We start from the raw sequence: 122,500 nt of genomic DNA, 5'->3' as shown, positions 1-122,500 counted from the left end.
AATATGCATGTAACGGTAATTCAAATACAAGATCTACCGACCCGATTATTTTCACTACAGTCTGTATATAGAATGGAAATATGAGACGAAAAATTTGACAATTCTCTGCATTTTTATATTCGACATGGGATCCTTAAAAGTCCAAACAAGTTTTGATATTGTAGGCTGAACATAATTATTTGCATGGTTACTTCAACAACAACAAAAATCAAAATTTGAGTTGTGATAATAGTCGATCATTATTGAATAATAATAATAATGACGATAATAAAAATTCCTCTTATTATTATTATTATCACTACTACTACTACTACAACGATTATTATCATTAATATAATCTTTATCATTATAATTGTTAATAATATATTGCTATTAAATATTGCTATTAAACTACATTACCTTCATGAGTTTTCAGCTTACCTTCCTCTTCAGTTTTCTACGCGCGAATATGGAATGTGTCATCAAAATATTAAAGTACTTCAGCGCCGGTGACGTTTTTAAAGTCTGCATTATTAAAATATATCCAAAAGACGTCATTTCTACAGATATAAATTCATTTACATCCGTCATGAAGATACATTGAAAGTTCTAGTCTATGAATCTCCTTCTTTTGAATATCAGTATATATAGCATTGATGTCAATCAGAAACCTATAGAGAGGTCATTTTAGCTGCAAATGAATTATAGGAGCTAACTCGATGTACCCCCTATATTAACGGGAACTGTTACAATGTTCCACTTCATAATACTTATATGTCATATTATACTTTTCCCTCGCATGATGTCGCATTTCTCGGACTTCGATTGCAATCACGTATGCTGTATCTCTGATCTGTTGGTCGCATGTGTTTAAAAAGACAGACAAGCAAATACACACACACACACACACACAATATATATATATATATATATATATATATATATATATATATATATATATATTATATATTTATATACTTATAACATGGATGCGTCTGTACACATAACATTTTATTTTTCCCTTGACGCACAGGGTTTTTGAATTAAGACTGGATCTCTTCAATTAATATTAGACACATTAAAATCCCTCATAGAGATAAAATCAAGGCCAAAACTTACCTCTGTAGAATATTTTTTAACAAATATATCACATATCAAGCGCACATACACATGCAACATGACATTTATTCATATTGCTCATTGCTCAATCATTCTATCAACGAAACATACTCTAAATGCATTAAAAAAGAATATTTAAAAAAAAAGAGATAAATAGATAAAGAATATACAAACATTATTCAAATCTTACAGACATACCATTTCCGCCGGGGTATAACCATTCGCAGAATAACTCATTTTTGCCGGCTATAGCTCTTTACAGAGAAGAAAAGACGCAAGATTGCTTGTGACGCCAAATACGTCAATGAATCGCGTAAGATTAATGGCGTATGTGAGCGAGACCGAAGATGCAAACTACTCAGTAGTATATAAAAAGCAGCATATAATTTTATCAAAGTGGAGCGCTTCGTAATATATCGCAAAATGAATACTCTCGTCTCCCACTTGTCCAACACGAGATGACAAACGAAACGTCTTGACCACATGAAGTATCACCGGGTACTATACTCGTTATTTACTACTGCTGAGATGGCCGATCGCCGGTCACTAGATCACTGCGCAGTCAAAACAAATCCTAGTATGTGGGCAAGTCTATGGCCGATGAATGTGTACGTCACAAATGCGTGCACGGCAGGCATAAATTACATTAAATACCCCTAGTCTTCTTCCAGACAGTGTCGTTTTTTCGACGACATTCAGTCGACCGCTCGACGGAAATGGGCTCGTCCACGCATGCGCGTTTCATAGTATAATAATGTATCGAGCATTTTTTCCTTCTTGGTTTTTAACTGTCTATGATGACCTATTTTGAGGTAGCGTTACATAGAGATCACTGGTCGTTCATTCTATTGAGCTTTTATACCATGGATCATCAACTGCAAAGTTTCCATGTTTTTGCAAATTAATCTGCACTAGTGTGTGTGAATATATGTATGTATGTGTGTGTGTGTGTGTGTGTGTGTGTGTGTGTGTGTGTGTGTGGAGGGGGTTTGGTCTCTTGAGCAGTTAATCAATGTTAACATTGCACAACACACTCAACACTCGCAGACACTTTGGTATTTAGCTTCATTATAGCTGAACAACAACAAAGAAGAAACTATAGTTTTGGGGTTGTTTTTTTTAACACACATGCACACACACAAGCACACACACACACACACACACACACACACACACACATCATCATTTGTTACATAGAACTATGATAGGTTATCCAGTTGGGTGCCATCAAAATTTACTTTTGTTTTCAAGTCATGCGTAAAATCCAAAACACTGCATGTGAAACTCAAATTCTCGTTTTTCAATAAGTTGACACAAATCCCAATACAATACCTGGAAACCATTATGCATGCACTGGTTGTTGCTATTTTGGCAAGCCTCGGGCAAGCCATGGAAAAGTTTGCCGGAAATCAGACACAGACTTTGTCATGAAAGCACGGCACGTAATAAGTCTTTTACATGTTGGTAAATAGGTAGAGCGAGATGTCATTCAATGATCGAAGACTCAGACAGACTTTACACGTGTCGACTCGAAAATAAACACCCATACACACAAATGCATACACACACACACACAACACACACACAACACACACACACGTAAACAAGCATTAATAATTATAACATGCCCACACATTAATACACATACACACAAACAAACAAACACACATACACACACACGCACAAATAAATTGGCAGTGTGTTGATCATGGTGCTGTTTGAATGCCACTTTGAAGATGATGCGACCGCAACAAATAGATTCTTTGCATCCTCATCTTCCGCAAGCCCTTAAAGATGACGTCAGAATAAAATCCTCTTATCTTAGCAAACGTAATGGCATCGATTCCATACACTTGAGACGAAAGAGGGCTAACCGCTGGAATTTTTATGAATTAAGTTTTTTTTTTCTTCCTCTTCTTCTTCTTCTTCTTCTCCTAACTTAAATATTCTTTTCAATAAAAAATGCAGGAAACTCACATATAGTGAACACGATCATGAAAAAAAAGTAACATAGTAGGTGTTTTATGCATCACAAACTATTTTCTGTAGCCTTTATCTTTCTTCCTCTCGTTTGGGCGCTCTGCTCACAAGTGGAGGTTAAACGCTTCCATCTTTGAAGTGATGGTTCCAGCGTTTAATGAAGTATAACCGTATTGTCTCGACGGGTGAACTCGAACTTGACTATCAGACCTTATCATGACTGACGTGCAATCAGCATTTCAAAAATTTGTCTTGAAACCTAAGCGAACAATACGATAGGCAGTAGAAATTTAGTTTAAAAAAAAAATAAAATGAACACCTACCGACCTAATTTCCTCTCATTATTGAACTCCCCTTTCCCTTGATTATTGACTCGCAAGGATGACATTTCACCTTTAACTCCACTGTAAAGTGACTTATCAGCTAACCTTTCATTCGCAACATTCTATGGAAATAACAGACTATCCCTCTTCCAATATATCCCCAGGAAATTGATAGCTGAAGTTAGTACAATACTCCCATAGCAACAATTTGACATTATTTTAAGTTCACAAATAGTGACCTCTGACTTTGACCTTTCACTAGTATTGTTTCACGCAAGTATTATCTCAGTCTTTCCTAAATCCTGCAAATATAAAATCTGAAGTTTCCAAGGCTGTTTATCAAGCCCCTCGTCTACCAGTAACTGCTCATTTTTCGCTCAGTCAAATGACACTATAATAATCACCAGCTAAGTATAACATCCATGGACCTCTAAAATGCCCTTGAAACCCTGAAAAATGAAAACATTGCATAACTTGTTAGAATTAACATCGTTTATTACCTCCTCTAACGTGTTCGTTTTCTTTTCCAACGTGTATCTTTATTTTGACAACTATCCTTCTCCAGGTTTTGTTTGGTAAGAAAAACAGGTCCACATCCTCGTTACCAAAAATACACTTCGCAAGAGTGTTGTTACTACTGTTTAACTCGTTTACAATTTGGTTGGGCTGGGTAGAAGGTGGAAAAACAGCCACCTTCAGTTTAGCTGTACTATTTGGACACAAGTTTGGACAGATTGGGAAGAAGTGAAGGGAGAGATGGCGATATTTTGGATTTTAGGGGTACAGTTCTCTTTTACAAAGTTTCCTCGTTTACAAGAAATGTCATCTCATAGAACAGTATTTTTAGCTTCATAATACCGGCGACTAAAGTTGTTTCCGAGATCACAGTACTCCCTAAACTCTCAACGATAAACAAAAAAAAAAATAATAATAATAATAAAATAAAATAAAATAAAATAATAAAAATAAAACAAAACAAAACACAAAACAAATTAAAAAAAACAACAACAAAGCATTCCTTGCTCTGCAGTTGTAAGAAAAGACAACTTTTGTTGGTTCAACATGAAACGACGACCGTGAATTTAAAGGGATGGTACAGTATGGGTGGAGATGAGAATTGGGCTTTTAACTTTTTGCGAAATACCAAGAAAACACTTATGAAATAGTACAGAGCATACCATGTTAAAAGGAATTTATTATTTGATGAAAATCGGGTTTGGAAGGATTGAAACATCCAAAAACAAAGTAAAACAAAACGATCGTAATAAAATGTGGGTCACACACTTTACTGGAATAGCTCTGTTTTGGATATCTCAGCCATTTCAAAACCAATTTTCATCAAATAAATGTTGAATTCCTCATGGAATTATACGCTCTTTCATATTTCATAAGAGGTTTCTCATTATCTCACCAAAAATATTAGAAACCTGAAATTAGGTCTCAACCAAAACTATACGATCCCTTTAACGCTACGGTAACGACCTTTACCGCGTGAGTAAAGGTGATGCTTCTGGATTCTATACAATTTGTCCCGTGATGTTTTGCCATGTGATTTGAGCAGGGGGTGGGCACCTCCCTGATTTGAGGGAACATTCCTTTAACTGCCTGGGACAAGTGGATAAAGACCGTTCCCATGACAAGAAGAGAAGGCAGACTGTATAAAGTCACGCACGCTTTATCGATCAAGCAGAACGACCAAACGAAGCAGATAAAGTCTACATCTCCAACTGAAAAAACACCGGAAGCGGAAGTTCCTTATGCAAGGTGCGAAAAGATGTCCAGTCTTCTTTGCGCCGATTGGCCAAAAGTGAACTTTTCCAAGAGAAGGGAGAAATAAATGACTGCCTGGACAAGCTAGCTTATCAGGGGAAAAATTACATGTGAGATAAGAGAATATGGCGGAAACGGGACGGTTCTTTATTTTGTCGCCATTTGGGTGGGGAGACCTCTGTTTGACACTTTCTTCCATATAGTGCGTGAACCTAAAGAAGCTTGAAAAATGTGAAGGTTCCAATCATGGAGCTTCTGTTATAGTAGCTCCATAAGTTCAGTGGCCTTTCCTGACTTGTTGTAGTTGCTCAATAATAACATCACAACATACCGTCTCTGCAATGTATTCAAATTCTATCCATATTCTCTGTTAGCAAAACTGGTAAATGCTGAGTGAATTCCTGCCTAAAAAAACAACAAAAAACTATTAAAAAAAACTATTTAAAAAAAAAAAACCCTTCCTTGGAGGGAGCAGGTGAATAATGTGGGTATAGACCGTATACTGTTTACCATCGGAAAAGAAACATCCAAATCATACATTACAACCTTCATACAGGAATGCACGTCAGGGCTGCGCCCCTCAGTGAAGAGTACTGTTTTGGAGGTACCTTATGCTATATATCGAGTTGTACTTGTAGTAACTTTTCTCACGCCACATTTCTTTATTCTCAAGGAAATACTTGGTAATTATTGTTTTCAGTTATTGAATTAAAGAAAACCTAGACCTCACTGTCCACACAACGTTATAGAAAAAGAATAAACGTATAGTAACTGTCAGTTGGACACCCCCGGCATATCGGTAGAAAATTACAGATCGGTTATAGAAGAAGCATGATGCGACATGTTACGGGGTCAAGGCTAATGCAACGACATTGTCGAGGCTGCCAAGATATTCGCATGGAAGGATACGCAGGAATCGTTTACTTAATCATACCCGTGTAAGAACGCAATTTGGTCTGCGTCCAGAGCGTTTGACGCCACTAAGACTTATCAGTCCAATTCACGTCAGACATCTTCCGCCCGCTCTGGTAGTTTCACTCTCTTCAACATGACTTTATCACGACGAAGAGCTTCCGTCGAGTTCAAGAACTCTGCAGCTTGAAGGATTGACTTCTGTGTCAAGTGCCCCTCCCCCTCTCTTTCTCCATCTCCGCTTCCCATTTTCTGTTGCTGTTTTAAATGGATAAAATATTCTCGAGCTGAAAAACAAAACAAAACAAAACAAAACAAGCAGCCAAAACGATGCTTGCTTTCTTATCTCTACATTCATTTTGAACATCAACTTGCATCAACAGTGGTTCACGTTTCCCGTTTAATCAAATTTACTTCGTTAAAGGCTAAGGGGCGGGGTAGAATAAGACTGACGGCACAGAAATTGACGCAGGATCTATATACTGTCCCTATAATCTCCGTAATGCATGGCATCTGATAGATCAGCTATACTCCAAACCAAGACGGGACGCCACCTCCTTGTCCTATCTGTCATCAAGCAGCGGTAAGATTCCGGTCAGCTATTCCTATACAGGGAAAACTGCAGATATTTTGGTAGGTATAAATACCATGCAGGCAGATGGTCTTCTTTCAACCTCCCTGGGAATATTCTGTGTCACAGTACAGATGGACTTTGTTTAGTTGCATTTGATAGTGCAGGGAGGTGAGAAGAAACACAATAAAAATTCACCAACCCTAAAATTTGGTTGGATGCTCACTGAACTCTGAAGTTGTAGTTACTGCCTGTACTGACAGGTTAATGGTAACATTACATCTGTGTGGTCGAGAATATGCAAGTGGTGAATGACATAATGTTACGGATAGATGATAAGATGTGAGTTACGCACGATTAGGCCGCCCTATAATAATAATAATAGTAATAATAATAATAGTAGTAGTAGTAGTAGTAGTAGTAGTAGTAGTAGTAGTAGTAATAATAATAATAATAATAATAATGATAATAATTACTATTATTGTCCCCGCCGAACGAGTTCGAGCAGGGGACTATGAAACGGGCTCCGTACGTGTGTGTGTCCGTGTGTCCGTCTGTCCGTCTGTCCGTCCGTCCGTCCGTCTGTGCGTCCGTGTGTGATCAAAATGTTCAATTTGCTACTTCTCTGTCATTTATGAGCCAATTTTGATTCTGTTTGCTTTATATGATAGCACTACATGGGAGCTTTGAAACTTCTACACAGAATTTCAGTTGTGACCTTTGACCTTGACCTTTGACCTATATTGTACATTTTGCTTCAAAATGCTACTCCTTTGCCATTTCTAACCCGATTTCGATTCCGTTTGCTTTATGTTATAATAATGATAATAATTACTATTATTGTCCCCGCCGAACGAGTTCGAGCAGGGGACTATGAAACGGGCTCCGTACGTGTGTGTGTCCGTGTGTCCGTCTGTCCGTCTGTCCGTCCGTCCGTCCGTCTGTGCGTCCGTGTGTGATCAAAATGTTCAATTTGCTACTTCTCTGTCATTTATGAGCCAATTTTGATTCTGTTTGCTTTATATGATAGCACTACATGGGAGCTTTGAAACTTCTACACAGAATTTCAGTTGTGACCTTTGACCTTGACCTTTGACCTATATTGTACATTTTGCTTCAAAATGCTACTCCTTTGCCATTTCTAACCCGATTTCGATTCCGTTTGCTTTATGTGATGGCACTAGGTGAGGGCTTCAAAACTTCTACACAGAATTTTGACCTTTGACTTCTTTGACCTTTGACGTTGATTTTTGACCTATATTGTACACTTTGCTACAAAATGCTACTCCTTTGCCATTTCTAACCCAATTTCGATTCCGTTTGCTTTATGTGATGGCACTAGGTGAGGGCTTCAAAACTTCTACACAGAATTTTGATCTTTGACTTCTTTGACCTTTGACCTTGATTTTTGACCTGTATTGTACATTTTGCTACAAAATGCTACTCCTTCGCCATTTCTCACCCGATTTCACTTCCGTTTGCTTTATGTGATGGCACTAGGTGAGGGCTTCAAAACTTCTACACAGAATTTTGACCTTTGACTTCTTTGACCTTTGACCTTGATTTTTTACCTATATTGTACATTTTGCTACTAAATGCTACTTCCGGCGGGGACATACATTACGCTCCGCGTAATTTCTACTTTTCCTTGTTATTATTATTATTATCATCATTATTTTTTTTATTATCATTATTAGATCAGCGTGCTTCAATAACATTACAATGGTGTGTGATATTCGTCATCAAACCCGTCTTTCCGTTCTGTAGAAGCATCCCGCGTTAAGAACCAATCCCCCATTTGAACAGCTGCCACTTAACATAATACGCCTTTCGACTATGTGTACAAAGGATTGTTGAGAAATATGACAGACGGCATGTATTAGTCCCGATATGCCGTCATTCTGTTACTGTCTGCTGCTGCCTATACACAGTGCGTTTGCCTCTATCTCACATTACGAGCCCATCCCTAACTCATACATGCAGGCCTACTGTGCAAAGAAGGGTGTCAAACTGTTCACAGCAAATATTTCCTATCGTCCTGAGCATATAGAATCAAATATTTTGTTTGGAAAATGCATGAATGAACTTTTAAGGCTTTTAGAACTTACGGTATAAACACGGAAAACTATATATCTCAAGTAAACAGCATTACCGTCATAACTGCTGTGCACAACGTCCACCTGTCTGTAAAAACGACTCCACATGATGACCGCATAATATATTCTCCATTCTGTGGACTTGTAAACGTGATAGGTATAGGAGAGTATATTTTTATACCTTAATTACACATGACGGGTATGCCATCGAAATACTACTTGTGTCATGAAATCAGAGGAAAATTCGCAACCTTACGCATAAAACCATTATTATGTGAATAACCTACATGGGCAATGAGAAGACATTTTTCGACTTTTTTTTCCGGGGGGGGGGGGGTTCACGTTTAATGCATAACAGAAGCTTTTAGAAGCTTGTAGGACTATAGCTAAGATATGTTTTTTTTTTTCTTTATTGGAATCAAAAGCAATGCCTACATATGGCACATGATGACAGAAGTGAAACCCATTTACTGAATATTATTGATGTTTCACCGTGAGCGTCATCGGTGGCTGTTACCCTCTGAGGCATATCTCTCTCTCTCATATATATATATATATATATATATATACGTACATATACACATAAACATATGATTATGTGTATAATAATTACATATTATAATCATATATATATAATATATTATATATATATATATATATATATACATATATATATACACACATATGTGTATATATAGCATTATTATATGTATATAATTAGTCACGTTGAATAATTATGTACCGCTATATGCTGAATATGAGTATTTACGAGTATCATATATCGCTGTGCGGGTTTTAACACGCCATGGAAGGACTACCCCATCACAGATCAAGTCACATCTTTCGGGAAAGCATCCACCACGTGACCTTTAAAACACGCACTCACGAGCGTCTCTAACACACGTGATCATAACTGTCATATATACATGCGGTTTAAAAATACAGACCTGACCCGTGAGGCGCCACCGATATGTCTAAAAAGGCAAAATGCCAAGCGATGTCCCGCCTGCATCGCAATTTGTGTGGACTGCTTTTCAATGTGAATTCACTGGCCTATTGACCTTTGACCTTGCCAAACTCCACAAATATTTGAACTTGACCAACATATTTTAGGTGATGTACCTGCATGGTGGTGTGAGTTTCGTGGTCATAGCTCAAAGCTGCAGGCGAAAGGTATTGAGATAACACCACAATATTGCAAACACCACAATATTGCAAGCATGATGTTCATGAGGTTAAGTTCATTGACCTTTGACCTTGTCGGACTTCACAAATTTTCTAACTTGACCAGTATCTTTAGGAGATGTACCTGTGGTGTGAGTTTGGCGGTCATAGCTCAAAGCGGTGGGAAGTTATTGAGAGTACTCCAATTGTTTACGTCGTCGACGACGATCAGGAAAACGACGACGGAAAAGTGACGCCTATGTCTCGCTTCTGCTACGAGGGAGAGACAAAAACAGATAGTCAAGTCCTGAACAAAACGCAAATTCATCAACAAGAAATGATTTGAGTTCTGGACGTGAACGAGTGACAACGACAATTATATTCATTCATGTCTGCACAGGAGAAACTCATAACGGGGTGATATCTTTACTCTAAGTTCTATCGGTTTAATGTTCTATTACGGTTTTATAGATATGGGCTCGAGATTGGTCAAAATGTGCAATGCCTAAGTTAAACACGCGGTCTAGAATGTAGCCCAGCGTCCATAACATGGCACGTAGTGATGAACTAAACGAAAATTGGGGACAAGGGCAAGCCTGTTTATTTTGACGGAGCGTTAATATAACACAGCTTTCTGCTTGTGTTTGGTCACGTGATATTATACTGCCAGACAGCGCCAATGCGGCACAACGAGTGTGTACACGTATAGTACGAAGATAACTTGAAGCTTGTGGGGCTGTAGATGGGAAATCCACTTGTACATCGTCAGTGGCGGCATTTGAATTTACTGCGACCCTTGATTGAACTCTTCTGCCTGTCTCAGGTAGACGTGAAAGTATTTTACAACAAGGAGGAATTTTTCGCTAAACGAAGAAACCTTTGAAAAGAGTCTATCCTAAATCAAATGATACGCAAAATGTGCAAGAAAGGCTTCAATGCAGATTCATTGTGACCAAATGGATGAAAGAGGAGTACGGAAAAAAAGAAGAAGAAAATAAAATGCAATTGAATGCACCGTCGTGCGATTATGAAGAATTCAGTAGGTCTATACTTACTAGAATTACAACACTTCATTGATAATCACTATAGTCCTGTTTATGATTACACTGTGTTAAGTCCTCGACACAATATTACACAAATTGAAATTGGTGTATATTTTGGCATAAATTTGCTCTAACAACGTTGATACAGGAAATTCATGAAGTCAGGCTTGTTTTGGGAAATTGAAAAAAAAAAGAAAACATCAAAACCTTTCTATCGCGACACTACCATCCATAACTCCCCACCTTCAATATTGCCACTAAACAAATAACGATAGCAGTGTTAAACTAACAATATCATTCACACAATCGTTACTCCCATAACCATAACAAATCACACAGACTAGCACTGTCATCAACATCCACATTGACATCAACGATACATCAATCCAACGCAAGCAATATGATACAGTACAGGCTTCAATAATCTAAGCACCTATAAAGGGAGCAAGGTGCTAGAGAAGCAATGTGCATAGTGAAATGAAGGAGGGAAAGAGAGATGGGAAGGGTTCATGGGGGGGGGGGGGATGCTCTGTCCCCCTCCGCGCCCCCTAACGTAATCCGGGAACCAATGCGACCCATATTTGCTCATCTCCCCTTCTCAAGATAAGTGAAGTAGTAGACGCACAGCTACTGTAATGTGTAATGTAACCCGAGGACAACTCGAATGTCAAGCACGCCTAGTGATGATGGTTTCCCCATGCAGAGAGTCGACACCTCCCGGAGCCTCCCGGAGCCTCCCGGAGCCTCCCGGAGCCTCTACTCCTGGAAACGTTCCCAGACTGATTTTAAAGACGAAGATAATCATCGTTATGGCCTGAAGAATAATAATGCATACTAAGGTCCACTCAACATTCAAAAATGAGGACGGACGCGGATCGCACGGGGATAGTTCTTGAACCCAATAATCGATTTAAATCCAGACATGTACGTTTCAGTTACATGTATCAGATCTAGGGCCTACATTCTATGCAGGAGCGTTTGCGTGTGTGCGTGTGTGTGTGTGTGTATCTCTCTCTGTGTGTGTGTGTGTGTTTTGTATACTGCGTGTGTGTGTGAGAGATTACGGAATACTAACGTAGTGTGAAAGTAGCAGTAATCGTACTACGTGTACTATACACTGTAGTTCTAGCCCTCATTTTCGACATGAAGGAAATTTATACAGTGATGCTTTCATTGTTCTCCACGTATGATGATGATAATAATAATAATGACAATATTATTATTATTATCATTATTATCATTATTATCATCATCATCATTATTGATATCATTATTATTATTATCATTATTATTATTATTATTATTATTATCATTATTATTATTATAATTATTATTATTATTATTATAATTATTATTATTATTTTAATGTTTCTTATTATCATCGTCACTGTCGTTATTCTCATGAAATGCATCATAATCGACCTCGGAAGCTTTCAGACAGTACAGCCCTTTAACTTACCGAAGGCTAATATTGTTTCAAGACGTGCCCGGCATGTCATCGGGAGTCGAGTTCAAACTCAAGGCGAGGGCGAAGTAAAGGCGGAACGGAGAGGATGCCTCGTGGGGTAATATGATTATAGGAATTGAGAGGCTTTTCTGCCGTTGGTTGCAGTGAACTGGCCGGCATCCATATAGGATGGGTGTTACTACGTGCAACGGATATCGATATGGTAGCGTAAATGGTCGGTCACGAGCCACGGCCGTCCCGATGTCGGCCTGGAGAAGTCATGTTTACTATGACCACGTCACGGGACTTGACTGACGTACTCTCTTCATTCTACATCACAATACACATAACTATATCTCTTCAGCAGCTGTCTCCCCACTGCCCACACATACACCCAGCACAGCATCGTCACTGAACGTCACTACAAACTTCTCTCCCAGAAAGTATTGTGTATCTCTCATCAGTCCTCGCCTTACACACATTATACAGCTATAGGTGCGTTCCAACTCAGTTTCACGTTTTGTCTGTAATTATAGTGATATTCGACGATTTTCTGTTCTCTTATGCATGCCTTGACCAGGCTGATAGTGGTGACGTCTGGAATGAAGACTAAGAATAACAATACCCACAAGACATCGGAAACCTGAGTTAGGCTGGCTTTGAGATGGGACCCTATCCAATGAAAGTGTCTCGGTGAGCTAGGTGAGCGGCATTTCAGGGCCTCCACGGTGGCATCCCCGTAGAAGCTGCCATCATACATTAACATTTTCGTCATCCAGACAGTAAAGTACATCGACATAATGGTGGCAGAGGAAGAGGATGGGACGGGGGGCCTCGAAACTGAAGCACGCTCCATGTCGGTCATGTGAACGTACGTTCGGGAAGCAGGGATTCCTGCCGTGTCATTCGTCTGGATGTGCGATGGCGCTCTTACACCCATCCCACTCACTGATCTTATACCAACTCATGTCACATGTAGTTATTACATTATCATGAAGAGTTGACATACATAATCCCTATAACAGAGCCATTCTGGCTCACGACCCCTCGAGATCGAATGAGGGGGGAAGGGATGAAACATACACCAACTTACACACAACGCAGTAAACGACATTTAAAAACACAATTGACAACAGAAACTGAATAAAGCCAACCGACACAAACAAATCGAGCAGGAGCAAGATCAAAGATACTATCAAAAAGATTAGGCAAACAGACGTAAAAATTGTACGCGGTAGTGTTTTATCGATTGAGACAATTATTTTCCGTTCATCATGTTTTAATTATTATGATCTCGTCTTAGATGCTCAACATAGGATTGCTGCATCCATTATCACTTGTGCAGTTTTTTACTTTGAAAGGTGGCAACAAGGTGACGTTATGAAAATGTACACACAACGAAGCATATAATTCTTATGACATGAATAGTAAATGATATTGTCATTTATAATAATATGATCTGAGATTGTCTTTGTTTTAACTGGAATCACGCGCGACACTTGTTTTTATATGTTTTGTTTTTTGTTTGTTTGTTTGTTTTACAGTGCACTGTCGGGCATTATGTTCTCAAATTAGTATCTTCACAGTGGGCGGGGCAGTAGGTCCTATATCAAAGGTTTGGTATAATCAGGCAGGTGATACAGAGATGGAGTGGCAACTCTTCGTACATGTTTGGGTTCAAGGCGTTACAATGGGATGTCTAGCAGTCCACTACGCTTTGAAGTCATGCTCGGCACCGCTCTAGTTGCAAGACGAAGTTCGGGGACGAAGAACGCATTTCACCTTTCGTTGAATTACAAGCTTTATTTCACCGTAAAATGTTAAATGAAATACTCGAATTGATCTAGAATAGTTTGGGAAAGAATTCAATATTAGAAACATGCATTTCTAGTCTCTACGTAATGCGCAAATGGAAATGAAATGAAAATCAGGCCCTCTTAAAAACCCTAATATTTTTCTATAATGCACACATTTCCGCATGTTAGTTTTCTGTCTTTTAATCTGGGATATTTTGATCTTTCAAATAAAGTACTCCGCTAAAGCAGGTTCCAGCGTGTTTTTAAACTATTTGCTGCTAAAACTGTCAGTTTTACACTGCATTTTGATTCGCTGCTTCAATTCAAGGTACACAAATTCATTGTTGCCATCATATTGAAAGAGAGAGTAAATTGCAGTAGGGGCAAGTATTTCTAGATGTGAGAGCGCTAGTCCCGATGATTGATGCTCCCTTTTGTCAAAGCACCATGGTTTAGTTGAACGCATAATTTCTCGGCGGTGCCGCACATGACTTCAAAGGAGAGCAGTAGTTGTCTCTCCTTCTCTAGCACCTCCCTGGTCATATCCACTACTAGTATTTTGTCATAATAATGGCTATTTACTAAGAACACGAATAATAGGTGTGTATTTACGTCGATGGCGGGAAATCTGTTATAAATTGCAATAAAAACATATCGACGAAGGAATCATTCGTTGAATCTCTGAGTTACTGGACGCGAGAGGGGAAACCCATGAAACATACGAATGATTATCATCTTTCCTCGGTGAATTCTCGAGTTAGCTGATGCCGGTAGAAGCTTAACGTTATACAGGTGAAAAGAATATGATAAAAATACTTAAGTCTCGTAGATGGCGATAACCCTGTATAATTCCTTGTTGCATATTTACCGTGCTATGCTAATACATGCATAGTAGCATAACGGGGGTTTTCCGATTGCCGCGACTGAAAGTTCACCAATATGTCGAAGCAAGTATCAGAGAAGAATCTTGTGCATCTCCCGAACACAACAGGATATGCGAAGATAATGCATATTTTAAGATATCAAGTGCTTTCCAAATGAGTGGGTGGTTTAGCTGTATGTAATACAATCGCATTACCAGCTTACATTATCATTCAAACGACTGATTCACTTTCCTGGTCAACAGAGCATTACCGACATGCCGTTTTGTGAAAGACCCTACATTCTGCATAAATTACATATTATACATGCATGCCTTTTTGTTTTTAACATCTTGATGAAGTTGAGAAGAATGAAGCAACTCTGTACATTATATCAATGACCATATAGGGACAAAATATAAGCAGCTGAGGGGAACATTATATCTTGCAAGTTTTCTGCGCACATTATACAGGCAAATACAGGAAATGTTATGTGCAAACAATGTCACGTGACTTGACCTTCGGTGTCCTAATTTTCACAACCATGGCTTCAAGCAAATTGAAGTCCATATTGAATTAGACGGACAGGCGCGTCTCGATCTAAAAGCATGTCGGAATGTGGGGCAGTAGTTTGTCTCCATACTCTCGCACACTGACCGCGCCCACAGTTAGACGTCGACATCATAGCATTTGTTGGGTCCAGGGAGGTGAGACCACCTCCCTGTTGGGACTGACCACATCCACCCCATGTTGTGAGGTCAAACCGGAAATCGGCTGCGATGCCGAATGTACACTCCTCAGCCAGCAGGGCAGGGCAGGGAAAAGTTCTATCTATACCGCGAGGTCTCTGAGCTCTGATCGTCACGGTATACTATAAACGATAAAGGTAGTGGCTGGTTGTAGAAGGGAGGTTCCTTCACCTCCCTGAGTATACAGAGCACAGAGACAACTTGCTTGGATGAGCCAAGTTTGTTATTTGACCCACGGAACACAGTCCCACTCTCCCACACCTCTGACACTCTACTCTCACACAGTCTGTTTTACTTCCCTACATTCCTCATTTCAAGATAAAAACACCGTTTCAACGATTCTTCACTCCCGCCATCTGCTGCTTCTATCAATACCACTTTTCCTGCGACTGATGAAGACAGCACTGACAGTAATTAACACGAAAATAGTGATCATTTGTCATTATCACCACCATCACAAGCATCCTCCTAGAAGTATTGAAAATAATAATGATGGGATGATAATACATGTATCTACAAGAGAGAGCAATTCATTGTATCAACACATGGCATTCCTATACTGCCGTTTCACTCTTTGTGTTGTGGAAAGGTTTGCTTCGTAATCTTTGTCTACACCTTCTCGCTATATGTGCAGTCTTTACTGGTTCATTTTGTTCGCACGAACCGGTGGGGTGTGGTCGAGAGGAATAAAATCGAGACTATGCTGAGTGTGGAGGAATTTCAGAAAACACAAGTTCAGGCAAACAGGTCTCCTTGGCAGTAGAGTCTGGCGCAAAGTGACCCAATTTCTGTGGATTCAGCAGTTCGAGTAGAGACCAAACAAAGCAAATCCACCTTGTGTTGTGACACACGTGGGCCAGCTGTATCATCTCGGTACATCGGATAACATGCATGGGGACATCAAATTGTCGCGCTGAAGTCTTTACTCTGTTCTAATCGATCATGCAATGTGCTCCATATAGTACATGACATGTTCAACAGGTGTTCCACAGAGTATCAATCGCTGCATTTTATAGACGATTCTCGCGACACGCTGGTACTGAATCACTGTCGCTAGAAGAGCAAACTGATATAGCACTAATTTCAGCCTGATGGACAACATTGTCTAGTGACGATAATAAAATCAACTCCCTAACCTGCTTGTTGGATGTAGCCGGTCTCTAGTGAGAAGTGCGACATGGGATAGAGAGTGGGGTCAACTTTCTGACTCCTCCGTCCCGAATCTCCCAGATGGGATATAACGTCTAACCAGGGAGGTCCCTGGTCTAACGTCTAGACGATGTGTCACACGCACCTTTTTTAATTCGACGTTTACGACACCGATAAAAAAAAGTCCAAAAGCTCTCATTTCCACAGAGAATGAATGACTAACAATTCCCCATAATCCCAATACAACAACACAGATAACAGCCCATAACAATGGATCATAATATAGAGCATAACAGAGGGCGATACAGTGCCCCCCCCCCCTCCAACAGCAGTGAAGCTACTACCTTTTCTTCGACCTTTCAGCGTTCATGTCCTTTCCCATTCCCCGCGGAGGCAGACTTCCGAGCCTCTAGTCTCTACTACGTCTGCCCTTGAACATCGACCCTTGCAGAGAATTCGCTATCCTCCGTGTCAGCATTTTTGGACTATTTGAGGAGAGACGGCATAGCGGCTCTGTTTACTATTTTCTATATATCCCTCTCCATCTCTTCCTCTCTGTTCTCTTTTACCTCTCCTCTCCCCCAAACAAACCACAAATATCATCATTTAAACAAGAGTCAACGAAATTAGAGAGGCTAACCCATTGGTCTGTAGCAACAAAGCATAAGAAGTAAGAATGCTCTTCGTATAATGTTCCTTATATAACTGTATTATGATGTGTACAAGGGGTACATGAATGCGCTTTCTTCAGGCGGCAAAGCATAGGCCTACATTCTAGAAATCGCGATTTGTGTACATGTCTGAAAATCCAGAATAATAGTACATTGTACTGCGCATGAAGACGTGACAGAAAACGCAGCATGCCCGATTCAACGTGGTCGTATAAAAGCAATCGCGTATTCACGAATTCTTTGTTGGAAGCATGTTTTATAGAACTATCAAAACCATCATCTCCTCTTTGATAATTTGAAACGACGCTTCATTTCATCCTCTCCTTTAGTCTGGGTTCCAACCTTTTCACTATTCAACTTAGCAGGTGGTGGAATCCGGAAGCTCATTTGGCGGAATTGCGAATACATTTGCCATTGACCGAGCATGGAACTGTAGCTCCTGTACTGAGGAAGGGGCGGGAGACAGGGTGTGTGTGTGTGGGGGGGGGGGGGGGGGGGGGGGGGTGATTGGAGAGGAACGGATGTTTTGTTTACTTCCGTTTTTGTTTTTGTTTTGTTTTTTCCTTCCTCCGTTCGCGCGAGAGCGTGGTTTTGTGATACGCGCGTAGAGAAGTCGGAGAAACTCACTGTCCTTGACATGACATTCATCTACAGTACTAGTAGTTCCCACGATCAGGAGCTCGCTCCATGAAACCTTTCTAAATCGACCGACCAGTCGGGAAAAGTAATGTGACCGACGTCACACTTGATTGATCGTTTTTATAATCAGCTTTCGCACAAACGCGGCAGTGATGAATAATAATGACTTCTCGATTAACTACTCTGACGAAGTTCAACTGCATTCCAAACACCGAAAGATGTCGTTAACATTTTGAGGAACGATGCTGTCTAGAAGAAAATTAACTGAACCTAGCGGCCTAGAGTGTATGATTTGACTAATGATGATGATGACAATGGCGATAACGAGACTATTTAAAAACTAATAAAAAATTCATAGCAATTACAACGATGATAATGATATTGCTGATAAACATTTGAAAAATTGCTTACGCCAATAGGCAATACTACAGCTCGCTTATAAATGCATTTTTAATGTATTTTATTGTATTAAAATGTATCTTTTTTTGAAACTGTTATATTTTCAAAGGCAATGGAATTTGATAATAAAAAGATCACTGAAAAAAAAAAATGCAGAGCAACAGATCACTGAATTTGTTGCATTTTCGTCTAGGTCTACAGCAAAAGTGATGCTTTTTGAAGAAAGAAAAGGTAGGCTAGCTCTCAACAAAATGCTTCCCTCGAATGCGCTTTGTTGCCATGAAATCAGGAATGTTAGCATTCATTCCATCCTGCGATTGGTATAGATCTAGAATAAAAAATAATGTTGTACCAACATATTTTATGTGCCTCGCTCTCTCGTGCTGCTCAAGAATGTTGTTTGTTTTCGTGTGCACGCCGTCAAGCACATGTGGTTAAATATTTCCAGTTACGCAGTGTGCCAGTGAAGGCCTGTAAAAAAATGTGTATGGTAAATATTGAAGTAGGGGCCTAAATATTAAAGTTGATATTCCGTTCACACATCATTCCTTCACACGCGTACCTACACGTCCATAGGCTACACTCATTCATCCCATGTGGACAGTCAGTGATCCAATTCATCCCTCAGGTCATTATTTAGACGTCCAGTTTCCTACACCCTAAAACGTTGATAGATGCAGCAGACATTATTTCGACCTGCAAGTTGCTAGACTGGTTATGTTGGACGTGGGTGGATTTACAAAAATTTTCAGGATCTTTTGGACATTCAATTGTGCTCAGTTATATAGATCTAATACTAAGTATTTTACGATCTATTCACATTACCAGTAGCAGTAGACTGTATAAAAATTAGTCACCGTGACTGTGCGAATATCAAAGGGTTGACGATAAATCTAAACAAACTTTTATGTGATGTATCATGTAGAATCCTAGCAATCGTTATAAGCTGAAGTGAAATTAGACAAACGCAATAACGATATTATCTGAGGTAATTATTGATTTATTGATTTATTTATTTGTGTGGTAAATTACGGTCAACAAGACAAGCCGATTACTACCGTACACTAGTGAATATCAAGAAGTCAAAAAGAGATCTAATGTTAATGTTTAATATCAGGCGGCTAAATGCCGGCTAGCCATGCGGCGACCTCCTTTGAAGTGACCGGGTATGAAACTGGTAAATCAGGACGCTGTAAAATGTAGATCTAAGTTTACTTTTGTATTCATGTACATTTGAGAATTCGGCAAAGCTAAATTCCACCAAATTCACATGATATATCAAATAGCTTTATTTCCACTCACTCATGTAAATTTTAGCTAAATCGGTGATCAGGAAACGTTGATATCGACGTCGACTTTCACGTTGTCGCTTGAAACAACTCGCTCCTTGGTTCGCGATTGCGATCAGGCCGCGCCGCGGCGGTATGCACGCTGCCTGTCTGAAACTGAAGTTGGCCATAGTAAAATATTCTGTTGTGCTAAGTATCTCTCAAGGTAAATTAAACCGGGATCTCAAAACAAACAAACAAAACAATGTAGAGTCTACAATGATTTATGAAAAGTCTAGAGGTCTACAATACATAAATTCACAAGCAAGAAAAGAATTAGAAGCCCCTACGTGGCGTGGTAAGGTTTTCTTCGCCTCGATCGCTACCTCCACTTACACCACGGTCAAGGAGCAGCAGATTCATGCTTCCATACAGTCATGGCGCTATGGCTCATGCATAGCCTTTCACAACAGAGAAAATCCGGCATCTCGTAAAATGCATGCATGAAGCAAAACCAAAAGGTCATACCAAATCATACATACCAATTCTTCCTCAGTCCTGCTAACTTCCAAGTGCGAGTCACAATTTTGAAAAGCCATGAATCAGACGACGGATTTAATTTCCTTCTCGGAAAAATCAGTGCTTTTAATGAAATATAGTGTCTCGTCACGTCGACTATCGTTACGAATGTCTTGAATGTCGAGTGCCAGTAAAGATTGTTGACATTGCTTGAGGAAAACACCAATTTGTGTATTTCGCGCCGGACTCGACAGAGCGTACTAGTACTACACACAGCACGTGTTTAAAACGTATACGACAAGCGCAGAGCTAGCATTTACGAGCAATAGTACTACTAGTATCGTGCTTGCGCATTCGCGCCATCAACAACACAGATTCATGAATGGCAAACCCGGCAGCGAATACGAGGGTGCACGTACAGTACAGCAGCTTGATGACGTGTACGTTTTTATGATACATTATTCATGAAAATGTAAATTAAAAAATTGCGTTTTCTTTTTTCCAGCCGTTCACAAATAATATCTGGTTATTCACAGAAATGACTGACTGACAAATAAAAACAAACAAACAAACAAACAAACAAACAAAGAGGAGAGTAAAAGGAAACAAAAACGATGCTATTGACAAAGACAATTATGAAGAAGAATATTGATAGCAGAAGCAACAGTCGTATCATCGGAAACGGTCACAAAATATAGTGTTCCGGAGTGAGGTATTGGTTTATGTAGTGCACTGTATTTCTTTTCGTTTTTTATTTCATTTTTTTTCTCATCTAGTATGTTCATTTCATATAACTTTTGTAAAATTATATCATTGTACCACTGCTTTTTCATCTGTGAATGAATATGCTGAAGAACAGCCCTGTCTGAAGCTGACTGTATGAATTAAATGTGAATGAGTATAGATTCAAATTGAAATCCAAATGATTTTATTGCCATAAAAAGTAACAAAGCAATCATATATAGCGCTTACATGAGTACATAATATTTTAAGGAACTTTGAATCACGTAAGTTTCAACAGAACATGGATACAATATTACGATAATATCAACTTTGGTTTATTATAGAAATGAACAAGTAAGCAATACAATCTTAATTTGTAACTCTGTATGGAAAAGAGGAATTCACAAGAGAAGCATTCATTCAATGTATCCGGGATTTGATCAGATCAATGTATCTGGGATATCACTGTTCGAAAAGAAAATTGTTCATAGATTTTTAGAAGTTTTATCCGTGGTTTGAAAACGGATAAACTTGAGTTTGTATAGCATGCAAGCGGCTCGACAGGCAAAGAATAAAAATGCACATACCAGGGGCGGATCCAGGAATTCCGTAAAGGGGAGGCGCCTTTCCCAAATTAAAGGGGGGGGGGGCACGCACCCCCTCCAGTTTTTTCTTTTTATTTCTTTTGTTTGAACAAAAATAAAGAGGGGCGCGCGCTCGGTGCGCCCCCCCCCCCCCCCCTCTGGATCCGCCACTGCATTTATACTTGGGTGACCCGCACCTCGTCATAGTTAATGTTTGCCCATAATTGAATCACATTTCGCCACTGAAATTCTTTGAAATCCAACTCACATACAGGAAAAATGCTGAAAATTCCAATGGAATCTCAAGTTCACTAATCGATATTGAAAATTTGCAGCTATCGTCGTCAAAGGCGAACGATGCGAAAAAGTTGCGCGCTAAGGAAGGGGCCCGCAACTCGTCACCCGCTCTCCCATAGACTTAGCACGTAAAAGACGTGTGCGGGTGACCGTGATGTTCCCATAGACATACTCCACGTAAAAGATGCGTGCGGGTGACATATAACACGTATTCCTATAGCCCTATTAAAATTTCAGATTTAAACTGTTCGGTTTTCACCACAATTTGCTTGGTTGTGGTAGTCCTGCCAAGTTTCAAGCGTACAGAACACAGTCCCGGGCATACATTTTTGTTCAGTGCGCTCAAAACGATTTTAAGCGGGGTGACGGTATTCGGGCCCCTGACGAGGTGCGGGCACCTGGCTATACATTATCATGATTGATACGGCCAGCGGCAAGGCCCGACGTATATAACAGTGAAAAAAAAAAAATGGAGTGAGTATGATCAAAGAGTCAAAATGAAAAATATATGATTTACAAGACTCGTCATTATTTTGTACAAAAAGTTTAAGTTGTTCAGTGACTTTCTATTATGTTCTATTGATAGAGAGGAGTTTTCGAAATGGGAATAATGGACAAACTAATATCACGCTTTTTTTTCACAATGCTCTTTATGGACCCTCGCTTGACTTTGACCCATGGATACATATTGAGGAATTTTCATGCATGCCAATGTGCGTGTTTTTTGCTCATCTTTTCACCACTTTTTTGACAATTCACGGATTTGCTGCTTTGTTTTACTCAAGCAGCTGATTGCATGCCCCCATACAATTATATTTTTATTTTTCAATGCATACATTAATGACATCTGCAGCGACAGAGGGAAACCGTGCATGGGTGTAAATTTTGTTGCCGAGTTCCACATGCATGCCGGTAATAAAAAAAAAAAATAATAATACATCTTGCGTTGAGTGAGTCACTTTCTGGATGAGGGAATTGTTGGAGGGGGTGTCGATCACAATGCAGTTCTTTTCTCTCCAGTGAAATGATTCAGAGTTGGTGATAATGTGGTGTAGAATAGATCTATTCGGTTTTGAAGCACTGTATGGGACTCGTCTGCCGCGGCAACAGATGACTTGGGGGGGGGGAAGCTTCCAAAACAGGGAGAAAAAAAAGATAATTCAGTGGGTTATACGCAATGAACAGGTGTATTGGTATTTCTTTCTTTTTTTGGTTGTTTCTTTTTCTTTTCTTTTTTTAGTGTCAGCACATAAATCAACGATTGTTATTTCTATAGACTATAGTGCTGACATCTCTCAGTTATGGCTACAGAGTAGATATCAACATAAGAAAAAGCTCCAAAATAGAATAGGTCTATAAACTAATGCACTCCCATTATAACGAAGTCCTCGGGACCGGCGGTTTTCTTTCCTTATAGAACGAAACTCGTTACTCTCCGAACAGCTTATCGCATCAATATATACAATGTAGATGATAATTTTGGTACCTAAATTTTGATTTCGTTGTGAGAAGAATTTCGTTATAACCGCGTGTTCGTTAACGGGAGTGATTGCACTGTATATAAAAGGAACCGTAAATTCCTGTAATTCAGTTGACAAACAAGTAAATAGTAAGCAAAAAAATAACATCAATAAGTATATGGGATCAGTGCGTCATTGACAAAAAAAAAACAAAACATTTTCACTGCAAAGACAGAGGACGACTGATTGCAATTCATCAGAGTCCTCGCTAACCTATATAGCTTCAGTGGCTCGTGTATAATGTGAAATAACTGGGCTTTTCTTTCCCTTTTATGCTATTCTTTTCTTTTCCCGAACAACTTTATCCTATATAGGCCTAGTTCGAATGCTGTTTATTGATGATCACAATATAGCTATAGTTTTGATCAAAATATAGCACATTTCAGACTTGTTACGAATTTCACTCCCCTTGACAGACTATTATTACATTGTACTCCGGTCACTGAATTCATTATTTCCATGACAACCAGCACTTGGTGCTCACTCTCAACTCCTAAAGGAGCATTCTAGCCAGTCGCCATTTTACAAGGCGCGCATGATGCTGATCATTCTCATCCTACCGGATACCCATTATGCTCCTTGTGCATGCATGGGTGGAGAGCAGCAATGTGGACAATCCTTCACTGAAGGGCAAGCAGGGCTTCGCATGGGCTCGAATATTTGATTATGATGAAACTCGATTATTTCTGAAACATGAATGTTCCCATCACACTCAGATACGCTTACGAATCTTCAGAAGATCGCAATGTATCCATTTTGACTGTCTTAACTCTTCTGTCAACAGGTGGACATAATCTAGCAAGGACAAAGATGAGCTACACCTAAACCATACCTCCATGAGCTACAAAATACCCGAAGTACCGGTATACTGCATGCAGACTTTGCAGATGTTACTTTAGACATTTTGGTGAAATGTCTGTTTCTAAATATTTATTTTGTTTTAAGTGTGATCTGTTGTATTTGTGTGTGTGTGTGTGTGTGTGTGTGTGTGTGTGTGTGAGTGTGTGTGTGTGTGTGTGAGTGTTTCATTTGAGATAATAATCTTCTTGGACGGAATCTCCCACGGTCAAATTTCTTCTGTCCAAAGTTCCGCTATACCATATGCTCAGGCACCCCCCTCCTTTTGTTGGCGAGCATGGTCCGCTTGAACAAAATTGATTTAAAGTAATCTTTTAACGATTGGACAATTGTTAATAAAACAAACACTTTCATTGAAAGCGTTTGTTTTTATTAAAATTGTCCATATATTCCACAAAAATTCAGTGTGCGGCAGATGGTTGAATTTCATTCCTATATGGCAGAAATTCCTCCTTCGTCATTGCAGGGAGGGGGATATTACCGATAATCCCCCGCTTGGTTGCTGCGCTTATAATATAAGATATGGTGAATTTTCAAATAAATGCATGCTCTGTAAATGAGAAAGTCTATAAACAAACAAGTTTTGATTGTTTTTAGCCTCTTTCTTAAACAATGCTGATACTGTGATAACCAATGTATCGTCTTATTATGATTTATTGAAATTTTTCTAAAAATTCCACTCAAAAGTGTACACGAAATCGCTACATCTAATTTTTAAAAAATGCAAAAGTCCTATACTATCATGACTACAGACGGCATAGTCCTAAAACGGACCTGTTGCTGGGTTATCCCAGGGACCTCCCTGGTTGCCCACTGTGTGATTAGCGTTTCGGAAGACGTACGTGCGGCGACCCTTGCCAGAGCCGTTACATACGGCTCGGACCCATGATGCGCGCACTCTACCGTGGAATCGATCCCCGTGCGCTTCGTTACATTTTTTGTGTGAGCAAGGCACTGACCTCTATGGAGCAGATCAGTGGGGCAAGGCCGTTGTAAAGAAACTTTTCAGGTTTCGGTTGCTTTCCGTTAAACCGGTTGCTTTCAAACGTGAGAAATTCTGCTCAGTCCGAGTTCAATGCAGTTTCGTTTAAGTTGTAATAATCTCTTTTGCCACAATGCATACACCTTGGGTAGATCTGTAGAAAATAATGACACTATAAACATGACCTCTACTTAAATAAGCTTTCTCACGAGGCGATGTATCCGCAGACATTGTAAAACATTTCTTTAAATGGTTGGATGCTTGATAATCATCTGCATTCTTTGTGGAATATTTTGTGCAAAATTACAAATCCATTCACACACACACACACACACACACACACACACACTAGGGCATAAATCTTATAGACATTCGCAAGTACAACTACCCCTAAACACACACACACACACACATACACACACACACACACTCTATATACATTTTAACAACACAAACACACACACAGAAGCATACATAAACATGCAAACACACACAAAACAAGACAAAGTAATAGCACTACGTATTCTGGCAAATCAACTTTCTCTTCTATGAAAAAAAACCAAACAAACCAAAAATAAACATGATTTCCTTGGTGTGGCATTATTGTACCCAAAACTAATGACAGGAAATTATGATTGTTGCCCCACAAGAGGAACATTTGCTGCGCTGTTTTTATTTTTATTATTTGGTTTGTGGTCTGCAGAAGAGAGGGAGTAGTCTGTGGTGATGATAAACCAAGAAATGTATGGTCAATCAATCCAAGGGTTATTGTGTATAGGGGAAGGTTAAGTGCATCATTATCCATACAACAGGTGACAAAATATGGCTCAGTCAAAAATATACAGATTGTGATCATTTCGTTGATACAACATTTCGTTTTTATTAGGTTAATAGGCATAATTAATAATTAGGTCTTTCACAATCATTTGGCAATATATAATAAAAATAAAACAAAATAAGGATAAAAGGTAATTTTCATCTACTGTTACTGATAGAATGTGTGCTTCCCTCTTCCCCTTTAACAGTGCTCACATAGTCTTCACTTCAAGCACTGTTTTTGTGAGGTAAATAACACTCAATCGACTACCATTCAACTAGCTGGTTTCCAGTTTCCTTCACCACAAAATGCATGTAATGGGTACAAAAGTAAAACACACACGCTTAATTTGCTACTGCAATATAAATGTCTTTTCTGATAATCAGCTACAGAAACACTTAAATTTCTTTTAATCAAAAAAAAAAAAAAAAAAAATCAAGTCGGGTAAAGAAACATGTGTGAACATAATACAATGTCTGCTAAAGTATGATGCCTGGTACGTGGATGTTGAAACTCTACACTAGCAATTATTCTGTCATCACCAAGCAGAAGGATTTAGGAAATGACAAAGGAGTCCACTGCTACAAAAATAGATCTAAAATAAATCCGTAATTATCTTATATGACTGATAATGCTTCTGCCAACACAATCACCATCTCCTCACTTGAATACAAGTAAACAATTAAACTGGAGATATATAGATAGATATATATGTATAAACATAGCCATGGGTAACAATACAACAAAAATTGGTTTGTTTGTGGCTGGCCAAACAGCCTCTCCATACACACAGATGTAGAAGTGGCACTCTGGCACACACATACCAAAAAAAAAAAAAAAAAATCAAGCAAAGTGTATCTACTACAAGACCTGCCAATGCATCCGTCTCATTCAATGGACAGGTCATAAAGAATCAAAATGTTGCATGTTTTGCAATTCCTCTTTATCTCACACAACATGATTGGAAAAGAAATGCAAATTGTACACATGTGCCAGTCCTGCATACAGTATGAAGGTAAAAAGAGAGAGAGAGAGAGGGGGCGGGGGTTTCAATGTACCACAACCTAATAATTTTCAAAATCCCATTACAATGACAAACTTCTTTAGTCATGCGTCAAAATATTACATCAAATGTAAATATTTAAAAAAAGGCTAATATGATGATTATACTATTATGTATAAGGGATAAAATGCATATCAACTGAATAGGCTCTTGGAAAAAGACAGGAATTCTTTAGTACTGTCTTGTCTCGTCTTGTTAATGACTGCCAATCGTTAAAATCATTGTAACTGACATCTATCCCTTCCATCTATCATAATTGGGGTGTAATTGATTGATGTAACCGGCTGCTGCAGTTGTCTCCACAATATGACAAATGTGCATGTAATGCCTCCTGAGGATCAAAAGGGCATTTCTCTCTAGACAAAGTCTGATGAGTTTAATGACCTTTTGACTCTCATCTGATTGGTTACCATGCAATACAATCCACTCTATTACAAGCTCACAGTGTGTATTACAAGATTCCTAATCACAACATTGGTCACCTTACATAAGTTCTACCTGGATTCTCTATCTAACAAACAGGGGGTTCTTATGATTATATGTAATACTTTCTTCAATATTCCAGGGGAATGCCATTTTCTCCCAAAGTAATAATTGGTGAACATTCCAATTTGATAGTGATATATGTGACTACCTGGCTCAAAACCCCCAAAAAGTTGTAGATAAGGAGTCTCTGTGGTGGACCATAATAGACATTTGGGTTGACTGACTCAATTTTTTAAAAGTTTGTTGCACCTGGGAGAGTTGATGTTGTTGTTGTTTGTTTTATTCATACACAGGTTACAATACTTGCACTCAGCCGTACGGCTGTTTTTCAGCAAGTCCATAATTATGATGTACAGTGTCTTTTCTCTACCTACTGTCAAAATTTGGTGGCTTAAAATAAAACTGAAATTGAGATATAAGCAGTTTTTCTGGATCATTTTTTTTTTAGACGGTTGCTGTTTTCATTGTGACTTTCATTGATAAGTATGCACAGCATGCCTGAGTGACCCTAATCTTTAAATCCCCTCTTCTCCCTTTTCTATGAGACTGTTCCTCCTAGCTCTCTCTTACATTTCATCACTTTTTAAATTGGTTAGGATGATCCAATTTTGACAAGTTTTATGTCATTTTAAAGCTTAGAGCTTACTCTTTTAAACTATGTATAATGGTGAAATTCCAATTTGGCCTACTTTTTGTGAGTTTTGATCAGGGCAGTCACATATGAACTATATTTATTTTTTAAGAAGGCAATCAAAAAAAAAGGAAGAAGAAGAAGACTATAACTGGTATTTCTGAAGGCGTATCATGAGGATGGGATCATGTAAGGGGGTTTGAGGCAAAACATCCTATTTGGCTGTTCCCATGGTAACGATACTAGTAGTGGGCTAAGAAGATCATGGTTCATTAGGTGCATGAGCCTTACATAATTGATGTCTTAGTCATCATTTTCAATTCAAGACGTAAAAAATAATAAATATGTTTTACACTCTTTCTGAAAGTTTTCTGCAATGTAGAAATGAAATGTGTTTTGTCCATGACAGTTCTACCCAGCCCCCCCCCCCCCTCCCATCTCTGCATCATACAAGAGAGTGAACAGTGTCATCAATTTGTGAATTTGTAGCAAAAGATACAGCCTATAGTGGTCAATGGGAGAAGTGATGGTCACACTAATCATCAGTTAGTATACATTACAGTTTATATCATCATTTCAGTGTAATAAGGTGAGATTATAAATCTAGTTAAATTAAATGTATATTCTTGTTCATCAAATCTAAAAAGATTTCATAAAGAGAAAATACAAAAAGATATAAAGAGGACCTCCATTTTCCCCCTTACCTTCTATATCTATTTCTAGTGTTTCATTACTTATATTCTTGTAAGAAAAAAACAATGATTTTGACGTCCATAAAACTCTTCTCCATCTTTAACATGTACCAATCATCAAACAATATCACAAGGCCATTCTCAAAATTGAACTAGCAGAGCCCCCTCTCTCCCTTTACATTCCTTACAACATCAACAACAAAAGCACCAACAGCTTCTCTTTGCTATTGTTAACATAATACATGGTTATACCAACAACCTACAGGACCAACCAACCAAAAAAAAAAAAGTTAAAGCATACACAAGACACTGTGTTCCTAGTTACACACTGGCATTTTGTGCAGGAAATGAGTTCTTGAACTTGAAAAACTGAACTTAAACTGAACTTCAAACAGTTTCATTACACTCTTTACAAGAAAACAAAAAGAAAATTAAATTAAAAGTTCATTTCTCTTGTATCAAAAGTCTTGAGGCATGAGTCTGAACACTTTGGTGTGAATGGGGCCAGTGGTGTAGCTCAGGAAATACGATGCTTAAACTTCTCACTTCACATGAGAAAAAGACAACTATCCCAACTTAACTGATAATCACAAAAACTCTACTCATGTGCAGTCGATTGCGACTGGAATGTCAGGTTTCCAGAATGCAGACCCTCTACTCTCCTCCGGTACAGTAAATCGTAAAGAATTTAATCAAAGCAGTGGAGGAAAATGCAGGGAAGCTTTAATGTACAAGACTGAAAACGCACTACAACTCTTGGTCTATTTACATTGATAGTAGCCTCCATAGAGATACGCTGAAGAGCTTAAAAAGAAAAAAAAAAATAAGAGGAGGAAAGAAACCCACTTCATCAAAAAATGTATGCCTATGATGATAGAAACATCACATTGTTATCAGCACAACATATCTCAACATCATAGAATATCATCAGGGATCACAAGCACAATACAGCATAGAATAATGTTAAGACAAATCGCAAGACCACTCAACCAAGCTCTGACTTTTTCAATTCGCATCAAATTTTGCGATTCACACTACTTCTATTCAAGTGTAGAATTTCAAAACTTCAGTGATTTACATGCAGTCTGTTGAAAAATTTTCAAATCCTTTTCTCTTTTTTTTTTTGTGTCTTAAAGTAAAGGTGTTCCTTTACAGAATCTACAGCAATAATCTCGAGACTTTCCCCTGCCTTTCCCACGCACACAAATTTCACTCATAAAAAAGAAAAGAAAACTATGTACAGGTATGACGTTGGTTACTTTCAAATTTGCAATCATCTATATACACACTTTGTTTCCATTTCAATATCTTAACTGGTTCTGCAGTCTCACATACAATGCTGTAATATAGCAGCTTACATAGTATATACAGAATAATACATTTTATATACGATATATAATCACTTTTCTAACTTTCTTTTTCCTAACTCTGAAGGAATAAATCATTTGTTCCAATATGCAAACACAAGTAATATTAATATATCACGCTGAATCTTAAATAGTCACAACTGCAGTGAGAATTGATAGTAATCTCATAGAAAAGCAGTAAAACCAGAGAATCAATGATGCGTTAAAATAAAAAGAATCACGTGGTATTTCTGACAAGAAATACTTTCAAAGATAAATCACAATACTTCTAAAAAGTCATGGATTCTTTGTGCCATTCTCACAAGTCTTAAAGCAAAAGCCTGTCTCGACTAAAAAATCATGTATACAGCAAATCATCAGTGGTTGTACATACAACACAAACTTCTTTGGAAATCAGGAAAAGTGGATAAAACCAGCCTTCAGTTAAAACAGCATAAATGCACAACTGCTACTTGACCCCCAAAGTGCTCCACCCAAGTCATGTCCAGATCATTTCAATAGATTACCATTTCATAATTGCACTGCCATTCATGTAGGTGTTAATCATTTAGAGAGAAGGAACTCAGTTGTACAGTTTACTTGAAGGCCAATGAATGCCATGGCTGACTCCAAGCAGAACAGAAAAACAAGAAAAAAGTTGATTTCACTCTCTCATTCTTGTCTATGCCAAATTATCAGAGCTTTGGGGCTTCAAGGAATGGCTTGTGTCTGGATAGGGAAACACCAGGCTCTACAAAAACCTCAATCAGCATCATCTCTCTTCCTTACTGGGTACGTCTGAAGCATGACCTACATAGCAGACCACGGTGTGTAGGAATATTCAGGGGGTGTGGTCTCATATTAGTGGCATGGCAACAAGGCATCACAATCTTCAATTAGTTCACTCCTTTCAGAGAGAATTGCATATTTTAAGAAAATGATTAGTGATTGGTTGCATGAACACCACATGACACAATTTGTGTTTGTTACAGTGCACAGTCATGAACCATGACCAAAACCTTTTGAATGGGGAACACTGCTAAATGAGAGATAATTATCGTTATAAACACAAGTGCTTCACTATAACAGAAAAGTGCATGCCCTGTCCCCAGAACTATCCTGAAAATAGGGGCCCCTTTCCCATTTTGTTTATGTGCATTCCACTGTGCATGGATATGTCTCTACCATAGCCCATTTTATCTGCTACATGCAAAGTACACTGTGAGATACTGCCATACTTCACTCATCATCAAATTCATGCTTTCCTATCCGCTACTAGAGAGGTAAAGATCTGATAATGTAAGAACAGGGCCTCTCTTCAAAAAGAACTCACCAACAATGAATGACAACTCACAATAGATTGCAATCACCAGGGTGACAGCTAGGTGCTGACCAATAGCTGTGGGTATAACAGTTGCCATGGTAACTGCATATCTATTATCTACTCATAATAACTGCATTGATCTGCATGAAAATGGCCCCTGGCAGGAGTGAAGATGTCTTTGTGAAGCCTGATCAACAGGAGCCCACATCCATCCAAGCTGGTTTTTCTCCCAACTTGGGCAGATGCAGATGTTTAGTTTTTCGATGGGAGTGAATACAAGAATGTAGCACTCTTTAAGGCAGTGTGGACAGCTATTGCCCCTAAAATGAAAAAGTCTCCCAAAGTACCACAAGTCTTTAGAATGGGGTGAAGAAAATAAAAACAGCTGACAAACACAAAAGAAAAATGGTATGTAAGAATAAATGTGGATATCAATCAAACTTATCATTATAGCACTGCATAATTTGCCAAGAAAACTTCTGTTTTGTTTTTTGTTGTTTTGTTTTTGTTTGTTTGTTTGTCTGTTTGTTTGGTGTTTGGTTTTTTTTTTTTTGGGGGGGGTAATGTAGGGTAGAATGTAAGTGCGTAACAGGAACAGCACCTACATTTCTTGCCATTTTGTTTTAGAGGTCGTGAAATAGAAATTACAGACACAAATATGTGTGAAAGCATAGACTGCAATTAAGAATCTCGTAATTTATTCCATTTTATGATATTACACAAACTGAATAACAAACTATTACCCCTGACATAAGAACTTTGTTCCATATACCAAATATTCAGGTATAACAGGTCTCAACATTAGGAATACTATGATGCAATGAACAGTACCCCAGTGCCAACATTTAATCAGCAAAACAACTACAGATGAAAACCTTTTTTAATGCCATGATAAACACAAAGGGAAGAAGCTCTTCTCCTATATCAACAATAATCAGAGCTGAAGTGGAACTTATAAAGGCAAAATAGCATATCTCCCATTCTAAAGCCAAGTGGTACTTCAATATACATACATGAATATGTATTATACATTACTTTTACTGTAGGCCAGCTACTCTTTTTCTCCATATTGTTCTGTTTGTCACTAGTAGACTTTCATCTCCTGTAGTTGCCATAGTGACGTATGGCAGACACGTATCCTACTGCTTTCTCCATGCTATTACCAAAAGTAGAGGGGCATAGAAAGTCTGAACTCAAGAGTAATACACTGTACATAATGCACCAGCCAAGCAGCCATTTTGTGAAGAATTCTTACTACGGCAACTCAGGCAGTGTTTTCTGGTGTGTGTGTTTTTTTGTTTTGTTATGTTTTTTCAAAAAATAGACATGGCGATGTGAAACTGCATTAGGTATGCTGAAGAAAATGGCCTTAAATCAAATATCATGTAAAGCTTCAATGTCATGTGCTACAACAAGACAGAAAAAAAAGGAGAAATTAATGAGAATAAAGATGATGATATAAAACCAGAATGACTGACGTTGCAGTCACTGTACAAAGATGTTGTGAAATCCTAGTGATTGTAGCACACCCCCTTGGGCATCACCACAGAGATGCTACTAAAATAAGTCCCAGGGCCCTCGCCTCATGCCTAAACAATAATTGCCTGCTGTACGTCGGAAGGGCGAGGGCGTGGTCTATTGTCACTGGAGTGACTGGACGTAGTTTTCCGGTATTAATCCTGTCTTGCCGTTGAGTGTGCCGAGCAACCAACCTCTCTCCTTCGAGGACCGAACTGGTTGTGAAAAAAAAAATGCAAATATCATAAGTGAAGTGAGAAAAATCAGTTATTTGTTAATAATATCAGACTCAAAATATACAAAATACATGTATGATTATCTGATATTCTGATAGTGGCCGCAATTGAGCTGAATATTACCACTGCTACTACTACTACTAACACTACTACTGCAACTACTACAACTATTGCTACTACTGCTACTACCACTACTACTACTACTACTACTGCTACTACTACTACCACTACCACTGCTACTACTACTGCTACTACCACTACTACTACTGCTACCACTGCTACTACAACTGCTGATTCTATTGCAATATTGGTGATTTTTTTTTTTTTTTATAGCCTAATATTTTCAAAATATTAGGAATTCTGGTAGTAGGTAGGACCATGCAGCTAAGAATTTTCAAACTGAACAAAATGGTTAGGTAAACAGTACTTTTGATTAAAACAACAACAACAAAATCCTCCCTGGTGATGTGTTACTGGTTTAGTAATGCAATATCAAATACTGAAATCATACTAATGACATACAAAATATGATAATGACATACTCTATAGTACAGAAATGTATTTTGTAACTTAAATCATTACCTTCATTTTGTGTACATTGGATTTTCGTTACTGTCACAACTATTGTTTGATATGTAGATGTATATCATGGCTGTTATTTGTGGAAAAACTTAGTAAAAGAAATGAAATGAAAATACCACCCTTTCACACCCCGACATCAACTGTCTATATTCTGAAATTTTCTGTCATGTTCAAGTCTTCATCAAAAACAAATATCTAGAAAATATCACATATGTATACCTGTTGAGACTGATAAGAAATTCTGCCTTGTGCTGTGACATACACTGTTTGAAGGATTTCTCTGGCATAAATTATCAAGCGATCTCACGCCATACTCACCGTTGACAATGATCTGATTGGGTTGGAAAGACAGTTCCGACTCATTGTCCGCGTCACATGCATAAAGCGTTCTCACACATATGCCCCTGGGAAGAGATATCAGAGTTTTCAAATTTATTCCCTCAAAAGCAAGAATCAATCAATCAAGAATCACTTGGATCAATACCAGATAAACTACAACCATTCGTAACAGATTCAATGCCACCTCTGTATATCTATACAGATAGATACCAATGAACCATATCAAACCACTTGTTCTTCTTCAACCATGTCAAATTTAGTTGACAATTTTACATTCCACAGCTCATGATATGGTGATTTCATGTGCTACAACTCACATAACAGTTTACACCAGCTAAGAACAAAGTATTTTGCATTATATTAAGTTTACCCGTTTTTATTGAAACAGTTTGGTACCACTTTCTGCTGCTTGCCACTACATAATATGCTCTCCTATGTAAATTTGCCATCATTAAAGCCTGTTTCTAGATGAGAGAAGTTTGTCTGGCATTGTACAAGTTGTGTCTGGGGGTAAGAACCCTCACCTCCCTGTCCTTTTTATCATTGTTAATGACGCCTAAAACAAAAGTATCAATGTTGAGACTTCTGTTAGTACTATTGCTGCCATGTGTGACGATATGGCAGAAGCAAGACAAAGGGTCTAGGAGGTGAGACTACACCAATCAGGTGACACTGTGTGGTTAGGACACATTTTTGTGTTTTGAAGTCAGCTCACATATGAACAATCCATTAGTGTACAATTGGACTCTCACTGGGCTAAACATCATAATACAGGACAATATATTATTATCATTGACTGGGTAGCAGAAGGCAGTAACTCCAGAGTTTTTGCATGGTGCTAACATCCTCTTGCCTCTCAAGCCAACAATATGCCTTCAACACCAACTGTGAGCATCTGATGGTTTAATCACTTTAGAGGAGCTCTTCTGTGAGCTTAATGTTGCCTTATATGAAACAATTTTCTCTCAAAATACAATTATTACATGGTTTGCGATGTCATCTTTTGTTTTACCTGCCAATATCCCCTGGTACAATTTGTGTCAATACTCTGAATTACATTCCAAAGGAAAATGTCACCACCAGCTCACACCACAAGACTTGCACAAGACACTGACGACCTGACACAATTTTTGACACTGCCTCAATACTTCCTCACACAGCAAACCAACAAGAATGATACCATAATACAATGATAAAGACAACAAATATTCAAATAGAGAAAAATCATGCTAATGAACAGATGGGCTGTGCATTATTGTTTGGGCTGAATTCAATAACCCCTCCCCCAAGAAAAAAACACACAAAAAAAACCCTACACATTTTGAAAATGGAACTTTGATTAAAAGTAAGTGAAAGAAAAATTATGACAACTATTAGTCCATTAGTGAAAGTGACTTTAACGTAAAGTTCATGTTTGGTGTGATGAGAGGTGCTTGGGTGGTAAGCAGCCATTCCGGTGAAAGGGTGCCAGTGCAGGATAAAGGAGGCAGGGTTGACATAAGGCTGAATTCAAATTATATTGACCATTACCTGGAACATTGGACAAAGTCTCAACAACAACCAAATGAGAAGTTCAAAGAGGTAGAAGTAGAACTGTAAGATTTTTTTTTGTTGTTGAATACTTTTAGTATTTTCAGTCAGGAAAGTCAGGCAAAAAATTTGACTTTTGGAATATAATCTGACTGTTCCATAGGGGGAAAAAAAAGGCTATTTATCACATTGTTTGGTTTTTGGTTGTTGTTGTTTTGGGGGTTGGGATGGGTGTGAGCAGGCTCTTTGATAGGAGCATGGATAATAAACGTCCTTTAAACCCAAAAAGGAAGGGTCTACTTGGCAAAGAGAGTCAAATTGTTTTGTGATTGGTCTTTTCTTGGTTTGTCTGTTCCTGACCACATTACCAGGTCCACATGCTATGGCCATTTGTATTCCCATTGAGAGAGAGAGAAAAAAAAAGGAAAAAATTGTGGGGGAAAAAATGGTGGGGGGGGGGGGGGATTCATGGGGGAGATTCATGGGACCATGGCAAGCCTCGTCAGTGAGTGTACATTTGCTGTGGCTGAGTCACTCCTGTATGGATGCTGTCAGGGGACAGGGAAGAAGACTGATGCCAGGGAATGGGATACTAACTTCTTCCCGGGTGTATCGTATATACTGGTTGCCTCTGCACCGGGAACATTGGAAGCTGAGGGATCCGTACTCCGCCTGTTGTTAGAACACACCCAGCAGAGGGAGGGAGAGGATGAACACGCCAACAGAAAATGGGGGGAAAAATACAAAACCAAACAAATCGTGATGCACTGTTAGTGTCATCGTGGCAACAGTATACATCCAGTAAACTCCAGTGGCAAAATCATAATTCACAGCAAAAGAAAAAAAAAGTATATTTACTATGAAATCAGAGTTTATTATTACAAGAAGCAAATGTTATGTAAGACAGGAAGGGCTGTGATTAGATGCAGAGCTCTTTGTAGTTTTGAGTGAGGAATATGTCAAGCTGAAAATGCTTAGTGGCATGAGGGTAAAGCTATTAAAGCAGGAAGTGGGCTGATGTCAATATTAGTATTAGAGCTAGGAATGATAACTTCTTGTTTTAAGGCAACGAGGATGGGAAAACATACACAAGTCAATCCAACAACAAGCCAAAAACATATTGATACCCTCACTATCTTAATTCTATTTTATTTACGTCTTTTTTTTTCTGTCATGAAAAACGGGTGCTGCAGTTGATAGGTGTAAGTATTCCATGTTAAAAATCACTAAAATCTATCACTCCTTCCACTATGACAACCATTACTAATTGAAGTATAAAAGAGTATCACTGAAATACAAGAACACATATAGTAAATTCATTCAGATTTTGCTGGGGGAGGGGCATGATATCACAAGAGCGGAAGATGCATGATAACATCAAGCAATTACATCCTAATTTTACAGGCTGGAAGAGGAAAGACAAGATCTAATCTGATTGGGATCACTGCCACTACTCAGCAGGACATTGACTTTCCTGAATCTTAAAGGAAGCAGGGAAGAGTCTGGAAATCAACAGATTTTTTTTTTTTTTTATTCTTTTTTTAATCTCTCTCTTTCAATAGCTGAAATCATCTCAAAAGAATGTCATTTTTGCATTCCATACATTGTTAGGGCATTCCATACATTGTTAGAGCAGATAATATCCATGTGACCATGAAAACAGAACACCACAGAAAAAATAATTGCATTATCAAATGAACACTCCAATGTTTTTTTGTGTTTTTCAGGGTCTCTGAGCTATCCTTTGCTATCGGCTAATGTTCATAGCTAATGTTTGATTCCTATCGAATGGACAATAAACTAGGTTTGCCAAAAATAGGCTGCTTCTTTCAGAATGAATCATTTTGTTGTTGTTGTTGAATAATTTGGAATGGATTCAAACATCTGATATGTGTATACTGATGAAATGAGATATTGGTTCATTTTAAAAAGAGGCAAATTTTATGCTGCAATGACTAATGAGGAGGGAATAGGCCTTCAAATATACTTCACACTCAGATCCTGAGGTGTTTACTACATCTACAAAAAGCCAGAAAATATCTGCAACTGCAATGAGGAAAGATGAACTGCGGATCAAAGTAAAAAATGAAATGGCTTTTGACTTTGCTGAATTAATTTTATCATACAAGTGAAATGGTTCAAGAAGCATTGATTGGTTTTCACTTCAAAACAACAACAGCAAATTTTGTCTTTTCCCAAAGTATGTTGCACATATCTGGGACTTCTGTTGTAGAAATCTGTAATGACCTTTGCAAGAAGACCTTTAATACATTCGAGGGAAGTGTAATGATGTCCTGAAGGAAATATCGTATTCCAAGGGAAATTTGGGGAAAACACACAAAGTATGAAGCATTTTTTTTTCACACATTTTAAAAAATCAAATGGAAGTGAACATCAAATGAGATGCGTGTATATTTTTGAGATTTATACCGCCAGAACATTGCATGAAGACTGAAATCTCAACAATAGCGTGGGAGCATGTATACATTTTATCAGAACATGAGTGATCTCTCTCAAAATTGCTGGTCCCCATATACCCATATAAATGGCATTCATGTTTGATATATCAATGTAATCTGCAACAAATATTTGTGTATATGCTAACTTCTTGCTGGTAAATTAGTTTCGGAATGCAGGGATGTTTTCTGTAATTGTCCACTCAGAACAAGGTTCAGACATCTACCCTCATCAATTTGATTCATGATTTCAAAAACTAAGTAATTTTTGATGATTAACAAATCATGAAAATATGAGCCTTTAATGACAAATCAGAGTGAACATAGAGTGAGAATTGCTCAAGGTGCAAAGACAGTTCGAGTTCTTGTACATGATCTGAGAGCTCATTCAAGTAATACAAATGCTCGAGGCGATCTACTTTACATCTTAAGGTTAACACATAATCAAGGAAACAGTTTCATTTCCTACCACCGGTTGTCTACCAAACAAAGATTCCATCTGGAATTGTGGCTCTGGAAGATTTCCAGCTATGAGAAGAACCATGTCTCTGGGAAAATACATGCTATCAGGGTCATGCAATGGGAAATAGCTTTCCAAGATGTGAGCTATATAAAATGCAGCATTAGTAAGGCCTCTAAAGCAATGTCTCCTCATTTCCAATACAAGATCATTCCAAGATAGCATATGGTATTAGAATGACATATATATATATATATGCAAATGCCATGCTCATGATACTTCAGTGTTTGTTTGTTTGTTTGTTTGGATATTTCACAGCAAATGAGGGTGTTTTTCCCCTTTTCTCCATTCCACAAAAAAAAAAAATCATCATTTTTAGGGGAGAAATATGCATCCCCTTAAATTTCACTGACATTTTGAAGGTAATATGCTGAAGGCAAAACTTCAAGCATTATTCTCCTAGCTCTCTCAAGGTGGGAAGTCAAGTGCTCTTTCATTTTGCTAGAAAAATAAAAATCTGTTAAATTATCTTAAAATCCTCTCTCTACTCTTCCACTACTATGACATCACAACAAACTGTTGTATCCTTTTGTTTGTTCTTCCAGTAGTGGAGGTACATATACCTATTGTAACCAAAATGTTTTAAATTCACATCCTTTTCATAGATTGTCCTATTTTTTCCCTAAAAATTCAGAGATACGCTCCAATAATATTTCTGTATTCTCTGAATCCACATACATGTTTGGGCTGTAGTCTTCTTTTATGCACCATTACGGTAACATCAAAGCAAATACTTTCCTCATGTATATAGGTATGTTACATTCAAACAAATGAATAGTCTCTGATTTATCCACTACACTGTACTGGACCCTCATTCTCAGCTAGAAGGAATCCATTTCTGTTTGCTACTAGGACACTGCTTTGCAAAACATGGACTACGGACCATCAGGTCTGATTTGTGAGACTATTCCAATGTGGAATCATTCAGCAAATATGCTCTTTTCTTGATGCCTAGATTCAAAATATCATTCATATTACCTCAAACCAAGATATAGACATATGCAGATAAAAAGGATTCATAAATCTACTACTTGCTATCCTACTCAGTAGCAGTAACGCCTAAACCAGTCTCTCAGCTATAAGGCAAGCTATACCGTCACACAAATCAAAAGGGGAAAAGAATGCCACCAAATAAAAATTAAATGCTATTTTCTGCTCATACCTCTCTAAAACTTCCAGTAATGATACATGCAATAAAGGGTTGCGAGCACGTCTGTGTTTAATTTAATTTAAATACAAAATAAGCCTGAATGCTATACCATTCATTGCTTGTTCAAACTATATCAATATCCAAATAACACTAATACCAGTATTCTTTATTGTTTTGCAGTATTTTCCACTGAAATCACAAGTTGGTTGAAAAACTAAATGCTCCACATTGCTAAAATATAACTAGATTTTCTTTTAAAAAAAACCACACTAAACTAAACTAAGAAACTATATCCCCATCAGCTGGAATATGTATCTTATACCCTTTAAATTGATCATTCATTCATAACACCATTAATTCCAATTCTGGATACTTTATGGCATCGTAATTGTGGCAACCCAACCTGAAATGATGGAGTAATGATCAAGCAATGTAGAAATTAAAATCTGAATTTACATTATCCCTTGGTCAGTCTATTTCACCCTCCACTATGAAAAAAAGCCAAGAAAGTAAAAAGAGATGATATCTGAATAAAATAAATGGTGATAAAACATGATGACTACAGATCAACCAACATAAGAAGAGACAGAAAAAGACTCAACAAGAAAGTATGTGCTTAGCTGGAGCTCTTTCCTTGGAAAACATCACAATAAAGCTGGAAAAATATGATATGTAACAAAAAATTAATAGGTTAAATCAATACTTAAAGAAGAAAGACAGATTCTATGAAAAACACTGTTTGAGTTTGAGTTTGAAATTGCATGCCAAGGTGCTATAAGGAGCTTCATTGTTAGTGTCTCAACATTAGCACTGACAGATTAGTCTCCAGTTCAGTCTGTTACAACATTTAATCATGCAAGCACTAGGGGAAAATTATACATTTAAAAAAAAAAAACAATAACACATTGCTCTGCAAGTCTACCCTCGGGGCAAGCCAAGGGATTTGTCTCTGACATACTGTGAAGATGATGATGCACTTGAGCTAGATGAAGAAGTCTTAGATCTTATTGGTCCTTCATGATTGTCCCTGCATGGGGTTAACCAATGGCAGATAAGCTTTTATTCATGGGAGTAGCACAAATGATTTTGGAGGCAGCAAAAAAGGTGGTTAAATGAAAGGGGGGCAGGTGGTACTGGAGGAGGCACTTGTTTGGTAAGCCTTTTGATATTTCTTTGCAAGTTTCTATGAGTCTATTGATATTGACATGCATAATTGGTATAAGCTGATTAATATATATGGAGCAGGTGATAACAATTTATGCCTGATTGTATTTTTTTATGTATCTATTTTTTTTTTTGCTAGAACCCTATCACATCTCAGACCTACAGCTGTGTAACTCCTATCTGAGTTTGCAATGTAATGGTGACTAGATAGGCAATGAATCAGAGATTGGTTGGTGGCAGTTGAGCATACTGTTCATTGATGCATTTGCTCTTAATAGCTAACAAAAAAAAATGAGACAAGTGACGTTGGTATTATGTAACACAATAATTGATAGTGGAATTACACAAGGTATTGGTCACAGGAAAAGTCATCAGTAGCTGTCTACCTCCAAACGAGGGGATGATTTAATTTGCCTCAATCAACATATTGTAAACAAATGGTGCTGTCAAAGACAGGGACTTTGTTCAAACTGCCATGATACCAATATACTCATGTCCAGAAATCACAGATTGAGAGCAGGTTCCTCTCTGAGTAAAATCAAAAGCCAGGTTATTGTTTCCTTTGGGGGTTATAAGCAATAACTCAGGATTTTGATGTTGCATACTTCCATGTTTTAGGGTGAATAAACTTTACTAGTACTTCTAAATAAAAAGAGAGACAGAAAATATTCTGATCTTCATATTGCAATCATATACTTCTGACACTGTATTTTGGCCACTCTCAATCTGTGATTTCATTTTGGAGAGGCTAAAAGAGAAAAGATTTGCTTCTTTTCATAAACCAGCAGACAAGTTAAATGGTTACAGAGTTAGATTGCTGTACACCAGGTGAATCGTGATCCTTTCCAAGTAGTTAAAAGTCTGTTATGGCAAATCATCAGTTACATCATTTGGAAATTTAGGTTCTGGCCCATTACAAGAATTTTATGACAAAAACTATGTATGTATATAGTATATTATATAAACAAAAGTGCATGTACTACTGTGGTTTTGAAGAACAGGGGCTGCCATAATCTGGTATCAAGGATTAGATTGTGCAATTTTTGGACACAAAAAAACCTAAACAAAATATATTTATCCATACACAGGGACTTGATGGTAAATATATCATAAAATAGAGATATAAGAGTTATCTGTGAGTCCTTGTGTGAGTTAGTATTCTCTATGGTGTGAAGAAAAGATTATTATGTTCTACAACACCTCCTTAGGCCAGGAATGAACACGCTAAAACCCTCTACCTGGTTTATATTTACTGAGAAAATTAATGACAGTGCTTCTGAATGAATGAAAGCATTCACATTTTTACCTTCTGTCATCATCATTTATCATTTTTTTGCATAGAAAGAAAGTGTAAGTCCCTGCTATAACATATGTGTTTGAGATATAATTTGTGTATAAATACGTACAAGAAAAAAAAAGGAGAGAAAATAAAAACACAATCAAATATGTAGGTTAATATAAATTTCTGATTGACAGGAAGGTTTCCCAAGTACTTACACCTCATCCGCTCTTGCTAACGGTGGTCTTGTGGGGCCTGTAGATGAGAAAAACAAGATACCAGTTATGCATATGCCCTAGAGGTATTGAAGATAGTTGGTTTTGATACTCTTACCTTATTCATGTCTACATATCTCAGCGTATAGACGAATAACAAGGATGTCAGCTGATAGGATGGGATAGATAAGGAGAGGTAGGAGAGATGAGGAGAGAAATATAAAGAGAAGATTAGGAGAGATAAGGAGAAATAAGAGATAGGATAGATAGGAGAGATGAGGAGAGATAGGGAGAAATAAAGAGGAATAGTGATAGATATGGATAGATAAGGAGAGATAGGAAAGATATGACAGATAGCAGGACATAGGGAGAGATATGACAGATGAGGAGAGATGACAGATAGGAGAGATAGGGAGGGATGAAGAAAGATAGAGAGAGATTGGAGAGATGGGGAGAGATAGAAGTGATGGAAATAGAGGGGTAGATAAGAGAGATAAGAAGAGATAGGGAGAGATAGAGAGATATAGGGAGAGTTGAGAAGAGATGAAGAGAGATAGGAGAGATAGGAGAGATGGGTGAGACAGGGAAAGGAAGGAGAGATAGGGGAGAGATTGTAGAGATAGGGAGATATAGGAGAGATATGGATACAGATAGGGAGGATAGGGAGAGATATGACAGAGAAGAGAGACAGGGAGAGATAAAGAGAGATGAGGAGAGATAGGGAGAGACAAGGAGAGATAAGAGAGATATGGATACAGATGGGGAGGATAGGGAGAGATGACAGAGAAGAGAGAAAGGGAGAGATAAAGAGAGATAAAGAGAGATGAGGAGAGATGAGGAGAGATAGGGAGAGACAGGGGAGATAAGAGAGATATGGATACAGATGGGGAGGATAGGGAGAGATGACAGAGAAGAAGAGAGACAGGGAGAGGTAAAGAAAGATAAAGAGAGATGAGGAGAGATAGGGAGAGATACGGAAAGATTGGGAAAGATGAGAGATAGGAACAGATGAGGGATGAGGATAGATACAGAGAGATAAGTGAGAGATATGAACGAAAGGCAGACATAGGGAGAGATGAGAGAGATGGCGAGATATGGGGAGAGATGAGAAAGATGAAGATAGTAAAGGAGAGTAAAACTAAGACAGATAGGTAGGGAGAGAATGATGGTAAATCTGGTGGAAAGAATGATGGAAAGCAAGCAAAATGAAGAGTGAAAAATTGTAGGGGAGATGGGAAGATCAGGTGAGGTAGGAATTTGGAGGAACACAAAAGAGACATACAACTCATTTTATAACAATCCTCATCCTACACTTAATCTGAATACACAAGGAGCTAACACTAAGTAGACAACTGCTTTAGAAGCTCTGGACATTTTACATCTGAATGCAGAAAATAATAATGGTCTTTGCCATTAATGACATTATTACAATCACACACAACTTAGTCACAGTTATCACTAGACTGTTTATTCACTTGGAACATGGGGGAGAATGAAACAGAAACTCACAGCTTTCTGATCTAGAAACACAAGAATGGAGTAGAGTTCTCCTCTACATCAAAGTCTATGTGGATATGTACATAGTTTCATTTCATTCTGTGTTTATAATTGTTTGTTGGGTTGTTGTTGTTGTTTGGGGGGATGGGCATATAATTCATCCTTGAGAGATAACAGTAACATGATAAGATTGATATACAACTAAACAAAAATGAGACTTGTTATATGGTGCTAATACTTGATTTGTGCAATAAATATAGTTGTCACACACTAATATGCAAGATATGCAGTAATGTGATACAGGATGTTTGACTGGGGTGCAGAGTGGAATACAGTGGGTGGTTACGGATTGCCTGTAAAGAACTTTTGAGGAGAAAAGGGAAAACCAAAAGAGGAAATGAAGCGCCATCTCATTGAAACCAGGAGTAACCTTATAGGATCTTATACATCCTTCCGTGGGGTTGAGTGAAGTAATTAAGTCTTGTGTGCAGTCAAGAGCAGCAAAGGATTATCTGGCTACAGTGAAACAACGCACTTTTGCGGGCAATAAGATGTTACATAATACCCACCCCCACCATCCATATAAGGCAATTCTCTGAATTCCACTTTCCCATCATGAGAAGGGTAGGTATATAACTGAAGAGTCATCAATTATTACCTCCAAATGAATGCCCCTGGCTACTCCATTTAACAAAAAAAAAATGCATCTATGTTGTGGTTACCTAAAATTAAAAAACTCTCAGGGGTTCTACAATAAAGATTGTATTCACTTATAGAGTTATTAATGATCCTTTTTTTTCTACTCCCCCCCCCCCCCTGCTTAAAAATGAGGGCTACAAAAAGATGAAAAGAAAGATTTATCTAGAAAGTGCCTGTAATCACAAGGGTCTTCCATATCACTCTTCTCATAGTATTCATAAATTCACAAGAATATTACTTTAGTACAGTCAAAGATGTATATTGGTGCATTTTCACCAACCACTAAGCAGGTTTTCATTACATGATTGGGGTCAGGAAATGAACCAAACAAAAGCACAACTTAAATACAAACAGAAACAAAACATAAAGGGAGAATGCTACACAAATATAAATGTGGATCGAGTAAATGCAGCAGTATTAGAACACATCATTGAAGTTTGAAGAAAATCGGACAATCCATTCAAAAGTTACGAATTCTTAAAATTTTAGTGCTACCACCCCTGGATACGAAAAGACTATGAAGAGTTCTTGATGTCATTTCAGGTCAACAATATGAGAAAATATTAGGATAATTCCACAAAATTTTTATCTTTAATGAACAGCACACAATCCCTTGACTTGTCACTGACATGCATCAAGGGTAATAATTTCCCATCCACTTTCCGAAAGAGTGTAGTCAAGTGCTCTTTTATTATTCCAGTAAAACAAAAATATGTTAAATCCTCTTTATGTTTTCTTTATATCATTGTCCAGCACTAAAGTCACAAACTGACAAAGTCTTCTCATCCAGGGATGGTGGCAACGAAACTTTAAACTTTTGAGTGCATTGTCCAATCTTCCTCAACCTTCACTTCCATATTCTACTGATATATGCTGTATTTACTCAATCCACATATATATATTTGGGTTGCATTTCCCTTTAATTTGAACTGCATGTTCTATTTATCTAAAAAAGAGAAAAACAAATTTCTAGAAAGTCATGTTTAAATCATATGCACAGGAAAGTAAACCAATGTCATGGAAACAAACTGAATATATAAAATGCAGGTACATTAAGAAATGATAGCAAATTAAGAGATGATAGCAAATAAAAAAAGCAAATCTGACACTCACTTGCTGTCAGAAGTTCTATATCACATACACAGACACACAAATAGATCGATGACTGGTGAGAGCTGACAATTTTTCCATGCTTTGATAACTACTCAGTCAACGAGTAAAAAATCACATGAGAGATGAGAAAGGTGCGTGGGCCTAAGGTTCCCCTCTTCCCCCCCCCCCCTTGTCTTTGTGGTGGTATCCATGAATGGTAAAGATACAAACACATGACCAGAAAACACAAACCACAACCACGAGGCATGCAGTATATCCAGCCATCACACTGGACTGGTATTATATCAATATCAAAGTAGACCTGTACAAACAATGTGTGAACTCAAGAAGGACGTCTTATCTAGATTTCATTTCTGTGTGTATTCATGCAAACATGCATGTATCTGAGTGGATGTGTGTGTGTGTGTGTATGGGTGTGTGTGTGTGTGCGTGATGTCATGTGTTTATAATGCGTATGTGTGTAAGCCATGGATTGTTTCAAAATGTAGACGTCAGAGATAAACTGTCTGTAGCCCATGCTGTGAACAGTAAATACTAGCAAAAGCTACAATCTACAGGAATAAAATATCAAGCATCATCTTTCTAAAAGGCTAAAAGCCTGTTTTTTCCTTTTTTTCACATAAACAGTCAATGTGTAAGAGATTAGATAAAAAAAGGTAACATATTGAATATTTCCAATAGTTCCAAATGTCATCCCAAACTTCATACAATCACCTGTTCAAGACTTACATGGGGGTAATAAATCTATGCACATAGGCACATATAGTAGACTATGGCTTTAACAACCTTCTGCATCTCAGCACATAATTCTAAATATTGTATTTTTTTTTTCATTCAAACATGGAATAATTGATCAGCAATGGGAGCAAAATAAATGCAAAGCATACAGTGTACAAACAAGAGAATGAGAAAGATAGAGAGAAGAATACAAGGAGTATGCGGCAGATGATGAGGTACAGGGGAAGATGAAGAAGAGGAGGAGGAAGAAGAAATTGTAGAAGAGGAAGAAGAGGAAGAGTGGAAGAAGGAAGGGAGAAAGAAGAGGAGAATGATGTGGTAAAGGAGGAGGAAGAGGACGATGAAGAGGAGGTGGAAGAGGAGGAGGAAAGGAGGAGGAAGAGGAGGAGGAATAGGAGGAGGAAGTAGAGGAGGAAGAGGAGGAGGAAGAGGAGGAGGAAGAGGAGGAGGAAGAGGAGGAAGAGGAGGAGGAAGAGATGGAGGAAGAGGAGGAGGAAGAGGAGGAGGAGGAGGAAGAGGAGGAGGAAGAGGAGGAGGAAGAGGAGGAGGAAGAGGAGGAGGAAGAGGAGGAGGAAGAGGAGGTGGAAGAGGAGGAGGAAGAGGAGGAGGAAGAGGAGGAGGAAGAGGAGGAGGAAGAGGAGGAGGAAGAGGAGGAGGAAGAGGAGGAGGAAGAGGAGGAGGAAGAGGAGGAAGAGGAGGAGGAGGAAGAGGAGGTGGAAAGGCTGAGGATGATAAGCATTACTACAAGAAAGCAATAGATGAGGACAGAAGGAAAATGAGGGAAAAGATTAGGAGGAGGGGAAAGATTAGGAGGAGGGAAAAGATTAGGAGGAGGGAAAATAAGATGAAAGAGGAGGAGGAAATCCTCATCAGCAACCAAATACAAATACACTTTTTTTTCAGCAGTATACATCTTGATATTTCTTGACAAGGCGGTTTATACATATATACGATTTGATGTGTCTATACATGATAAGTGGAGCAGCCTAAATCTATTAGCTAGACAAACAGCTTATGCAATGTATACGAAATCTATATACTGCATAGTGATTCAATACAAGTTTGAGCTATATGCAATGACATCACGGAGTATTGATAAGATAGATAAGGAAGGCAGGTCAAAGACATTTAGGAGAAAGAAAATGTTGGATCTCTCTGGCTGAAACTTTGTCCATAACAGCAGAACTCTCAGGCACAAAGATAAAAGCCTGTATGTCATGTGGATGGAAGGAGTATGTTTCTATCAACCAGAACATGAAAACAATACATACAACCCATGACTGGTTTTTGAATGAGATAACACTGGTATTTTCCCATAGAAACTCATCTTTCGTCAAATGATACCCATCAGCTGCTGATTCAGTCAAGCTTGAATTTCCTAGTAAGCCACCTTCTTTACGTAAAACTCGAACAGTCACTTTCATACACGCTGCAAGCTGTATTAGGAAAGCCGTTCAGGGTTTTTTGGGTAATTTCTAATTTTCAGGCTCTTTACATTGATTCTATCATTTGAAGCCAGTATTCTCAATCACCATCCTGAGCAACACAGTCCTCAAAGTACTTCACTCTTTCATCACATTTTCTTCCTGCAACATTGGAACACTGACTACATGGATCAATCTCAACAGACAATATCTAACTAGTGATTTGGAAATCTATGAAAAACAACAACACCAGAACAGACAAAAAGCAAATAAAATTGAAAAATATGTGTTTGTACACAGCCAACACAATCAGGGTGCCATACTATGATATCCTGCATAATTAGAGTATCATACTATGATATCCTTTTAACACTTTTTTTTTTGACTGAAGACATGATGAATACTACCACAAACAAAACCCTTCATCAACAACCAAAAACAAAAACAAAAATGAATAAGCAGATTTGGAGACTCAGAGTAACAATTTTTCTTTCAAAAATAAGTCAGAAATTACTGAACCACCCTCTGAACATATCTCTCACACAGCTAACATGATACCTGACATCTGGTGTCAATAAACTATGTGTGAAAAGCATCTTAGTAGAATGATCTGAAACACACTAAACTGGAAAGCATATTTTGGCATGAAATAGCTGATTTAGACTGCTCTTTTTGAACAGTTATAAAAAATGTGTGTGGATAACTTCATATTTCTTTTAATACACAGAGAGTAATGATGCATTTTAGAATAAACAGCAACCATAGGTTCAGTGAAGTATGATATCTATCTAACCTCTTTGCAAGAGAAAAATTGTCTCTACTTTACTTAGTTCAAGTACGAATCATGATTTTATAATTTACAGTCAGGTTCTGAATGTCTTTATCTTTCTTTTGCATGCAGTGCATTCTAAGCTATGGACAACTGCTGACTTAAGCTGAAAATCTGCCCATTCTTATAAGAGATCTCTAACATTTTGATGATGAGAAGTAACCCCTGTAAAGGACGACAGATGAGTTTGTGTTTCATCAATTCTAGATAAGAGGTATAATTTGATATTCCTGTCATAAAGAAATCAGCAGAATTATCCAATTTGTATGCCTTTTAACATTTCAAAGTTTGTTTCTGATTATTTCTTTTCAAAGCATGTGTGCACCAACTAGACAAAAAATATCTGAATACACAACAGCAAATACAATGAGTGGGTTATATGCAACTAAAATGTATTCGTGATCACAGATTCCACAAAGAGACCGGGGGGAGGGTAAAAATGAATGAAGTGAGTCTGAAGAAGGACAGATCAAACAAGAGAACAAAGACCTTGGGGTGAAGATGGACTCTATCGTGCTACCATGGCAACGAGTTACCTGCTCGAGGGATCTCAGAGGGAGAGCGGTACGTTCGAAGGGGACTGGACCGATCCTCGTCCAGACTTTGGGGAGGGCTTTTACCTGAGACCGCCCCAAAAATTAATCAGGCAGAATTTAAGGTTAGAGGTGGGGGAAAAAATTATCAATAACATGAAAAATATCTTCTGAAGTAAGGAACTCATCCACAAAATAAAAGGTCCACAGAGCAGCCACAAAGAACATGTGCCATATCAAAAGGCTTTAAGTGAAAAAGGTTTTATGCCCCTTTTGCTACGAATCGCATGAAAGATGATGAGACACGCTTGCTGAACCTTGAATAGAATATTTCTTCCATTTAAGGGGCTCAAACGGAAGAATGGTTTCTGAAATACTGCATGTGACTTTAAATAATGCAAGTCACGTCTAGTCTGACCTTCAAATGTATAGCTGTGAGTAAAGCACAGACTACTGATCTTGTTATTTTACCCTCAATCAAGCATGTAAACAATTTAAATCAGTTTCACCTTTGACTAAGCAGGTTGCATCCAGTTGCACACCACTATCTTTTAGTTTCTTTTTAAGCAACACTGTGCATTTCTGCATCTGAGCTTTAGTTTCCTGCTTCCATTAAAGAGACTTTATGTGCTAAGTTGGCTACAAGATGGGAAAAAAAGAAGATTGCAATCTGCTGATCCTAGCCTTCTCCTCACCGCTAATCTAAGAAAACAACCAAAGAGCAGAGTTTTGGTTGGAATTGATGCTTTGATATTATGACATAAAAAGGCAGCAAGCTATAGATATTCCCACATGAAAGGTGAAATTCAAGGAGAGCCTGTATCTTATTCTGCTCTCTATATAAGCTACCATATAAAACATGTCACAGGTAAAATGGTGGATACTTTTTATCAACACAAAGTGTGGACAATGGAGGAATTGACATTAAAAAGTAATAAAAGAAATCTACATATCTCACTACACAGGGTGAAGCAGACTGTCAAATCATATGCTGCGACACTATTGACTACAACCACCTGCAAGCTACTATAATTTCTGAAGCACAAATATTTGAACTCCATGTGTGTTCACAGAAAATCAAATGCCTTAATACTCTCAACTGAACAACAGATGCTGTAAAGCAAATTAGGATCACATAGATACACTGCCGTAACAATAAAGCACAGTAAGTAAATGCTAAAGCTAGAGCTAAAAAGTAAAAAATAATAATACAAACAAAACATGCATGAACATAAATTAACCTTGTACTTATACTGATTTATGAAAAGTAAAGAATATTTAATCATAAACAGTCAGGTAAATATTTTCATAGCATTTCATAAGTCATGAAATGCTGCATCCACAAAGTTTCTTTTCTACATCTCTGAAAAGTATATTTAGCTCAAAGTCCCATAAAGAATGAATTATCTGCAGGAACAAAAGCGCATACATTCTTATTTTCAAATAAACATACCAAGAGTTCTCCCTCTCTCTGAAATAAAAAATTTGTGCCTAATATTTTCCGATAGAAAACATCACGTTTGTTCATGTTAAAAGGTACATACTAACTGCAACGGTCTCTATCCTCCAAAAGCATTTCTGCTAGCACAATATGCAAAAGCACATGCATCTCATCAACTGCAAATCATACCTTCACAATCGACTCACAAGGTACTCCATCATCTTGCAGTGTAATTTTTATCAAGACTGAAGATATTTGTGTTTAAATTGCTAGAAATTACTATTTTGATAAAAAAAAGTAACAAAATGATAATAACATTACTGCCAACTATAATAACACAAGTATAGTAGTAGCAATCATAATGATATTATTATTGTTGTTATTATTATAACTATTAGTATCATTAGCATGATCATTGACATCATCATTATTATGATCATTATAGCAATAGGTAATACAGTAGCACAAGAGTAGGCATATCAGAGTAAACACCATTCTGCTGAGAGTCCTCTTATTCTCTCATTACATTTTTTTTATCACAGTAGCTGAATCACATTCCCTACAATCTTAAAGAATCAAATGAAAAAGCCCCTTCAAGTAGCAGTATATGTTTTGCAGGGTGGGAGTTTTCACAGAAATGCAGTATGGCAGAATATCAAAACGTGAGCAGAATTGGAACGGAATATATCACTATTATTTTTCTTATTAGCTGATGCTAAGGACAACTGCATGATTTTGAGCAAGCAAACATAAGACAAATGGCTTTATATCCTGTCCTAAGGACTGGACAACCTAACCATACGTCAGAAAGATTCTGGAATTATCTAAAGAATTATCTAAGAAATTTTCCCTTTACACTGATTATCCAAGGCTCCCCAAATCTTATTCACAGATTGCTGGTCCTATACTGCAAGTAAACATAACGTTTTATAGCTTGCTCTCTTTTATATGTTAAGAGCACTTCCCTTATCAAGCATGTCAATGACATGCACAATATCTTTGTGGGCGTGCTCTGGGCTTTCCCTACATAGCAACGAGTGACCAATGCATTCCACAATTCATTTCTGAAACTGCAATCATCAAAAGTATGATCACTGGATTGCTTCTTATACAACATGTGACTAGTAGTGACACATGAATACATTTGAGTTTGAAAAAAAGAGAAACCAAATCATAACTATGATAATTAGGTAGAATTATTATGGATTTTTTCTTCTATTCCAAGTTGCTATGGTTCTTATGGAGCATTCAAAATCATAGTCAGTGTAAAGGGTTGTGAAGGTGAAGGGAAAATGAGCTGAATAGATGTAAGAAAATTGTTAATTTCTGATGAAAAAAAAATATAATCAAATCCAGTCTGACATTGTCATTTTTGCTAAGTCACTGGTACATTAGAAACCACAAAGAGAGAAAGCAAACAAACAAACTAACCCCCCCCCACCAAAAAAAAAAGCCAAGAAAAAAAAAAAGAAGCCATATACAAATAACATAGTGAAGGCCAATTGTCATCAAAGGAGTCCTAATCCATGACTGACTTGAATTGATGAACATTTCTTTGCATAACAAGAGCATTGTCAAAGACTTCTTAACCTACAAATTCAGCCCATTCCTGCCAATATTCAACTAAATAAAGAAAAAACAACAACCCACACACATTGAGTGTTATGCATGGTTTCTCATTTTTTATAATAGGTCATGTTAAGGCCAGATGAATCAGAGGAACACATATTATTCTTATTCCACATCAACAAAGCATGCATGTAAGAAAAATCAAATTCAATTTATGCCTACATCCATCTATGTCTGTAAAATATCGACAGACACACAAACATTGGCAGTGGAACAATTCAACCCATGGGAGCAGAAAACATCCTACAGCAATGATGGCTTGAATTCACCACTAGAGGGCGGCAGAACAGAATGAAGCCTCTACCATACCATAACAACAAATAGAAGTCAGTAATCACAACAACAACAAGACTACATAGATAAAAGCTACAGACCACGATGATTAAGTCCACACTACGGATGACCACAAGAAAGACAAAGAAATTGGCTGTCTTTCTCTTCAGAGTGGGAAAAAAAAAGCATGTCAAATCAAAGATACATCTTTAAGAAGTCTACAAACAGTATAAGAGACTATGAATATTTACTCTGACTGGTGGATGACTAATTGTCCCTAAAAAGTATATCGCAGAGGCTGGAAAACAAATAAAACAATACCCAAACAAAAGTTCTACACAAACATGTCACAGCTGTTAGCCCAATGAGAGCAATTCCTTAGCAGTGAACAGGTTTGCAAAATGATAACAAAAATTGGCAAAATACACACAGGTTCACAGAAAAAAAAAGAAGACACAAATAATACCTGGCGGATTACAAAGACATATCGAAACATCTACATAACATATATTTGGCAATAGAGCTTACTCTAGGCAAAGCAATATACAATATTCCTACGACTCATGATAGATATCCTGTTCAGACATACTTGGAGAGCAGGAATGATGACAAATGAAAGAAGATAGCAAGACACGTATGCAAATAAAACTGAACATTGAAAGCTAAGAAAATATTCGCAAGGCACCAGATGACCCAACCACAAAACAAGAACACTAGAGGTATGCCCTGCAGAAGGTCACAAGTACCGCCAGCGAAAGAGTCCCACTTTATGGCACTTGAAGATCACAAGCTCATGGAGGAACAGAGCAATCAGTCTAGTCCTCATTTGACCCCGTGACCTCCGTCCCACAAAGCTGACACTCCTCCTTCTCGGCAATTAATTTGTGACATTCTGAAGGGCAAACCTGGCTACACAACAGAGGAAACTACTTGAGGACGACTGAAATGCGATAAACGGACTTGTGCGACGACGTGACTGTCTTGTTTTCGTTATTTCATTTGGCATGCGTTCAGCAGACATGGAACAGAGAAAATTTACCATGGTAAGTATGGTACTTTGGGTACTTCCTCATTTGAATGGATCTCCAGAATACTGAGAGATGGAATGTAGTGAAGTAAGTAAAGGAGGGTTGCATGTTAGTACCTTATGAATGTGACTCGAATGAGATCAAACATGACATAAAGCATACAATCTCAATCTCATTCTGTGCTATCAAAAAAAAAAAAAAAAGATTCACAACACATGACGTCTATTAAAAAAAACCAACCCCCCCCAAAAAAAAACAAAAACAAAAACAAAAACAAGGTTCACTACACATGACGTCTTTTTGGGGGGTGTATTATAAACACAAACCGATGCAGGTTGGCAAGAAAAAAAAACCCAGAAATGATAAATTCCCTTTATTCATGACTGATAGATCAAAATCAATAACAAACATTTTTTTTTTCTCCAACCTTTTTATCTGTCACTATATGTATCTCGATACCTCGGTGGGATCATAGTCCCATTTCATGGATCCACAACTAAGTTATATGTTGTGAAAATCAGCGTATGGCAACTGACAAAGTTCTGGTGCATAAATGAACATATGGCCACAAATTGAGGGCATAGAAGAATTTCGTTATCTATGTTCTTTTGCCAGATTTTTCAACATCACAGTTTATCTGTAAGAATTTATTGCAAAGCCTCCATTACAAAAACAAAATCAATACAGGTATCAAGATGGGTTCCTTCTAAATAAGTGCAGGATGCTATCTTTGCTTGGATTTTTAATTCTACTGATGAGGTTACATATGTCAAAAAGAGTTGGGAAATTCCCCAAGTTGGCAAGGTATAGATCTAACTTGGCTTACAGTTATGTCTGGGGTCCCATACTGTACAGCAATTACTGTACCAATGACTACCATGTACAAGACTAGCAGCTTGCATGAAACCAGGCATCACCAAATATATGTATTTCTGTTGTTACCGCAAATAATCACAATTACTGTAATCTGTATTGATTGCCAACCTCCTTATAAAATGAGCCCGAAATGGCTTCTTTGTAATAATGAGAAGGCCGAGAATGATGATGATTTGTGGACGGTCAGTCAGGACGGACAAGGAGATTACTGACCAGTGATAGTGATGATGACATTGACATAGCGGTCAGAAGTGATGCCTGTGTGAAAGGGTGTACGATCATCTGGGGGCATTTCATGAAGCATTTTGTCCCACAAACTTTCAAACAAATTTGCTCTAGGCCAATCAGATGCAAGGATTTCAGTAGCTTATAACAGTTTGTCAGATGAAATACCTGACAAAACGCTTTATGAAATGTCCCCCTGGTGAGAGTTGATGACATGATTGATAGTGGTATGGTGGGCTGTAGTGGGAGTTGATGTTGTCCTCAGTGAAGGTCTCACCAGAAATTAATGTTTGTATTTCTGTACAGATGCCAACATTGTTGAATTGGCATCACATATCAAAGGCTATCACATGCTACCATCAATGACTAGCATAGAGTGTTTCATTGATCTAATGACAATGCAGAGTCCATACACAATGATATCTACCATAACAAACCACACTGATGACAAGTAATTCATAGAGAATGCATATTCATGGTTGCTATGGTTACCATACGAAGGCGACAGCATAATGCAGTCATTCTTGCAGGGATGCGGGCACAGCGTACAGTCTGGTAAATAATCCGATTATGATACAAGTGACTGATGTGTTCTGGGAAGAGATTTGGCTACAAACTGCATATTCATCAACACAAATTCAAGACTTGTCTGTTCAATGCATTTTCTTACAGACAGCTTGCGACAAGTTAAGAACCATACTCCACTACACAAATTTCTGCAGATGCCCCAAAACACTTAAATCCAGCACAGCTGTATGTGGGGAAAAGACATTGCTACAATAATTTCTCATAATGAATATGCAGTTCTCTTCCAATTACAAATTTCAATCAAGACTTCATAACATTGAGCTGAGATAAATGTTACTATCTTATTAACCAGTTATGCATTACAACACTTATACAAACATCCTATGAATTTATTAGCTAGGCCTCATGAATTTGAAAAAACAAAACAAAACAAAACGATAAAATGTTTGCAGGGAATAATAGATAAAACAACAAAAGCAAAATTGCCTCTGGTGTGGTATCATACAGTTTTCATTGATCCACAAGCAGTATTAATCAATGAACACAAAGCTAACACTTAAATTAGAATAATTATAATTATCATAAAAGATCTCACTGCTCTGACACAGATATACTTCTGCTATTCTCTCTACTCAAATCACTGCATACATTGAATATTTTTGGTGGTTTTATTTTTGTGAATGAAGTCTGAATTGGTAATAAACTACATACCAAAATGTTGCCTCCTGTAACACAACTAACACAACTAAAACTTGCACTATTTTTACAGTGGAAAATCATTGGCCTCATTGCCTGAAAGGCGATAAGAATTAATTTTTCATTCTGTCACTGTTCTTTTTTTGACAAAATATGTTTAACCACACAAAAAAATTGCCTTAGAGGTCATGATTTGTGAAATATACAATATGGCCTGATAGCAAGTAGGAGGCAAAGAGGATACAAATATATGCATATGTGTGGTTTATGTATAGCATATACCTAGAAACATGCCTCGGGAATAAGATCATATATATATATATATATATATATACCCTAAACTACATGTACAAAGAACAGAGCAAGATACAGGTGAATGCATTCTGTAGTCTGGTAAAGCACACAAAATATACCACTGATATAAAGATTCTGCATGTTTCTGCTTGATTTTGACTGATTCTAGTAGAATTTAGAATATTGCAGCTTGTTAATCCACACATTGCAAGCCACTCCTAACATTTACAAAGAACAGTATAACAGTGCCCAAAATTTCCCAAAACACACATATTTACACATTATCATCTTCACACAACCATACACACAATCACATTAGGTGGGAGCTACTTACAAAGCGGTCATGTACATATCAAGTATACCAAGTACTTTGGTCTTCTTTCTTTTCTTGCTATTCTATTTCCCAAATCTCTAACTGCACAAAGCTTCTCAAGATATATGCTTAAATTCAAGTGAACAACCGTGGAGGCACTGGACAGTAAGAATTAAGACCTGTGGTGTATTCATAATTCTTCATTAAAAACAAAAAATTAATAGAAATTCCTCCCCATGGAGATTTATTCTCAAGGTCAGTAACTTGTTTGGAAATCCTGCATTGTACATGAGCAATCAGACACATTAAACGATTACCAAGGAACAATAATTTCTTTCTAAAGATTCGAAAGAAAGAATAAAAAGAATGTTCATTTAAATGTCAAAGAAGAAAATCAAAAATGAAAGATAGTCAGGCTGAGGGAGAGACAGAAAGAGAGAAAGGGAGAGATAGAGATGAAGAGAGAGCATTTAAAGTTAGGATTGACCTCCATTACTCAGGGTATGTTTGATGAAGTCATGCTGTACAAATTAGGCTCACTTAAGACTCGCTCTCATTTCCCCACATGGTCAAGATATCACACCATCCTCAATTTAAACATGCTACACCTGACAGGCTGTTATCATATCACCATTTGAAGTTCATTGCCTCCTGAAGAAGAGGAAATTGATATCATATCTGATATTTCATTTCTCTCACTAGCTCTGTCTTTATCATCAGCTACATTTCACAACTTGCAAATGTTCTACATTGCTATAGAGAGTCATGGATTTATGGAACCTAAAGACAAATACTGTAAATAAAAAAAAAAGGAACATGTTTAAATTTGGAAGCAATTAACGGCTCTTTCAATTAATGTAATCTAGGAACCGGTCTTCTAATCTGAAAATATCTCTTTTTAAACAAAAATATAAATAAAATGAAGTCTTAGGTGCTGGGAGTATTTGTACTGTAGAATAAAAGAAAACTAACAACTTATGTCTTATGAGACTTCACATAAATAAAATCTAAGCCATTTTACTTTCTTTTCTAAGTCAGTTTCAGGAGACTATTAAGAATACGAACTGGAAATATGAAACCTTTGATGTGAAAAGTATGGTTATGCATTCCAGTGAAAAGCATGCTCTCCATTCATCTGTGCAGGGTCTGATCATACCACACACATATATATTACAGACCTGGTGCTATGGTTACAGGATGCAAGAAGAGATGCAAGCAACTAACTACACAGGAGCAAAACACCCATCGCTCCTTAACCTCTAATTCAACGCCACTCCTCACCTTTCATTAACTGTATATCATTCTCGATACAAGCACACACATATTAAATACACAGGAAATGCATTCAGTAAAAGGCTTGAAAGATAATACTGGGCCAATGAATGCATTTTTTGTAGTACTATGGAGGAAAGATGCAGTGAGATATAATACCTGCACTACAGATATATCATTAAGTTGAAGGAGAAGCAACATGGCAAGACATTTAAGCAACCAGAACCCAGCCATTGCCCTCTCAATATCAGTGCTAAACAGTTTGTACACAACATTAACCCGTTGAGGACGAGTCCCGAGTATACTGGGGCAAGTGTCTATGGGAAATGCGTGTTGTAGCGAAATCAAACCATCCTCAACGGGTTAAGGGCATTCTGAACTACTGGACCTAAAAGAGTTAACCATAAAAGGTAATTCCTTTCTTCTTCTTCTTTTTTAAGAAAACAAAATAAAGCTACCAAACACCATTTTGATTTTTTTTTTCTTGTCAAAGTCAATACAAACCATCAATACTTGATATTATTTGTGTGTATAGTTGGGCCATTTTTTTTTTACTCTCTCAATACAATAAGATAGATTGAAAATTATGACCTTTAATTCGGATGGTGTATGTTAAACTTGTGATCAGTCTTGACCCAAATTACAGTCTCCCCATCCCTACACATCTATTCAATGAAATCTTTCGATCTACAAAGTGAGGCCTATAATCAAGACCACTGAATGCTCTTAGTGTATGCTTGTTAATAGTATCATTACCAAGGGCACACATTTATCAACAGTCTTGATAAAGAAAATTCAGACTTTACAGCTAAAAATTCTGAGCTGCCAATTTCATGAGGACTAAACTATTTCTGGAGCAAAATGACTACAGGACCTGATGGATAAAAGCAGTCATATGGTTGGCTAAAAACAAGAAAAAAAATAATATTCCAAGGGAAGAGACGGGGCTGGATGTGATCACGGTTGCATAAAACACTCCTTGCCCAATAAGTGCACTGTAGCCCTAGTTCTACGATGCACTCAGATCTATTGGGCTTCATTTCCCACGATGCACCTCCCTATGTCTGCTTCTCCCTCTCTCTACACCACAAAGCATGACATACTCACCTCCTGATATACGTACGTTAGGTCAAAGGTGAAAATGAATAAAGACGATGAAAGTGTGAAGTATTGTAAAGTGGTCACTTGCCTCACAGTGAATCAATTGTGTGTGCAGATAAGATTTTTAAAACATTCAGACTTTGTATCTGATTTTTAACCCTCATCAAGTAAGGGTGAAGTTGAAAGATTCATAAAGTAATTGTTGAAGGAAAACATTGACTATTCATCTTCACTTGGGACAAGTTGTCGGTGGTAAGTTAAAATATACAGAACCCTGGTCAAAGCAGTGTGGGTGGACAAATGGGGGCAGGGGAGGGAATTAGACCTCACAGTCTCATGTCACAAAATATATGGAATCACAGGTGAAAACAGACGGCCATATTAATGGGTGTTAGCCATGTTTGTTGATTCAGTCAAAAAAAAAGAAAAGAGAGCAATGGCTTGTGACCAAACATTTTTGCCAAAAAAGCTCACTTCCGGATCCTTGGCACAAATGTGAGTAGGCTACAAACACCCTGGCCCAATTGCCATGGCAACCCAATGACACTGTTAAACACAGAATGCACTGCATTAAATGGTAAGTAAAGATAATGTCACCTTACAGTTAGTCTTGACACATACAGTACAGCCTAGACCTTAGATAGCCTTTGTGGAACAATGGCTGCTCCAACATGTCTGGGCTAAACTGTAAATGTACGGCTGAAGTGCAGAGAGTGTATTTTGTGGATATTTAAAATATGCAGAAACGATAATGCAGCCAAAAAAAAAAAAAAAAAGGAAAGAGAAAAGAAGGAAAGTTACCAATTTTCTTCCTCCCTACCTGTTGAAAGCGAGTTTGCTTTCTTGCTTGACGGCGGTGATGAGTTTGAAGAGTGGGTCGACAGCGAGGACTGCGAACTGATGGACTCATGGCTGCTGCTGCTGCTGTACTGCGCCTCCACTGTTGCCATCGGCGACGAATAGATGACCGCATCATCGATAGAGCCAGCAACGGAATCAAAACGCATATTGGAGATTGGAGGGTTGGGGTTCGAGGTCGGGGGTCGAAGGTTGGAGAGGTTGGAGAGAACGAGGGATCATAGTCTATCATTAAATTGTGCACATTGTAGAGTTGGCATTGGTGCATGTTTAAGAGCTTTCTCGCTGACACTGTGCATGCTGGCATACTCGTCTTCCTCTCAATAGCTAGCACGATCTACTTCACCATGCATCTACCATGAATTGCTCAGGATTGGTGAGTTCCCATCTAAACCAGTGTTTTTTGTGACTAGGTCAAAGGCAGAGTTCATTGTCATGCTCTGAAGTCAATAACAAGTCTGAAGGCTTAACTCTCTTGTGTTGATCAAAATTTACACTGAATCACTGCTCCATTCTTTACCAAAAATGCATCCTTTCCTCTTATTGAACAACTATTCCAGATCATGAGCTTGCGTGCATATGCATGATGTGTGCCAATATAAAGACTTTTCCATTCAATATTCTTGCGAGAAAAACAAGGAAATGAAATCATGCTATGTATGTTATATGGGCAGCTAGTATACATATCTAATACTATCTCTCTGTGTGCAATATACTATTCAACTATTTTGCAAGGAAATCATCAATTTCCTAATTGTATGATGAAACTACTGGAAAGATTATCCTATTTCCTTTACAGGCGTAATATTTAGAATGAAGTCTGTAAAATAAATCTGCATACAAAGCTAATCTAGTAAGTCTGATAATAACATGAATCATGAATTTTAAAATACTTGGAAGTATTTAGTTCAATGGTAAGCAAAAATCGAAGACACTAAAATGAGCATGGGAGGAAGCTGATGAGTCTGAGCTATGATGACGCTGTTGGATGATGAATTATTAGCAGTTGATCAGCCTTATCGGAAGCACGGTGTGAGATTCACCACAGCCTCTTCCAAAATCACCCACAATCATCACACTCCTGTACAAACATTGACTACACATACGACTTTGGTACCGATGGCATGATTATATGACTGTGGAGGATATATGTACAAGCAAATGTATGTCTATCTAAGTCTAGGCAATTAAATGATATGTTAGTTCTAACATTTATCACTTGTAAGGGGCCTCGCTTCATCCACATCCCCACCCCACCCACTGATCACATGATTTATGCAAAGAATCAAACTACAGAACTACACTCTCTCTATAAAGCAAATTTCCTTCAATCTTGTTCAAAGAATAATAATTTTTAAAGAAAAGTCAGCATTCCTTAATACCAATTTGATTCGGGCAAATGTAATCATGTTCAGTATGTGTGCATGTACAGTGCATAATCACACACACCTTAACTACATAGAGAGCCCTTGTTGTTTATTTCAGCACAGTGACATGCACTCACATGCAGCATAATAATAATGACTATGAAATTAAAGCCACAGTGAGATTTGCCCCACCTTTCTTTAAAAAAAAATCAAAACAAACATATTTCCCGATGAAGTATAGTTTTTTTTTTTGTCATGCATGAAAGATTACAGTTTTAAAATATTTGTGACATTAGGTTAATTTGAGAAAAACAAAACATTTATATATCAATATAGCACATAGATAATTCATTACCTCTTCTCTTAGAGAAAAATAAATATTGAAAAAAAAGTTATCTTATCACATCTGATCTTGACATCAAGACACTACTGCTCTGTATTGTGTATTAATTTGAAGCCCATGAACTGTAGAGGTCACTATAGCATTACACTGCATTTCAACTGTACAAAGTAGATGACATTAGCGGTTTAACCAAATTGCAGTTTTTGCTCTTGCAAAGAACACAAATCCAGCAAGACAATGAAGTGTTAAATGATTTTTAAGTACTTTGCCCTTGCTCAGTTAGATCATGAAATGTGGCATGCATAAACTGGAAGAGACAAGTATCTACAGCTATTAATAAGAAGGTTCTTATCTGACCCACTTCATCTACAAAAAGAATAAAAATCATAAATTTGCATTAGTGCCACCGATCACTAAGTTTACTTGGAAACATTGGATTCATTTCAGACTTTAGCTGTCCCTGATAGTCATCTCAGATGGAAAAAAAAAAATCGAACAAATATATTAACCGAATCATTACTTAAATACCAGCCCGATTTTAGTAGCACGTCAATGTGTCTACCACACAAGACGACAAGCTCAGATGACCCCTAATGCCTATCCCATGCACCCATGAGAATGCCCCAATTACATATTTAGAGTCATGGTTAGCGTTTGCGTTAACGTATGATCACATATTACAATAATACCATCTGCCCCATCATGCCATTTATTGCCCCACCCCCCCCCCCCCAACACACACACACCACGTGGTTAAGGAGTTAGCTGCATTCATGTTCCCGTTCCACGGAGGTGAAGATTCCTGAGTGTGCTTTTCTAATCATCATTCATCGCTCACTTTCACACATTGCTGCATACATGTGTTATAAATTCCCCCCCAGGTGGTCATATTTTTAATGCTTTTTCAGTTTTTGCTTTCCTAATTCTTTGTCAAATGTGGCCTTCTCTTCCTTTATTCCAGACAAAAAGAATGCCAGCTACTTATACCTATGATGCTTGATGTGAAGGGTTTGCGGATCCCATTGATGAGGGATGGTGGGGGGGGGGGGGGTTGCAAGGAATCCCCTATTGCAATGGTATAGACATTAGCTTTAACCCGTGACAATTAACTCTATAACTATTGCACAATGGGCAGAGATGGTTGGGGAATGGAAAAGTAGATGGGATAAGGAGCAAGGGAAGGGATGAGGTGGAGAGCTGGGAGTGGGATGGGGTTGGGATGAGGAAGGGAACTAAGTGGAGCTGGTGTTACCTCCTTGCCTACTTCTAGGGGGGCTTTTATCAACCAGGACAGGGCCATAATTATTAGAAACATTATTTGAACATGAAATGCTTTTACCAGCATGTAAGTTTTGCAGGATTAGAAAGAAAAGATCAAATTTCCCCAAGCTGAAAAAGAACCATATTATGCAGATCTCTCTCATATAAGTGGTTGCATGCTCTTCTTTATTATATCTGCAGTGCACATTAAATCTTATATGGTTTCTGAATGGTAAATTTCTCAAATAATGAACCCCAGCAAGAAAAATAAATGTGTGCGGCACATCCTTTCAATTTTATCTCTCACAACTGGTTGTATCAAAAAGGAAGGCAAGATGCCTGGTGGTAGTATGACAGAAGATTGTATATTGATGAAAAGGGTCTCAGAACATTTTGCATTCAGATATTTTTGATGGGGTATTCACATATTTTGGATGGTTGATTCACCGTGGTGCGTACTGAATCTGGACAAAATCACAGCTAACAAGGCAATGTTACCATGACAAAGTTAATCAAAAAGATTAAAAGAAAGAGAGAGGGCAAAATTTAATTAGGGTAATAACAATTTCCATATGTTAATTAGGGCTAAATGAATAAATACATGAAAACACATAAATAGACATATTTCATTCCTTGTCAACTTAATGCTAAATGTTCATGACTTTTTGATGGAGCAGCTAATCAGTGGAAATTGCTGTTCAGTGTTTGAGAACGAAACAAAACAAGCCAAAAACACAAACTACAAAGCAATGACATGGACTTCATGTAGTTCTGCAAACGGACGCTGCTAAAATGCAATAAAATTTCTGCAAACAGACCTCCTGGTTTTGTCTCGTGTATAGGAGAGCGAGCGGCACTGCTCACAGATAGAGCTGGTGGTGTCGATTTCACAGTTCTTCGAAACAACCGTACCCCTGAGCAAACATCAAGCACAAAACTCTTCCATGGCATTCTATCCTTTTTTTTTTTTTGAAACAATTTACTTTGTATCTGATATATTCTTCAATGGGACCCCTTAAGCTACAACAAGCTTACAAACAAAAAAGAAAACACCAGACCCTGTACAGGAAGATTGGAGACCTCAGGCAGTTAGGGGTGAGTACATCAAGGAGTGCGGAATGTTGGCGAAGTCTATGTTAGACACAGTGAGATCATAACAAGAGTTATAACATTGACTTTGGAACAGCTGCTGAGGAGACTCGACACATCAGCCAATCACCACATATCAAGAACTCAAACCAATCTCTGTTGGACCAATATATCACAGCCTCCTCTCTCCCACACCCCAGGGCTTGGAAAGACTTCAGGCAAAGAAGAGAGACTTTTGCTTTCTCTCCATCTCTCCCTCTTGTCTTTCTTCTTTCTTTTTTTTAAGCAACATCCCCTTTTTGTATTCCATCCATCGGCAGAGAGCTATCAAACTCTTTATCTGGTAGCACAGGACCAGCTGGAAAGAGTGTGAACCTCTCGAGTTCAATGATTTTATCTTCACTAATGTTTGAATGGTCTCAATATTCTTACGATGAAGCAGTAAAGAGGATTTTTCCTTCCTTCTCAGCCTGGATAAACTTTCTTCTTCCCATAGCCTTGTTGAATTCAGGTCATCATGACCCATCAGTACAAAAGACTTCTCACAGCTGTATGTCAACAGGTAGGGGGCAATGTTCAGTTAGTACCAGGAATCATGTTCTATCAATGACAATGACTGACTCTACCTTGGCTGGATGGAATACAGGCCTATATGGTATGATTGAATGGAAGCCTCAGCCACAAGGCCTCACAGTATGCATACATAGACCAGGGGATTGGACCAGACAATGACATAGCCAGTATGTGAAGCTTGGTGGAGGTTGTACTAGGAGTCTACACGGACAGGGACCAAGAAGGGGGTCAAAAGAAGAAGAAGAAGAAAAAAAAAAAGACAAATAGTGAGAGAGGTATGATTATTTATGGCATGAGATTAATGCAATCCTGCCGCAAATCCCAGTCGGTATTAATGGCACCAGGCTAGAGCCCCTTCCAAGGTAAACAAACCCACCACAATGGCTTACTGTCTGCTGTTCTCTCTCACATCACTTTGTACTGAGCATTGTGAATATATGTCATATATACATTTTCAAGAAAAATATGTTTCCATTCAACGTATACGTTCCCATTCAAATTATATGTTTCCATTCAACGTATATGTTCCCATTCAAATTATATGTTTCCATTCAATATACAGCAATAGTCCATTTCCCTTTAAAGCAATAGCAACTTAACATCCAAAAATATTGTTGCCAAGCTACCATGTGACAGGATTATATTCCATTGAGTCAAAAAATGTATTCATGAAATGCATTCTTGTGTATATGACATTTTAATTGTCAACCTGGGAAAGGAAAATATGAGGGAGAAAAGCAGACTTTTTGAAATGTTGCCATGAAATATGGTGACTATAAAAGCTATGATGGAGGCAGCGGCAGTGGCGGCAATAGAGGTTGTGCAGTGGTTTGGTGGTGGCAAGGAATATTTTTGGTAGTGGTGGTGGTGGCTGCAACAACAACAAAAAATACATAGAGCAGACACGACACTCTAACAACATCAGGCAAGCAGGCATAGAGGGATACATAACACTTAGAACTAGGATAGGGTAGGGAAGAACGCATAAATATCATGCCACACACACTTACACACGCACTAACACACATATTAAGGGGAATTGGTTGGTGACACGTTAAGATATCAAGAGGAGAGTCAAAAAGGAAGATGTTAGGGAACAAAGGATTTATTCAAAATTGGGTATGAAAGGGAAATGAGATACAACACAAGGGGGAGGGAAGGATTACGGGAAGAGCAGAGTTAGTAGAATGGTTTCTATCATATCTAAGTGTGTAGTGTTTGAAAAACTACACAAAAGAAAAAAACAAGCACATAACAAAACAAATAATAGTCATATAATGTATGATTGAAACAGAAAATAAAAAGCAAAACAATCAGCATCAACACAACTGACACATTGCATTGTGAACATAAAACTTAAAGTACCTACCCTACCATGAATCTCTATGTTTTTATTATATCTATTGTTTGTTTGTTTGTTTGTTTGTTTGTTGTTGCTGTTTGTTTTTTTTTTTTTGGGGGGGGTTCATTTTGGTGGGGTCATGAATTAATCTGATATGATCTTTGTATTTTACAAAGCATTTTTAGACATTTTTTCCCTTAACAACATACATGCACATAAATGTGTTATGAATTAATGAATTTGTGGCTTGAACATCAAAGTATGGGAGCAATCAAATTACATTTTTCAAAACTCTTAGTCATTATTCTGTAATAAAGGTATACCTTTAGAAATAACTAATAAGATATGATTTATACCAAATACATAAAGAACACCCCCATCTCTGACAAACTAAAATCCTTTTACTCTATTGTTATTTCGAAGGAAGCAAGTAATATTCCTTGAAAGAGTTCATGAATCTAATGAGTTCATGATACATTTTGAACTAGCTAATAAAATTATTCACTGTTAGGGACAAATACTTTCTAAATAGATATCTGTCAGGTGTTAATCTACCATGGATGAAAGAAAACAAAATAATTGTTATTGAAAAAATATGAGTAAAATCATAACTACGCAATTATGACGCAACTAAATATGTAAACGGATGAAAAGAGGCCAAAAATGACTAAAGACAGGTACTAAAAACAGTAAAAACATTTTGGGCTGCTAAATATACAGAATCTGAGTAACTGTCCACATATGTTCATCATTATTGTTGCTAATCTTTTCTGTTTGGTCAAGTTTTGGATACTTTCATTTTAAATTTAATTTCTACTATTCCCTCTCTGATTGACTATCTTACAAAGGGTAACTTCCGATCTCATCATTCCGTGTTCAGAAACAAATTGAGAAAGTAACAAGAAAACAGGGGTGAAAATAAAAGACATGCAGCATTCTCCAACACAGCAAACACAACTAAAGGTCAATGCCCAAGGCAGCATGCACATCATAAAGACACCCCCAGGCTTCTGTGTTGGAGCCGTGACCAATGACTCTTATCTGGATGGACCTATTTCTAATATACTCCATTACAGGAATATGACCGAGTTATAAAATCAATTTGGTTTCCAATCACTTTTCTACAGCTTCTAAAAGATCTGGACAAGGGGAAATTGTATAGCATCGGCTGATATTTGCATTTTATTTGAATTAATTGAAGCTACAAAATATACTGCTCATTTGAGATAATCAAACTGATTAAAAAAGATAAATTTGCTGATTTTCCTCTTCCTGTTTTTTTTTTCTTCTTGTTTTGTTTACGGTGAAAAGTACTAAGTGCTGGTATTGTTACTTTTCCTCTCTAATATGTTCAGTCCAATCATATAATTTTATCACCAAATAAATTACTACTATCAGGGATAGTTGTTATTAACATCATTATTGTCATTACCATCATTATTGTCATTACCTATTGTTTAAGTTTATTCATTTCTTTTCTTAAAGTATAGATATACTAAACCGAGTCCTCCCTTAAGTTCTTATTCAATAACTGGTACACACTACTACATAAATCTGTGATAAAACACTTTGGGAAGTTAGAATAGCTTTCTTGCTATGAGGATAATATCAAAGAAAATATGAATGTAGGAAGAGTGAAGAGGAGCCAAAACTATTAGCCATCAGGATGAGGTATGAAGAGATTGGTCTGAATCTCCATCAGAAGCCTGGGGGGAGCCCTTCTGACATGTACCTGGCATATCTCGCATCACCCAGGGAGGTAGGAGCCTCCTACGTGGCTTGCGAAGGACCACACCACCATTAACACTGAGTGCACCACTACTACGTCCACCACCACTACCACTCCTACCACTACTACCACCACCACCACTGCCTCTACCACCGCCACCATCAGTGCCGGTGCACTCCCTGTTAGTAACCCCCGGCTCAACTGATGGGCGCCGGACCCCCGGGTTAGGTTTTTTCTGGAAGAGGCGAGCTAGCGAGGCAACAGAGGAGCTGGGACGGGGAATATCCACCGCTTCGCTTCGCAAACCTGGCTTGTCATCGCCGGGCGGCGCCAGGAATCGGCGCCGCAGGGCCGCAACGCGACCCGACTCCATGATTATCGTCTGTTCCCCTGGTCTGTAGTTTTCATGCTGCTGGCCATGATGTGAGGTCTGCATGCCCCCATGCAGAGGGGCGGCTCTTTCGATGAGGGTGGGGCCCTGTGGCCCCTTGGCCACCTGGCTGTAGATGGGGATACCCCCCTGGTGGGTGCTATGGTAGTAACTAGGACTGGGTGTGACACTCCTTTGGGGGGCATCAACAAAGTGCATTGGCTTCGGTTGGGGAGTCCTGGGGTGTGGGGATATGGGAGGGGGTGATTTCATCCTGGGCGATATCCCGGGAGGGGAATTTAATGGTTTGGTGTAAAATTGGCTATTGCCCAAGGTCCTAAAAGGTGGTGAAGATGGCAGTGTAAGGGCACCAGTATTGCTGCCATTGTTCAGGTGCGTGGCATTATTATTGGCACGGTTGATACTGTCGACCCTCCTCAGCATATTATTCCATTTGTTCTTAAAGGTTTCACCTGGTCTGCGTGGCGAATGCTCACGAGCAACACCGCTTCCCACACTATCCGTCTGCGTCAGGTACTTCTCTGATTTCTGGTCCTTTGGGGTGGAGTTAGGAGTGGCCTTGGCGTGTCGTGGTGACGCCCGCGATGATGACGCACTGGACGAGGAGGAAATGGAGGATGTGGTCGAATTGGGGAAATTGGAGGTTGAAGGCCTCGTCTGGAACTGTGGTGGTATCCCATCTGGGGCGGTCTTGAAGATCTGAAGTCAAATGACATCAGGACATGCAAAACCTAGCGTGTTGTCAGAAATTGGCACTAATGTGAAAAATGATTACAAACTTTGTTCCCTTTAATGAGAGAGTACAATTGTACTTCTAAATTCAAAAGTCAATTCAACATATTCAGATAGCACATTTTGTCTGTTTCTTTCGTCACTTGTGAAGGACTGAAACCAGTAAATAGCATGGTCATCCCACATCAGCTGGCAAATTCCAGTAGATGTTGGTTTAAGAAAGTGAAAGTCTTTATCAAATACATCCCAATACATACATCCCCACATGTTCATACATTCATACATTAAAATCATACATCACAGCTTGACACTAACTTTTTTCACTGATGGCCAATTTGGGCCACTAAAATCATTAAATCTGAAATGCCAGTGACCCGAAAAAGAAACGTAGTGTCGCTACATAGAAAGAAACATATCAATCTATTTTGAAACTTAGTTGCCTGATCTGGCTGCAAAAGATATACTTTTTTACAGTTTGGTGGCCCGACACCAATTTCTAGTACCAATGTCGAGCCCTGCATTCATACATACATGTATACAAACATACCCACACACACATCACACACACACACCACATACATCCATATTCACATGCACACAAGCACTGGTGGGTCTAGTGGTCTGTGGCGCCAAGAGCTGACACCAGAGAAGGGAAGAGGAAGAGGATGATGAAGAAGAGAACCTTATGGTAGTTCTGGATGAGAATCTCCACGATGATGTTGGAGAACTTGATGTCCATGATGGCCTTCATCGTCTCTTCCTCAGGCCTCATGAGGGTGGGGCCAAAGCAGACGCCAAGGTTAGCCACCGTCATCAGGTTCTTTTCACAGTTTGATGCCACCCTGGATGTAGAGAGAGAAAGAGAGATGATGAGAAAATATAAACACACACACACAGTAACACTATCGTAAGACAAACAAGACTCCTTTTTAAACTTTTAATCACCTGACATATAAAACCATGATATTTAATTAGTTTGTGTACAGCAAAATTGATCAATGGCTGGAATTGCCATGGCAAAATTGCATGCATATCTATTTTAGTTTAATTAGTAAGAATTTGTAAGAAAATGCAAGATTCATAGAACTTTTGATTCCATGCATGGGTTTATGTAGAGACAATATCATACTAACATTTTAAAGGCAGTATTTTCTTTTTCTTTTTCAAAGCATAACAGGGATGAGGTATAGCTTAATCATGGCACATTTTTCATCAGGCATTCATCCACAATATGTGACCGTGCACCTCAAAACGAACATAAAGTCGCACACACTGATCTTGCGTGAGGACTGAAAATAAGTGAAATGGGTCAACCTAGCTGAACTTAACTTTTTCATATTTTCTGAAAGAGCGGGTCTTCTTTTACGTTATGCTAAAATTTGGTATCATAAAACGGGCAGGAAAGTGTGTTTTTTAGCAGTTTATCTCGAACATTTTTGGTAGAATAGTGTGATTAGATGTGTCTTTAGAATCCCTTTTTCATTTCTGAAAAACCTTGTCCACACTCTTCACTTTCAACTCTAATAACTTTCAAAAGGATAGTGCTACTGCTTTGAAAGTTGGCATTAATTATGGACAGAATGTGTTAATGAGGCATGCTTAATTTAAGTTTAATCTGATAATTCTTTCATTGTTGTTACTCTGGTGGTTTACTTTCTGTTTTTTTGTCCCATTCATCGCACAGCCAGCACGGTTTGGTAAAGATTAAGCGCTTGAATAGACACTGTACTTCAGAGCCTCTTTTCTCAGTTCACACTTTTCCTGGGTTTGTGCTTTCTTTCCAATATTTAGATAGGTTAGGAGAGTCCATTTGATTTGAGTTATACATCATTTTAAAGCTTAAAGTCTGCTCTTTCAGAATATGGTCTTAACTAAAAATTCATGTCTGGCGACTTTTTGTTTGTTTTGAGGTGCAGGGTCACATATAAACTCTGTATAAAATTCATCTCACTGAATGGGGAAATTCAATAGATTTCAACAATAGCTCAGATGTATTGCTGGAAAATGCATCACAAAGTTGACCAGGCATGCTGAGCCCAGCTGCGTCCTTAGATAAAATATTGTTATTCACATTTGAACCCCGCTACAGGTGCTTTAAAGACAAAGTATACTATTAACCTGTTGAAGACAGGTCCCGAGAATACTTGGACAGGTATTTATGGGAAATGCATGTTGTAGCAAAATCAGTCCGTCCTCAACAAGTTACAAGTAAAAATTGTTTTAAATGTATGCATGAAAATACAAAGAAAAACATAAGTCTGAGCTTGTTGATGATATTCAAGTGTGTGCAAGTTATGGGTCTGTGTGAGGGCCCATGTACAAATTCATTGAATTTCATCTGGTATATAAATGACTCAAATTCTGTACTCATTTCGTTTGGACAGTCCCTGAATCAGAACCAAGGTGTCTCTACTGAGCCATGCTGATTACAGAGGCTAATGTATGTCAAGATAATAAAACATGAATGAGATATGATATAACTAGATATATCGCTACGGCGACTGATATGCCTCCGCCATAATGCATGGTTCTCCTAATAGGTCTATAGTACAATGTCTTGACAATGTGTGATGACAGTTTCACACAACTGGCAAAATATTAAAATGACAGGTTTGCCACAAATGTGCTGAATGTTCACTTTCCTAGAACTAGGTTCAATTGGATGAATGATTACAATGTCAGAGTGCAGGTATTTGGGGAACTGATGATTTTTACTTGAATTTTGACCCTTTTATAAGTTTATGCATTGAGTAATTTTCAAGGTATTGAGAAAAAGTATAATTTCAGTATCAAATGGGAAAATAGCATTATCTAAACCTGGCCTTTGACCTTTGACCTCACAGTTCCAAAGAGAATCACTGTTAGGTTGAACATGCATAAATATGTAAGTTTCATGATGATACCTTGAGTTACTTTTGACATATGGAGGAAAAAGTGCAATTCAGCACTTTCACTTGACCTTTGACCTTTTGACCTTTGACCTTTTGGCAAGAAACTTCCCACAGAATATATATTGGGTAATACATGCATACATCAAGTTAAAAAAAAAAAAACCTTCAGGCATTGCATAAATATAGGGAAAGTAGTGATATTTTGAGGAGTTGACCTTGACCTTTGACCCCTGACCCCCAACTTCCCTAGATAATCACTGCCCATTGGAACAAGCATATATACTAAGTTCCATGAAGATACCTTGAACCATTTGCGAGATATGGAGAAAAACATGAATTTTCAACCTTTTTTTTCCACAAAATAACCTGTGACCTTTGACCTTTGACCCTGTGACCCTAAAATCCACACAAAGTATTATCCCCCAAGGATATACCCTCATACCAAGTTTGATGTAAAACCACCACACGGTTCTTGAGATATCGACAAAAACAAAACGGGACGGACGGACGGACGACCCGAAAACATAATGCCTCCGGCCACTTCGTTGGCGGAGGCATAAATAAAATTAAATCAAATTAAATGGCTGACTTGTTTAAATGGCCGATGATTAGATCCAGCATCTCCAGGTTGGGTTCAGGAAGCTGATGTATGACGCCGTGGATGTCGTTCACTCTCAGGGTCTTGGACTCTTGTTCTGCAAACCAAGTGAAGTTTAAAGTTAACAGCTGAACCAGCTCTTGCTCAAAAATCTGCTACTGTTAGGTGACACACATCAAGCAGACAGGGAAAGTACAGAAATTTACTGGACTTGTGACATTTACAAGCTGACAAAGTAACGAATGGAAAACAACCAACACCTTCTATTAAACTTGTAAAATCTACAAGCAGCTAAATAATGGCATGTAACAAATGTGAACGTCAACATATGACTAAATATGACACAATAAAGCTTGTGGGTTGTTGTTTTTTTTTCCCATGAATGATTTGATAAACATCAAAGAATCAGAAGTAACCAGTTTTCTCTCCACTGAAATTTATATTAAAAGTATTGATGGTGAAAATTACAAGAAAATCTATGCAGTGTGAATATTTCCCCCTCTGGCAGAAAGTTTGGGGTATGCCTTTTACATAAGATTTGATATTACTTTGGAAACATCCACATGGCTCCTATCTCCACATACCCATCTACTGGCACTTGTGTGTTCATTTCCATTTAAGGAAAATCTTAATTTTCTTACAAATCTTCGATTGTTGTGCATACACATACTCCACATGAAGCCTAAGTTTTTATTACCTAAAACTGAATTAGTATCTTAAATTTGATAGATTTCATATTTCCATTAGACAATTTATCGCAAAAAAAAACAAACCCAAACATATATATATATATATATATGTTTTTTCAGAAACAAATAATGGAATATGCTCAATCACCTTGAGCAAACTATAATATCTCCAGATGAAACCTCTTATGAAATGTGTGTTTGTGTGTATTCCTATTCTTTCCTAAATCAACAAGAGATTTCTTGCTATCTACTCACTCGCAGCTTGCATCAGTTGCTCATGTAACCTGTATGTCATCAGCGGTTCCGGCAGATTTCTGGTAGAGAAAAGAGAGTGGGATATATGTGAGTGATATACACCCGAGGTTTCTCATTTTTATCTAATTTGAGAGTTCCTGAGACGTCACACTCAATGTACCTCACAGTGGCAAGTCTGACATTTTTTGACCTTTTTAAATAGTTTCCACCCTAAAATGTTTGATTTTCAGACTAGCTACATAACATACTACAGAAAGCTTGGCAAATGCTCCCTATTCCAAATGATAGTACAAGACTGACATGGTAAGAAAAGACATGAATGGAACACTAGACAGAATTCACATAATTTCTTTTGAGTATCAATGGACTACAGGCTATCAAATTATGACTTATCAATAGATTCAATTACAAGGAAAAGTAGAAATTACGCAGTGCGTAATATATGTCCCCGCCGGAAGTAGCATTTAGTAGCAAAATGTACAATATAGGTAAAAAGATCAAGGTCAAATGTCAAAGAAGTCAAAGGTCAAAATTCTATGTAGAAGTTTTGAAGCCCTCACCTAGTGCCATCACATAAAGCAAACGGAATCAAAATCGGGTTAGAAATGGCGAAGGAGTAGCATTTTGTAGCCAATGTACAATGTAGGTAAAAAATCAAGGTCAAAGGTCAAAGAAGTCAAAGGTCAAAATTCTGTGTAGAAGTGTTGAAGCCCTCACCTAGTGCCATCACATAAAGCAAACGGAATCAAAATCGGGTTAGAAATGGCGAAGGAGTAGCATTTTGTAGCAAAATGTACAATATAGGTCAAAAAATCAAGGTCAAAGGTCAAAGAAGTCAAAGGTCAAATTCTGTGTAGAAGTTTTGAAGCCCTCACCTAGTGCCATCACATAAAGCAAACGGAATCGAAATCGGGTTAGAAATGGCGAAGGAGTAGCATTTTGTAGCAAAATGTACAATACAGGTCAAAAATCAAGGTCAAAGGTCAAAGAAGTCAAAGGTCAAAATTCTGTGTAGAAGTTTTGAAGCCCTCACCTAGTGCCATCACATAAAGCAAACGGAATCGAAATCGGGTTAGAAATGGCGAAGGAGTTTTATTTTGTAGCAAAATGTACAATATAGGTCAAAGGTCAAGGTCAAAGGTCACAACTGAAATTCTGTGTAGAAGTTTCAAAGCTCCCATGTAGTGCTATCATATAAAGCAAACAGAATCAAAATTGGCTCATAAATGACAGAGAAGTAGCAAATTGAAGATTTTGATCACACACGGACGCACACACGGACGGACACACGGACACACGGACGGACGGACGGACACACGGACACACACACGTACGGAGCCCGTTTCATAGTCCCCTGCTCGAACTCGTTCGGCGGGGACAAAAAACCAGTAGTGGACAGTTGCTTTTCAATTTTGATTAATTTGGTTGCTCCATACACTGAAGGAAATTCTTCAGACTTAATTCACTCTAATAGCAGTCACTTTGTATTTATAAAGCAGAAGTAGTGAAGGGATATAACAAATACTACAGAGGCCAGAGACCTAATAATGTAACTCTGGTCAAACTAAAGATTGCATCAAAAAGAACATGCAACAAATATGCCCACAGTGATGTGTGCACTGCACAATTTTGAAGAAAGAAATCTTCATAAATCTTCATAGTGTCTGCTCAAATGCAAAAAATAAAAAAATAAAAACAAAAAACAAAAAAATAATAAATGAATAAAAATCTTTAATTTTAATGAGCATCAGACTTTTGATATTCATTTCTTGTTTCAAAATCAATCTCGTCTAACCTCGAATATGGAATATGAGAGGCAAAAGAACTTTTTTCACACTTTCTATGCCAGGGACTTTGGGACGGTGCATACAATGCTATAAGGTTTTCTCTGCCAGTTTGCATTTAGAGAACACAAAGGGTTCAAATCACTTTTATATCTAATTTTTCTCAAGCCCTGTTTCTGTATGACACTAAACGATATTACTCACAAGCATGATTTGTAAGTCTGCCACCTTAGTGGGTGGGGCAGATTGCAGCCTGTCAACTCACCTGAAGTAGTTTTTGAGGGCACTGGTGATGGTTTTGATTTCCCATTCTCCAGAGTCAGACAGGTTCACGTTTTGAGGTTTCCTCTTGTCTACACACATTTTTTTTTTTTTTTTTTAGGGAAAAGGCAACAGCAACAACAAAATGTGATCAATGACTGGTATGTAAGTAGAGAAAAACAATTGATAAAGTGAAATAATTCAGGTTTTGGAATTTCAATAATAACGATAATTCACTATTCTTGTATGGCGCATTATCACATTTGTGAATGTCTCTAAGTGCTGGTCTCTGAGTGCTATTTTTTCTAGAACATTTGACAAAATTTCACAACATTGATTTGAATTGAAGTTTTTTGTTTCCTGTTACTTTTATATCCACAAGGTGCAGGTCACTGCCAAAGTTTTTAGATCTCCTAAACCACACTGCAATTGAACTTTGTAATATTGTGAGAAACAAAAAAAATCACATAAACTCAGCAATTTTTCTTGGATCAAAATGACGAGATATAAGAGGGAAGAATAGGCACTCCACAAACAAAATGCCTTCAGCACCTTTTAGGCCAGAGGCATAATAAATTTGTGCAGCTTTGTAGACACCAGGTTTGTCTTTCTGCTTTGGTTGTTATTTTTCTCGTGGTTTTGGTTTACCTCACTTTGTTGTGTCATCTCTTAACCAGGGTAGTCCACAACTTCGGAGCTCTGAATGTGAAAATATTGCAGAAACTGTATGTGCATGGAGCGCACATCAAGAGCAAGTAGCGAATTTTGAGACTTATTTCTCGTTGTGTTGTTTACTTTTGTTGTCATGTCTCATGTTTTGTGCACATATTCTCTAAGTAGCTTGATTTTTCTCAAGTTTTGCACATGTTTTTTTTTCACATATTTGAATATATTTTATTTTGAGCATGTTGCAATTTTCAAGGATGTTGCATAGCACATTGCTGGCTTTTGAGGATGTTGAACAAGAATTTGAGCATGTTGCAGTGACATGCTCAAACCCCTCATGACCCACCCTGCTTAACTTATCAATATTGAACAGAATTCTTTTCTAGCATCTCCTAAATCTCTTTCACCATGGCAGTGGTTCCACTACAAACAGCTACCTGGGGGGGGGGGGGGGGGGTGGGGGGGGGGGTGTTTCATCAACGCTTGTCAGCGCCGACAACTGTCGGCGCTGACCAATTTCAGCAAAATCTTTGGTTTTGATTGGCTGAGATGCTCTGGTCACTGACTGTTACTATGGTGATTCAAGTTGTCAGCGCCGACAAACGTCGATGAAACACCCCCTGGTATCTATGAGGCTATTCAGGTGAAGACTGACAAGGATGAGTCAAACACCTCACAGCATCAAACCACACTTACCTAGACACAGCGATGTTAACCTTTACACCTCACAGCATCAAACCACTCTTACCTAGACACAGCGATGTTAACCTTTACACCTCACAGCATCAAACCACACTTACCTAGACACAGCGATGTTAACCTTTACACCTCACAGCATCAAACCACTCTTACCTAGACACAGCGATGTTAACCTTTACACCTCACAGCATCAACCACACTTACCTAGACACAGCGATGTTAACCTTTACACCTCACAGCATCAAACCACTCTTACCTAGACACAGCGATGTTAACCTTTACACCTCACAGCATCAACCACACTTACCTAGACACAGCGATGTTAACCTTTACACCTCACAGCATCAAACCACACTTACCTAGACACAGCGATGTTAACCTTTACACCTCACAGCATCAAACCACTCTTACCTAGACACAGCGATGTTAACCTTTACACCTCACAGCATCAACCACACTTACCTAGACACAGCGATGTTAACCTTTACACCTCACAGCATCAAACCACTCTTACCTAGACACAGCGATGTTAACCTTTACACCTCACAGCATCAAACCACTCTTACCTAGACACAGCGATGTTAACCTTTACACCTCACAGCATCAACCACACTTACCTAGACACAGCGATGTTAACCTTTACACCTCACAGCATCAAACCACACTTACCTAGACACAGCGGTGTTAACCTTTACACCTCACAGCATCAAACCACACTTACCTAGACACAGCGGTGTTAACCTTTACACCTCACAGCATCAAACCACACTTACCTAGACACAGCGGTGTTAACCTTTACACCTCACAGCATCAAACCACTCTTACCTAGACACAGCGATGTTAACCTTTACACCTCACAGCATCAACCACACTTACCTAGACACAGCGATGTTAACCTTTACACCTCACAGCATCAAACCACTCTTACCTAGACACAGCGATGTTAACCTTTACACCTCACAGCATCAAACCACTCTTACCTAGACACAGCGATGTTAACCTTTACACCTCACAGCATCAACCACACTTACCTAGACACAGCGATGTTAACCTTTACACCTCACAGCATCAAACCACACTTACCTAGACACAGCGGTGTTAACCTTTACACCTCACAGCATCAAACCACACTTACCTAGACACAGCGGTGTTAACCTTTACACCTCACAGCATCAAACCACACTTACCTAGACACAGCGGTGTTAACCTTTACACCTCACAGCATCAAACCACACTTACCTAGACACAGCGGTGTTAACCTTTACACCTCACAGCATCAAACCACACTTACCTAGACACAGCGATGTTAACCTTTACACCTCACAGCATCAACCACACTTACCTAGACACAGCGATGTTAACCTTTACACCTCACAGCATCAAACCACTTACCTAGACACAGCGGTGTTAACCTTTACACCTCACAGCATCAAACCACACTTACCTAGACACAGCAGTGTTAACCTTTACACCTCACAGCATCAAACCACACTTACCTAGACACAGCGATGTTAACCTTTACACCTCACAGCATCAAACCACACTTACCTAGACACAGCGGTGTTAACCTTTACACCTCACAGCATCAAACCACACTTACCTAGACACAGCGATGTTAACCTTTGAACTTTGGAGTTGACCCCGACCACTCTGTACAGCCCTTGATCATCTAAGCCTACAGGACAGCAGATAGGAAGACAAAGACACCACAATGTCATGCTTAACATGTCAGTCATAAATGCATCAAATACTGACAACACATTACTGTACTTCTAGTCACTGCATACACAAACTCACATTTGCTTTTAGCAGTGTTCAAAGCCTTATGCCATGGAAAGAGCAAATTGGCTATAGGAGCAAAACATTGTAGTGATCAAAACCCATAAGTAGTTCTGAGAAAACGTACTAGATACTGCAGGGACATTTATTTTTTGTTCTACAATAGTATTCATTAAAGCAGTCATTTTAATCAATGATAATACAGTAAGGCTAAATACATGTAAAGGAAGGATTCAAATTGAAGTTACTATCCTACTAGTACTATAAGCATCTGGGCTGGTAGTTGTGAGAAGCCATTAGTCTGCAACAAGTTCCTGAAGTCAATGGCAATCATCTATCACATTCAATTTACACAATCTGTTTATGTCAACTGCATGATGATTCATTCAAAACGGAAAAGCACAATGCCATTGTGGACATATATCTCCTCCAAAAAAATAACGCCTCCAACGCCCTTCAGATATAGGGAACAAAAATATGCAGACAGCAGCTTCAAGGTTTGTGATTGTTCGTAAGGATTGTGGCCATGGTGCACCAACTGTTTCTTGATCATTAGTCAGTCATGACCATGCTTTGACAGACTTTCTCTACTTACAGAGTGCACAGCGACTACATCTGTGGTGATATGCACTATAGAAATGTTTTGTTTTCATTATCTTTATCCGACCTTGTGCTCCAATTTAACATACCCATTATATTTTTACCTCACATTCACTTATTCATGATTTCCTACATTTTTCAACCTTGTGAACTGAGACTAAATATCTACAAATAATGAACATGAATTTAAGAAAAAGGGCTTATATATCCTGACCTCTGCTCTCAATGGCCTCTATGCACTTTCTGATGAAGTGGAAGCCAATGTCATTCAACAGATCTGTGAAAAGGACGGGAAAAGAGAGCAAAATATGATATGCAGCATACCTTGCCATAATGTGTAGGAAGAAAAACAGACTTGAGAAAAGGACGTATATATTCACAAAGCATTATACTGCTAGATAGGGTTTGTGTACCTCACTGATGACCACTCAAACTTGTCTTTTACCCTATTACCTCCTGAAGGAAGCTAGTGGCAGAAATCATCATCTAATGATTTTGATGAACTTAGATTGGCAACTCTACTGCATACCCTAAACTGGACAAATATTGAAAGTATTTAGTTAAATTTATCAAATTTGCACAGCTGAGAAACAAATGTACAAATATTTCTGTACACGAGAAAAACGGGAATATCAGTTTTCTAAACTGTGTTGTTCATTGAAAAACAAGTTATAGATTTAGCAATAAGGAGGCCTTTGAAAATTCTGGAACTGAAACAAAAAGGACCGGTACACATAAGACCCACAGTGTATGAGTAATTAGTAACTTACGTGGAAAATTGACTTTCTAATGTCATCTCTCACAAAATGCATATGATTCAAGAAAAATGCAGACAGGGAGGGTGAAGTGTTGACTGCAATGCAAACATAGACTCAACAGACATCTAATGCCATCACTACAATCACAGGAAGGTATGAGATGTCACACTTACTCTCGTCAGAACTTGAAATATGCGCCGGATTTAAGTAGACCTGCAGATTAAGAAGAGTACCGGTACATGAAATCAGTATCAATTTTTATATGCAAAAAGAAAAAACACGCAAAATAACAAGCATGAAGAAAACCAGCAGAACAGCAGTGAGTATTGAAGTTGATAAAGACCCTGCAGGAACTCCAAACTTTATGACTTGACATATGCTCTGAAGTATGATATTTATTCTCAGTAGTCTACACAAGTCTTGCACTTTTCAAATAGGATAATTGTGTTGTCACTTTTCATCATCATGTGTACTATTCTCTCCCTTTATTTATTTTTTTTTGTCATTTCTTTCTCTATTTTCCCTCCTTCAATGTGCAGAGGCTTCATAAAATTAGTTTATTTTCATCATCTATACATTTGTTCAAATATTTTCCAGTTTTTGTTTTTCTCTCTCATAAAGGGCATCGAGTAGCCAATGCAAATCACCAAAGACCATGACAGAAACAAACCGCTGTGAACTTTTGTTTCTATAATCCTGCCCAAAGAAGAACCAGAAAATCCCATTCCTAGCTACAATCCTCCTGATCATAGCCCAAACTCACTGGTTCCTTGCCCCCCATGGACCGCATCCACTGTGTCCTCTCTTCCTCCGTCACAGCCTGGAGTGTCAGGATGTTGGACCTGCAAAGAGACGCATCATCGAGTCACAACCACATTCGCTTCCTTCGTCATAACGACATATACTTCCTTCTTGCACGTATGATGACGCCCTCAGAAAGATGATATCTCTATGAAACCTGTCCTGGTCTTGCTTAATGCCACATACTACAGATAATGCTTGTAACTCAAGACTTTTATACACCTGTCTGTTTCTGGCAACGTGTTGTAAATTGTGCACTCAGCCTTGCCTTACTGGTAGGACCTATTCCCTAAGAAATTGACTTGAGTCAAATCTCCATAAAGCTTGCCATAATTCACATCTTGATGAAAACATAAGCATTCCATCAAAAACGATACACCAGAATGCATGTCGTATTGTTTTCATAAACTGCCACACATCATGGATGTATGATTTTTTTTTTCCCCCTCTCCTTCAGACAACTGCAGGTCAAATTAACCCGTTGAGGACGAGTCCCGAGTGTAATCGGGCAGGTGTCTATGGGAAATGCGCGTTGTAGCAAAATCAGCACGTCCTCAACGGGTTAAGAACATAAATTTGACCTCCTCCCATTAGACCTCAATTTAAAGGGATTGTCAATATTGTTTTCTTCCTTCCACCACATCTCAGCATCAAGAAAGTAAATATACAATCCAGATTTCATGATTTGAATACTTTCACCTCATTGGTTATTCAGAGACTCCAACTCTCCCGTTTTCGACGGGAGATCTCCCGCCGAAAGCCCAATTTTGCAAAATCTCCCGTTCTCCCGTTTGAGATTTGATTTCTCCCGCCCTGGCTCTGTGTCTCCCCGGTGGAAAGGATTTCTTACTTACTGCTATTGTATGTTGAAAAAATAAGCCTTAGAATAGCACCAGGAACATCTAGAACCCTAGGAACTTCGCGCTTCGCTCACATCAACTTGGAGTCTCCCGTTTGCTGGGGTTTTCGGGCGGGACAATCTCCAGATCAGAAGGTGCTTGGGGTTGGAGTCTCTGGTTATTGATTGTTTCAAGGGGTTTTATTGTGGCACACAGAACATGGGCATGTGGAAGATATATGAAGTTCCAAATCCCAAGCCTTTGCCCATTACAACAAGAGGAGCATTCATTGTGAGTGACAATACAGGCAGTAATATCTAGTAGCTGACATATGCTTTCAGCTGCTTGGTTACCGCTTGGATGGTGTTGCCATGGTAACTGTGACAATTGTATGTTGTATTCGTAGTCAATGGATGAAACTTTTGAGGACTGTTAAAGACAAAAACGTGCGTCAAAGGTAACTTATTTTGGAGGGATGTCACATTCTCTTACAGAATTCTCACTAACCTCTCCTGGACCGTAATGTCGAAGCAGAACCTCTTCTCTATCGACTCCGTCATTCTCCTGCAAAAGGTGAAGAAAAAAATCAGCAGATACAAGGAAATGAATCAAGTCTAGACCATCATGTCTAATTTTAGCCTCAGTGTAATCTGACATTAAAAAAAAGTACAGAGACCATTCAAGATTTATTAAGGAAGCACAGAAACCAAGCTTCAAATATCCATCCAGCAGTGGATTTAATGATCAACCACATGGTAAAATAAACTTTTACAAGCTTGCACATATTGTCAGCTGAGAACCAAAAGGGCACTATCGCATTCTAAGATTTGAGCGTACATAGAAAAACAAAACAATCAATTTTCATGAAATAAGAGGTTTATCTGATGAAAAGTGGGTAGATTTATAAGCACTCTTCCAAATATAGGGTAAATAGCGCTATGTGGTATTCATTTCCAACTTTCTACTAAAAATGAAAATAATTTAAAATTGAAACCAAATTATAGAGAAGATTAAGCTCTACAACATGATGCCAATTACTCAATACCCCCAAAACTGTAATAAAGCCCTTTTGGTTCTCAGCCGACTACATCATCCATCCTAAGATGTCTTTCATACACAACCACCACTTGATCACTTTCTCTTTCCAGTCATACTTCATTCTCTGTGTAAACATCATCTAGTGATAATCTCATAGATGGGGGTAAAAATGTTGAGACAGACAGATAGGCAGACACACAGACAGACTTGTGCCCTATACAATGTCAATGTCAACGACACCTTTAGCAGAAATGCATGAAAAGGGTACTATCTGACTCAAAACAGCTTAAAGGACCACCTCTGCAAAAGACAAGAAAACAAAACAACAACAACAACAACAACAACAAAGGCTCCATTGTTCTCACCTTGTACATGATAGGACTGTTACAATTTCTTCTGAGGTCTGGATAAATGAGAGAAGACAAATATAAACAGATTTTAGCATGGAAAGACCTTTGCTAACAATACCTCATCTGCTTCTTCAAAATCTAAGAACAAAATAATAGTAATCTTACAGTGATTTATAGTTTAAACACAGCATTGATTATGTGTCACTAACAAGTTTTGAAAGTGAATGTGTTTTAATTAAGTGATGATTGATGACTACATACTAATAGGGAAAGCGCATTGTCTAGAAGTGCTGCATAATATCACATGCATATTAAAGAGGTATAAAAAGCAAAACTAGAAAACCTATGCTGCATGTTGGTATACCAGGAAACATGAATTACATATACATACAACCCAACTTTCCCTTTTGTATGCAAGCATACATCATGTTTTGATGGTAACAAATAAGGAAGAGTTAGTCCAAGTAATATGAACATTCATTGTGTATGTATGATTTGCATCACTAAAGCTTTCAGTATTCAGTAGACAAACTTGTGTGTAACTTGATCTGTGGGCAAACAGATGGACCTTTAATAAAGTTTGTGTTTGTTGCTTTCTGATAATTTCATTTTCGATCTTTGGACAAACAACAGACGTATCTTGAATAAAGTTTGAGTCTGTTGCTTTCTGATAATTTCATTTTCTTTGTCAGGTACTGGTCATCTGCTCTGAAACCACAATATCTTGTAGTTTGGTTTGTTTTTTTTCTTCAGCGAAAATGTACAATGAAATATCATATCATTTGCAACACAAACAAACAACACATTTTGTCATTCTCTCTAAATGTTTGAGTGCTTTGGTCTTGATCTAGAAATGGTTGCAGCAACGTTCACTCACAACTTTTGGTAGTGTCTGTACATATTGTTGCATAAGTAGCTTCTTCTTGTCCTTGTCGTATCTACAGTACTGTTTAATCCAACTGGAACCCAGCGCTCCTACAAACAAGAAAGGGATGTAAAGCAACAAAGACAATAACAAGGAGGAATCATGAGCTCTGCTCTGAAGCATTTAGGGATCTTGTTACTGTTACTGGTATTAAAGTCAATTGATGTACTCTGTCAAAGTTCACTGAGGTAATCATGACAAAAGCCTGTTTCTAAATTTGCACAAGATTGCCCTTTTACAGGAAGCCCTTGTCAAAGACACTTCCACACACACAGTATCATCATGATTACTGAGGAGATCAGGCCATCCGAAGAGAAGTAATCCACAGGTGATAACTAGGGTTTCCTCTCTAAACTTAGTACAGCTATTATTCAGTGATTTTGTCCCCATTTCGAAAGAATAAACCATGAAATCAGCTAAACTTTAAAGAATCTGCTTGTAATAATTGGTTATCATTCACACAGAATATCATGATAAAATAAAATACAAAGTACAGTCGCAGATCCAAAGTTTTGATATCTTTCACACTGATCAGTTCTTACTCACGTTTCTCATACAGAAACAGGTAGCCTTCTTGCAATGCTGAATTTTTCTTGTTCTCGTACGGTTTCTGTGTGGAAAAAGAACAATTTTCTTAATTATTACAACCCAAACAAAACAGGATGCCACATAATCGTATTTCTTTCATTGCTACATATCAAAATTCAAGAAGCATTTAGACATGGCATCACAAAGCTTTAGACCCATGGCTTCATCTGTTGTAGCAGTCTTGATATCAATGAAGATGTAAGTCTATTACAAGGATTTATTTGTGATTTAAGTTGTTTCTCTTTCTTAAAGGTCAATTTGAAAAGAAAAGATATCTGCATCAATGCTAGAATTTCTTTTTCTTTGCCTGATGACTGCTGGTAAGAATTTTCCAGAGTTTAACATGTATAAAAGATAGCAGCAAGCGATACAAGGTCTAGGAAAAGAAATGATCCTTAACATGTTAAGACATCTAGTTACACCATGGTTTCTGTTGTCTTATACATTCCTTCTCCCTGTGAATAGAAAGAGATGAAAAACACATTACTGACAAAGTACAATGGTTGCATAAAGCCTTAACACATGATGCACATTCCTAGACAGATGAGGATTTAATCCTGCATCAGGAGGAGACACCAAACTCACTTCCATCATCTTGTGCATGAGGTTCTCAGCCTCCTGCCTTGTCGAGTCAAAACCAGCTCTGATCTGTAGATCGGAGAGAAAGGTACAAAGATACATGTCATGGCTCCTCTTTTCTACTCACTGTTTCATCCATGCATAGAGGGACAGAGGTTGTAAAGAGGGGTGCACTTAATTGTGATGATTTGATATTATTTTTCTTCCTCATCTATACTTATCTATGCTTAACAAGCAACAATGAGTTGATTTTAAGTTTGGTGCTACTGCCAGTGTTGGGTACTATCTTAACACTAGCAATGGCAATAATCCCACACTTCAAATCAGTCTGGGGAAGCACATTGACCTAAAACTTATGTCGTATTTCCGGTAGCTAGCATTGTTGAATGTCATCTGTCATCACTCTCTGCACAGTGTAATTCCAGCGCGATCCTGTGGACTTAGGTGAGGTGTGAAGATAAAACCAGCATCGGAATCGATAGCTATGACTGGTATCGCTTGTGTTAATCTGGACACAGAGTTTTGGTGCACAATTTAACACAGTTGTTTGGGAGGCAGCACCAGCACTTGAATTTTACTCATTACGTACATAATATCCAAGCTAAGATCTTTGAGGATGAATGTTAGAACAGAATATTTCTCACTGCTGTTACATGACTGTATCGTTTTCCCTCAAAGCCCAGGTCATGTGATATATTACAAAATTGTACGACTGAAGTCTCAATACCATAGACCGGAATGTAAGAGTCAAACTGGTTTGGTAATGTGATACTGAGCTGCATCATTGGTATATATGCCTTCATCAACATGGACAGGTCTCCACTATATAGTCCACTTGCAAACAGTGGTCAATTGTTCAATTCCGTTTACTCAGAGAAATTTCCTCATAAAGACGCTTACCATACTTTGTGGATTCAAAATATGATCATAAAGCCTTGCAAATTTGTGTCTTTGGCTGGAAATGGAGAAAATAATATGATACAAGGCAGATATAAAATTTGGTGGGTAGCTGCATGACCTTATCCAATACTGACCTATAAAATGTGGCTGGAGAGGAAGGGGGCTGGGTGAATATCTATATATGGACCACTGTCAAGGCATACTCAAGTTTTGTGTTTCCCATATCAAAACTGTACCCCAACAAGCGTTTCTCACTCAACCAGGTGTCACACCCGACCATCTGACCTTGTAAATATCACTCATATTCCACGAGGACCACCTTCTCAACAACTTGGGGTGTGACCTCATGCCACCAGCATTTAAGGTAGCTGTATTTTTGACTGATATTTGATATTGAGAACCAGAAAAGTTTGAGGGATGGGATGAAATCTAAACTAGAACCACAAGAGGGAGACCAGAGACGGACGAGGATCTCAAGTATCAAACTTGGCATCAAATTTGGCATTCCTCCAGCAAAAATCCATCCAGAAAATCATACTCAAGCCACTGGCAGTCTGGCCGCTGGTGTTCCAAACACACCAAAAACCTCTGTTCAACAACGTTGGTTGTTGTAGATGAACCAGCAACAAGGCATGCAAGGACTGCCCAGTGTGAAACAAATTTGTCATTTCCCCATTTGTATTCCATGGAGGACAGAAGGTCAGTTTTATATTGATCTGACGGAATGGCTATCAGTATAACCTGCAGATTTGGGCATGGCGTCTATCATATTGTGACAAGTTGTCTTTTACAACAACAAAAAAAATGCTTCCTCAGTTTTGTTATTCATAGAGCTACAAAGCTCCATACATTAATTAATTAATGTTAATTGATTAATACATAAGAAAAATTTGTCTGATGTGTTTAAATTCCTGTAGAAAATCAATTATGGAGAAGAGTTTTGTGATATAATTCCAGCAGTTTGCTTCCATGTGTGAGATAAAGTTAAATTTGTCTCCAATGATCATGCTGATGTACAGATAATATTTCTAGTATAAAAATATGTAACAAAGGTGAGGGAATTAATACATTAACCAAATGAGAGAGAGGATGCATGGTGAAGCAAATAATGAAGAAAAATCATTCCAGCGTCAGCTTCATATTTGATCACCTTCCATGCGGTCAGTTGAGGTAAACGATCATGGAATGGTTAAGAATCACATATAAACATCAGACAAGACAGAAAGTCAGTCACTACTTCCTGCATCAATTCTGCATAAGATGTAACCAATATGTTCATAGTTGGCAGTTTTTTACGGATTAAGGGCGAACACTGAGTCAAAGTGAAATTCTTCTCACTTTTTTTGATGTTTTTTTATTTTTCTGAGACATTCAAGATATCCAAATCTGCACTTGGTACAAGCTTAAAACCATGGAGAAATGGGTTGATGCTAAAAAAGGTACTCTCCCATGATAGAACTGAGACACAACACTAAATGATCACCTGTCAAAATACAACAAATGTGAGAAAGTGGAGAGGAAGGGGAAAGGTGAAAGAGAAAGAAATATAATGACATGTTAATGACAAGGAAACAATGGAAAAGGAAAAGGTAAGAGTAAGAAATAATTGAAATTTGATATTCTGAAAGTGAGATATAGCAGTCAGGCAGAATATAAGAGAAATACAGAAAGAGAAAGAGAGAGAGAGAGAGAGAGAGAGAGAGAGAGAGAGATGGAGAGGGAGAGTCAAGACAGAGAAACTGTGAGAAAGAGATAAACAAAGTCTGTCTTCTTGACATAAATGATGGGTGGAGGACACATTAAACCATGAAAACCTTTCGATGACTGACCCTTTAAACTGCTCAAGCAGGTCTTAACTACAGACTACAGAGAGTGGGATAAAAGACGACAGCCCACAGGCAGCCCTGGTTTGGCCGGCAAGGTGAACCGGTTCCTTCTCTAGCATCCTTTTACTCACGTTCTGTAATTTCAGCTGCAGCTCCGTCATGTACGGTTTGAACTCTTGCGACACGTCGTGACCTACATCAAACACAAAGGAGCAAGATTCTCCATTAATCTTGGGGGTAAAAAAGCTGACACGTCAGTCACAGGAAGTACCCGAAATCAAAGTCGCTCTAACAACACTTGTATCCTCATATCTCACAGGAGATGAAGAGAGGGAGAGATGAAGAGTGAAGGAGATAAACTATGACATATATGGAAGTTTCTAGACCTTCAATTAATATCCTCCATGTAGCATCCTTGCACAGAAACTTCAAAAATGAGTGCAGATTCTTTAGCTTAATATTTCTGCTTTGCTTTGCATACACACCTTAAAAGATTTACTGCTATACTCTTATGATCCGACATATGACAACTAAAATAGGATAATCACAATGAAGTGCTGTATGTCATTGAAAAATGCCCAATTCTTATCAATTTCTGTTTCTTTTTTGCAATCTTATTTTGCTTACTTTGACTACACAGAGTTAGACCTAAACATTACTGCAGTCTTATACTTCAAATGGTTTTCATATCTGTCATTTTGGCACTGCTGTATTTTTGTCCATTCATACTTCACATTCAGCTGATTACAAACATTATTATTATTATTATTATTATTACTATTACTATCATTTATAGTGCGCTTTTCCCACAAGGCCCAAAGCGCTTACAATCAATTCAAAACATGTACGACAGTATGTAAAATAATGGATAACATTATATGGATAAACATATAAAAGGAGAGAATCTTTGAAGGCTGTGTGAGTCTGTAGAATACAGAGGGTGCCTTTAACAACAGGAATGCATCAATGGAGGATGAGGAGCGTTACCTTGGTGATAGAAGGTGAGCCAGCTATACATGAATCCTAGTAACTGTGAATGAGAAGAGAATAACAGACGGGTTAATGAATAACTCAGTAAACTAACAATGCAAAAAAACATAGGGGAAAAAATACAGATGTGGTTAGACTTGAATATTTTTGATCGATGGTCTCAATCTATCTTCATTGAGACAGGGTGCTGTGGGGAATGAAAACACACAGGCAGAAATACACTATTATTTAATATAATAACTGGAGTTTTGTATTCCCCTGATCTTGTAAAGCAAACTGCTTACAGTACCTGTTTTGGGTGATGATGGCAGAACATGTACACTGAGAGTGGAAACACAGGTATGTCAGACTCATATGGTAATCACTGTCCTACCTTTCTTCAATAGCTCACAAGAAATTTTGGACTCCAAGTTTCACTGAGTCCACAGTGTTCCCACACCCTGAAATATTTTGCAAACATATCTTATCCCATTCCCTTCACAAAAACTTGCTAGGATATTGACAAGAACTATTCTGTCATGTCCTGTGCTCTTTAACTACTTTTTCCTATTTAGCACATTCTCTAACCTTTTTTTCCTCCTTACACATGTACCAACCCCCAACCCCCAGCATTCTAATCCCTCAGGTTTATACAAATGCAACATCAATTTTTTTTTTTTTCATCTTGCTTGCCACCAACTCCCAACATGGAATAATAGGATCTGTGTAGCACTGGCTTGTCTGTGAGTAAATCCTGGATTTCAGTGAATAGACCAGTTTTCTGTGGTTATTTGTTTCCCTGCCACACTGGTATGCAGTGAGACAATAACAGTCTTGCATGAGATGATTTTTAGCCTTTGTTCCAGGCTGTTCTCCCTGGGTTTTGCTTGGGTTTTTTGATTTTTCTTCCTTGTTCCCACAATGAGAAATCACAATTCAGCACAGGCATAGAATCTGGTTTCAACTTATTCTTTACAATGACAATAACTTAAGCTAACTGACAAAAGGGGCAATTGTGTAACAAAGACTGCAATTTGATAAAGTCAATACTCAAAAGAAAAGTAAACTAGCCTAGAAAATAGATTGATGGTACATCAGTGACACGTACGCCACCCTCAGGATTGCTAGAGGTTTGTCCATAGATTTAAATCCCCCATCGAAGCCAAGCCCCCTGGCCTGATCAATGCGGTCTTGTTTGATGGAGTAAAATTCACAGACAGCACCAGGAAGACCCATGCTATTGACTCTTAGACTGTTTATACTGAGTCACTGAACATCAAACAAGCCATCATCAATTGGTCAAAACATCTTCCTATCCCATCCCACTCACCCCTCCCCCATCCCATCCCACTCACCCTTCCCCCCATCCCATCCCACTCACCCCTCCCCCACTCCTCTCCCCTCTTGGCTTCCTGACAATCTTCTCACTACACAGATCACAATGCAAGGTTTATCTAGATTTCTCAATGTGACACACATGTCTCTGAAATAGTAGCAGTAGACACAACAGTACAGTTGATGTAACTTGTCACTTTTCTGGGTGCTCATGTCAGTGCTTGTGACAAACAAGATTTTATTTACTTTTTTTTTTAATAATGGGTAAAAAAATTCACACATTCCAGATTAGATCACACTTCTATTTTTTCTTTTTCTTTATATTTTTTAGCTTATATTCTTTAATTGTAATCTTTCTGTAGAAATGGTCATCTTGACATCATCATATTGACACTTCTGAATTACAATGCATGTCATATACTAGAGAAGGATTAGATGGAAAATAGCTACATTCATTGAATCTACACTAAATTAGAAAGGAGTTTACAAAAATTTTCCAATATGAGAAACAGGAACAGAAATCCTCTAAAATGCATTGTCAATTTTAATTCAAGATTCAGATCCATTTAGCACTAATAGCAGGCAATTAAGATGCTTTTGAAAGTTCTCCAATTGAAGTAAACAATTGTAAATAAGCAACAAAGAGCTTCACCACAAATAATTTCATTACTCTACCATATGAACCACCAACAATGAATTGTAGAAGAAAAAAAAAATCATTACATTTAAAAGAGATAGAGCATCAAACCATGGAATGTGGTTTCAGGCACTCAGTGCTCTAATCAATTAGTTAATTACCACTGGTTTCATTTCCTATTCTTTATCTGTTACAAGGAGAGACCTAGCTACATTAAGCAGCAACTTCTAACAGCATTGCAACTATGCCCCACCAACTATTTCACAACACCACCCAGATGACGAATATTTCTGGCACTGTTTGAAAATAGCTGATAATCATCTCTCATCTTTCAGAGCTACCGTTGTACACATTGCTTTGGGGTGGAGTGGGGTGGGGTGGGGTGAAAGGGGAAGACTGGCAAGTTGATGGAGACACAATTATTCCATGATTACTGTTTAACTCCCTCAATGATTTCCATGTAGGGCACAATATCCCAACTCATCCAATTTATAAGCTTTACCTTTGATGCAATTCTTGGCTAGATTTTGTTGTTACTTTATAGAATTAAAAAAAAAATCTAATCAAAGTTTGCATTTCAAAGAAATATTCTTCAAACCATACCACTGAATGAATCGAAAGTGTGCCCCCCCCCCAAAAAAAAAGGGGTACATTATCAGGTGGTTGCGCAGCTTCTCTCTTTATCATTATGCAATAATCATAATTCTAGAATGTACACACATCACCACAAACTACAACTCTGTCTGTGATGAAATCTGAAATAGACATGCCATCATTCTGACAGATTTATCATAAAACACATATAAATTGCACAGCATTTCATTCATTAATTGTTTCCAAATCACTACTTTCCAAACCTATGACAAAAATTGAGAATAGCCCTAATTTCAATTTACATTTAGTGTGTTTCAAAATGAAAACTTGTTTAACAATGTTTCTAGTTTTGAAGAATCTGGGCTGCATAGTCTTATATGCCAAAAGAACTGTCTCTCATAAAAAGTAGCTTTGAAAAATTTGTGTTTGAACATTACCCTTTAATAAATGATTTCAAGAAGTGACATATGTGTGAGCAACTACAGATATCATAACCACCCCCCCCCCCTCCCCAAGGCAGCAGTGTTACAATATTCTGCTATAGAACAATTTATCAGCATGCTGATACCTGTTCCTAAATATCTTACTAGTGACAACATAATTTTCATAAAAGTTGGTTAGTTGCGGGTTTTTTTTTCAATCTAATGGAACATCATTACATCGTTCAAAAAAAATTAACATTTTGGGTGCCATTTTTTTTTTTTTTTTTGGGTCACTGGAAAAGGGCCTATTATCTTTAAGCAGCTGGAAAAGAGGTATTGTTTTCAGTCACTTGAAAAGGGGTAATCATTTTAAAGTTGCTGGAAAAGGATAGGCTGAAGTGGTGCTCACCGTCTCCACAAACTCAAACTTCTTCTTCTCTTGGACCTCCTGCATCCTGAAGACATAGTTGAGTGAGTCTTTGTGGAACTGTCTTCTTTCCATGTCGAGGGCAGCATCCGCCTTGAGAAAGGGAGAATAACAGAAAAATGAAAATCATTACAATTTTTTTCCTATTACGATGCAAATTGCCCTTCCTCTCCAGTTAGTGGAATATGTGCCTTGAATTTCACTCACTAGAACACCACCATTTGTTTCTGCAAAGACCATGTACAAAGTGTTGACATGACTCTTATGGTAACAAATTGATTGTGCAGGTCTCTATGAAAGAACATGATTTCTTTCTTTCAAAAAAAAAACGTTCATGGAGACTGTAATCAACTGCAAGAAATTCATGTTATCTCAAAATTTCCAAAGGCACACGACATCAGCTTATGGGAATCAAGTCTCTTGATGACACATATTGTTATATCGCATATCTTTTTGACTTGCCTAACACATAAATCAGAGTTTATATATTGAACACCCCCTCTTCCAATTAAAAACAAAAGAAATGGGCAGTTAACATGTAATTACAAAATAAAGGAAGTGTAATCTGCATTTCAAAAAAACAAAACAAATAAAGCTGTCAGAGCAAATGATTGATGTCATCTCTCATAATCATTCCTTCTCCAGCATTTTTCCATGATGCAGTCATCCTACTACATCCAATGTCCTCTCCACAATTCATGCATATCGTCCTGAAATATTTCTGCATGCCTAATCTGGTGATTGAGAACCAATTCTTGCTAAATGAAACCAATCAATCCTAGTCTTTCATTCCAAGCTATTTCCTCATTGAGGTTCAGGTATATTGCATTTGTGCATTAGTGTTAAATGGGGCACGACAAAGCCAGCCATTAAATCATGACCAAATAGTTGTCAGCCATTAATTCCTTCATTAGTTTACAATGGCCATTTTGATATCATGTGTTCTACTTTTCCACTTCAGCTTGTAGATATAGGACTATTTGTAGAGATTACACATAAACATTTAAACTCACATACACACAGTTAAATATATACATACTGTAACAAAGAAAGGATCAGATATCAATGGCACTGTTAAATATTTGCCACCAAACACCTAGTTAAAGACCAGACATTCCCTGAAACAGAATGTTAAAACCAACCAATTATACAAGCATGTCACATGAGCCAGGGAGGTGAGAGGAACACCTCCCTTCATGAGCCCAATAGGGCCTACACAATACTCACAGAAATATGAAGCAATATATCATTTCATGGCAATAATAAAATACATCGAATAAAACTGAGATACTTTCACCATGTCACAATAACCTCATTAGCTGAATCTATTCAGCAAGCATACTGTTTCCCTAATCTTTCATTTCAAACTTTTCCTACCCCTTCAAAACTCTGGAAACCAGACCCCGATGTGAACGATGCCCGTCAGCTGTGCACTTGGGCCAAATGTGATAATTGATGTGGGATACCAGGGGTAGGATTGAGTCCCCTGCCAAGCCTGGACCCTTGTCTGCATGATGGCCTGGCATTCTGGTTGTGTTGTGGGTCCAAAAAAATTGAACAATTTGGGCCACAATCCAAATATCAATAGGTACATGTAGTACCTACTAATGTGTTTTTCTCAGGCTAAGTTTAATACTACTGTTGCTATGCTCAATCATTGATAACAATGGCCTTCTTTCAAGGAACCGACAGTTCATATCGGAATGATACTTCCCTACTTCCGACAAGTGTCTCCGAGGACATTCTCAAAACTATTAGGCATCACATGCAGCTAGATTTGTCAGTGGTAATAACAAAGTAAGATCGTCTTTCCGTTGTGAAAATTGAACAGCATTCCTATGATTTTACCATACAAAATTCCTGTACATGCCTAATTATTCATCCAGTTTCAATACCATGGCTATATATCAGGTCCATGGACTACATTTAAAAACAAGCGTGAAATAGGCATACCTTACACATGTAAGTATCACAATCATCATTGGATGTCTGTTGGCATACAGGATCTGTCACATGCATTTACACAGAAGATATTTGCATAAACCATGGACTAAATTCAAACCACCTTCATGGATACGGGCCATTGAGGCAAAGATTATTCAAGAACTATGGCTGCTTTGGATACAGATTTAGATTCAATTTAAGAGACAGGCCAGAAGCAGAAAGTCTGAATGCAGACCTCTGACATCGTTGGACAGGTGAATTCAGAGTGAGTTGTTTAAAACAGGTGGCTGGGACGCTGTAATCGCTCCAAACTAAAATTCCCACCGATGTGGAAGGGGCATTGGCATCACACTGGAAGAATTCTAGTGTGAACAAGGCCACTTCTGTGACTGATTACCACAAGCACCAAATTGGAAATATGGCTTGACAAGATTGGGAGGATCGTTTGAGAGGGAGAGGTACCTTGGATGTCCCAATCAAACCAGCTGCGTGGGAGACTCCAATTTCAAGTTTGGGGGACACAAACATGAAATACAGACTCTAGGATACATTCTGGCCTCAAATTTGGCCACTTCATTTTGTGACCAGTTTACATTCTCATGATGCACTGCAAAAGTAAAAATTGGTCACTTGCCATTATTCATTTGTAACTGTAGTCACACATACGAGACAAAACAACATTCTGGTTACATGTTTAAAAGCACAATCGTTCATGCTCAAGGCCCATTTTGGAAAGCAAGAACAGATCTCTCAACTTTTCAACCCTGAGCATACAATGTCCCCTAGATGTGAACTCAGTGTACCACATCTGGATGTTGTATATCACATGAGTAAAGATGTGTTTTTGTTATTCTGTTCCTACCCCTTGACTGTAAGTCTGCCATGGGGCTATTCTCATAAAAACACTGTCATGAAAAGCTATAAACTGACACTCTGTATAAACTAAACTACTGTAAAACCAGCAATTTTTGTGTGCATTTTAATTTTGTGAATTTCACAAGAGCCACGAATCGCAAAATCAAAACGCATGTGAAAGTTCTTATCTACACTATCTAGGCCTATGCACTGAATGCCAGTGGCAATTTATTATTATTATTATTACTATTATTTATAGTGCGCTTTTCCCACAAGGCCCAAAGCGCTTACAATCAATTCAAAACATGTACGACAGTATGTAAAATAATGGATAAATGTTACAGCTACGAACTAGTTGCTACTGAAAAGATGTGTTTCCAAGGCTTTTTTTAACACACTGACTGATGGAGACTGTCTAATGGTAAGTGGTAAATTGTTCCAGTGCTTTGAAGCAGACACAGTAAATGTCCTATCACCGGCTACGGTGCGAGTAACAGAGTATGTGAGACGAAGCGGATCACTAGATGACCTCAAATTTCTAGTAGGTGTATATAAAGTCAAACAAACAAAACAGAATTTACAAAAATTTCATGCTGCGATAAAGGCCGTTGGGTCCAATTTGTGAACAATTTTATGCCGCATATATTTCTGGTTCTATAGTATGTCCAGCTAGAGTGCAAGCTGGCTAGAACAACGTGATATTGAAAACTGTACATGAAAACTAGACTGAAACAAGCAGACTAATGAAGAAGTGTGGGTGTGGCCACAGTGTCCCTATTGGGGTCAAGTCATGGGAATCACAGGTGTAGTAGTCTATTCCAAAGCTGACTCTGTGAGTGTTTGTCAGCTTGACACACAAGAGCATCTAGGAGACACAAGGAAATCTAGTTTGGTAACCTGTTAGGCACTATGAGCAATATCCTACACCCAAGCAGTACATTTCCATGAAAGATATTACATGAAAATGTAGGCAACTTGGACAAATAATCTTAAAATACTTAACACTGTGCATTTTTGTGGTCCATCCTTTTTTATGAAAATTCAAAAGAGCAACAAGTTCTACGTTTTTTCAAAGCAAAAAAAAAAGAAATAGAAGAAGAAAAAAAAGATTATTGGAAGCGATCCCATCCATAATGACACTGCCCGTTTTCTGACATGCACACAGGATACTGACATCATGTTTAACAGATATCAATTGATTCCAGAAAAACTTGAATCCGCTTCATAAATCATTTGTCAATCTGATCTTTCGGTTAATGCTATCCATCAACGATGGAAATCATAACAGGTTGACGTTCCCCTTTAAACTTGTCCAGGCAGCTGAATAGATCCTGTCTCCAGTGAAACGTAGGAGCAACAAGTATCAGGAAGCACTTCCTACACTAGGATGTCTCTCTTAAAGGGACACTTCACACTCTTCAAATTGACATGGATAGGTGGAGTAACCTTACATGAAAAAGACAGTGAAAGTTATATTACACGTGCATGGACAAGAGTCAAGGGTAGGAAAGTTTGAACATTTTAAGCTTTTACAAACCATGTGAACCACATAAAGAAAAAGAAATGCAATGCCAGGAAGTGGGTCACTCTGAGATTGTACAAACGTTTTTTGGCAAGGAAAGTTGTAGTTACTACAAAGTCATTGACAAAAGTTGTCTTTTTGTAGTACTGTCAAAGTACTAACCTATGGAAGAGTTGTGAAGCAAAAACATTATAAGCTTCTTCTAGTTTGATATAAATGTGATTGTAAACAATATCTCTGAAATACGCACATGTGAAACTTACTAATTCCACATCTTCTCTATTTCTTGCCCCACTTCTATCAAGTTTTCTCTGTTCAGTTTGCATGGTACTCTTGTTCTACAAACCAAGAAGTTATCCCTTCTTTATTGAACCAAGCTGAAATGCAATAGAGTTTACCTTCATATATCACATTTAGAGTTCCCCTGTCTAGGAGGACCTCAGGAGGACCTCTGGAGAACATGCCAGATGATAACACACATTTTTTTAACGCTGCCAGATGAGAGAGATCTCTGTTTACAGTCCCTTGGTCGTCTAGCACAAGGTCAGCATATGTTTCTATGGCAACCAGTGGACCAGGCATTTCACCTCAGAGAGGTGGCAGTTCTCATGCGCAAATATGCGCACTCCACAGGTCACCGGAAGTGTGTGCTGTGTTCACCCCGGAGACCTTTTACAGTCCCTTCATCTAGCGAGTTTAGCACAACTCTCAGGGGTTGTGCTAGACTCACGCTAGGGTGTCTAGTGCGATCTTTACCTCAAACTTTTGCTTTGTGCTTTTTGCTGTGACCATTAACCCCCTTTTCAGACGCAAGTCAGTTTATACCAAAACTCGATAAAGAAACAACGTATAAAGAATCATCGTATAGTCGATAGACCGTTCAGACGCTAATTTCGACCATTCCGGAAAAACGTCGTATAAATGTGCAGTTTCTCACTGCGCATGTTGTTATGGTCATGAGTGACAGCTGTGGGGTCACCTTTCGTGCGCGGTCCCATTAAGCCCCGCCCAATTATCGAGTTCTAGTTCGAAACGATGCTCTGACTGTCATTTCGCTATACGTCGCTTCGTTATACGTCGTTTCGTTAGTCAGTGTTCAGACGTATAAATTCATCGTATAGCCATACCGTTTTGGTATAGCTATACCGTTCTAGTATAGATTTTTTTACGTCTGAATGCCCTGTTAGAGTCCCCATCATCTGGGAGTGAATACGGAATGACTCTCCGAGGTTGTGCCATGTTTCAGGGGATTCTAAACGGGGTATTAAGGTGGTAGCCAATAAATGCATAAAATGTCCCTTGCTTTTCAGAGAAACGGGCTGACTATTCAGCATTGCTTCTAGATAACAGCTCATACCATATCAAACTACTGTAAAAGTGAAAATTTTCATGGTACTGAAATTTTCCTGTATTTTGCGCGACCAGCAACCAGCATGAAAATAAAAGCACGCAAATATTTTTGCTTACAATATGTTCCAGTAGTTCATGTCTTGATTCCGCAGAAATAAAAACATGCGAAAATCATCATACCCGCTGAGTGGAAATATCCACTTTCCCAGTATATCAAAACATTCCATCCACACAGACCTTGTATGATGCTTTCAATAAGCTTTCTATTTATATAAAAAAGGAAATTAAACAATAACATTATTTTTCACAGCCTAACTACTACAGGTACTGACATTTCAAGCTGAAACATGACACAGAGTATTTCAATTTGAGAGTGCCTAGCAAAGGGCTGGTGTAGACAAGATGACACTATGGTGGTAAACATGATGGCTAGATGAGATGGTCTGACCTTCAGAGACAGCTTTCCACTAATGGATGACATTTAAAAGAGGTTAGTTTTATCTACTGTATACCTGATAGGTTTGGGGGGGGGGGGAGCATCACTTGACTTTGTGTGAATTAATGTATGTGTTGTCTGTGTTTACTGCGAACCTCACTTCTTGAATTAATTTCAGACTTGTATGTATACATGTGTCAGCCTGATATGATATGGGAAGTACCTAAAAAAAATGTCTAGATACTGTAAAATGAGAAATGTTCCTTTTTAATTTTGTGAATTTCAAAAGAGCCAGGATTTGCAAAATTAAAATGCATGCAAAAGTTTTTATACACTATAAAAAAGTCTATATGCATTGAATGCCAGTGGCAATTCACAAAAAAAAAGTCATGCTGGGAAAAAGCCCATTGGTTCCAAGTGCAAAAAATTCATACTGCAAAAAAATATCTTGCTTTTCACTTACAGCAGTTTGCTAATTGCAATGTGTTTCTTGCCAATACAAACTCTTCTTTAATAATAAGATGCTTCCATTTCCATGCTGCATTTTAAGACAATACTTGTGACAGTCTCCTCATTTTCTACACTACTTCATGAAAAATGGTTAGGGACCTACTTTATGAGTAATAAGGCAGGCCGTATTGAGATTGAAATGTCTCATCCTTCTATGCTGAATTTGAAGTTTTCCCACAATTTCCCATCATTTTCCATATTACGTTACGCCTCATTAAGTCCACTTTAATTTTTATGACAAATGCTCCATACAGACCATGCACAGACTGCCAGTATTGTTACAGATTGCCCTCCACGATACAAAAGCGGGCTGAAGTTGCTATTTTTTTTCTCAAGGAAATACACCTCTGCTTACAAAAGTTATGCATTAAATATCATGATCCCTCATTATTCTAAATTCAAGGCAAAACATTTGTTTGTTCTATTATGCAAATAAAAAAAAAATGCTTTGACTCTGTTGTACTGCTTATACATCACTATATCTAGACAAAATTGTGAGAATCATGGACATTCTCAGAGTAAAGTGCCCTGCTTTTTTAAACAGCAAATTAGAGCTATAACATCATCCTATCTACAAGCTAAAGGTCCAAACACAGTGTAGTGCAATGGGTATGGAATGATGGCATATGGTGGCACACACAGCTACCATACAGATCACTTTACAGACATTTGAACTCCCTGTAACTTGAGTGTTCATAGACAAACAGAAAAGAATACTTAGATCAGGAGCCACGTTTTACTCTCTATTTAAACTGGACTCTTCACATACTTCACCAAGAGAAACTGAGATATGGATAAAAGTTGCTCCATCACCCCCCCCCCCCCTCCCCTCAATTCATCAAAACATCTATATAACTCATGGATGAAGCACTTTTCCTTACTACAGTACTAATATGTGAGTATTCTAATATGACTCACCCTACCAGCACATAAATGATACAGAGTCACATAAACCTTCCAAGTCTTCTTTTCTTTTTCTATCACAGCATATCACATTCACTATAGAGCTTAACATTGATTATAACAAATACCCGCAAGTTGTGTTTGCTAGTGTCTCATAAAGCATCATCTTGGCAAACTATGAATGCTTTCTGTCTTAGATACACCAATTCTATAGATCTATATGAACTAATAATACTGATATGATTGAAAATGTAGCCAGTTATGATCTATCATGATGGTGTAACTGAAAACAGAGAAGTAGCTTAGCCTCACCACATCACTATAAATCTCTCCACGAAATGGATATGGGATTATGAGCTTTGGAACATGTCCAATATTTGTCCTCTTTTAATATCAAAAACTATCATGTGAAAGCTCTGCAAACAAAAACTTCTTGGGAGAAAAATAAAAGATATATTGTGGGCCTATCTATTAACAATGTGACTTTCACAATAACTTTCACATAACTTTTACAATTATGAAACATATGTTTGGGACTATTGAAACTTTCTTCTTTGGGGGTGTTTGTACTACTAGGGGGTCCTTGCAATACAACAACAACAAAGGTGTGAGCGAGAGAAGCCGCCTGGGGATATGTTCTATCATCCACAGAGAAGCCCTAAATTCTGCAATCAACTTTATGTACAATGGCAGAGTGGGCTTTTAATACTAAGAGCAATTATGCCATAAGTGTATAAATCTTTACAATTATCAAAATTTTATGATCTAATAATTGCACACAACTGTTCATTTTCCACAGTCTACATACAGAAATTTCTTGCAATATGACTTATAATAATCACACTTAAAATGTTTTATGATGGGCTCAGGGTTCATCAATTTTTTCTTCATTCTCTTTTACATATTTCTTCCTAACACCCATCTGGAGAACACTCTAAACTTCAAAACACACAGGGGTCTTTTTGTAGCCAAATATAACAACTGTCACCAAGCCCACATATCTTATCATAAACAATCAATATCTGACCTAAATGTGACATCTCCATGGAAATTTAAAATTTCCCGTCAAAGCAGATGCTGTTTAGTCTTGCTAGGAACAGAAAAGGAAAAAAAAAATGAGTAGAAATGACAGACTTTAGGGAGCAGCCCTTCCCTTTCTTACTGCAAATCAGGCACATATACATTATATTGACACCCCCTTGAGATAGGAATACTGCATGCATAGACTGGAAGGAGTGTATTATGTTGAATAGAGGAGGGTGCTGCCTACCCAGTATTTTAAGAAGTGTATACTGTAAAAGTGGTTTCTTTCGCGCACAGATACTTTCGTGGTTTCCATCGGTGCCGACTTTTTCGCGTGTGTTTAAATTCGCGGTCAGCAAAATCTGTGAATTCAGTCGGCAAAAACTGTTTAATTTTGCACATGAAAACCCAAACTATAATCCAATTATTCTTTTATCTATCAAACAGAAATCAAAATTAAATGCAGGCTTACCTGAAATCCCGTCTCTCGAGTACTTTATAACATGACATTGCGCGGTATCGCTGTGTGTGTGTTGACCATCAATACACTCAATGTACGGAATCTTCGTGTGTGCAAGTGCGCAATAGCGTTGTAACAAGCGGCAAGTTCAAAACATTTCCTTGCGTGGTTAATTTCGCGCGACTTTTCAAAACATTTTCGTGTGATGTTAAATTCGCGGTTCAACCTCAAAGTGCGAAAATAAAACCACCGCGAAAGAAACCACTTTTACATTATTCACTGACACAATATTTTTTACTGCACATGACAGACATTGACACTGATGTGAAAGTATGCAGACTGGAACTTCTGCTAATTTCTTCTTCCTCATTTTCAGCAGCACTTATCCAAAGACAAAAAAAGACTACCCCATTTATCAACTATTTTTTACTCCTGTTTCATTTGTCCCCCTTCCCCAAACACAAACATGCATACACACAAATGGATATGTACAGAAATGCTCTCATGCCCACACTAATATATCTGAATAGGCTTTGTAGACAGGCATATTGACATATCTGGTTTTCCATGGGACCTAAGATCTTTCTGCCAAGGCAAAACACTCCTCAGTGACTTCTTTTTGTGTCAAAATCTCTCTTTTCTCTCTTTCCAATGGAGGCAGAGAATCATTTAGATAATTCTAAATCTCCATGGTGAAACTAATCATCAAATGACTCATATCTTCTATTCCAAGCTGCATTTCTGACCGCCCTCCCCCCCCCTTTCTGAAAAAAACATTAAGAAATATCTGTCCATAACTTTGCATCATGTATAAACAGAAACAAATCACAAAGAGCATAGGCAAAGACATAACCTTGTTGTCAGGGGCAAGAATGAAGAAATGAATCAGTATATCTAGACAATAGACTAGGAGCTTGACTATCATCACAATCCTCTACTTCATGGGCTTCTAAAGGCACAGAGGGGGACATAGAGGTGTTTCATACTTCATAAAAGAACTTGTTTGTTAACATGTTTAGAAATTCACATCACAGTAATTGAGAAACATTTGTGTGAAGGGTTCTGAGGCTATTGTAGGTGCACTTTAAATACCTGTCCATTCACTTCACTAGTACACTGGGTGGTGATATTTTCTTGTGTTGTGAAATTCAAGGCCCAACAGTGATTTGTGAAAATTTTTGAAAATTAAACCTTCACAAAATTAACAGCTTTTAGCAGCACATATTCTCACATACACAAATTAAGTATACCAACAATTGTGTCTGATCAGTATGCCATGAAGTAGCACAGTTCTTATTTGGACTGTTGCCTGCAATCTTTTTTAAAGTGATGGTGAAAACTAACTTCAGTGTATGACCACTCCATTTCTTAATGGCACACCCATTAAGAAATGCATTTCAGAAACATGACTGTGTGATGAACTAGTCCTTTTGCAAGTCTGAAACACTTCATAGGGACCCACCAAAGGCCATAACAGAGCTCGCTCAAAACTAATACAGTGATACACAAAAGAGAGCTGACACGGTTGACAGAGCTTCAGAATAGAGATTAGTTTTGTCTGTCTAAGCTCATCACCGTTACTGTAAGGAGGCTTTAAAAGTAACCATAGGTAGCAAAAATGACACAGATAAGGTAGAGGATGTCATAGACAAAACCTGAATCAAACGTTACTAGACATTCCTCAATTGCCTTGGAAAAAACAACTAGGAGAACATTCAAATGTTTATATATTTCATATACTAACCACCTGATTACCACGGCAAAATGTGGCTACACAAATTTTACAAAAGTGCTTGTTTCTCTAGCTCTGAAATCAGGGCAGGGTAGAGGGGTTGGGTTGGGGTAAGGGGTGAGGAAAACAGGTTTGAACGCAGCTCGCTGTTTCCCCAGGTATCACGTGAGTCATGGGTTTCCATGGCAACAAATTGAAAGAGTGTGTCTGCCACTTCAGACGGGCAGAGGTTAGATAAGTAACCGCAAGAAAAATGAAGTGGAAATGAAATTGGGGATCACACTGACAGTAAAAGAGAGATATGGAGAAAGAGAAGAGAAAGTGAATACCAGAGAGAACAGAGAAACAGTGACTTCTGGAGAAAAAAAAAGAAGAAGCAGTAGAAGTAGAAGTCAAGGCAGGGACTGGTAAGGTCTGGCAAGGACATTGTAAGGTCTTGTTCTATGTGAATGACAATTATGAGAACCATGCGTATAGATCACTAGAAACTACTTTATCAACATTAATATCTGAAAAAAAAATCATTCGAAAAAGATACACATGCAAGAGTCGGAACAAAATGAAATGATTTACGTATCACACGTAAAAGGACAAAATTCTACCATGCTCCCCTCGAATAAGAGCAATTTAAAAATCAGTATGAACAGTCTGTCTGCCCTCTCAATACTGATTCATACAGCTGTACACGTGTATTCAAGTTGAAATGATTTAACAAGACATATACAGCGACATGTTTCTCCTCAAAAAACCTGCTGGTATGTTTTCTAGCATTCAGTCTTCAGCCAAAATGTGGCCGAAAGGTCTAATATTGCTTGTCCTTACAATAAAGAATGTCTGGAAATTTTCATATTCATCCACTTCAGAACAGCAATGTACACTGAAGATGTGTAGTCTCTCCTCAAATAGACAAGCTGTGCAAACTGTGTTTGCGATGAGGAAAATAAGACAGATATTTTTCATGAAGGTATGTATGTCCAACTATCAAGAGCTGTCATGTAATGGTCAATCAGTCCAAATATAAAATGATAGTTATGACATGAATATGTCCATCCTTTTCCCCTTCAATGAAAAAAATAACAATAATTAGAATAATCATAACAAGGAAAAGTAGAAATTACGCGGTGCGTAATATATGTCCCCGCCGGAAGTAGCATTTAGTAGCAAAATGTACAATATAGGTAAAAAGATGAAGGTCAAAGGTCAAAGAAGTCAAAGGTCAAAATTCTATGTAGAAGTTTTGAAGCCCTCACCTAGTGCCATCACATAAAGCAAACGGAATCGAAATCGGGTTAGAAATGGCGAAGGAGTAGCATTTTGTAGCCAATGTACAATATAGGTCAAAAAATCAAGGTCAAAGAAGTCAAAGGTCAAAATTCTGTGTAGAACTTTTGAAGCCCTCACCTAGTGCCATCACTTAAAGCAAACGGAATGGAAATCGGGTTACAAATGGCAAAGGAGTAGCATTTTGTAGCAAAATGTACAATATAGGTCAAAAATCAAGGTCAAAGGTCAAAGAAGTCAAAGGTCAAAATTCTGTGTAAAAGTTTTGAAGCCCTCACCTAGTGCCATCACTTAAAGCAAACGGAATTGAAATCGGGTTACAAATGGCGAAGGAGTAGCATTTTGTAGCAAAATGTACAATATAGGTCAAAAATCAAGGTCAAAGGTCAAAGAAGTCAAAGGTCAAAATTCTGTGTAGAAATTTTGAAGCCCTCACCTAGTGCCATCATATAAAGCAAACGGAATCAAAATCGGGTTAGAAATGGCGAAGGAGTAGCATTTTGAAGCAAAATGTACAATATAGGTCAAAGGTCAAGGTCAAAGGTCACAATTGAAATTCTGTATATAAGTTTCAAAGCTCCCATGTAGTGCTATCATATAAAGCAAACAGAATCAAAATCGGGTTAGAAATGGCGAAGGAGTAGCATTTTGAACATTTTGATCACACACGGACGCACACACGGACGGACGCACACACGGACGGACACACACATGTACGGAGCCCGTTTCATAGTCCCCTGCTCGAACTCGTTCGGCGGGGACAATAATCACCATCAGCCTCAGTATATCCACACAAAAAAAAAAAAAAACTGAGGTAAAATAATCCTATTCATGTCCTCATGATGGACGGTCAATTTCTGCTGATCTTAAACACACTTGTGCACTATTAAAGATCAAAAGATACTTTGAAGGCAGAAATCATGCTTTGGTTCAAAATGGGAAAATTGCACGGTATACTGGGCATGCTAAATCAAACTTCAGACCAAACATATTTGTCATTGATGAATACATTCTTATATTTGATGAGCAATCTGAAATACACTTAATATCATCCAAACATTTTAGTTAATAGCAGCTCTTCTTAGGTCTCCCTGGGCAACAAAGTAAATACTCCCTCATGAATATTAAAGAGAACAAGTTATTGTACAGTTGTAACTCTGGTACACTCTTTCCCTTTCCCCTTTCCCCTTCACTAAGAGCTTTAAAAATATCTTTCACCTCATATCATTGACTTATAATCCCTAGAAGAAAAAAAAAATCATGATCATCATCATTATCATCGATGCAAAGTGTAGGAAAGGTACCTGGAGCTTGCTGATACTCAACAAGGATTCCAAGGGGCACTTGAAGGCACACTCAAGGACTAGAAGTCTCCATATCCCTACCTCACTCCCCCTATCTCACTGTCATGTATCAAAATTAATGGTGCTTGATTGGTGGATTTAATCTAGGGATCTGCTGATGCATAGATAGGGACAGTGATAGGGAGTTGGCTGATCAGATTTCCCTCTAATCATGATGAAGCAGATTTTTTTTTATCTCTTTCTCACTCCCTCCATCTCTCTCCCCCTCTCTACTTACTTCTTCTCCTCACTTTAAAGGTCCTCTTTACCACTGGGAGTCCCTCGTCAGTGATTTGAAAAATGTTCAAGATATCACATTTGATGCATATGTGTACAGCGTAGGTCAGCTGTATCACAAAACATCCTACCATATAAAAAATTGTAATAACAGGGGTCGCATTTAACTTTTTTTTTTACTATCCAGGCGGACTACTTAGAATCAATTTTGACACTGAAGCAATATTTTGGCTAGCCAGACGGACTAGTTACTTCAGAATTTTATGATTTTTAGCTAGTCCGACGTGATTTTGGGTGGCCAATGGCCAGCGGACCATTGGCAGTTTCGAACCCTGAATAAAGCCTAAAATATAAGGAGATATCACTATTATTCTTATCAAACCATAACTGTAGACAGTTTAGTCTAGTAACATTTTTATTATAACTATTGTTCACATTTTGTATATTTTAACAATACTTAACATTGATTACACTGACTCAAATTTTTACATTGGTTGTTTCTATCCCTAACTCACATTTTAGAACTATTTTGAAGCACCAAAGCTAGGTTTCTGTTTCATCTGCAAATGGTAAATTATGCCTTTAATATTCAATTTAGATCCCCTACCACACACAACTGAAAATCTCCTGAGTGTGAACTCTAAACTGTATCCTGCCGTTGCTGTGCTAGAAAACTGTGCCATGATTCCGTTTCAGGAAATACCCCGGGAGCAGCCGTGTTAGATTTTACGATCCAAATGTGAGGAATGAGTGGATCCTAGGTACTGATCACTTTAAACCAAGAAGTGACCCTCTGTTTACTTACCCGCAGAAATTATCATCTTGTTTTCACTACATTAGCAACTCTTCATTTTACTGTGCATCTTATTTTAAAGAAAAGATAAATAAAACTGGTTAGATTACTAATGGTAATCAAATAAGCACTTTAGCAGAGAAAAATTAAATAAACCTGCTGGTATGAAACAGAAACATGACCTTTAATCTTCTGACAAATATTACTCTTTATAAAAATTTGTTAGAATAAATGATTTAAAGGCTTCCAATAATTTTTCAAATAAAATTAAAAGAGGTATAATGACCACAATAAGGCTCAAATGAACAAGAAATTATCATCTTGAACTTGAAGGTTGTACTTTTCTGTGTCAGGAATTACATTGCAGTAAACAGTAGAGTCTGATCATGTCCTGCTAAATATATTATGTGTATATATACTAAATGAAAGTGAAACATACATTGTACATCCTGCTACCAGCAAACATAATTCTCACCTTGTAATGAATATGTGGGTAGCTGAGCATATGGCTATAAGCAATACCACCTCTATGGTCGGTATTTTACATTAAACATCCTGCATGGATCAACATTAGGGGTGAACCATCGTGGATTAGATCATTATTCCACTATTTTAGGGCTTCCTCACAGCATGGACAATGTAACATATCATATGATTAGTGAGAAACTATGTATATCATGTGCTTGTAATTCACTAATATCTCTGATTTTCATCATACAGTCAGCTATCGTGTATTCAAGATAATTTGTAATTTTAGTGCACTATGTTATGTTCTGTGGAAAAAGAAAAATTACATCAATTGAGTTGCTATTATAATTATTATCATCATCATCATTATAAACATTGTATATTTGACTTTAAATCAAGGTGATCAAGTACTGGCATATTGGAATGCTGTATGCATGGTAATGGGCCTTCAAAATCTCTAGATATAAACCTCCCTATTTTACATGGGAACTGCAGTGGTGTATAATTTACCAATACTCAAAGGAGCTGCAGCACTGCTGATATACACTATAAGTAGGCAAACAAGCTGTTAGTTTTCAAGAAAAACACAAACAAACAAATAGCAAACAAGATGACAAGTTGTATCACTATTCTAGAGTCCCTAAGATGCAACATGACACAATCAAATTAAGAAAGTCATTGTCATTTTTTCATGATTATCCTGCATTTATCAAGAAGAAAAAAGAAGAAATGTTAAAAAATCTCAGTAATGTTTTCCAACTGTCAGCGATCCTGCTACTTTTTTTATCGCAGTGATCCATTATTTCTTATCTTCAACATACAAAAGCATAGCATATTTGCTTTGGGATTTACTGTGAGGACTTTACAAACTGTATTGAACCCTTTTTTCATCATGCAAACCCCGCCAATACTTGTTCAATATTTATTTTCTAGGTCCTCCCTGAAGCTGCAAACCCCTGCATGATGCCACCTCACGTTCACCATTTCCTGAGTGACTGGATTCCCTGGGATTTCACTGAAACATCAACTGATGAATGTTGGATGAATGAGGTCCCCACATGGTAACATCACGCAGTAAAGTCATATGCCTCTCACTCGGATCACCCCCCCCCCCCCTTAACGATACCAGTGCTTCAAACTCAACCCCACCTCCCCTTTCTTGTGCTCTCGCAGCCAAAGTTTACTTTCAGTTTCCCAAAAATTGTTCCCTACGAACGACTCCTCAACTTTCCAAACATTTATGCATGAGATCTCAAGCCCCTTGACACAAAATTATCTGCTGGACAAAGATATGTATGCTAAAATATTTCATTTTCATTTTGTGTAACGTGTACAGTACAGTGTATACTTTGTAATGTTCATTCTGGTTTTTGTTTCATGTTTGTAATATCTATGATATGTATCCTATATTCTTTACCTGGTCGAATAAATGATAATAATAATGATAATAATAATGATAATGATGACAATAACAATAATAATCATAATAATAATAATAATAATAATAATAATAATAATAATAATAATGATAATAATAACAAATATAATAATTATAATAATCATAGTAATAATAACAATAATGATAATAATAAAATCTGAAGCAAATCAAATATGAATGTGGGACTACAAAAATTATATTAATCTAGTGAGAAAAATGCTGTTTGAAGTGATGTGACTGTTGCAATGTTGGTCTACAGCTAAATTATTTTGTTTGTAATGTTAAGATCTGTTATGAAATGAAAGTATGGGCTTTGGTAATATTTTCATGGTGGGTCTCCAAAACTGTAACTTGTAATTTGGCTCTATAAAACTTACAGTTGTATACATGTGAGCACCTTGTGTTATAAATATGGGCAGAAATAGTATCCCAAACCACAACACTATACCAGTCTGAATTCACACATACTGTTCAAAACATAGCACTTCCTGTGCAATATAATGGCTGGCTAGGTATTTACCACAAATGTTGTTGTGATATCTTTAAATCCCCAGTACCAGGAAAAAAAAAAGATTTTTGTCCAATTACAAAGAAAAACCTCTGCTTCCTGCCCACCTACTGGTTTGGTTGACATTACTCCCCCACTTATCATAATATACCACAGAGTTACAGAAATCAAGGTCAAATTTCCTTCAATCATACAAAGTGACATGAAACAAATCAAACAATATTTAATTGTATCTGATTTGTCTAAGTTATTGTATACATATTCTGTATGACTGAATGAAAAGACTAACAAGTTATCAAGGCAGAATGTGAACTCACAAGTTTGGAATAGAGGACTGAAGATTTAAGCAGGCACTGAGTGCCAGGGGCTTCTTGGAAATATCTAACAGCAATATGCAGTTTGCCTGTTGTACACTATTGTATTGTCGCACATTGTTACTGCTGCAAGCATGTCCAATGTTCAAGAGAAAGAGGATTTTTCTAAAGTGTGTTGCCAAAATCTAAGACCACTTGGAAATTTAATATGAATCTTGACTGATAGTTGAAATGACTTTATAAAAATCATCAAGAGGTTTTTAATAATTCTACAACTGCAATAAACAATAATGCATAACAAGAAAGGGTTCTTTAATAGGAAAGTTTTACTTTCATGTTATACGCTTTATACTTATACGCCGTATTTACGTCGAAGAAGGGCAATTTGTCAATCAGTTAAGAGAAAGTTTTATTTGTTTACATCCAAAAGACCACTAAATTGGATGAACAAATAATGTCATCATTTCACAACTCTCCCACTGATTACAAAAATAGAATAATCATGAAGGTTACCAGTATGTTTCTAGTCGTTGATGTAGCACGAACAAGCCTCTTTCCTTTGAAACTCAGCATTGCCAGGTTACCACAAAACTACATTATATGATGCATAGGATAAATTGCATTCTTTTTTGTGCCAAAAGAGGATATCTAGTGAAGATCTATGCACAGTTCAAAAAGAGACTCATGATCATTTACTGTAAAACCAGAAATCTTTGCAGCATGAAATTTTTGTGAACATTGGAGCTGACGGCCTTTTTCGCGGCACGATATTTTCGTGAAGTGCTACTGGCATTTAATGCATATAGTGCAGACAAGATCTTTCGCCTGCATTTTAATTTTGAATCTGGGCTCTCCCGAAATTTGCAAAATTAGAATGCAAGTGAAAATTTCTGGTTTTACAGCATATTGAATCAAAGCTACCTCTGTATAATACTGTTCTAAAGCAGACACATTATCGACATCATGTTAGGGCAAGTCAAATGGAAACACCCAATGTTGCACCAGGCTTCAAGCCCACACATAATACATACACAATACTTGCTAGGGTGGGGGATGTTAAGTTCCTTGCCTGGTTAACATTTTACAAGCACCTGGAGAAAAAAAAAAATCTTCTCTGAAAGCTTTGCTCACCACATCCTGTCTCCTCCCCCTCCCTAGCCATGAGGCAGTGAGAGCTATATAATAGTCCTGCCAAGCCAGTAATAGTCCTACTTTTAAAACCACACTCCAAGCAACTTCATTGTAAATTCACTACGAAAACATTCCCAGAAAGAAGAGAAAATAAAGTTGACAGCAGCATATCCTGGTGATGTTGGAAACTGCAAGTAAGTGGGACAGATATTTGGTTCTTTAGCTTGTAAAGTGATTGATTGTCGCCCTTTAAGCACGGTTTCATCCACAAAAATGTAATTGAACACTCATAGATAGCTACAAATCCATGAAAGGCTTAATTCAAGGTTTTTGGCTTATGAGATTAACAATGACCAATTAGATATTGCTACCCTTTTGGTTGATGTGCTGAAGGGCTAGGGAAACTAGCAATGATCAAAATCATACTGTAGAGTACTTGGTTTAGTTTATATCAGTAAAGAGTTGCCAACCTACAACATGTTGCCCTTGCCATGGAGCTGGATCCTTAAGACTATGCCAACCCTGCTATGATTCACTCCATATTTCACAAGCCCTGCTGAAAGTCTGACTTTGAAGGGGGAAAAAAAATCCACCCAATCTGGGGGCTTGCTGCTGCCATTCCTCATACAAGAATCCCCCTCTTCCCCCGCTTACACACCCACTTACACCACTCGCCTGTACCTCCTTTAATCTATGGCAGAACAAAATTTTTGCTACTGACAGCTATGAACGTCCACCTTCTACTATCGAATGTGACACTGGAGATCTATGGCAGCAGACACTGGCAATTACCAGCAAAGGTGGTAGGATACTAGGCCAGTAGGCTGGGGGGTCTCCTTCAAGCAAGGACACCATCCTATCTTACTCCTTGACCAACTTTTCTTTAAAGGAAAAATCTACTCCATGTTCAAGTTGATTTTAAAGGAAGAATGAAGTCAAACAGACAGAGTGGTTCAGGCATATCAGACATTAACTCTCAAGCCGAGAAGTAGCTTCACATTTCCCATCTTTACAATAGAGTGAGATCCATCATAATCTCATGTGCGAATAAGACGAGAAAATGATATCATTACTTCACAACTCTTCTCCTGGTTTGTACATCAGAGTATCATAAAACATTCTCTTTAATCAATAAATCAGCCAAAACCTTCCCCTGCCCTTTAGCGCGTCATCATCAGAGAACTTTTCACAATTCTATAGCAGTTTGAAGCAAACAATATAATTTCTGCCTCCTAAATTTATATCAGAATGGGAAATTTAATGAAGATCCAACCCTCCATCCATCTATTTATCCCTCCATCAACCAAGCTAGAGTAGCTCTGCCTTTAAATACCTCTTGCAATGATGCCTCTTTCTTCCTCGTTGACAGACTGACGTATGAATCCAGAGACTTGCAAAACTTTTCTGTCTGCCGCTCAAAGTCCTTCTTTCCCTCCTGTGTGTTCAAACATTGGAAGATAACAGAAACATCAGTTAAGCAAAGAAGGATTGTTGTACTCATATTTGTTAGAAAGTTCTGAGAACTGGTGAGCAGGTGAATATATAATGGAAGTAAATTTCATTCCTTATCTTTAATAGCTGTCACATGTGGGAACAGTGAACATTTAGGGAAAATCTCAGTAATACAACATGCGGTAAATTAAATAGAAAAAGAATGAATTCTGAACACTGTTTGAAAAAGAGCTACAAACAGTTCAGTAAAACTCACATTTGCCATACATGGCAACAACTAATAGGCATACTGAGGCACTAGACTTATCCTAGTGTATAATCCTTGAAAAACAACTGATTGTTCATGAGAATGTCAAAATGATGATAATAGTGATTATAGCAATACAATTTCTCATTTTTATTATCATTTTCATAATCATCGTGATATAAATCATAGTTTGTATATTACTGCTCTTAAGATTATGATGGTAATCATCATTCATAATGTTATCATTATTCATCATCATCATCATCATCATCATCATCATCATCGCTATACTACAACTGCGTGACTATTACAGTCATCATTATTTTCATTATCATAACTGTCAATATCACTAGTTTAAGTTACTTTTATCATTCCAGGGACTGCCTGCTAAACACTCTCAATACGCAGAGCAGCTGCAATGAGAGCACACGTCTGTCCAGGCTGCCCCTTCTTCACCCACGCTGACTCATCATCTTCAACCATTTTACCACGCTGGACCCTGGAGTGAACCTACATCCATTCATTCATTCATACACCACCTACCTTGGCCTGGCCGATCTCCTTCTTCCTGAAATCTTCCAAGGGAACAATGAGCTGGTCTTTGGCATGCTCCAGCTGGAAAGTAGGTGAAGAAAATGAGAACAAAGAGAAATATGGTTATCATTCATGACATATACGGAATCTCATCTCCAAAGGGAAATTTACCCTAAATTCAGATGTGGCTTCAGCTACTGCAGAAATATTAGAAGTGCACATATGTTAAAGGGACTGTACAGTACTGGTTGAGGTGGGGATTCATGTTTTTTAAATTCCTAAGTGAGATAATGAGAAACCTCTTGTGAAATATGAAAGAGCATGTAATTTTACGAAGAATTCAACATTTATTTGATGAAAATCGGTTTTGAAATGGCTGAGATATCCAAAAACAAGGTGAAACAAAGAGATCCTAATAAAAGGCATGGCCTGTTGCCTTTTATTATTATCTCTTTTTTTTATATTTCAGCCATTTGAAAACCAATTTTCATCAAATAAACATAGAATGCTTCTTAAAATTACATGCCCTTTCATATTTCATAAGAGGTTTTTCATTATCTCACTAAGGAATGTTCAAAACATGAATCCCCACCTCAACCAGTACTGTACAGTCCCTTTAAGCTTGAGGAAAAGTATACAATCCAGTAAAAAGGTCACCAATGTGTAAAGTTTCAATAAGCCTTACATGCTGTCACAGCTACATAGGAGTACTACAAGAATTCATATCACAGTAGTGAAATGATACAGAGAGAGTTCAACATATTGTATTTTTACCTGCATTCTTGTTCATGAATGCACCAGAATTACTCAAAATGATTTACAAACCTAAAATACTTATTTTCTATGGTTTTTGTAAAGATTTATAGACCACCAGAATGGGATATGCGAATGCTGGCCCCCTGCTACACCATAAACTTGGCGCAATAACTCTCTCCCGCTGCCACCATGGTTGATTGGTGAGGCATGTCGGAGGAAACCAGCACCTACAGTGGTTTGTTGAACCTACTCTACTCCTTGCCATGATGGGATAGTCCCTGTGTGGTTCAGACTCTCACAGGGTAGGTGTGAGAAGAAGGAGATAACCATTGAACCATTGCAACATGAAGGTGAAAAGGCTTTCACACTTCACCCAAAGAAACTCACATCTAAACATGTTTCTGAACACATTTCATTGTTTATTTAAGACATTTTCATTAGTCTGATTGCAAACATGAATTGCCCTTTTCCTCAGACACGTTTCTCAAATTATGTTTTGTTAATTGTGGTCCAGAGGTGTTTTCAAAATGAGTTTCGCTCCAGTCTGGATACACATTCTAACCTAGATAGCTTGACCTCTAGAACACATTTGAGGAGGGCCCCAGCCTGACCTTCTATTCTCTTCCACAGTGGTGCATACCTATCATAATGTGCTCTTGCAGGCAAAGTGAATCAAGAGATGCATGTTTGATTACAGGCCATGCCCTTTGTCACACAGCTGTTGTCTGAAATGCTCCTTAGAGTTAAAGGGATGGTATAGTTTTGGTTGAGGAGAGTCAGATTTTATCTTTTTGTAAAATAATCAGAAACCATTCATAAAATATTTAAGAGCATACAATTCTAAGAGGAATTGAAAGTTTATTTGATGAAAATCGTTTTTGAAATGGCTGAGATATATATAAAAAAAAAACACATGGAGGTCCTACTAAAACTTGGGTCCCATCTTTTATTTGGACCTCTTTGATTTTGGATATCTCAGTCATTTCAAAACCAATTTTCATCAAATAAACTTTCAATTCCTCTTTAGAATTGTATGCTCTTTATAATATTTCATAGGATGTTTCTCAGACCCCATTTACAGTGCGAGGCTTGGCCGCGGCTCGGCCGCGGCCGAGTCCACTTTCATTTCAGTGTAAACGCGCAAAAGGCCAAATGCGAGGCCCAAATTGGCCTCGCATTTGGCCACGCTCTGGAGGTGGTCTCGGCCGCGGCCGAGCCCGGCCTTTCCTCAGTGTAAACGCAAACTGGGCCAAATGCGCGGCCAATTTTAGTCTGGCTTCCAAACCCTCTGCTGTACCATTTCGCTGTTCAGGATATCAACTCCCTCAGCGTCAAAAACTAGTATAGTTCAGGGTGGTTTTGTCCTGTAAAGGATTTTTTTCCTTCGGCAAAGGCCTTTGCCCGAACGGCGACTTCGTCGCCATGGAATTCATTTGGCAAAGGGTCTGAAAACCAGACAGTACCAATTTGCGTTTGTTTACAAGCAGAGCGCCACTACGACAAAATATTGAAAGGTTTGAATCAAAAGCGCGGCCGAGCCCGGCAGTGTAAATGGACAAAATTGCGGAGCCCGGCCTCGCAATTGAGGCTGGGCTCGGCCGCGGCTCAGCTGCGGCTCGGCCCAGCCCCGCACTGTAAACAGGGTCTCATTATCTCATTAAAAAAAAGTTGGAAACCTGAAACCCCATCTCAACCAAAACTATACCATCCCTTTAATGGTTACCACCAAGGAGACTCATTCCAGTGCCTATAAACTCTGCAACACTAAACCATCCATGACTCTAAGAACATCAGAAACATGTTGTAGAAACATGAAATCTAGCAAGTTTATTTGTGAGTGTGAAACATCCTTTGTGTATCACAGAGAATTTTTTTCTCCCTCTCTCTCTCTCTATCCATCTTGCTACCACATGGAAAACACCATGTGGTAACAAAGGAAGTAGGAGAAGAGGAATGGGAGAATGGTAGGAGGTTTCGGTAGAAGGTTTCCATGTGAAACAGGCTCATTGCCACTGAGCACATAACCTTGTCTGGAAAACATCTGGGATCAGTTATGTGACTCTGAATCTGTGCTGGTTCAATTCCAAGGACATGACTTGGAGCATAGATATGGCCCCATTTCAAATTAATTCAAACTCCCTCCTATTATATGCACTGCCCATGTTGCTGTCAACCTACATATATTTAGACCAATCTACCTCTGGCAATTCCTAATATTGCAAAATAGTTTGAAATATCAGTAAGAAGCAGTGTAGGCTATTGCAAGTTTTATCATTATCATTATTATAACAGAAGAAAAAAAAAGATGGAGATATTTTCTCAGTGGTCTTCGTTAAAGTCCTCTTTTCCATTCATATGGAAAAAAGCTACAAAGTACATGCAACACATACCGTGCTCATTCAACAATTGAGATATATAATGTTGTAGCATGATATTGAAATTAAAGGACAAGTTCACCTTCATAAACATAAGGATTGAGAGAATGCAACAATATTAGTAGAACACATCAGTGAAAGTTTGAGGAAAATTGGACAATCGATGCAAAAGTTATGAATTTTTAAAATTTTTGTGTTGGAACCGCTGGATGAGGAGACTACTACAGCTTGTGAGTCATATGCGTACAACAGTATAAAGAAAATGTAAAAGAAAATTCAACATATTTTCACTTTTTTCGCATAATAAAAGAGCTCTTGACTTGCCTCTTTCTAAAGGCAGGGGGAATAATATTGCCCATAACATTTGTCGGTAACGAGTCAGGGGAATGTGTACTTTTTTCAAAAGATGGAATTTTGTGAAATTCTCTTTATATTTTCCTTATATTGTTGTACGCAAGTTATTCATACACTGCAGTAGTCTTCTCATCCAGCGGTTGCTGCACAAAAATTTTAAAAATTCATAACTTTTGAACGGATTGTCTGATTTTCCTCAAACTTTCAATGATGTGTTCTACTAATATTGTTACAATCTCTCAATCCTTATGTTTATAAAGGTGAACTTGTCCTTTAATTACCATAGGTAATTCATATCTCATGTATGAATACTTGCACTTTAGACTCTGGGGTGCTCATAGAATAATGAGTGCTTTGATGACGTACACAAACTTGTAGACAGATGGAATAGAAATATGAAGGTAAACACACTAGATGGTAGAGCTCTTTCACATCAAATCCGCAAACACATCAATACATGCAGAGAGCCTCTATGTTCAATACGGTACACTCAATGGTTTACAGGCATTCAAGGACATCATACTCATTGAAAAATCACACAGAGCACATGCTCAGGGCGGCAGGCGTGTTGACGCATTATGCTAGGTATTATTGGACCCATGTTCATCGACAGCCTTGTAGATTGATTGGTCGATACTCATATTGCTTTGACTGATTATGGGTATAGATGCAGTCCCTTGGTTCCACCAACCATGAAAGGAACCACATTGGAGTCAACATTATCCCAAACCAGGATTAAACCAAGATAGAGCTGCTGTACAAATGTAGTTCAGTGGATAAGACCATGGATTATCAATCATCAGGTCTCTGGTTCAAGTCCCCTGGCTATAGTGGTTGAGCCCTAAGGCTGCGTTCACATAGAAGTATACTATTCGGGTATTCGGGCTCGTTTTTCGAGGGCACGCGAATAGCTTGAATCGAACGATAGGATTTCCTCACACCGGTTCACATAGGAGGGCACTATTCGAAAGTACCGAGTAGCTGCGAAAAGTATAGCAAAGTGGGAATCGAGCTTGTTCGATTTTCTTGCAGCGTATACTGTCTCTCGTTTATGAAATAATGACACTTTTGGTCTGGATTTGCCCTTTAGCAAAAATAAGCATGTAGACTGACATTCTGATGCAGTTTAGATATTGTTAATAAGATTTGCTGGGATGTAGGAGGAAGAAATCCTCACTGCATGGGATGGTGAGTTGACGGTGCGGGTGATGGTGTACTCGGTGCCCGAATAGCGAATACCGAATACCGAATACCGAATACCGAATATCGCATACCGAATACTTCTATGTGAACGCAGCCTGAGGCAAAGTACTATCCTCATTGTCTAGTACTTGGGATGGAGCTCAAAACCTTTGGTCTCGTGGTTGCTTGCTTATTGTATCAGCATTCATGCTTCCTTTAGTGGTCATGTAAAACAAAATCAGTTCTAATCAAATCAACAGTTTGGTTGATGGTTTGTTTTGTCTTGTTTTGGTTTCTGTCTTTTCTGGGAAAGCTGAAACTAAAACAAGGTGAAGATTGCAATGCCATCTCAGGAGAGATTGTAGCACCATAGACTTGAGATGAGAATAGGACATGGGAGAGGAGGAGGAGGAGGAGGAGGAGGAGGAGGAGGAGGAGGAGGAGGAGGAGGAGGATGAGTAGGATGAATATGAGGAGGGAGCCACATCCTGTTCTTTAGTTTCAGCATCAACGGTGTCGATGTCTTACCCCACCTTCATTTTAAAGATAAAATGGAGTTCCTGTTGAGATGCATTTCACGGAGTGAAACCATGATTCAAAGTATCTGGATATAACTGCTAGTCAGTATGATGCTTAGGAAGCATTATAACTCATGTCTGATTACTAGAACGTCAATTTAGATGAGAACTGCAGTAGTGACTCTTGCAAAATAACAGCTCGTTTTTGAACAGAGGATTTGGTCTCGAGCGCATGATTCACAACGCCGTTAGTTTGACTCGACGCAGTACCGCGACAATGCAACATACGAAACCATTAATATTGCATGATTACTAAGACTTGAGAGCACTTTGGGGCGAGTAAGTCTCACAGTGTTAGTTATATGAAAGGTACTTCAACCTGAAACACAAACTTCAGGGAAACTTTGTAAAGGTACCAAAACTTCATATTATCTTTAAAGTAAAATGTGGCCTCAGCTCATGCTCTAATGATTGGCATCATATGGAATGAAAAATATGGTAGAAGTTTCACTGAAATTGGACAAAGAAAAAAGATGCTGAATGTGCTTTTCACTAGTTTCATACAACACAGATATCAATACCACATAAAGCCAAATGAGGATGCTGATGATATCACTTCTAGTGTTTTCTACTGACATCAGAACAAGTCTTTAGGCGCGGTCAGACTGGCAAAAGATCATGAAGTTTAAGATTGCGATTTTTAAGATCTCGAAATTTTGCCAGTGTGACCGCAAACTTCCCGCAAAACTTCCCACTCCAACTAGGGATATTTCCCTCACCCCCATCACACTTCTCAATCTGTTTGCAGGCGGTGTCTCCGAAGCGCAAGGCCATTGTCATGCACAGATGTGCATTGGTACATCACAATCATTAGCCGTCAAACGGCACGCTCTTTCTTCTTTCTTGCGCGCAAGTACCAATGACCCAAACTTCGTGATCTTTAACTTCTCGATCACGAATCTCGATGCCAGTTTGACTGCGCCTTTTATAGACAAACAAACAAGATCAGTGCAGTATAGAATTTTAAATTATAGCTGTCATATATTCTTCATCATAATGGGAGAGGATGTCTTCATTCTCTTTTTCTTTTTCATTTCTTTTTTTTTTCTCAGTGTACAGTCAATATTTTTCTACTTTTCTCGAGGGAATTTTAGACAGTGATAAATCAGCAGCTGATGAGAATGACTTCCATCAGAGGAAGTCAGTCAGGTGTATGTAAACACACATTATTAGTGTGAGGAGTGACTTCCTCTCTGCCTTCATAGAGTGAGTAGATGAATTGTGTGATTGCAGTGTCATCACGGATATTGCTCTGGGCAAATATCATTTATATCATATCTGTGTGATCTTAGTCCCTTGCATTTTCATTTCTTTTTCTCTCATGAGTGGTATGTGTGTATGTATCTCTCTCTCTCTCTCTCTCTCTCTCTATCTATCTCTCTTTTTTTTTTCTTTCTTTTTTTTTGAATGAAGGGGCATTCCATGAGGTTCTGGATTTTGCCAATAAGAAAAAAAACAAAACATGCAGAATAACACAAAAATGGGTATGCTGTAAGAAATGAATTACAAAAATAACTCATAGGCAAGAGGTGACTCACACGAGTGGTACAAGACAATGTAAAGCTACAAGTAGGATTTTTCCCTGGTCTAGCCAATAAATTGTTGAAAACCAAACAAATCACAAAAACATACCTATATAAGAATGATGGCCCAGACTAGAATGAATTGTATTTTCTTATATGCTCATAATATGTGATGGTTTATGAATATTTCAGAGTCCTTTGGTGGTACATGTATCTACACTCATGTTTATTTTTTGTCCTTTCTTAAACCAAGCACAGGGGTACACTGGTAAATTTCAGATAAATGCTGCTAATACAGAGTGATCGTGAGCCATTACGTCACACGGGTACTTACCATTCGATCTCGTTCATCTTCAATGGAGGCGATGAGTCTTCCAAACTCCTTCAAAGATTGTGCTGTGATGAAATAACAATAAAGAAGGAAGAGAAAAACAAGCAAATTCATCAGAATTTATTGTAAAACTGAATACACAGTTTGCTTGAGCACTTTAAACCTCACTGTTGGGCACGTGAAAGGAGTGGGTAGGCCTACTTGCCTATTTATCCTATCACTTCCTGTAGCATTGTGTCTGTACTATACATTGCCAATCACAGTCCTAAAAGTTGATGTATGAGATACTCACAAAAAATGCCTGTCTGGGTAAGTGGGGAAAGAATTTTCTTATATAGCCGCGATGAGCCATGTCTGGTTTAACATACATTCTTCATGTGTTTTCCCCACCATAGCACAGAGGGAGGCTAGTAGAACATAAGATATGGAGGAGGGTAGGTCCATCATGTCAGATTTCTGATTCCTTCCCATTGATCACCAGCCCCATTAACCTTTTCATTTTGAGAGTCACGTTCTGGGAGAGATTCTCCATTCCTACAGAATCTTAAAATCCTCCCTTCTACCACCATACCACCAAACAGCCACAGGATGGTAGGGGAAGAAGACTGTCTGTATGGAACACCAATCTCTGCTCACTCACACATGGCTAAAACAGCCTCAACAAGGAAGAGGTTTTATGTGACTACGCCAGCCAACTATTAAATGTATTCACAGCTATAATACCTTTGCCCCTCCTTCCATAATTGTAGGTTATTTACTTCATCTGTTACTACAGACTTCTTACATGACTTGGAACCCATTTTATGTGTTTTATTGCTATGTCAGGCAAGTCTCAGGACACTCTTTTGGAGCATCTGTCACTCTTTGGAACAACCTACTAATTTATGCAAAAAGCTAGCCAGCATAGAATTTGAATACACAGATAAACTGGCCCACTGGACAGTCCCCACGTCATAGCTGGCTGCGTGTAAGGGTCTGGTTAATTTCTTAAATCAGGGAAAGGGGAAGATGGCTGAATATAGGAGTAGAAAGTTGACAGAAATGGACAGCCAAATTTCAGACATCTAGTAAAAAAGCTGGTTGGTTGATTTTGTATCCCTCTCACATCAAATTTTACACACAACTGACAGTATACACTGAATTATCGCCTAGCCAGCTGTAAATGACCATAACAGTGTGAATGTCTGAGCTCATCACTGCTCTCACTTCAAACCAATTTGTTCCAAGACTTAACAGTACTTAGGAAGTCCATGACAGCTCAATCAAATGCACTTCACAAGATGGCTTGATTGGTGGTCAAAAAGTAGAATGATGGTTCACATGATACTGTTGAATAATCACCAGGGTGGAGGCCAAACAAAGAATTCACACATGACCACATCGATTCACCATTTTTCACCCCCATTACTGACTGCCTTTACAAAGCACTCAGAAATCAAGCCATTCCTAGGGACACGCTGTTTTCTAAACAGCTTATCTCTCCCAGGCCATTCTTTGCTTCATCATAAAAGCTCCTTATTGTCGGCTTCCTCTCCCATTCCAGCCGTCAGTGTAAGCTCTTCAGTAGAGACGTCATCTCAATAGTTTATAACCATGTACTTTGGGCTGAGAGAGAAAAAAAAAAACTCCCCTTTACATGTAACTAATATTTGTTGGCCACTGAGTCAGTGCTTGCAAGGAAAAGAAACAACAAAACTTTGGACAGATGCAGCCCTCCTATTGTTAAGCTGCCAATGTAACCCTTGCTTCAAAAGGAGAATGTGTATTCTGGACTAGGACCCCGTTTACAGTGCGGGGCTGGGCCAAGCCGCTGCCGAGCCCAGCCTCAATTGCGGGGCCGAGCCCCACAATTTTGTCCGTTTACACTGCCGGGCTCGGCCGTGCTTTTAATTCAAACCTTTCAATATTTTGTCGTAGTGGCGCTCTGCTTGTAAACAACCGCAATTTGGTATAGTCTGGTTTTCAGACCTTTTGCCCACTGGATTCCGTGGCGACGAAGTCGCCGTTCGGGCAAAGGCCTTTGCCGAAGGAAAAATCCTTTGCAGGACAAAACCACCTCAAACTATACTAGTTTTCGACGTTGAGGGGGTTAATATCCTGAATAACAAAATAGTACGGGCAGAGGGTTTGGAAGCCAGACTAAAATTGGCCGCGCATTTGGCCCAGTTTGCGTTTACACTGAGAAACGGCCGGGCTCGGCCGCGGCCGAGACCACCTCCAGAGCGTGGCCAAATGCGCGGCCAATTTTGGCCCCGCATTTGGCCTTTTGCGCGTTTACACAGGCCACGGCTTGGCCACGGCCGAGCCTCGCACTGTAAACGGGGTCATAGGAACTACACTGCACAATCTGTGTATCAACACAGTCCCCTTGATCAACACTATGAATGAATCATCGAAATGCTGTCTGTATAATGCACTGTTCAGGTGTGCACATCTTGCCTCTCCATGGAGTCTACAGTGTGGTCTTGAATAGAAGAAGCATGACACATACAGGGGAATTACCATGAACAAATCTGACTGAATCAAATGCACAGACACTGTTTGTCATTGCGGTGGTTCCATTCTACAAAATGATGAACTTGGCTGACTGAGCTGTACGCTGATGTTTAAATAGCAGAAACAACACTTCAGCACACAGAAATTTTGAAATAAAACTGTCGCTATCCAGAGCTGTACAAACAAATATCACAATGCTAACAATTGGCAAGATATCAGAGACTCTGGCAGCATGTGGGACCATGCTATTCAACT

General features: G+C 38.2%; 2 protein-coding genes across 3 annotated transcripts in view; both read right to left on the bottom strand.

The window, feature by feature from the left end:
* LOC139712317 (sodium- and chloride-dependent glycine transporter 1-like) overlaps positions 1-20,776 on the bottom strand; it is a 47,076-nt gene extending 26,300 nt beyond the window's left edge. The window contains exon 1 of one of the 2 annotated variants that reach the window (XM_071624156.1): positions 20,478-20,776. In XM_071624156.1, the coding sequence (XP_071480257.1) occupies positions 20,478-20,534 (57 nt within the window). In that variant the 5' untranslated portion in view covers positions 20,535-20,776. Of the gene's footprint in view, positions 1-1,296; positions 1,685-20,477 lie in introns of those variants that run through there. The other variant, XM_071624157.1, reaches the window with a different exon arrangement.
* Positions 20,777-33,403: 12,627 nt separating this feature from the next.
* Positions 33,404-119,814, bottom strand: LOC139712308 (rho GTPase-activating protein 26-like; the record flags this gene model as incomplete). The annotated part of the gene is made up of 28 exons (XM_071624147.1): positions 33,404-33,510; positions 34,432-34,517; positions 36,580-36,654; positions 42,770-42,806; positions 49,603-49,686; positions 53,982-54,035; positions 60,096-60,215; positions 63,922-64,017; positions 68,680-68,926; positions 69,642-69,801; positions 72,440-72,545; positions 73,393-73,451; positions 75,442-75,529; positions 78,403-78,477; positions 79,396-79,458; positions 80,113-80,152; positions 80,703-80,781; positions 82,087-82,143; positions 82,983-83,020; positions 83,845-83,942; positions 84,439-84,502; positions 85,066-85,128; positions 87,917-87,978; positions 88,773-88,815; positions 92,152-92,262; positions 111,751-111,852; positions 112,660-112,731; positions 119,753-119,814. Coding segments are annotated over 28 exons (2,333 nt in total), but the record flags the coding sequence as incomplete, so codon positions are not given.
* Between the last annotated feature and the right edge of the window lie 2,686 nt (positions 119,815-122,500).

Source organism: Diadema antillarum, unplaced genomic scaffold, assembly GCF_040938485.1.
Source record: "Diadema antillarum isolate AM-2024a unplaced genomic scaffold, OU_Dant_1.0 seq00001791_RagTag, whole genome shotgun sequence".
Lineage (NCBI taxonomy): Eukaryota > Metazoa > Echinodermata > Echinoidea > Diadematoida > Diadematidae > Diadema > Diadema antillarum.
Note: the sequence above shows the minus strand (reverse complement) of the source record. Positions and strands in the feature narration are given on the sequence as shown.